Source organism: Aythya fuligula, chromosome 4 (assembly GCF_009819795.1).
Source record: "Aythya fuligula isolate bAytFul2 chromosome 4, bAytFul2.pri, whole genome shotgun sequence".
Taxonomy (NCBI): domain Eukaryota; kingdom Metazoa; phylum Chordata; class Aves; order Anseriformes; family Anatidae; genus Aythya; species Aythya fuligula.
Genome location: NC_045562.1, coordinates 53,468,290 through 53,612,468, shown reverse-complemented (window position 1 = coordinate 53,612,468; position 144,179 = coordinate 53,468,290). Strand labels below are relative to the sequence as shown.

Sequence of the window (144,179 nt, the reverse complement as noted above, 5' to 3'; positions counted from 1 at the left end):
GATGCAGGGAAGAAAATCTATTTGTGCCCAGGATGATATGGCTTCGTTTGCTCTAAGCATGCCTGGGTTATCCAGGAAATAGTAAAGTCTGACTTTCATGAGGTCATTTGGTTGACCAGAAGTCAAAGCTCGTGATCATTTGGAAATAATAATCTTTGTACTCCAGTGTGAAGTGTGTGTAATGGTGCTGTGACTAACCTGTGGAGCATGCTGCCTCTTTGCATAACGCCGTTGCCTAGTGGCTGGAGTGTGCCATCTGCCCTCTCGGCTCATCAGCTTTCAGGGAGTCAAATGAATGTTAAACTTGACAAATCCCACGTTACTGAGGTGTTGTGGAATACAGGACTTCACTAATTCCAGAAACGAGCTGGTAATAGTTGTATCATGCAAGTAATACACCAAGAAAAGGAGGAAGACTTAGAAAAGAAACTTTTCACTGTTTATAACAAGCCTGATGAGGCTGCACATCACTTATCTGCACAGTCATTGTATTTAGGAATTCCGCCTTAGTAGTCAAGCTTTCATCTTGAATGTTACCTTTCATATGTTTTCAAACACACACATATTTTGTGTCAATTGTTACCTTTATCTTCTGACCAGTCTGTTTAGTTTTGTTACTGCTCTTTCTTGTTAACCAACCCTCAGACAACCATATGTGGTTTTTCTTGGTTTGGTTGGTTGTTTTTAACTCACAGCACTGTGGAAGTAATATTTCGTAGTCATGAGCCTATCTTATTCTCTGCTAGTTTTAGAGTAATTGTGTTCTGATGACAAAAATTCTCTGAACTGCAAAGACTGGGGTTTGTTTTAAAACAAGAAAAACTTAATTTTGACATCTTGGAAATCTTTTCACTTTCCTAATTGATATATATGCTGCTGTCAAAGCAGCATGTTCACTTAAGGAGATAAAGCTAAGTAAGGAGTAGTTGAAATTGTTCTGACTTATCATATCCAGAATATGCTGCAAAAGTTCCAGGGTTCCAGAGGTGGTGTGCTGTTGTAATACTGAAGTAATCCAGTAGAGAACATGGGAAAGAATGTCAGTTCTATTAAGAAGCTTAAAGGTATTTGAAAACAAACCCCATGAAATTCAGATATTTTAGAAATGTTTTTTGTTTTTTTGTTTGTTTGTTTTTTACCTACAGAATCCAAAAACTTCTGCAATAGTGAAGCAACTGGTTGCTGAAGGAAATGTGGAAGAACTACAGAAATGCTTTGGCTTGCGGATGGAATTTGGCACAGCAGGGCTCAGGGCTGCCATGGGAGCAGGAATTTCTCACATGAATGACTTGACTATTATCCAGACAACACAGGTATTGTGTTCATCATATTATCTCATTTAGCTGGGTGGATGTAGGAATGGAAGGGCCTCACAACAAGCAAATGGTCATTCTGTGGAAGTACAAGTTTTTTGTTTGTTTTTTTACTGTTCTCCCAATTTTCAGAAGTCATTTAAATAATTTTTAGTGCTGATCGCCAAAAATATGCAGAGTGAAGCTCTTAAGCTGGTAAAATAAGTTACCTTCCATATTTGATTTGCAAATAAATTCATACACAGCTAGTTAAGCTAAGGATGAATTAATCCTGGCATAACAACTACAAAACAAAACAATAAAAAAGAAGGTAGCCAGCATTCAGCTAAACATCGTGCATGTTGCATGTAAATTTACGTAAGTGCAGTGAGTATGTCTGCACGCATGTAGGTACCAAAGTAGATTAGTCCTTGAAATTGCTGTTGCGTGGACTGCTGCTGCCCTAAACAGGTGTCGTTATCAAGGATGAGATGCAATTCAGAAAGTGAAATGTTGGCCAGTTGTTCACTTCCTCGTCTGAGACCTAGAAAAACTAAATCATTTCTCAAAATCTGCAGTTCAGACTAATCGTGTTAAGTGTTTCTTTCTGGAATTGGTTCTCATTTCTGGAAAAGTGCATAAATGCTGGCAAACGGCATTATATTGATTTGAAGGGTTTTGGTGCCGGTGTTTGTTGGTCCTAGATGAATTGAATGGCAGTGCAGTTCAGTGAGATGGTGTGTGCTTACCTCTCTAAGACGTGAACATCTTAGTGATCATCTTAATACAATGATATATTAAATATTACGATTATGCTAATGAAGTGGATTTGTTGTTGTCTTCAGGGATTTTGCAGATACCTTGAAAAGAATTTCAGTGACCTGAAAAAGAGAGGAGTTGTGATTGGTTTTGATGCTCGTGCCCATCTTTCAAGTGGAGGTAGTAGCAAAAGGTACCGTTTAGGTATTTTGTAGACGTCTTACACGATTTGTTATGGCCTTATAACCATTTAGACAATTTTTTATCTTTCTCTAGAATGAATTAATTCAAGGTTTTAGAATACTTTTATGTTTTCTTAATACCAAAGCAGTTCTTATAGTTGTGTTTTGTCCATTGGGAATAGGGAGTGAAAACATTTGAATTGCATATAATATTTGGATTTATTTTATTTCTTAATTGGAGTGGGGGAGAGAAAGAATGTGAATTTTAGGAAATTAATTGGTGAGAAAAGGAATAAATTTCCACATTTTTTGTTCTTGTTAATAGGTTTGCAAGACTTGCTGCTAATACCTTCATCAGCCGGGGAGTTCCAGTTTATCTGTTCTCTGATATAACTCCAACGCCTTTTGTGGTAGGTTTTTCTATAACATATCTATATACACAAATTCTGTGAGATATCAAAAATTAATACATTAAGGAAAACTAGACAAACCGCTTTTGACGTCTTAAACTCTAACTATAGTTTGTTTTATGCTTGTTTAGCTAGATTTGGTTTGCAACATCCACAGCCATAGACTGAAGAAACTTAGTAGAATACCTATGACAGTGGGCCATGTTTGTATTCATTCACACTTTCAGGAATATTTCCCATAGAAAACATCTCATAGTTTCTAGTTTAATAGAATGATAGAATATCCCAAGTTGGAAGGGACTCTCAAGGATCATTGAGTCCAACTCCTGGCCGCATACAGGACCACCCAAAAATCAGACTAGATATTTGAGAACATTATCCAAATGCTTCTTGAACTCCAACAGGCTCGGTGCCGTGGCCACTGCCCTGGGAGCCTGTCCCAGTGCCCGGCCACCTCTAGGGGCAGAACCTAACCCCCAGCCTGACCCTCCCCTGTCCCAGCTCCATGCCGTTCCCTCGGGTCCTGTCGCTGTCCCCAGAGAGCAGAGCTCAGTGCCTGCCCCTCCGCTCCCCTCGTGAGGAGGCTGCAGAGCTAGATGCTGGGGGAGTCTGAAATCTGACCGAACTAAGAAGTTTGAAACTTCTGAAACTTTGAAGTTTAGTTCATGATTTTCTTTTTTCTTTTTTGACATATTGAATCCATGGTAGCTTTCTGAAAATACAGGTTGTTAAGAGTGCATTAATGTTATGCCAGGAGTTACTGAATGTGTCTGAATGTACACCACCTAGGTGGAAATTAGACATGTAGGTGTATGTTACACTTAGGATCAGTGCTCTAGAACAATAAAGAGAAAAACTTACTGTTACACTACATGTAACAGTTTCTCCTCTGATAACTGTTGTTCCGGTGAAAGCTGCAGAGCATAGAGGGTTGAAGACTTCGTATGTAGCATTCTTTTATTGATTCAAATTTTGGTAGATACAGTGCCAGATTCTTCTTTGTGGAGCAGCTCAAAGCAGTGTTGCAAGAACTACAGTTGATTTTATTTGCTATTAAATAGAAATTAGATAGAAGTGAATTCCAGCTGGACCTTTGGTCACAAATAATGCTTTATTTCTGTTATTCACTCCATCCATTTTGGATTAATTTAGAATAGCTCTCTCCAGAACAATTCTCTTCTACACCATGATGGAGTAGTTGCTCAAAGAACTGCTCTCAAAAGAAGATATGGATGAGAATGCTGCAGTTTTCATTCTCTTTGCTGTACACGAAGTTCTGTCATGACCCCAACAGACGTTACATTCTTACACACCTGAGGTATCTCAAGTCATTCTGCAGCAGGCAACACTTGCATTCAGCTTCCCTCTATTAAAACACTACTTTAGTGAGCCACAAGGTATCTGAAGCAGTGGTAAATATATATTAATGGAAAGATGCACAAGAAGTGGCAAGGACTAAGGTTGTACCACACAGGGCATAGTGGATCAAGTACTGCTTAGCTTCTGCTTTAGGGAGTCAGTCTGTAGGAATCCTATCCTGACGTTTTTATTTAGCAGTATGGAAGTATTCTCATAAGAATGGGAATAAAACCTCCTATAATATTTTTTGTATTCTGCTTCAATTAACCTTTTCTTGTTACAGCCATATACAGTAACTCATCTGAAACTTTGTGCTGGAATTATGGTTACAGCTTCCCACAATCCAAAACAAGATAACGGTTACAAGGTAATCCCGTATGATCTATTTTCTGGATTCTTTTTGATGGCTTTTTCACATCCATTTGGATGTTTTATCAATTACTTTTTAAATTAACTTCATTTTTGCTGATGTTTTTTGTTATTTGAGCTACATGTATGCATGACCCAGATGCTGTTAGTTATCTTTCTTTAAATCTGCGGTTTGTAAACCATCAGTAAGAGGAACTATGCCAACAACTGCCAAAAATTAAAACATAATTCTGTTTATACATAAAACGTAAAACCTGCTGTTGGATGTGTGGGCGACTAAAAATCAACAACAGAGGACTAAAGTAATGAACATCTTGAAGCTTAGTTGAATTTGTGCTTGCTATTGTGGCAAGGTTGCTGCTGTAGGCAGCTACAGGGGTTTTATGCCTTTCTCTTTAATGTATTTTGTGATAAATGCATTTCATTGACAATTGACATTGACAATTTTTCCAAAGAATTCTTTTTATATAAAATGATTATATCTAAGAATCATGTGGAAAGTATCTGAAATGTCATGGGGAATTCAATATCATCAATTCCAAGGCTAGCAGCCAGACTGATATTTGAGTTTTCTCAGTAAATGAGCTGAGCCTCGTTTTGTGTTTCATTATGAATTTCAGCATACTCTGATAAAAAATTAATAGCTTTTTTTGTAGAACAAAAATGGTGTTTGAAATAAAACACTGAGAATATCAACAGAAAAATACTCTGGGTATACTTCAGTTGAATTTACTGTAATATCCTATCAAATACATCTTGGCCAACAAAAAATTGCAAAGCTGTCCTACATTATTAATACTACATTATTAATGACCAAAATACTCTCTTACCACATTTATCATTTAGGTTTACTGGGAAAATGGTGCTCAGATCATTTCCCCTCACGACAAAGGAATTTCTCAGGCTATTGAGGAGAATCAAGAGCCGTGGCCTCAGGCTTGGGATGATAAACTAATTGACAGCAGTGTGCTACTTCATGACCCATATGCCACTGTCAATAAGGAATATTTCAAAGACATACAGAAGCAGTGCTTTCACAGGTAACTGGTGTTAACTCTGCTAAGGTACAGGATTTTCCAGCTGGTATGTCAGCATGGGAATTTAAATTGATCAAACTCAGGGCAGCCACAATTCTGTTGTGTTTTCCAGTTCTGTCTGTGCATTCCTGTGATCTTTTGCAGTAGTTCTGGCAGCGGTGTGGTAACATAGCAAGCCAGTTAATAAAGTTGTTCTGGCAGAAATCTAACCCAGCAAAAGCTAGTTTCTGATTATATTATCTCCCTGGACTAGTGTGGCCATGCATCAGCCAAATGCTGCTGGAAGACTGGGACTATTCTGTGTAGCTAGAGGCAAGCTAAGAGTTGGCACTGACTATCTAATTTAATGTTGTTGAATCACAGCCTTAAAATGAGCTGTTAAGAGAGTAGGTGAACCAGGCTTTTCAGACAGTTTTGACAGATGATCTTGCTCTATAATTCTAGCCTTGCATGTGCTCCTGGTAACCTTGGAAGCCTTGCACCAGTGTATTGCTGTCACTTGCTCAGCATAAGCTTCACCTAATGAAATGAAGTGGATGTTTCTCTTCGAGATTATCAGGTAGAATCAATTTGTGTTAGATAAGCAACAGCCTGTTAATCTGCCTACTTGCATCAAAATTTGAACTACCAGTAGTCGCTAGTAACTGGTGCTAAAATCTCAGTCAATGTTACTAGAAAGGCAAGCCTATATGAGAAATAATGTTTTTTTTTTTTTTTTTTTTCTTTCTCCCGAATAGGAGGTAAACGTCTCAGGAGTTTGAATGCCTTTACGTGTCTCACATTTTTAGCAATGTAATTTATAAAAATGAATGAGTTCAAATGAGACATGCTCCAGCAGGTTCACTGTTCTTTGGAGATGGCTTAAATGCCAGAGTTGGGGATGAAGAATCTTACTAGTCAGTTTTATTTGTTTTCCACTCGCCTCCTTTGAGGTGTATAGAGCGTACTGTCTTATTCCAGTGGTTTGCGTGTACCAGAACATTAGATATTTCCAGTAACTCGCCGAGCTGAAAAATGTGGCTAAACCAATTTTGGAGTCATTACTTTTAAAAAGCAACCTCCTTTAGTTTTTCATGTTAACAGTGCTGTAGAATAACGAGTCACATCAGTTCCCAAACATAGTGAATTTTCATGTAGAATATCCTGCCATATTCAAGTTTAATCTGTTTTATTTCAGGAATATCAACAAGGAAACAAACTTGAAATTTGTTCACACTTCTGTGCATGGTGTAGGTCATAAATTTGTGCAGTTGGCCTTTGAGGCATTTGACCTTAGACCTCCTTTTGCTGTTCCGGAGCAGAAGGATCCTGATCCAGAGTTTCCCACAGTGAAGTACCCAAATCCTGAGGAAGGCAAAGGTGTTCTGGTAAATATATATATTTATTACTTATCAATATTTATAAATATATATATATATCTTTATAGTTACGAAATGTGTCAAGCAAGTTGGCTGTTTCCTTTCTGCCAACAGTCATGGCTATAAATATTGGTTAAAAGATTATTTTATTTCTGTTTTTAGATCTTAACATTTATCGAGGATTTTGTTTGTATCATTTCATTAAAATTCATAACTCTTTGAACCAGTCAGGTAATAATTAGCTATAACTTTAAACTGTATTTTGTTCTCTCTATCAGAATGTGCATCATCTGCATGCAAAGCAAAGTAATACAGTTCTTTTTAAAAATTAATAAATAAAAAGTAAAGATCTTCACCGTCAGTTTGGGAAAGTTTCTAGTTTACATCTGAAATACAAAGACTAAATTGTTCCCAAACCTCAGTGGCAATCCTGATCATTAGGAGGCTGGAATTTCTGATACAAGTATGATCATTTTATTATTAAAGACCCTATTGAATATATCTAGCTTTTGAATCAGGCTACAAAAGTGGAATGATGTCGGTGAAATTAAATATCCTGCTCATGCTCAACTGTTGCCAGGCTTATAGCCTGTGAGTTGGTTAAATGTAAATGAAGTGGTTGGGGTAGTGGTTTTTGTTGTTGTTTTGTTTGTTTGTAGACACACATCATGACTTTGGGTGTTTGAGATTAAATAAACCAGCTAAGTTTATTTAAAGTCTGTAAAGAATGCAAAAATATTATTTGGGAGTATTAATGCTTCTCTGATGTTGCTTATCACTGTTTCTAGACGTTATCTTTTGCTTTGGCTGAAAAAGATGGGGCAAAAATCGTTCTAGCAAATGATCCAGATGCTGATCGACTTGCAGTAGCTGAGAAACAAGAAAGGTATAGTAACAAATAGTAACAAATGCAAACCATTTTGGACTTAAAGGTCCGACAGATTTGAGGTATTCCAACTACCTGTGTTTCAGAAGAAGATAGAATAGTTTTGTTTTTTGGACTAAGACACAAAAATATGTAGTATGAATGAACTCATGCTTTTTTAACACATGAGAGAGAGAGATAAAATCATGGCAACAGTCCTTGGTACCCAAAACATGAAATGGTTTCTTGAAAGATATCTTCACTGATTGCATAACTGATTTCAGGCTGAAATATTTGTCATCCACAAATTCCAAAAGCCCAGCAGAAGGAGATAGTGCAAGTATCCATTTTGCTCACCAGATAATGTGTTTTCATCTGGTACCACCTTCAAAGATGGCAGTTTTTCTTTTGCATTTTTTTTTTTCATTTGTCTAAAAACATAGCTACCACAGTCTCGGAGGGGGTTGTTAGTTTATTGTAATTACCACCATTGAGTGTATGGTGCTTTTGTTCTGCTGCCTCTTTGCTAATTGTTTAGCCAGCCTTAATTGTCACCTAACTTTTGGTCCTGCGTCATTTCCAAATTCCACTGCAGCTTTTTATACACTAATCAGATACAAATATAGGCTTCCATAGTATTCGTATGTCTGCTTTGACACAAACTCCTGCTGGAGCACATTCTCTCAGCTCTTTTAGGCTAATTGTTACCATGCATTGCTTAGTGCCTGATGGCATCAATAAATACAGGAGACCGAATCTGCTTCTCTTTCACAACAGGTGCTGTTTCTGTAGGTATTCATTTTTGCTAATTTGACAATTTCTCTGTCCCCTTTCATGATTGGCATTTTTGTGCTATTCTAACATCCGTTTTTTTCCCTTTTTTTCCTTCTATTTTTCTTGTTCTAACAATGGGTCAGTTTTAATGTATATATTTTTGAACTTCTTGATTTCTGTTTCCACTTTTCCTTAATGACAGATCGATGTATTTGTTACCAAGTTGACCAAAACTACTGATTATTTGAGAATTGTATTTTCACATCTGTGCCATTGATTTTTGTGATCTGTATCGACTGGCTTTTTTTTTTTTTTTTTTTTTTTTTAATTTAAAATATGCTGGAAATATCACTTTCATCTTTGGACAAATTCATAAGCTGGTAAATATGACTGAGGAGTAATATAACTTCAGAATTCTTTGGGGAAGATTTTTTTTTCTTAATGGATACAAAACGCCTTGTTACTGTCATTTGGAATTCAAATGTGGTGGGTTTATTTGCTAGTATTCACGTATGGAAGAACCACTAGACTTTTTTTCCAGTACTGTCCTTTGAATTCATATACTTTCTTTTTTTTTTTTTTTTCCTCAAGTGGTGAATGGAAGGTGTTTTCTGGAAATGAACTGGGAGCTCTTTTGGGGTGGTGGATCTTCACTTGCTGGAAAAATCAGAATAGGGATGCTTGTGCCATTAAAGATGTCTACATGTTATCTAGTACAGTATCTTCCAAAATCCTGAGAGCAATTGCACTAAAGGAAGGTTTTCACTTTGAGGTAAGCTGTTACGGGTTTATTCTATATCCTTTTATTTGCTTTCCTACACGGTGTTTTGCGTCCTCTATCTCTGTCAAACATTGTTTTTATTCTTAATGTTGTTTTGTTTTTTTTGTCATCCTCGCTGCTGTAGGAAACACTGACAGGTTTTAAGTGGATGGGGAACCGTGCCAAACAGCTCATGGATCAGGGAAAAGCTGTTCTTTTTGCGTTTGAAGAGGCTATAGGTATGAAAGAGAGTATTGCGTTGTAGAGTCCTGTGAAATAGTGAAAGTGGACTACTGCCAAAAATAGTTGTGTAGCCAAATGGCCTCAACTTAATAGGAGTAATTGATATCATCCATTTGGCTGATTGATATTACTAGTATGCAATCCTCATCTCTGTTTAGCACCAAGTATGGTGATGCAAGCTAGGTGGATATATTTTCAGTAATGGCCATGTAGACTTGGGCTGCAAATTCCCTACAAGCTATTTAAACACAAAATAAACCAAAAAAACACATTTCTTTAAATGTCAAGTTGAGTATGTGTAGCTGACACTTAAGTTTAAACATGAACAGCATAAAGTAAAAGCTCCTCCAAACAATACTTGTAAACTGGAAAGACATAGGGAAAAGTTATTAGTATGTAAGACAGAGATTGTAAAGCTGTAGCACAATTTCTTGAGTATCTCAGTGCCTGAAGACCAGAGGAAATGTGACTACCTCATGGATAATTACCAGTGTTAACATATGCTACTATGTAAGGATACTCACATTTAAGAGAAAATGCCATGCTTGTATTTTTCCTAAAGTGTGTGTTTCTTTTTATGAGAATTCCAAAAGTACTCAGGAGCATGTGGCACAGATAAGATACAAATAAGCGCTGAAAATTCATTAAATACTTTGATTATTGAGATTAATGTTGATTAGAAGGTAAATAATTTTCAAATCCTAGGCTATGCTGAAAATATTTTTGGTTTAATTCTGAAATGTGTGTAGTATGGCAATACACATTTCTCCTTTGAACAATGTCCATTCTTATGTTCCCCTCCTCCACCAGTGCTACTCTTCTATTCCATACTATCTACTTTTCTTATAAAAATCAAATATGTAAATAATATACATTAAATTTTCCTTTGTTTAGGATATATGTGCTGTCCTGCTGTTCTGGACAAAGATGGTGTCAGTGCTGCTGTTATAACTGCAGAGATGGCTAGTTTTTTGGCAACCAGGAATATGTCTTTGTCTCAGCAGCTGAAAGCAGTCTATGATGAGTGAGTTTGTTTATAATTGTCTAATAATCAGATTTTCTCCATTCCACATACATTGGTTAATAGGACCTGATAGTAACCTACAGTACATGAAGAAATAGAAGTACAGGAGTATGGTAACAGTGATCTAGAAAGCTCTCCTATTTCGTGGGTATGAACACACATATGACTTGTTTTTATGTCATTTTAAGGTATTAAAAGAATAGAATTACTTTTTTAATTCTTAATCTGTTAATGAGATTTTTTCATAGCATTTTTGCTTGTCTTTCTGAAGGCTTTCCTCTATTTGAGAAGTTCTGCTCGTGGGCTCTTTCTTGTACATAGGACTGGAGTTTTTTGTCTACTTTTGTTTTTACCAGAAGTATTGTTGCACTGTGGAGTTCACAGTGCTTCTTGCTGCTTAAACATACTAGATGCACACAAGCATTAATGGCAGAGTGTGCCTAAGTAGCTCTGGCATATTTATGTTACTCATTGAAGCCAGCTTGTTTCTGTCCTGCTTGCAGGGCTATTGGTGATTAAATTAATTCTAGATGGCGCTATAGCTATGCTATATCATTCTGTCTTTCATTTTTGGATCATTTTTGGATCAAACTAATGTGTTGGTTTGTCTTTCTGCTCCTGAATACTGATATTTGAGCTGATTCAGCTGAAGTTCTGTAACTGATTCTATTTGTTGTATCCAGCTGGATGTCCCTCTGAGAGCTTTCAGTATTAAGTGCTACTTCTTGTTTTTCTTTTAACATATTCTAGGACCTGCAGAAATCAATAGCTGAGACGGTTATTGGATTTCATGGGGCAGGGCATGTTTCTTATGAGGGTTTGGGGTTTGTAGTTGTTTGTGCTGAAGGAGCAGCACAGGCTGGTGGATATTTTCCACCTCTTCATGTCTGGTAGCATCACTAACAAAGCTGTGGTGGAACCTGAAGAAAGATTCATGGAAAACTCTAGCCTTGGTGTTGCTTGTTTCACCAGTCCTCAGAGCTCTCCTTTGTGTGCAGTACTAGACAAGCTTGTTTTATCAACAGTTTAAGAAGGAATCAGGTGGCAAAACCAATGCATAAATTGTGGAATTTATCAGCTGTTGTACATGGTAGCTTAGGCGGGTTCATGAAACAGTAGGACAAATACATGGAAGAGAAAATCATGCCTAGAGCTGCACATACAGTATCTGACTTGAGAGTTTCCTTAACTGCTAGTTCCTTGAGCACTCTGGCGTGCTCTTTTAAATGCTCATTCAGTAAACACCTGCTTCAGCTTGCCTTCAAAATCACAAAATTTAGCTGAGTGGAACTTAGCAATGCCACAGTGCTGCTGTGGCCAGCCACTGAAGAGGCCTCTGAAGGTCATAGCTTCTTTAGCATAAAAGCAGCCTGTAGGTGCAACTCAGAGTAAGACTGTTCCTGTCAATGCACATGGCCACCATTCATGGGAAAGCTACAGATCCAGGGAAGAAAACAAATCTGTCTTCTTAACAGGTGCTTGGTAACTGTGGGGCTTTTCTTGTCTTGCTTTGCGGTTATTTTTGTTTGCTTGCTTTTGTGGCTAGTATAGTGTTCCACTTTTCTACTCCTTTACTTCTTTTTCTCCTGGTCAGGATTGTCTTGTGAACTGCTGTTGAAGCAGAAGAAACTCTACTCTGTATTTTGGAGGTATAGTACGGGGATCTATTCTCATTGTTACCTCATCCCAAAGCCAAGGTAGATCAGGAAAAGGACACAGTCCTAACAGGTTCGTTACTTCTTTCAAATGTAGGATAGGCTTTTTTAATTCCCTTGCTGGATTCTCAAGACTGATTTAACAACTATTGATATTCAAGATTTCCATTTAGGTATAAATGTGTTGCTACTTTAGAAGCTTTCCAGATTTCTAGCATGAGCATCCTAGTGTTAGCGAAAGCTTCTGCCCTTCAGACTTTCCCTGGCACCAAGGATGCTCATTAACTGTTCATCTTTAGGAAAAGTTCACTTAAAGAAGCAGCCCAGGCTTGTATGCTTTCCAATAACGTGCTGTTTTGAAAAGTCTGTATTATCAGGCAACTTGTTTTTGATGCAGATTCTGCATTATACTATCTGGCAGCAAATAGCTAATGTGAAGAGGTGATGTTCGGGAACAGTTTAGTTCAATAGAAAGACTTTAATGGGAAAGCAGCCTCTGAAGTTTGCTTGGAAAAAGGCCTGAAAGTACTTTTACTCAGAAGAGATCAGCTAGCATCCAGTCAAGGGACCTATTTAGACACATTTGTTTCTCTTCCTGTGGTGTTCAGATCTTCACAAGGCAATAATGGCATCATTTTTTTTCCTTCTGATTTCAAAGTAAACTTTCTCATTTCCGATCAGTAAGGAAATTCCTGTGCAGAGACCTTTCCCTCTTAAAGTGTGTAAAATAGGACAATTAAGGTGTCAGAGCCTTTTAAAAAGTGTAACGGGGTGAAGTTATGCTACAGTTGGGTGACCATGAGCTTTTTTTCTTGCTTTATAGAGGGTTGTGTGTGTGTGGTGTGTAACTCTAATAAGAATGTTACTTTTTCAATTCATTGGTATCATGTCTTCACAGATACGGCCTCCATATTACCAAAGCTTCATATTTCATCTGTCACGATCCTAAAGTGATTCAACAGCTTTTTGACAACCTCAGGAATTATGATGGAGAAAACACATACCCAAAATCTTGTGGTAGATTTAAAGTTTCTGGAATAAGGGATCTAACTACTGGGTATGACAGCAGCCAGCCAGATCAAAAAGCTGTAAGTACATTTTTGTTACACACAATCATGTATATGTATGTGCAAACACATGTAAAAATACTCTACAGAGAAATACTCTAGAACATGTTATGTTCAATGTTGAGTCTAAGATGAGTTACGTTTGGGATGATTGTTTTGTTTCAATGGGGAGTAAATCAAGGTTGATTTCTTTTTTCCTTTTCTTTTTCGTCCTCTTCTCTCTCCCCATTTCCCCTCTTCCTCTGCCCTCCAAGGTGGCAGTCTGTAAAGGGAGGGAGGAGGATCTTGCTATAGTGCTGCAGCAATCTTCTGTTAATTTGTGTAAAAAGTGTAAGCTAGGTGGTCTACTGAGATGCAGGTTGGGGTTCCTTAGTCTTCCATGAGCCACGTTTCTTCTTCCTCCTGGGGAAGCTCCTCATAAAGAAACTCCTGTTCACAGCCCAAACGTTGACTAGAGTTGAAATAAGTTACCCAGCAGTGATATTTAGCAGCATTTTTACCAGCAGATTGAGGGTAAAGCTGTCATTTGCCTGTTGTGGTCACGAGACCACAATGTTGAAGGAAATGGAACAAAACTTACTTTTAGCTGATGCATTAGTTATATGACATCAGGTCATGGGGTTTGTTTTGAAGTCATTATAGTCCCCTTCTAAATGTTACATATATATAAATATATTCTTCTTACTATTTCTAGATACTTCCAACTAGTAAAAGTAGCCAAATGATTACATTCACTTTTGCTAATGGAGGAGTGGCCACGATGCGAACCAGTGGGACAGAACCCAAAATCAAATACTATTCTGAACTTTGTGCACCTCCTGGAAACAGGTATTGTCCCTTACAGGGGTAAATGCTGTGCAGTAGGGGCTGAGTGGCTTTTCTGCATTGCTTTGGTGGGGAAAGGGCTCTTCATTATTGAATAATACTCCTGTAGTCACCTTAAGAACTCGAGTATATATACTTCTATCATTGATAGGAAATATTTGTCTAAAACAATATATTAGGCTGTAAATGTTCTTTTTAACTTCTCTACTCTGACAGTGTTTTCTGTGTTTGTGTGGCTTTTTTTTTTTTTTAGTGACGTCGAGCAATTGAAGAAGGAACTAGATGAACTGGTCAATGCTCTTGAAAAACACTTCTTTCAACCAGAAAAAAATAATCTTCAGCGAAAGACTGAGTAAAATAGAAAAATTACTATCATAGTGTGTTTTTTTGGCAGTCTTAGAAATGGATTATTTAAGAAGTAAGGATTTTTAGGACCAAATATCTGAGAATGCAGACTAAAAGGCTTCTGCTTTTATTAAGATCCATTCTGCATATTCTTGGATGTAGTATCTTGTTATGGAAGGGAAGCATGTCTACCCTTGAAGGACCAAAAAAAAAGCCAGTCAGCTTATGAACAAAAAGTTGTCTCTGAATGTATTTCAAACAATACTTTTTTTAATTAAATACTCTACGTAACATCTTGATTTCTGAAATGTAGCCTGTTTGGGGGGAACTTTTATTTCTTCTGTCTGTGTGTAATCTGATAATGATATGCAACTCTGTCTAGGTTTAGATTTGTAAAGCAAGTGTTCCTGTTAATAAGAGCTGAAAGCCTGTTGTGAAACTTTGGCAAAGGTGGGGGAGTTGTTTCAGAAGCAGTGCTCTTTTGATAGAGTTTTCAGCCCAAATAAACAAGGAAGTCACATGAATTTGCTGGAGAGCTTCTGTTTGCTGTGGGACTACATATCAAACTCCAGGTTGGAGATGCTAAGTGTGCTGAGCTTTTCTTCCTTAGAAGTGCAAAATGCACTTGGCTTCAATACCATGAACATTTTAAGGCAGAATGTATCTGCACACAGCACCTTTCCGTTGCCTCATTGATCTAAGCATAATTTGTTCAGTGCATACCCCGGTGTCAGGTCCTGTCCTGCTGTATGCTACATGACTTGCTGCAGAACTCCTCATGTGGAATTTAGTGCAGGAGTTTCCGTTTCATTTCATGCTGTCATCTGCACATGCAGGGTCCAAGGTGGTTATGTGGAAGTTACCATTTAACTTTAGTATAGGGTTTTTTTTGCATTTTCAGTATTTCCTTTGAGTATCAGTGTATCTCTAACAGCCCTAGTACATCTTGGGTGCGATCTTGGGTAAAGAAACCTCCTCACCGTAACTACTTGTGCTGTCCCATGACACTGACTAGTTGCTAGGTTAAGCGTAGATCAAATTTAGCAAATTATTCATCAGGAATCAAATCTGTCATTCTGTGCCCAGACTTACCTTGTTCTTTGCTTGCCATCTTAGCTAACGTGATGCCTGCTTTTGCCGTGTACTCTTTAGAGTTATAATCAGAGGATACAAAGACAGGAGTAGTCCCTGTGTTCTTTGGCTGACATTTCAGCTTTTCTTGGCTGTACAGAGTCAAAACCAGCATCTACATCTGTCATACTGAGGTCCAGCTGTGTGGCACAGAAAATAAACTTTTAAGAAAACGTAATAATAATATTGAGGAAACAGTGCGTACTGTTAATTGAATCCGAGTCCTTTAGAGCGGGAAGTCAGGAAGTAAGCACTTTCTGTGCAAATAACCTGCTCGTACCCTCCATTTCTTTGTTTCCATTTCTCCTTTGGTAAACCAAATACTAGATAATTTTATTGATATATGTTTGTTTGGTACCTTGAATAATGCAATCCATGTTCCTAAATAGGACCCTAGGGGTTACTGACTGTAGTAATAACTGTAAAGGGAGTCTCAGTGTTCACTTGAGTGCAATCAGCCTTCAGTGTGAAATTCCTACACGTATCAACTACTACTGTTTTGTCCTTCTGAAAATGAACTCAAATGACAAATTAAGGATTTAAAGTAAATATATAGGATTTTAGACTTTTTACATGTATGTGCTGAAAGTGTAAATCTGAACTGATTCTCAAAAGCAAAGTAGAACTTGCTAAGATACTGATAGATTGATTGGTAACCAGTCCATTTCCACTCAACCTTGTGGCAGAAAGGTTTTATTTATTATTAAAGACATGTTAATAATAGAGGGGGTAAATGATTAAATTGAGCTAGTATGTGGTGATTGTGTACACAAGTTGGAGGGAAATAGCTCCAGCTATTGACTTAGCTCCAGCCTTGATTTAAAAGAAAAGAGCAGGAGCATCAGAAGCAAAATGTAAGATAGGGGCACCTGATTCTCCTAACTTGTCCTTATTTTGTTCCCCCTGCCATTCCAGGTAGGAATCTTTCTGTCTTGAACATCCTCCCTAGAAAGTATGCTGTCTGTTGGGTGAGTGGGATAACAGCTGATGTAGGGTGTCATGTTTAGCTGCACCATCGCTTCTGGCAGAATAGGTCGGCAGACAAAGCTTGTAGGGGAGGTGGAAACTGCTTTGGTAACTGTGACTTGAATACATTTACAACCATAACTATGTACTGTCCATAAATTCAAGACTTTATTGCTTTATTATCCTCCCAGAGGTCAGGTTCTCTATCCTTGCTTTTCTTCAACAGAGCTAGAAGGTTGCACTGGCTGTGCAGCTGGGAACTGCAAAAGAACCTCTGGAGAGCTCAAGAAACCTCTCAGCATCACAAGGGCAGGGCTACACGTGCCATTCATGTTCAGCCATGACTGTTTTACCCCCCTTGTAGCTGTGATGGGCTCTTTCAGGAGTAATAAATTCTGGGTAGTTGTCTACCACCACCTGGTACCAGTCAGTTGCTCCCTGCATGGGACACGTGCTGCTCTCTAGCCCTATGTCAGGTTAGCAGAGAGGAGGGGGAGACAGTGCACAGTCCCAGAACAGGATTAGGGGGCCCTAGTTTGAGATGCTGGCTATGAGGGAAGTGGAGGGTGAGTGCCGGGCCAGTACTTGAATTTCACTCTTGGTAGAGTTTAATGTGTGGCTTAACCACGGGCTACTCTTGCAAAACAGCTTCCTGTGCTGCACTGCATCCTGGCCTTCAAAGCAAACGGCCGTGCCCGAGCTCCCAGCGCAGAGCACTTGCTGCCTGGCCAGCTGACAGCGCTCCTGAGGCTGGTCTGTTTGTGGAATCCAGCCTCAGCATCACCGCTGTGAACTGGGGTCAGCATTCAGACAGCCCACCCAGCAGCAGCGCCGCTGTCAGAAGATAGACGAGTAGGGACCACATCTTGTCTGGAGTGTGTGCCATCTTCCAGCACCCTCAAGGCTCTGGTTCCTTTCTGTGTGGCAATCCTGCCCCGGCTATGTTTGGCCTCAAGGCACAGTGCAGCTGGATGCACTGCTGCTGGCCGTGTTGCTTAGCTGGTGACATCCCTGGGCACGTGGGGCCCCATGTTTAGGTGCCAGAGAGCCCTGCCCGAGGCAGGGGGGCTTTGTGGATCTGTACAAGCCTGCAGTCCTGAGCTGCTTTTTGTTTTGCACTTGTAAGGCAGCAAGTCTTGCATTCCTTTTGTTATAGAATGTGACAAAGGACTCTTTCCTGAATTCATGGGGAAGATCTGAACACAGTAGGGTTAGAGGGCCTGATTACTTATTTATCGTAATTATTTTCTGTGTTTATCTGAATATCTACATAGGCTAGAGAGGTGTTTTTTTTTTCACATCTGCATTTACATGCCAAGCACACACCTGGCTTTAGCTAGCGTTTTTTCTCTCTAGGAAAGCCATCTGTATTCAGCCTTGGCCAGAGTCCGCCAGGTGCCTCGGTCCTGAGGGATGCTAAGGAGATCCAGATGGTCAGCTCTGTTGCTCAGCTTCCCATGACAGGCTGAGATTCCACAGAGCTGATGCTGTTATTTGGGGGAGGATCTCCATGGCAGAGTTCCAGCTACACGTGCTAATTGCTACGTCTGTCCTGCCCCGAGATCTCCCAGCCAGTTCAGCTCTCGTGGGCAGGCAGTCCCTGACCGTGCTGGGATTCTTGGGGTGAGTGGGTGCCTGGTTCTGCCATCATGCTTATGGTGGGACCACCATTGTCACCATCCTTTAGTGGAGAACCTCCTTGTTCCTCCCTCATCTTCCACCTAACTGATCCCCTGAGCTGGTTACCTCTGCACAGTGGGACTGATTTACAGATACAGGCTCGACCATCCTCTTGACCATATCATCCTGGCTTCCCAGGGGCAGGGAATTTGCTTGCTCCATTCCCTGCTCTGTTCAAAACAGAAATTTAAACCTCTTGGGGGTGGAGGAATAAAAACACTGTTTTCTCAAGTTGATGGAACAATTACAAATTGCAGAATTACAAGATGAAACTTACTGTCAGTGGGGTCTGTCTTGCATTAGAGGAAGAGGATCTAGAGCTGCACTGAAGAACTGTACCGTAAGCAATAGGAATACACCCAAGAGCAGTCAGGATTGGGCACTGGAATGGGCGCTGAGCTTGAACCGTTTCACGGCAGGTCTCATTCCTCCATCAAAGGGGTGTGTAAAGTAACGAAGCCAATTTAGACAATACAGCGATGATTAGTCCCAGGACAGTCATTAAAAACCAGACAAACGTAATTTGCGAGCAACCACCGTTGAACTCGGAGCAGAGGCACTAATGTTTTATCCAGAAATGGCAATTGCCAAGACAGGAATAAAGAACGCTTGGAGTCTGGACGGAGCCCAAGTGTCAGGGAACTCCTGGCTGCTTCCAGAGAGAGACGCATCCCTGAGTTACCAAAAGCATGTAAAACCAGCCTGATTTGTATAACAGATGAATACTCATCGTTCTAATGAAAGTCAACACCAGCTGTAAACATTTGATCCAGTAGGAAATCGTGCCTGTGGGGGTGGGGAGGAAATGCCTGTTGACTAAGGAGAAATTACCCCAGTACTTACAACTCTGCCATAAGAATAAAAGCAGGGCAATACTGTAAGGCTAGACTGATGCATTTCACTTGAAGGTAATTCGTTTGTTTACTAGTCACAGCTTAAAACCACCCTTGAATTTATTTTCATTTTTATTTCAGTAAACCTTATGAAACAGTTCAGACAGAAGTAAGCAAACACATTTCATCTTCCTTGCAGGCTGTGAACTTCATCCACAGCATGGCATGAAAAATACAAGTACTGTACTTGGGTTGTAGAAGGATTTATTTGAGACTTTTGCTGTATAACAACCAACCAGCCAGGGACAACTGGAATTCACTATAAAAATTTAATAGATAAGCAATTATTCTCGTATTCATAAAGTATGTTTAAATCTGTAACTAATTTGTTTACAACATTTTCATAAGCTTCCTGCTTGCTATTGCTTTCCAAAGTTCTGGTGCTTGTGCTTTTTATTTTGACACACCAGCGATACGCAAACCTTACATCCTAGCTTAACAGCCACTGTGAGCAGTGACATTAAACAGGGCAGGACCATTTGTTAAGCACCCACATAAATCTTTACAAGATTAGGGACTTTTAGGACACCGTAGTGGAGGGCACCTGGATGCCACACATTATGTCAAATATAAACATTAATTGTAAATAATAATCACCAACAAAACTGTTCTCTGCCCACAAGTACTTAATAAATCAAAGGTAATCTTCATCTTTTGTACTACATAAGTACACAAATGCATCAAGGATAGTGTTCCTGTCCAACTTCCAAGTGGAAGCCAACACTTCTCTTTTGAATAGCGATTGCCAGGTCACCGAAATGAGGCCACGCACCACCAGAACATTGTGCATAACGGGGTGAGCCTATTAAACTATCTAATCATCTTCTAACATCCACCTAAATAAAAAGCAATACGAATGGTGGTGGCATAGCAACAGCAGCTCCCAAACAAAAGGAAAAGCTTGAAATGCTCACACAATCGCTGGTAAGTCATTTGCAGATGTATTTAGGGGAGTAAAGGGGAGGGAGGATTTATCATGAAATCTGAAAGGGCTGCAGGCAGGATCTGTAACAGTCACTCAGCTCTTTCATGACACTTTACTCATGATGACTGGTAACAGAAAGCCTCTTGTCTAGGAAGATAACCACCGAGAAAAGTGGCTGTCACGCATTTTTACAGAATATTAATCAGGCAAACATGACATAGTAAACAATTCATTCCAATAAATTTTGTTTATGGAATGTCTGGAACCATGTATAGAGAGTGTCTGGAGATACAGTGTCATTGGACAAGAATGTCGTACTTTATCAGGAGCTCATTTAAGTCAAAGGACTACAAAAGAGTGTCAGGTCCTTAATGAGGTACTAAATTGATGCACACAAAACAAATCACAAATAAAGACTTGGACTTTTTTTTCTTTTTTAATAATAGAACTACAAATTGATTAATATGATTACCCAGGGGGAAAGTATAGACATTTCTAATGCAAGCACAGCATAGGTACCCACCTTCTCAGTCATAATCCAGATTGTTACTGCTCAGCTGTTGGCTAACTGTGGAGGAACTTCAGCTCTGAAAGTACCTTGGGTGGAAACTTTAGACTTCCTGTTTGCTTAGTCGTGCTTTAAAGGGTGAATCCACAATCACAGCTGCCCAAAGTTCTGCCTCTCCCCCTGTGCATATGTATTCAGCATAAATTTCACTGATCTGCTTCGTGCTGGTCTACAAACCTACCTCAGCTAGGATCAAATGACCAGATGCTTCTCTTCCTTAGTCTTTAAGGAAAAAAAAAAATAAACAACACACATACACAAAGATTTACCATTTCAGAAAACCAAACAAAATTAGGAAGTCTGGTGTTCAGAGCTTTCACCTGAATACAGAGATTCTGCTTTGGTATATTACATGTTCCTGGAACGCATGGAAGCATTTACTTCTCATGGATTCGAACCTATGACCCCCTTCTAGTTTTCTTCTTGTTTTCACAAATCAAACTTTTTTTTTCCCCTATAACTTTACCATTTCAGCAGGAAATAGGGAGAAGGAATGCTGTCCAATGTATCCTTGAGGTTCATCATTAGGAAACTTCCATGGAAAGTAGGTCGAACGTTCTGCTCAGTCCAAGCAGAAAACAAAATGGTCTTCCTGCATCCTGGGTAAATGTGTCACAGATGTACAAGCCAGAACGATCTTTTTGTTCTTCAAATACAGTATGCAAATACTTATCTGCAGGAAAGCGCAGCTGTTATATCATGAGGATGGTGAACCATATCTTGTAGCCCTGGGAAAGGTGCTAAAACCAGAAACAGAAGGTGACTTAATGCACAACCCTATTTCTCTGCATCATTTTAGGTACCTCATAGAATTTTTGTTACGTGGACTTTTAAATTAGTTTTGAAAAAACTAGAGTAGATTAAACTATTAAACCAATGTAAGTATAGTTCTTATCAGAGGCATTTCACTTTGCGCATGAAATACTCTAGCTTAAGTAATTTGACAAAAAACATGCAAGGCAAAGAATTAAAACTCATGAGCTAAGAATAATAGAAAAAGTAAAAGAGACCCCTGTGAATGAGATCAGTCACGGTCCAACTTCTTTCCCAGCTATCCAGGAGGAGAATGAAGAGAGGATTTGTATTTGTGGTGCTCTATACTTCTGTTGATGATCAGGGCTTTTCCAAGCAAGAAGAAATAGCCTTGTAGGATCCTTATCTGTTTCATTATCACCTTCTGAAAGGCAAAAGCTGTAAAAAAAAGTCTTCCTAAAATCCCAGTTTGATAACCTGGGATTATGTTAGTCTTGGCCAAAGTGCTGGAGCTGTGTAATTGGGGATTGCAGTTTGTTGTCTTCCATAACATGATTGACTACTAGGGGCATGAAATGCTCAGGCTGCAGGCTTAAAGCAAGTAAAAGGACTTGTCTCAGGTGCTAAGGTTGGCAGCTGGTAGCTCTACGTACCATTGTCCTTAGCTGTGATGGCTTGAAGACACGAGACTGGCGAGGCTTGCAGGGGTGGCATTCCTTGGGGATGCCACTGAAAGCACGAGGTGCTCCTGTGTCTGAACCCTGCGTCTGAAGGAGGAGCAGCAAGCCACGAACAAAGTACAGACTGGGAACAACTGCTCCGAGCAAGCTGCTGCTTTCATACTTTCACCCACACATCATCAATCCTATAAAAGTACACAGAGCAAGCAGAAGTCATGTAGATACAACCACTGCGCTCTTAGCAAGTAAGGGATGTGCTTAGGGACCGAACCGCGGCTTGTTTGTCATAATCTGAGGAAACGCTGCGCTAGGATTTGACAGCCTACTTAATTACTTCCCTCATGGAGCAGCGCACGTTAGCAGCGGAGCAAATTTTCCGGAGCAAGCTTTGATTCCACTTACTTAAACGCAAGCAAACCAGCCGCCTCAGTGCCAAGAAGAGCCGGAATTAATTGAGAGCCAGAGCGGGCTGCAGAGCCAGAGCCAGGACGCAGGGTGCCTCGGCCATCTGGAGAGCAGCGTAATTAAGTCCCCGGACCCCTAATTGCTGAGGCGGGCTAGCAGCACAAGGCCCAGCTGCTGTCAGGGGCGAGGAGGTGAGGCTGAGAGGCTCAGGGCTGTGCTGGGACCTGGGCGGGGGGGGGTCCTGCTGCTGCCTCCAGGGCTCGCACACAGCGCCGGGCCCGGCTCCCTGAGGCGATTTCCTTCCACAGCCCCTCCAAGCGCTGCAACTTGTGGTCACTTCGCACCCACCTGAGTCCCTCTAACCCCCCATAAACCTCCCTGACCCCTCAGCTCTGCCCTCTGGGGGCCGCCACCCCCCTGCTCCCCGCCCCGCTGCTATTTTTACCCTCGGAGGCTGCAGCGGGAGGCGGCGAGAGGCGGCTGCGGAGCCTCGGCCCGGCCCTGCCCTGCCCGCCTCAGGTGCGGGCGGCCCCGGGCTCGCCTCTCCCCGGGCGGTACCAGCAGGCGGCGGCCACCGGGAGCCATCTCGGGAGCCTCCTGCCCCCTGCCGAGCCCTCCCTCAGCCCCTTGGCGGCTCTGCCCTCTCCCCTCAGCGGCAGCGGGCGGGCGGCGCAGCCTCCTCGCAGCGAGCACATCCTGTGGCGGCGGTGGCGGTAAGAGGCGGCCCCGCTGAGGGACCGGGGGTGCGGGGGGAAGGCTGCTCGCTGCTGGGCTGGGAGGAGGAGGAGAAGGGCGGCTGGGAGGAAGAGCAGGAGTGCGGGCGAGCCGCCCCCAGAGGGCTGCCAAAATGTCCCCCCCGCGGGGCTGCGGGCACCCGGCTGCTCCCCGCGGACGCCCCGAGCCGCTCGGCTGGGCTGAGTTAAGGCAGTGCTGGGGGCTGGGTGTAACTCTCCTCCTCCTCCTCTTCCTCCTCCTTCCTCGTCCTTCACTGCGGGACGCCTCGGTGTAACTCTGCCACAGCCCGGTCCTGCCCGGAGCAGCCCCACAGCGACTCGCCGCCGGAGGGTAACGCCAAAGCTTTGTGGCTGGGGTTCACCCCCAGCCTTTCTGCCCCTTAAACCTGAAGTTTTAACTTAACGAAGGAATGAGCTCCTGGTGAGGTGTTCCTGAGGGGTAGGAGCCGTGTGGTTATTTATAGAGGGGGTAGGAGAGGCTGAGACCTCGCTCGTGTGCTGTGTGTGGGCGCTGGGGCCGGCTGCTGCAGGAGCCTTCGTGGGAGAGGTTCTGCTGCCCGCACCAGAGGCTGAGCGGGACATCCAGGGCCAAAATGAATAAAATGGACACTCCATAAAGCTCAGACACTGCTGACCCGGTGAATGAGCTTATGCCTTTAACGCTTGCAAGGGATGAGATGGGAAATCAGCACAGCTCGGTTTGTGTAAACGCTGGAAGTCACAGGTAACATGCAAAGGCAGAAATACGTGCAGGTGAGGAAAATGGCAGGTTGGCAGGAAGGCCGAACAGATTCAATGGTATATGGACCTCTTGGCACTTTTTTTGCTCCATAATTTGGTTACCTGAAAAATTGGATGCGAGGAGTTTGGCTGTAGAGATGCAATTGAATGAAATGGAGCGGCGTTCGGGAGGCAATTGACACAGGGAGCTTTCTGTTACAAAGATTTGCTTAATTGCACTGCAGCGGTAGGGCAGCCTAATTTTGGTCAGGTCAGCATGAGGCTGGCTCAGAAACATCCAAGGTCCAACCTCAGTCATTACAATATCACTTTCTGTGGGCTGTACTGGGGAAGTAGCAACAGATGTCAAGGCTGGGAATGGGAAGCTGTTTTCTTCATTTGGTAGGTGATTGCATGTTTATAATTCAGAATATATTACCATTTTGCTTTACTCTTTCCTTGCTATTAATCTACTTAATTGCTTATAACCTGTTTAAGGGGTGAAATAAATGCTGGCTGTATAGGCAAATACTTTTAGGTGTGCTTATTTCCACAAAACCAAACAATTTGCTTGGAGTACGTGGCAGAACATTATTCAGGGTCATGTCCGAAGCTGCTGAAGGCATCGAAAAGACTCCTTAAAAAGTCAGCATTTAATGCAAGCATGTGAATAAAGAATGGAAATTAAAAATAACTTGTGAGGCAAACTGACTTCTGGATTTGTACATGATGTTACTCACAACAAGTGGTTCCAGGAGGAAACAGCACGTAGTAAGCGACTGTCAGATAAAAAGAACAACCTTGTAAAGGAAGAGCACTTTGTGATTCCAATGCCAGTTTGGGTTAAATTAGAGCTATTTGAAAACTTAAGGCAACCTGTAGCATGATACCTAAATGGCCTTACTTCTCTAGAGAAAACAAGCCAGAAGTGTTGGTTGAAGCTGCAAGAAGAAAGATGGGGCTCACAACCAGCTGCCCCAGAGAGCGACCTAATGGATGCTGTGCTGTGACACCAACAGAGAGATTTGTTTCACGTGGCGATGTAGAAGGACCCCTTCTCAGCAGTGTCCATATCACGACATGCCTAATACATGCTCCAATTTGTATTCTTCTGCATTTCCTGCTAGGTGGATAGAAAAATCTGTCAGCATGAGTGAAGCCAATGTAAATCTCGGTTAGGGATCAGAGGGAGGGAGAGGAGTGGTATTTCATTCTGGCTTGCTTTCCAGAGTTCTGGCTGCAGGCCAGGGCTCCTCATAATCCTCGACTGGGATGATATTTCTGCTAAAATAATCAGTGGTGAAGTGCAGCCAGTACCAGTGCCTCTGGTTCCATTTGTCGGGAGGGCTCAGCGCTAATGCCCTGCAGGGAAGAGCTGAACAAATCTGTGTTCTCTGGGACCAGCTGTTCTTCACGGGACCTTGCTGCGTGGCTGGAAGTGTTGCTTGGCTTCTTCAAGGGGAAGCAGAAAATGGACCTACAGAGACTGTGCTGTCAGCAGCTTGATGCAGGGTAACTGTACGGTTGTCTTGGATGAACTGCAAAGGCTGAGGAAGCGGGGGTCTTTGTTCAGCAGCCCCCAGGCCAAACTCCTGGTTTCATCACTGATGTGCAGAAGCCCTGACTGCTGCCTGCCTTGGCACAGTGTGAACTCAGCACTTCTGATGTGTGTCTGGGACTTCTGGCTGCTTCTGCATCGAATTTAGCCTAGGCCAGGAGAAACAAAGGTTGTAGGATAGCTCTTAACCACTGTTGCAGTTCCTGCTTTCCTTGGTTCGTGTATGTACTTGAAGTTCAGGACAGTCTCTCCCCTCTTTATGTGGTTTTCTGTATTAGCCTGAGTCCATCCCAAAGCTGTCCGGACTCTTTCCAGCAGCAAAAAGGTAATTTTTATTGCCCCACACTGGAAACAATGCACATTAACCATATAGGTTCACTGTACAGCCTGTTCTCTGTACCCAAAAGGATTTTCCTTCCTAACCTCAAAGCTGACCCTGACCTCATCTAACCAAACTACACACAAAGTCTTCACCTTGTCCTCATGATCAAGTCTTAGCTCTCTTGGGATGAGGCGAGTTTTGAGAACTGCTGTCCTGCGTGATGCACGGCTGCTTAGCCACGTACCTTCCTGCAGAGACAGCCTGGGCTCCAGAGGGTTGAGTACTGATTTTTGTAGCTCTTGCCTTCAAACTGTCCTGCCATCACGCTGGCTTCTTGCTGGTGGCATCCCTTTTATTTTCTGGTGTTGTAAAAAGGTGAGAATGCAACCGAATGTGGGAAATTAAGAGAGCCTGAAATATGTGGTTTTTAAACACAGTATCAGAGCAGGCCTATCAGCATTGTCTTGTGTGCTATCTAAGCCTGCTCCCCTCTTGTGCAAAGTGGTTGAGTTGATTGTGGGGAAGGAGAAGTTGAGGGCAGAGAGCACCCATGTTCTCATGTGCATCTTTCGTGTTAGTGCTAAATCTGCTGTCTCCAAGTACAGAAGGTGGTACTGGGTTTGTTAGGCATAATTCTGCGACAAAAAAATAAAATTAATGCTGGGAGAGACAGTTTTGAATCCAACATGCAATACACTGAATTTCATTTTTTTACTGCTTTTATTCATGTCACTGTACTGCAGTGTCACGTTTCATGGGGGATGAGCTGGGTGGCAGCACCCAGAGGAGGGTGGAGGTGCTGTGGTGTCAGGGCAAACAGACGGGCTCAAGGCACAGCCACTCTTCAGTTATAAGGTGGGCTAAATTTCATGGCTAGGAATAGGCCTGTGGAGGTGATCAGAACTATTTTTAGGTCTAAATTCATCAAGGACATAAATACTCGAAGTGCAACCTTAGTCCTCGGTGTGAACGTAAAGGATTTTAACCTGAGCAATGTGCAATGGGTATAATTTCTGGTGGGATTTGCGTGTAAATTAAGATAAAGGTGGCAGCAGGAGCATAAATGGCAGGGAAAAGGGAGAAAACGTGCAGAACTGTGTGGTCCGGAGTGCAGGGGGCTTGGTCTGGAGACCTCTTAGTGCTGCTAAATCTGTGCTCTGAGAAGCTGCACTTTTAGCCCCTCTCCTAGAAAACATTCTAACTTCTAGTCCACTGTTTTGATTTAGTATCAACTGTTTTTCTTTAGAAATACCAAATGCAGAGACCAGAGTATTTATGTTGTCAACTTTGCAAGGTGTTTATTTTGTTGAGAAGAGATGGATGCCAAGAAGCTTTGCATTTATATGAAATACATTCCAACAGCACAGTGTTTGTTGAAGTATGACAGAGTATTGACCTGTTTATTTAAAATATTGTTTGGTCCTTGTAGCTGGAGCTCAGAATGATGTATTATGCTGTGATATTTAATCCTATTTGGGGCTGCAGCTCTTTGTAGGCCTAGGGTAAAAAAGCGTGGTAAATGATGGTGCTTCCAAGGAAACTTCTCTTCCTTAAGAAGTTGACTTAAATGACAATAACTTTGTATTTTTACATGTACTTTATTTGTTTTCTTCTAAAACAAAAGCAAAAAGAGTTCTGAGAAACCAATTGAGAAATATGGTTACAAAGAGGATGTGGCTAATCAGTCATCATCTGTTCAGCTGCTCGCTCCTCCTGGTTTTCAACTGAGAATCGAGTTCTGTTAGGCTTTTTTGTCCTCAGGTTATTGTGTGTGCTACTAAACAACAAGAACACTAAAACCTATTGATGGATTTTTCATGTGTTTTGGACAGTGCACCGTTATAGACATGAATGAATCCAGGCTTCCTTGCAAGATGTTGACCTAAATTTCACTGTTATGTTCAAGGAGAGCAAATTTGTAATAGTGTGTCAAAGAGGAAGAGAAGATACTGCTTCCTGACAGATGCAAAGCTATAATGATAACTGAGTGTAGCACTTTGTGTTGATAAGGTGTAAAAATACTTCTTCAAGCATATCCCATACCATGCAGTGCATGTGTATCTATCTCATGAAAGCTGGGTGTCTTCTTGCTTGGGAAACAAACAAGTAAAATCATTTTAGTGTGCTTGAAATGAGGTATATAACTCCTACCCATACACGTGTGCACATATAGAAAGGCTTTTTAAAAACTTGTTCCACACTTTTATCATGCTACTTATACAAAGACTTTGTCAGTGTTTTTAAATTCCTGTGCTATTGGATTCTCTTTCTGAATTTGGTGTCCTTGGAATTGGCCGTGTTGCCACAGAGTTCATCTGTCATAAGATGCAGAAGTTCCCAAAAGGTAAATCTACCCAAACACACGGCTTCTGCAAGTCTCTTGGTTTTCCAGTTTGCCAGTCACTGCAGAACCACTTTTCCCCATTTAGGCATCTGCAAATCAGTTGCATTTTAAGCAATTATTTAGTTTAAAATGAATTTCCATCTTGAAATTGTCTTTTTAAAAAAAAAAAAAAAAAAAAAAATCCTAAAATTTGTCTTCACTTTCAACAGAGGTGAAGTACTGCTGGAAAATATTTTCAGTTTGAAAATATTTGTGCAAGGACAAATAAAGGACAAAGTTTAGTGAAAACGTGTGAGAAAAATCCTGCTATTTTTGCCTGTGGTTGTAGATGAACAAAGAGCAGAAATACTGTTGCCACAGTAAACAGATGCCATTTATTAAATACTTGTTCAAATATAATTAAAAATGTTTTGTCAGGAGTTCTTGGGACTGCTCGTGTTGTTTTTAATAGGTCTTCCATGGGAAACTTTCAGAAGGCTGAGGGTAAGCTCGTGTCATGGTATTTAGATGTAGGCAATTATAGGCCTGTCAGCTTCCCATCAGTCTCACGCAGAATAATGCAACAGCTGAAACCAGATTCAATTAATAAAGAGTTAAAACATGGTAATGTACTGAATGCCAAGCTGTGTGTTTTCCTAGACCGTATTTTGCAGAACTAAATGGGTAGATAAATGCAAGTACTGGATTTTCTTATGACTGTTCCTCTCTATATATCATTTTAGTAGTGGTGTATATGCTGGGTATAACTGGGTTATAAGAGGGCAATGTGTGACTTGGTTCCAGTTGATAGTTGAGACAAATAAAATGATACAATATCAACGTGGCAAACATTACATATTCTGGCTGGCCGACAAGGCCCTAAAACACAGCCACAAATTGTGAATCCTCGCCTGCTTTTTAGGGGGCTCCTATAAGGATTGTCGCTCCTCTGTGCCATCCGACAGGTGTGTTAGCGATGGGTCAGTTGGCTGCTGTAAGCTTTTACACATGACAAAGATTTCTGGGGTGTTAGCTAATGAGAAAGGTCTGCTTGGTCAGCAGACGATACCCAAGAAAACAACTCCGTGTCAGGGGCTAAGTTCAAGCTCATCCACCCGTGAATAAGAGAGACGACCTTTTCTTCTAATTTCATTTTCTTTTAAATGTGAAAGTGGCTCAGCAAGCATTGATTTCAAATGGCATGCGGGTTATAATGCTAATCTGAGTCCTCTCTCCAATAATGGGATTGATGAAGGCCTATGTGATCCACACCTGCCTGGCCATGAAACAAAAACAGACTAAAGAGAAAGCACACTCTTGAGTTTAGTTACTCATTAGATGATTTAACAGGGGTTACAAGAGTAGCTTTTTTAATCAGGACTGAGCTTTTTACAAGCAATATATTTAGTGCTATTATGTTTGTTGCACAGTAAGGCCCAAGGTAGGGGAAACGTGCAGGTATGTCACGGCATACGGTCAGTATGTCTCTTCTGATATTAATCTGTGAAATATTTGTGTTGCTGACAGTTCATTTTTAATAGGGTTGCAGCACCTACATAACTGTCTCTTTTCCTTTCAGATTTCTTCTGTTCCTTAATTAAGGAGCCATCCAGAAGTTGTCATTCCATGGAACTGATGTGCTGGTGAACTAGTCCGGGATCCCTAAAGGATTGTAAAATGGAGCCAATAACGTTCAAAGTTAAAAAATGCCAAGCACCTGGGGACTTCTCGGCAAGTTTCAGCCTCCAGTTTGTTGGCTCTCTGCCAGTGCATTCCCTGACCACCATGTCCATGCTGCCGTGGGTTGTGGCAGAGATCCGGACGCTCAGTACCAAGTCTCCCAAAGAAGACCCTGGCACTAGCCAAATCCGGCTCTGTGTTTCACCAGCGAGCTTGCGATGTGAACCGGACATGGGGAAAGACCAGCAGTGGGATCCGTTGATTTGCTCCAGTTTGTTTGAGTACAAGCCACAGCAGGTCCACAAGCTGATCCACAACAGCCATGATCCCAGCTACTTTGCCTGTCTGATAAAGGATGGAGCAGCAAATCAGCAAAGTATCTGCTATGTGTTCAAAGCTGATGATCAAACGAAAGTAAGTAAAAAGGAAAAAAAAAAATACCACAGGAAGCAACCCTCATAATCACACTTAAGAACGTGTTCTTGTTGTGTTATCTGATGCTTCACAGAGTGTGGCGTAAGTGGAGGAGCTGACACTACTTCTTTTAAAATGGAGTTGCTTTTGTGCTGTTGGAAACTTCCCTCCACAGTGTAAGATTTTAAGGTTGCATTTATAACTGAAGACTTTACCTCTTTAGAACTCACCAACAGGCTTCACTTTACTTGAGGTTAATGGTTCTGCAGAATTTGAACTGCTCAGTATATGAAGGGAAAGGTGTGTAAATCGGCAGGATCAGAGCCTGAGTTTTGTTGTCTTAGAAGACACTTGGGGTACGAGCTGAAATCTTGGCCCTTGAGTCAGTGAGAGTTTTTCTGTTGATGTCACTGGGGCTAGGGTTTCACCCTTGAGTCATTGTGAACTTTATCTAATCCTACAGTCAGACCTCTCAAATTTCTGTTTTCCTGAGTTGAGATCTGTGTGACTGGGGAAGAGAGGTGCCTCCTTTCTCAGAAGGAAGGAATGGGCTGGAGCCTCCCGACATAGCATACCCTGAGACACAGGTCACTGTGAGCCTCTTCCCAGCTCTGCAATCCACGTGGTGGCAGAGAGGAAGAGAGGCTACAGCGCGGTGCTGCACAGCTGTGACCTGCGGGCTTGCTGCTGCTTATTGCAAGACAGGAGTCACACGTGTAAATGTCAGACTGTGGGTGAAATTCAGCTCTGTCTGCATGCAAATCATGTCCTTGCTGACAAGGTTGCGGCATTAAAAATAGACGGTTGGCTCTTTTGTTTGAGAGTAATGTGAGACAGGAACCGTCTGAGTGAAGAAGGTGAGCAGGGTTTTGCACAACGCTATTGCGGCAGGTTGAGCTGCTGTGGGCAAAACAGGGACACGTCCTTCACCTTTGGAAGGCAGGCTTCAGTGATCACGTTGGAAATCAGCATCTTGTGAGGCTTTTTTTGCCTTGTGAGAGATGTCCTGCTGAAGCACCTTGGAGGTGTTAAGCAAATATACACTGCACGTGGGATTTATGCCAACCTGCCCAATAGCAAAACTCTGCGTGATTCCAAATCCATGGGCTCAAGCTGAGTGCCCAAACCATATGGAAACGGATTTAGTTAAATCACCCTAGGTAAAAAAGCAGTTCCAGTAAATTAGAAGGCAATTATGCTGTAAATCATAAGCATTCAACTGAGAAATCGTGTCAAGTTAGAGTGCGGAATACCAGAGTTACATATGTTAAGAGAGCAGAAATAAGTGGGTCTGTCAGGACTTGGCACTGAATAGCAGCTGGTAAATGTATTTTGCAGTTTGCCTAAGCACTTCATCTTGTGGCTTGTGGTTTTACAGGATTATTTACAGTTAGTGTGCGATGCTGGTCACTTCCAATATGTCATCTTTTACAACAAAAGATTGAACAACAAGTACTGCTTCTTCATGTTTGATCAAATTCCTAGACCTGTTTGAAATGAAAGCACAGAAGGCTGTAGTCAAATTTGCAGCTGCCAACATGTTCTTGTAGGCACCCCCTGGAATTTTCGGATGCTTTCTGAAACTACCTAGCCCCAAGTTCACCCAGCTATCTGTCCTTTCAAAAACCTTCCCCCACCTCAGAAGGAAATCCAGTTCACACCTCTGAACTTGCCAAGGAGTGTTTCTCTTGACCTTTTTTTTTGCCAGCGAGTTTCCTAACTAGGAGGTAGAGGCCCAAGCAGCATTTGTGGAGCTGTGTTTTGCTGAGAGGGTAATGGAAATGCCAAGTGATCTCTTCTCCAAAAGCAAAACCCTGCGTGTTTTACTGCCATTCAGTGTAATTACTGATTACATAAGGAACTTACTTCAAAGTTGGATTAATCAGTGTTGTTATTCTGCCTGCGTATTGTCACACAATGCCTTTTAGCTAATTGGTGTCTACGCGTTTCTGAAGAGGACTGAACTGATGTTACCTGTTTAGCAGATACACAGGGCACTCCAGCCCTTCCAAAGTGGGCATCTTTGTTACGAATTGAGGGAGCTGTTTGTTAAAGGTGAGGGAGTTGGGATGAAGAACTTAGCACTATGTTGCTGCAGTTTCTGTTCAGCTTCAGAAGAAAGAAATTTTAGAAGCAGGACCTTTGCAGCCTGTGTGACTAAGCAGACTCCTATGCTGGCGCTCCTGCCTGTGAGTTCCTGCAACATCTCCTCTGAAGATTTAAAAGCAGTCTTACAAACTTAGTCTGCATTGTCAGGGTCATATTCTCCTCTGAGCCCAGAACAGACAAAAAATGTTGAACTTTTTTACAGAGCTGAAGCAAACAGGGAAAAAAATAAAAGACACAGTAGTCCAGATAGGTTTGGTCACAGAATTTGCATGTTAGTAACAAGTCCTCATCCAGTGGTCCTGAACATCTAAGCTTTTGTGGTAATTGCACTTCATCTATTTCTATTGGAAAAACAACACTGACAACCAAAGCAGGTTGCTAAGCATAATGCTGTAAACTACAGGAGCCACAGTTCTTTGTATCTTCGCAGACAAACTCATAGCAGGGCTTTATTTTACACGGAGTTCTCAGATTAGGGCATGTCTGACTGCAGATTTGAAATAGAGGGTACGTGTGGCTTTGCAAACAGGTTCTGACTGTATCCACACATTAGGGTAAGCAGAATGAAAGAGGGCAGAAGGCTCTGTAGGAGAAGTAGACTGGGCAGATGAAGACGAAAGCAGGTGAGTAGGAGACTAAACAGTGAAAGCCTTTAAAGAGGAGACAAGAAACTTGGACTTCATTCAGACTGAGAACTAGCACTGAAGGGGATAGAATGTGCAGGAACCAGGAACAGACGGCCCTTTAGCATGAGCATTGCAGATAGATAGCAGAACATCAGCTGTTGTTGGATTATTTTATATACATACAGAGACAGAATACTCACTTGAGTAGTGAGAAACTATCCTACTGTATAATGGGAAAACATTTTGTTAGTGGGAGGTGAGTTTTTGCTGGGGAGTAATTAGCTAAAATCTAGAATTGATGGAGCAGTGGAAACATGCAATGTGTTTCCTGGATATGAATGCGGGGCTGTCAGGTTCCTTCTTGATCCATTACCAACACGTCCTCCTTAGAGAAGACATCAGTAGGCAAGTGATTAATGCTAAATAAAGGCAGGGTTCTTAGCCAGGGATTCTTTCTGCTGCTTCTCTTTAGAAGTGAAAGAACAGGCAGTGCCCGATTGTGGTGTTTGCTTCACTCTGTAGGATCTTGTATAATTATTTCCATTGCATCATTACAGCAGCATACAGCCCGCTTCCCGGGCTGATAAAGCAGTGAATAGGGAAGGGTGGAAGAAGTGTTCCTGACAAACTGCTCCTTGGCACATTTCTTAAAAGCAAACTTGTGCATATAGGGATCATTCCACTCCACATAGTGCTAAAAGGAAGAGTTTGCGTTGCCTACAGAGAGCTTCTGCTACGGATCAGGGTTCCCCTTTCTAAGAGGATCTGTTGTCTATAGGATCTGAATCCTTCCTTCCTCCATGTACAACCTCAGTAAATTTCCACTAGTTAAAGTTAGTGAAGTTTTTTATGCTTTCACCCTCACCATGCAAAGATTCTGATGGGGCCTCATGATTAAGTGGTTTCTGCCTGGTGCTGCGGCTGAAGTGTTCATGCATATTCCTTGCAGGTGCTCAGGAATGGAGCAGGACTCAATTATATTGCCCGTGGGGAGCTTGGAGGGGCTGCTAATAGGTCAGAGATGGGGATTATGCATGCCATGTTGAGTAATGATGGTGGAAGCTGGGGGAAAAAATGATCTCTCCAGTAAATCTGTGCTTGCAGAACAGTTCCTTCATTGTAAGAACACGGAGTTGTTGAACAGCTTGGCCAGGGCGCCTGGGCACGATGTGTGCGTGATGGCTCGAATGAGAACCTGCATGCTACCAGCCTGCCTGTCCTCCCAGTGACCTCTGCTCTGAAATTTATTTAGGCTCTACAGAAATGGGATGCCGTTGGCATTGTGGTTGTTGAAAGCTGTTGACATTAAACATCACTGGCATTTTTGTCCTATACTTGGGTCGTGGTGGTTTGAAAGGTACAGTGCTGGGAACTGTGGCTGTGTGTTTCCTGAGGCGTGCTGCTTCCTTCGTAAACTCATTGTCCACGAACACATTGTCCTTCCATACGACACCTTGCTTAGCACTTCTTTCACTCTGAGGCATGAGAGAGATTAATACCCTGTGTCAGCGTGCTCCTAGCTTCTCCTGAGCTGTCTCCAACAAATACAGAGTAGCCGAAGCATTAGAGGAAGAGCAATTTCTGTTCTCTACTTTCAGTTCAGAAAAGCATTTCTACATCCCATTATGCTGGTTTTAGTTTGATGTATCAAATGATTTGTTTTTCTTAGGTATTTTTAATCTTAACTGATTCATGTTTTGGCTGGCAAGTGAAATATTGGTCACTGCAACGTATCTGAGAATGCCCTGGGCCAGTTGAGATTTAAGGCAGGTGAAACTTGTATTGTCCTCTATTATATTTTTATATTTATTGTCAATAAAGAATGACAGTTCTCATCTCAATGATTTCATGGAAGCCTGATGTGAAGAAGGCATTGTGTCCCTCAGCCTTTTGCATGTCCTGTGTCACCAGCACCCCTGCCCCACTCAGCAGTAGGCCTACATTTCCCTTTGCCTTTTTGTCATCTATGGACTTAGAGAAGCCCCTCTTGTTGCCTTTCACATCCCTCTGCAGATACAACTGTAGGTGAGTTTTGGCTTTCCAAGCAATGTCTTTACATCCTTGAGCAGTGTCTCTGTATTCCTCCAAGGTTACTGTCCCTGCTTCCACCTTCTGCATGCTTTGTCTGTTAGAGCTTTGCCAGCAGCTCCTTGTTCATCCGTGCAGGCTGCTGGCATTTTTACCTGCCCACTGGGACAGCCTGCTCTGGAGCTGGAAGGGGGCGATCTTTGAATATCAATCTGCCTTCTTGGATCCCTCTTCCCTCCAGAGCCTTTATCCCATGGGACTTTTTCAAGCAGATCCCTGAAGAGGGAGGCCAAAATCTGCTCACGTGAAGTCCGGGGCTGTGATCTGGCTTTTTGCCCTGCTTCCTCTTAGGATCCTGAGCCAAGGCTACCTTCAACCTTCACATCCCCAACAAGCCCTTCCTTGGTTGTGAGTACAAGGTCCTGCAGAGCACCTGTCCTCATTGGGATTTCTGTCATTTGGGTCAGGAAGCTGTCACTGATGCTCTTTAGGAAGCTCCTGGACTGTTTATGCCCCGCAGTATTGTTCCTCCAGCTGCTATCAGGATGGTCCATGAGGACAGGGCCTGGGAATGTGAGCCTGCTCCTAGCTGGCTGTGGAGGGCAGTGTCCGCTTGTTCTTCCTGGCTGCAGGGTTCAGTAAGTTCCTGTATGCGGGGTACAAGTCAGCAGACAGCACTGCCACCTCTTGTAGTGAAGCAGATGCTCAGAAAGCTTGACTTTCCCTGTTTATTTCCTTTTGTGATACAAGTAGGAGGTTTAGAGGGTTTGAGGGAGAGCCTAGAAACTTGCGGCTGGCGTCTTCTCAGAAGAAATATTTCTCTGAGATTATCAATGATTATCAAGAGCTGGCGTATGAAGATATATAGAAAGTTTAGTGCAGGTTTTGAAAGATTAAGGTAAGTTCTCTCTCTTTTCTAGAATCTCCATGCAAGTTGTCCCAGGAGATCTCTAACATATGCTTGTGTGTACCAGAACTGTTAATGGCACAGTGGGAGAACGCTGGATGGGACTGTTCTTTTCCATGACATGGAGTGGGACTGTTCCTGACTGAAGTGGCCTCCCAGCTGCAGAACACATTCACAAGTCTGCTTGCTGCTTCTAAACCCTCATTCTGCAGTGTCACAAAGCAGGGAGAGGTTTTGGCCCAGGAACTGGGCTTCTGTCAGCTGCAGGCATGTTGCCAGCAGAGTGGCAGTGCCTGCGTTTCTTGGCCCTGCAGTTGCTTTAAGAGCTCCTGCTTCTTAAACAACCTTCACCTGCTTTTATGAGTTACAATAGCTTATGTGCTTAAGGAGATCAGGCTGCATTACCTGCAATGCAATACGCTTTGTTGCGTGCTGTTTGGGAGCTGCTTATGGCCTGGAGCAGCTGGTTTCAGATAATCAACACTTAGGTCTCTGTGAGGCTGCACAGAGCTGAAGTTGGGAGTGAACTTCACATTATTCATCTATAAAAGGAACAGCGAAGGCCCCGTGAACTCCAAAGCAGTTGTTGCGAGGCTTAGCTTCGTGACAGAGGGTTCTTATGCAACTTGTTTTTACATTACACTTAAAGGTATGACCTCATAAGTAGCTCATTTTTAATAGGGCCATTTCCTTTTCTTAATGAATTCAGCAAGGTAACTGTAAATATGGAGGTATTTTGTGTATTATTGCTTGATGAGTCTGGGGAGATTAAAATTTTGCAAGGGGCATAAAACTCTGCTGGAACAAAACACAGTAACTGGCCTTAGTGCAGCTGAGAGCTTGATTTGGCTGTTTTTTTCCCTCCTATTCACATGCACTTTTTTGCTTGCAATTAAGAAGGCTCCATCAGAAACCAAGTGCTAGCATTACTTCTCAGTTTAGGAAGTTTCTCATCTCCCAAATACCAACTGGAGAAATGCATGTTAAAAACAGAAGGAAAACACAGAGCAAAGAATCTAATGCATGCCTGTGCACATATATAGTCTGCTATATGAAGTGGGTGAAAGTTTAGCTCTGTAAACCTTAACAGAGTATCCTGTGTAATGCAATAGCCAGCTCTGCTTTGGCCGTCCTCAGCAAGTAAACGGGCTTTTTGCTCATCCTGAGCCAGCAGCGTAACTGTCGCTGCACCAGCTCCATGCCTGGGGGCTGTTCCAGGGATTTAGGCATGGGAGCTTCCTCTGCTTTCAGGGGCTTTGGCAGTCACTGACCCCATCCCAGCAGTAATGTCCCAAGCCTTTCCGGTGCCATATCGGAATCTAGAGTGACTCTGTGGCATTCCTGGCTCAGCTAAGTTCTCCTTTGTTCACTCCTGTTTTATAAGAAATATTGTATGATTTCCCTCAGCCCCGCTTCTGATTGCCACATGGAGGAAATGATCTGTGCAATGCCACTTCCTGACTTGAAGTCAGAGATAACGTCTTAGCAGGGAAGATGAAATGCATCATGTGGGTTGTTAGATAAATGTCTTCTCTCACAGTGGCAGCAACGTATAAAATTGTATTTTCCTGTGATTTCCTCAACCTGCTAAATCCTACCAAAAAATCTGCTCCAGAATGACTATAAAGAATTTTTAACAGGACTTTGACAGTACAGTATTCTGTATCAGAGGAGATTATTTGAGGATTTTTCAACTTAATATTGAAATGTTCTCTGTCTCACCTGATCTGTCATGTATGCTTCTTTTTAGAGCCGAAGTTCACACATGCTGACATTATTGATTGTTCCTTCACCTTTTCTGTTGGGTATTGTAGCAGAAACAACAGTGGAACTGATGCTAAAAAGTAATTAGCAGGCTTGGGACCGCTTCTCTTGGACTACTAACCATTCCTCTTGTCTTACCAGGTCTGATGCTGGTAGTTTGTGAAGTCCGGTACAGGCAATAGGAGCTGTAGGCCATAACGCCCAAGCATCCTCAAGAGTAACAGTAGAGTTTCCTTCTGAAACTTCACGTAGGGAAGAATTGTGGTCTCCATTTTACAGATTGAGACCACAGAAGAGTTCAGGAACCTGTGTCTCACAGTGCAGGATTCATAGCCTCTATCTAAACCCATATCTGTAAAGCATCTTACATTTACACTTACATTTTTCTACACTTATGTTTTTCATCAATAAGAGTCCCTGGAATTAGTGTGCATGCCCAGAACAAATTCTGCCTTGGAAGGATGAAGCAGTTCAGCACCTGTCCTAGCTCTGCTTGGCAGGCTCCTGCTGCCACGGCCGCTGTGAGGATGCTGAGCAGAGCCACCAGGCAGGCTGGAGAGCAGAGCATTTGTAGAGGAGGAGGGAAATGGAGCTCATTTCTTCCTCTTGGCCCAGGAAACTAAACACAGGGAATGAGCTCAGATCCTCTTCTATTTCTGTTCATAAGGCACTATTGAGCAACTGCAACACCAGCATGTTCCCAGCTGCCTCTGGTTTTTGTTACATTTTTACACAATTTTGGAGGTTGTCTATAGGCTCTGGGGGGCTTCCTTGCAGAATTCATTCCTTACATCCTTACCTCCTTCCTTCCCTCTCTTGTGCAGAAAATCTTTCTGTCATTCTCCATTCCTTCCAGCATGGAAATTTGATCTGATTTCCCAACAATCTCACCTAGACATTCCCCACACTTTAACAGACAAAGCATACTTGGGCCATAACGTTATAGGTACAGTGAGTGCCTGAAAAACACCATTGATTTAATTCAAGAATGATTTGTGTGTAAGTAGTCATCTACATGTGCAGCATTGTGCACTGAAATGCAATTACATATGGTTTTGTACTACGGAAGCAAATAATTACAGGAGGAGGTTAAGTGTATGTTCCATAGGCTTTGAGAAAGCTCTTTTACACTGTTTTTAAGATTTATTTTTCTATGAATTCTGGGTGCAGTAATTAAGATGGTAGGGGAGTGAAGGTGATGATAGAAAGGGAGAACTGAATTTTATCAGGCCAGGTCCACCTTGACTTTATTTCCAGTATTTGTAAGGCTTCATCCAAGTGTAGGAATCTACAGTCAGTGCATATGATTCAGAGGTCTCCTGAATCATCAAATTAAGTGTCTGCTTTTGCAGTCATCTGTTTGAAAACAGTTTATCCAGAATAACTCTATGAATTATAGTATTTAGGCAGTGGGCCAGATTTTTCCTTTGCATTGAATCACTTGCTTCATCCCGTGTTTGCAGAGATCATAAACCTGTGTGTCCTGAAGATGCATCCTCTGCAGGTACATTGTCAAGTGGTGTGCAGTGTATACTGCACGCTTAACCTCCACCATAATAAGTTCTTACCTTAGTGAGAATGGTGTTGGGAAGCAATTTCCCTAATTCTGGTGTTCCTTTGATCCCATGATTCTACTGTTGTCAAAAGGTGCTTTAGGCCTGTAGATATGGGGTCACATTTTAAAGTCCTGCCATAAAAATTGTCTTGTTTCCTTTCATCTTCTACTAAGCACACGTTGACTGACCTGTTTCTTTGCATATCTCCAAAGAGAAGCTCTCCCTTAGTCTAGCCTGGTGCAGCTGCTGGTGCCTGCACTCCCTTGGTTGCTGATCTGTGCAATCCCACTTTTCCCTCTACTCACATATCATGCTATGCTATCACTCACGGAGCCAGCTGAGAGCAATTTAAATATTCCAAAAGAAAAAGAGATGCATTCGTGAACAAATTGCTGTCCTGACCTGATCACAGTACGGCTTCACGAGCACCTTTGTGAGAGTTGGGGGAAGCAAGGCCATGCTTTCCGAAGCAGGTGGCACCTCAGGTCCCTGATTCAGACCTATACTTCCATGGGGTTTTAGTTCAAATGTATTCTGGTGATACTTTGAGTTGCTAATAGCTGTCCTCCCTCAAAAGAGGCAGTTAAATTGTTATTTCCTCTTCTGAGCCATCCCTTGACACACATTCTCAGTGTTTTCCCCTGTGCTGGCATTGATGGTTCTGCAGCCCTATGTTGAGCTGCTTTAGGACTAAAATAGCTGAGAAAACAATAATGCAGAAAAATTGAATTGCTTTCTGCTCCAGACCAGTTCCGCATACCCTGTTAGGTCACCTTATATGTTTTGTCACATTTCACAGATACAGAAACTGAAGTGAGAACATAAAGTAATTTGGGGCAGACTTTTCCTGGCATTTTTCCAAGCAGCTGGTGGAAATAGCGTGCAGCCCCAGAGGTGCCCTACAGGGCTGTGCAGCAGGAACCCTGATGGGATCTTTTACGGTGATCCTCAACGAATGGCTCTATGGGTGGAGGTACACTGGGAAGCATGGAGCCTTACTCAGCCTCAGTACAGGTAACACAGCCCTCTGGGCTCTGGAACAGTCACGGGCCTTGAAATGTGCCCTGCTGGGAGGAAATCGCTGTGTCCCAGCCCAGTGAGCCCGCAGGCGGAGGTGCCTTGCTGAGCAGTCCCAAACAGCACAGGGACAATCTGTGTGCTGGTAAATAGCTTCGTACAGCCTTGTCTCTGCTGCTGGTGCTGTGATGGGAATTGAGAGCTTTTAGTACGCTTCTGTGATTTATACCTAATTGTCTTAGAATTACAAGTGAAGCTGTCTCTGAGGGGTTGAACGTGTTGTGAAAGGCTGTCACATGGCAGTTTCTTCATTTTTGTGGCTTTAGCTTCACTTTGGCACTAACTTACTGGTACTTATATACTGTTACCAAGAACTAAGTGAACCCTCTGTGACCAACTTCAAAAACATTGCGAGAGTCTTGGTGTTGCTACAGTATTCAAATCTATTTGAAAAGCTTGCAGATAACTTAGTGTAAAAGATGAATTTGAAAACTTGATGGTTTCTAAATCCACACAGTTCTCAAAGAACAATGTAGGTCTTCAGTTGAGAGGCTATGTGTATCCATGCATTTACTCCAGCACTACACATTAGGTTCTCCAGCTTCACAAGTGCTAACAACAACTAAATTGGTACCGACAAAGTGACTCAGCTCACCTTACTGTAAGGTAGGAAGTCTGCCTTCTGCAAAGGTGTTGGATGCAATGCACACAAAGTGAGCGTGTCTCACATCTCCTTGCAACGAAGTACGGGTTGTGCCTGTGCAAAAGAAAGAGAATGCAACCTGGGTTTCTAGATGCGTGTACAGAATTAAGAATTCAGAAAATACTGTTTGATTCATATCAATGTTGAATGTTAGCCTGAACGTAAGATACCACAGAGGATAACTAATCATAAGGGAGCTCTGCCGTGTTTCCTGTAGTTACCCATTGCTGTGGCTTATTAAAGTTGATTTGAGAATAGAGGACGCTTGGAAGAATGCAGCCTTGTTGAATGCCAAATGCAAGTCAGAAAATCTAATCTGGATTCAATAGACAGTTTATATTTTTCATGTAATTAATGATCGTAAGGAATTCAAAGTATGTGCAGTTGCGATGTTTTAAAATCAATTTTGTGCTATGTGGTGCAGTGAGGGTTCTATGCAATTCAAAGCCAGAAAATATGTTTTAGAGGGGAAAATAGAACTGCTTTGGCAAAGAACAGTTTGTGTAAAGAGTCAGTCTTATTTAATGCAGTGTTAGTTTTCATGGCACACCATACAATAACATATTGAAAACAGTGTAATTCAGTTAGTGAAAGATAACATTTTTAAATGGGGGAGATTGCTCTCTCAAATATATGAAAAAACAAAGGCAATAGCTGTCATGTGGGTTAATGCAAAATATCCAGACAAACTCTTGCATAAATCAGGTTTTAGGACTGGGTCCTATGTCAGTGATCTTCCCTCAAGATGAGTAAAACCAAAAACTTTCTCTTTTTCTTTGCTTCACAAGTTTCTCCAAAAAGCTTGGGCTTTAGCTCCCTTGGAGATGCTTTAACATGTACGTTCGTGTTCCTGCAATTTATTCCTTTTTCAGGTTCTAAAGTGGCCCTAATGGATAAATTCAAGCCATACGCATTAAAACACAAAGATGCCAATTAATAAATAATGATACTGAGTAAATCACCCTCCTGAAATAGCTCCTCGTTTTTCCATGCAATCAGCTTGTCATTTAGAGTTTTGCCTGCATGGCCCCGGCATTTCTGCTGTGCCCTCAGGGTCATCAGATGGGGGCTCTCTGCCTGGTGGAGCAGAGACCCCGAGCAGAGGAGGCGTATATAACTGCTCTATTTACTGCACTACCACGGTCTCCCATCCCAATATATGTCCAAGTGAATAATGGTAACAAATCACTATCATAAAATGGGTGCTTTCCCTTGCCTGCTATAGACACAGTTGCTCTATATTTCTGTTATTTTACCCTCTCTGAGGACGTCAAGTTATGGGAAGGGTTGTGGGAAATATTTTCCTAAAGGATGATTTGTGTGACTGGACAAACACAGGCTTAAATGGGTATGTGTGCCTGCCCCAAAGGTTGAGCATCGACGATCTGATACGAGGATTGAGTGGATAATGCCAGTTTATCCTTGCCTTGTCCTTTGCAGGAAACTACAGCCCGATGCGTGCTGCTGCTTTCTTTCCCACCCTCCCCCTGCTTTTCCCTGTGACACTAACTGAGATGTATCAGGGTTGTAAAAACAGCTGGGCTGCTGATCCCTCCTGCCTTGGGCGAAGTTTCATCCTTCTGTGTAACTTGTGGAGAGCTTTTAGTTTCCTAAAGCCTCTTGTTTCAGCCTTAACAAATAAACAAGCAAAGAAACAAAGCCCAGCCTGGCTTCAGGCACATGTAACGCGAGCGCGCTTGCAGGTACGTGGCTTCTGATTTCTGTGGTTAATTCCTTGAGAAAGATTTTTCAATGAGACAAAACCACCTTCGAAACCAGATCAAAAGAAAGCAATAGCTGTCGTGCATTAGTGTGTTCAGGATGATTAACACAGCTGATTTAACACCCCTAGTAGGAAAATCGGGCTTATTCCTTTGATTAAAAATGCAAACGGGGGCCTGGCATTTGCCTAGGAAGCAATAACATGCTGAAGTCTTGAACAGCAAAGCTCGGTTCACCACTTTCACTTCTCTGTCCCACTCACCACTTTCAGCCCCTGCTCTAAGGTCCCCAGAGCAAGTAGCTTTTTTCCCCTCTCCCTTCACAACAGTTTGCAGACTCATCACAGCTCGAGCCGAGGTGTTTAAGTGCCACTTAGTGGCTGTCCAGAGCAAATGTAAGATGCTGTGCTAGCTGGGACAGTTTCACCTCTCCTGCTATTCCACCAGCAGGGGAATGCCTCCTTGCCTTATCTTTGACAGCCTAAGATTGTCTGAAATCAATCCAAAAACCCTGGTGGGCTTTAGGTAAGAATTTCAGTGCCATTGAAACTGACTTGTTTCCAAATTTGAAGTTCTGTTTGCGTTCTCCTTGTGCCTTTTTTTGGCAATAAAAACTTGTAAAAGTATTGTGATGAGTTGCTATTTTGCTGTGTGGTGAGCTAGCACAGGACCCAACAGTGAGAAAAGGTGCTGCCTGAGAACCAAAATGCTGGCATTCCTAGAACTGCTAACAAAATGCACTTTATTCTTCACTATTAACACTGGAGGGGAGAAAATAAGGCACATGATTCATTGGCCTTAGTGTTTGGCGTTAGCTGATGTTCTGGGATGTCTGCTCCTTAGCAGGATGGAAGTGAAAACTGACACGTTATGAGCATGATATATGGATACCTGGTCCTAAGGACCGAGGTTTCTCTTCTCAAAACTGAAAGAACTTCAGAGTGTAACTTACCTCTAAGTTACTAATTCAATAATGAAATAGTTGCATCCAGAGGACAACAGACATGGGAGTGCATGCACTGTTTGTGTGCAGGCCTCCTCTTTGCTTGTAGGAGATTTTCAGTGGGTGCTCTGCAGGTTGTGAACTGTAGAAAACGTGCTTCCAATTTTCCATTAAAATGAAGACTTTTTGCCTTTTTGTTTTGTTTTGTTTCAGCAGAAGCTTTACAGTTGTTGTGTTTTTAAAGAGTACCTGTATGGCAGCTGTGTTTGCAAGAGTCAGAAATGTTCCCAGCAACATCAGACAAATAAAGTGTAGGTTTCGACTTACAGGCTCAAGTTACAGAATGCAAACTGGCAAGATCTCAGGATAAACCCATTCACACAACCTGAGATGGTGAACTTCCAACAAGTCGTATAAGAACTTTGTACATGATAAATTTTCCTTTTGCAAATAACGCGCAGTGCCTTGACTTTTACACACAGAGATATTTCAGTCTGCTCTAAAAGTCTTGATGCCACCTTAAGACAGCTCTGCCACAGCTGAACTAGACTTCCAGGAAGCAGTCTCAAGGGGAGTTCAATCCCAAGTGGGCTGTGAGTGAAGTCAAAGCACATGTATGGGGCTGACATTACAGATATGCAATGAGAGAATGTAGTATGTGTATTTTTTAAAACTCTTTCTGTTTGGCTGTATATTATATTTTTTGGATATTAGAAACAAACTCAGAAAATGAATTAAAGCTAGCCAGAATTTAACTTACAAATCTGTTGTGCTTGAAACAGCAGGCTGAGAATTCACTGGATCCCAGGGTAGAAAACCCTGCTCAGATAAATTCGCAAGCGAACCTCAGAAGTTGGGTCTCTGTGCCTGTGAATGCATTCAAATACGTGAGCTCAGCCCCAGGTTGCAGTGGTATCTGAACTTACCGTGTTCCAAATTAAGTTGTGTTGCTCTCCTCCTCCAGTGCTCCCACGGCAGGCAGATGGGTTGTGAACTGTAGGGTGAGATTGCTAGAGTGAAGAGTCCGGCTGTCCAGCCCAGCCTTCCAGCTGTGTGCGTTATTTTTCCAGAATACCAGAATTCCCTGTTGGTACTGGTAATGCTCAGGAGGGAGGAAACAGCAGAATCAGCCCTTGATTATTTTATTGTAACATCATTAATCTATTTCAATGGGGTAGCACAATCCCAGCTGTATTTGGGGCTTCATTCATGAGAACACGCACGCATTTTCTCAATTTTACCTACTCCAGGAGCCTCGTGGCTGCGAGTTCTAGGATATCTCTGCTGTAAGAAATGATTAAAGAGACCTGCAGGGAGCGAGTCCCTCTTGCCCATGGGGATGGGTGGTTTGGGGAGAGCTGATTCAGCTGCCGAGGCTCCATTGTTCTCGCGGAGGAGCGGAAGCACAGTCAGCACATGTGGCAGAAATGTGCAGCCGTGCCCTCCAGTAACGCATCCTGAGCCCTTTGAAGTGATCCGCCTTTATCAAAACCACAGAAGATCAATAAGGACGAGCCCCGTCGCTGGATTTTATGTCTCCGGCTTGTGTGTTGTATTTCACAAATGTTTTCCAGCGTGTTTTTAGGAGTCAGACAGAACTGGCTTGGGACAGCTACACGCGGAGCGCTGTCTGTGAGGAAACCTGGGGCTGCGAGCTCCTGAAGGAGAAGTTAATGGGAAGAAGTGGGGTTTCAGAGTGGTAGAGACGGTGCCTGAATCCTGGTTTTAAAGGTGTTTTATTGCCGTTTTGTGGCTTTGCTGCTATTGAAACACAGCGTGGCTTAGCCAAAACCAAATAAAATCTGATCCAAGAGCCCAGATCATTGACTACGATGTGCTTCGTAGGTGAATAAGCCCTGAGAAGAGGGTAGGAGGGGGAAATGTAAGAAGCAGTCAGTGAAAAGCGTGTGTGAGGGAGCTCTGCTGCTGAAACTTTCCACTGTCGGGACGGAAGAAGGAATGTAATCAGCGGCACGACACAGCAAGCACAGAACTGCAGAGAGCTCAATAAAACGCCGGTCTGTGGGCATCGTACAAAGTCACCCAGCGAGCAAGTCGCAATACCAGGAGCTTTCCAGGCGCGTTCCGGCTTCCGCACGGCACAGGAAACTTCGAGGGCAGGACCGTGCTGCAGCCCAAGGGAGGGCTGGCGATGGGAAGAGGTGCGGGGCGTGGGCTGGGCCGGGCTGCTCGGTGCACTTTTTAGGTTCCTGCGTTGGGTCCAGCTCTCCCGAGGAACCTGCAGCGAGTGGATCTCACCCCGGGTGGTGCACAGGAGGCCACTGCTATGAGGGCGACGCTGCAGAAACTGAAGCTGCTTCAGCTCGACGCTGGGAAAGAGCAGGACAATGCGGTACTCCCTTCCTCTTCTTGTTTTATCTGTGTTTAAGGTGCATATAGCAACTCGGTCTGGGTTTTTGGTGGGGGCAGGATTAGGTCCTTTTCAGGCAAATAGCTTTTGCACCCGCGTGCTCTTTGTGTGCAATTTGCAGTAGCCCCATGGACAGTAGGTGAGTTCTGGCCCCTGCACCTGCTGAGGTGTAAACCTGGCCTGATAGCCTTTGTCATTTTCAGCAAAAACAAGAATATTATCATTTGATGAGGGAAAAGAAGCGTTAATGCTTAAAGTTTTACTCCAACTACCATTTTTTCCTTCTGTTTGTAGTGAAGTGGATGTTGCTTTAGAATATCTCAACTCCAGTATGCTTTCAGTAGACTCTGTGTACTGCCTGTGGGGACTGCTGCAGAACCCAGCTAGCAGTTGGTGTGATCTTTGCATATATCGGTGCTGTTAGGTTCGTGAAGCTATTAGTTTGTTATGGAGAACTGAGAAGACTGGTTACTTCTCAGGCTCTTCATATTGTGGCATTCAATATGCTTTCCTAGTCTGCTACTGTTGCAACTGAAGTGCACAAAATAATATGGCCAGGGTAGTGGGGCTATTTTCATGTTTATGGTTAATTATGGGAGCAGAGAGCTAGGCTATAACTAAGTACGTGTTATAAGTACGCATAAAGTATGCATTAAAAATTGTTCATATTGAAACTCATTACTGGACGTCTGTAATACAATGAAGTGCATGTGGACATCTTGACTAACACAAATCCCATTTTGTAGGCATTTGTAGGAACGCTTCACCCACAGCATGTGGAGTATATAAGTTTTATGACTGGTTAAAAGAAACCAAAACACAGTTAAGATGTCACTTTCTGTTCATAGTCTGTTTTTCCTCAACACTTTCTAGAAGTCTCTTACTGCTTAACTTGTCCATTATTGGAAGTAGCAGCGTGTAGTATTTCCATGTTTTTTTCCAGTGTGAGTAGTGCCTGTGCACAAAGGAAATGAGACATTTTCAAATCCAGTGTCCATCTTCCTATCCGAGTAACTTGGTTTAACTATTTGACTTTCAAGGCCAAGAAACACTTTAAGAGCAACCTTTTAATTGCATTTTAGAAAAGACTTCTTAAATGTCTAGAGGGTTTTTTGCTGGTGATTGCTGTGAGGAAGCAGGGGGAGGCTGGATGAGAAGGGTGCAAAATCCTTCCCTAGACATTTAGCTAATGCCAGGGGATGATAATCCTTGTTTAATTGTCACATCCTTCACATCCCACTGCCAGGGGTGGGGTGGCTGTTGAAATAAGCAGCCTTGCATCATTCATGTTTTAGGGTTTATCCAGTTATGTCCGTGTGTGTGTGCAGGTGTGCATTGTCCCTGTGGGTGCTGCTCTCTCCCCGGAGCTTTCTCAGCAGCTTGAAGAGCTCAGCTAGTTGTTGCTCAGCCTGGTCGCACTGAGAAGAACAAGAAATACTGGCCTCCAGGGAGAAAAACAGGAAGTTTCTAACCGTTTCAGATACAGTCAGGATCTCACTGATGATCTCAAGGGCTCCACCTCTGTCTTTGTCACCGCTTGTTGGCAGCATCCCCATTTGTTCTGAGCTTCGTTCTCTGTTCCTGCAGTTTGCCAGTTTGCACTACCTGTGGTCTACACTTCTTGATCCAGTTTCACAGCTGCTAGAAAATCCTCTGTCCCAAAACAGAGTGAGTGCTTGGAACCTCTGATGCTTCTACGTGCAGAGTTTCCCCTGTTGTTTGCTTGCCACATTGTCCTTTTGGTTTTCTTGCGTCCAGCCATTCAAATTGAAGTGGTATCTCTGCAGGTCTGCCTGAACTTATCTTCAGATTCAGGCTGTGTTTTTTTGCTCATTTAGGGAGATCCGATCACTTGGTCACAACTGGCTCACTCAGCAGTGCACATTTGATCTTGGTCAAATGCAAACATATAATTACGCTTTAGCTGAATTAGTCAGAAACCATGGCAGAGTTCATGACAGCTTCAAGCTCTTTTTTTTAATTTTTCCTGTGAAGACAAAAAAAAAAATACTCAATCCAGCATAAAGTTTGCCAATCCAAAGTTTACTCATCAGTGGTTTTGAAAGTATTTGAAGTGGCAGGATGATTTCAGCCCAGATGAGTATTATGCATCAGATGGCATCGGTGGTCGTGAATGGGTACCAGGACCCTAAAGCTGGATTATGTTTATTGACACACTGATTGTGTATAGCCTTGGTCTCTTTCTTTTTCTGTGTATTTTTATCCTAGTATCCCAGAAGTTTTCTCTGTACCTGAATATGCTCAGAGAAGCTATGGATGCCCCATCCCTGGACGTGTTCAAGGCCAGGTTGGATGAGGCTTTAAGCAATCTGGTCTAGTGGGAGGTGTCCCTGCCCCTGGCAGGGAGGTTGGAGCTAGATGGTCTTTAAGGTCCCTTGGACTCAAACCATTCTGTGATTCTATACTATCTTGGATACCTTTGGTATCCCTCGTGTTTGTTGGTCAGATGCTATACATCTAAAAGTGTCCCTTTGTCAGCTTTTCCTCCTGTAGCCAACTTCAGGTGCTGCAGGTAAAACTTTTTTTTTCTGGGTTTGGATTCTTTATACTCTTAATCCTTTTCATAAGAGGGGTCCCATACGGGATGATGGCAGCATTTTCCTCAGTCCCTTGTTTGATGAAAGACTTCCAAAACCTCTCTGCTCTGAACTTTCATCAAATGCTAAGAGATGCTCCATTCCATTCTGGGTACCTGCTGTCACCTACAGCTGCCTCATAGTAGGGCAGAAGAAGAGCAATTCATTTTCTCTCGATAGACCGTTTTCAAGGGAAAAAACAAACAAAAAGACCTCTTTGGTCAAAACAGATCCATAAGGAAAAATCTTAAGAAAATGTTAGCAACTAGGAAAGACTTTAACCTTATACATCGTCTCGTGTTATCTCATACGCTCATGATCTCACTCTAGCTGATGAAACCTTGCCTGAAAGCTTTTGCCCAAGGAGGGTTTAATTCCATTGTCTGCTGAGCAATGTGGCCCTGGGGCTCTTGTTCTTCTCTTCTACGTGGTGCAGGATCACAGATCCCTTCGCAAATCCCTCCTTCCCTTGGTCCTCTTGCTGACGTCCAGGTTCCAAAATGAGCTCATGGTAACTCTTTTGCTCTGACACAGTTGGAGAGGGATGGTTCCTGCTGGCTGGGAAGAGGACAGCTAATCTGCCATCAAGGCTGTCTTTCACTCTCACACAGTCAACGGCAGGAAATGGTAATGCTATTCAAATCAAAGAATTTTGGCAATGACAAATTTGGTAGCTGAACGAGCAATCGTATGGAAGCTGAAACCAACAGAAGCGGCTGGAAAGGGTTCCGCTCCCGAGGTCAGTGCCCAGGGCTCTGGCAAGGAATCATTGCCTTCTGTCGGGCTGCTGCACAGGGAGGGGATTGCGTGTTATCTCTGGGCACCAGCCCAAAGTCTGGTGTTTTTCTTGCTTGCTGCTGGTTAGCAGATAGCCAAAATCCTTCAGTCTATGATCTTAACTGACTAACAGTGCAGAGATTACCCCAAACATCGTCATTTCCAGTATTCTTACAGAAGTAACTCTTTCCATCTTTTTCCTCTGACAAAAGAGAAACCATCTAACCTGCTATGGGGAGTGGGAAGGGTTGAGACAAGACTTAAAGATATCCTAATGAACAGTTAAAACTAAGTATTGAAGGATAAAAATTGTGGGTGTTTTTAAACAAAGGCCAAATAACAGATGGTGGTAATTACTGGCAGGTACATTCTTCTGTTGCATTTTACCAAAGACCTTGTGTAGGACAGACTTGAACAGGGAAAGAAGGGGTAAATGGAATATGTAATGGGTAATGTGAATAGAGGGGGTCATCCAAGAAAAGAAAGGCTTGCAAAAACATATTTATGGAAAAAGTTTCAGAGAAAGCTTCAAAAGGGAATAGGGTCTGCTATAAAACTACCACCAAAGTTAAAAGCAGCTGGAGAGGCCAGCTCTCAGGTGATTGTGGTTGTGGCTGCAATCTTAATGCAGTTTCTTGTTAGACTTTGCTCAGTGGTGACATACTGTGAAGACTCTTAAAAAATATTTACAGCCATTAAACCTAAAGAAAGCTAAAATCAGAAGAGAGCAAGTCAGAAAATGTTCCTTTTGAGTTAAAAGGTTGATTACATCAATGTGTCTTTATATCTCTCTCCTCTCTCTATCCTTATGTCCAACTGGTTTCTTTTAACGTGGAGAGCTTTGTTTGAGGAGAAATAATGAGGGTAATATTTGCGTATGTGTAAATTTATGAAGGACATCTGTAAAACTGAAAGATCCTTTTTCTGACGATGTAAGCTTTCAGTTGTGGCTTTGAAGCATTTTAATTGCTGCTATTTTAAAAACAGCCACAAATATCTTGTTAATATTTTCCATGATAACATGGAACAGTTCACAGGAATGAGGGTTTTGTCTCTTTTTTTTTTTTTAAGATCATATGCTTAGATAAGATAGTGTCAAGTGCTACTTACTGTTTATGCAATACAGATGTCATTCCCGAGCCCTGAATTTTTCCATTTACCCAAAATGGATATATAGTATTTTTGGAGAGACAGTTATTTGCACAAGACAAACTTAAAATAGAAAAATACAGAGGTTCTTTTTTTAGAAAGTTGAACATCCTGAAAAATGAATGCAGTTATTGTTCCTACTACATTGCTGTTTTGGAAGGTGAGCAAAACAGTGACCTTTTCATTTACACTGAAGAATTCCATGCATTACCAAACATTTTTATATCTGAGCACTTAAGCCTTGCCACCAGCTCTTTCTCAAATGCTCTTGAGTGTACCCACTCCTTCCTTCAAGGCTGGCAAATATCACCTCCATTTAACAGATAAACTAAAACAGACAGTGGTGAAACAGCTTGCCTGAAAATCATGTTAACAGCGGAAGCTGGAATTCATTCACTGTTACTCTACCTCCTAATTCAGTGTCTTCACCACAAGACATCCCAGCCCTATAGCACGTAGAAGATTTCAGAGCGTACATAAAATCATACAGGCATCACTATAACAACTGCATGCAGCAGGTTTAGAAGCTGAGTAGAATGAAGTAACACACTGAGGATGCTTTTTGAGTTGGTGGCAGTCAGGGCTACAAGCCAGGTCTCCTGACTGACATCGGCATTTAAGAGACTCAGAGGATGTGTGTGTATTGTTAGCTGGAAACTGCGGAAGGGTGCCAGTCAGGAAGGGGGAGCTGGAAAAGCTCCCAAGCAGGCAGGATCCCCTCAGAAAAGGGGGCAGAAATAATCATTTAGACATGATATTGTTCACATTCAATGTTAGAGAAATGCAGCTCCAATGCTACCGTCACATGGTAGATACTATGTGCTGCTCATAGTTTTACAGTATGCTGTGGCATTGTTCTTGCATGAAATAAAAGTAGACCGAGTTTACATACTTAAAACCTAAGTATTTCTAGGTTTCTTATAAGGTGCCTAGTTTAAAGCCCTAAGAACAGATTTCCCTTTATTCATGTACGTGCTCTGTACATCACGAGCAGTAGCAGCAGGAAAGTCTCTCCCCTCTATCATGCCAGTAAACCTTTTGGTGGCTACAACCACCAGAGTGAGTGCTGGTCACACTTAGTCATTATTAGGTTTATGGGTAAAGAAAGTCTATGCATTCAAATGGCCCACTGCCACTACCATAATGACAAGATAAACCATTGGCTATGCCTGTGAATGGCTTCTACTTTCACCTGTACAGTTCTTAGAAAAATGGATCTCTGTTCTTTTATGAAATATGAAAGGTATTTGTTATGGCTTTAATTATAGAAGCTGTAGCATAGGTTTTAAGTTAATTAAAAACAAGCTCTGGGGAGGCTTTGGGCTATCCAACCATGAGAAGGTTACTGCAAGTAAACTGCACGTTGCTTTTACAGCTCATATTGGTTAGGATTTTGTGGCTCCCTGGCAAATATTGCTCAGGAAAAGGTGTCTACAGGATTTCAACCTTCCACATTATCTCTCTTCCTCTGACTGTGTGTCTTTGAGCAAGCCACCTAAACTGGTCAAGCCTTATGTTGATTTTACAGGTGGGTAAACTAATATTTAGGTTAAAGACTCAATTACTTAATTAAAGACTCAATGAGTCCTAATATCCAAGGGAAGGAGGTTTCCCCAGTCCCCCTGCCACCAGCCCAGCTTGGCCAGGGAGCTGCTGTGTAAGACCAAGGCTGGGCATGCACTGCTCTGCACTAGGTCTTGCATCCACCATGGTCAGATACTTTCAGCCGTAGGCTATCAGCAATGTGCTGTTCCAGACCAGAGATACTACTTCTCACGGACTCATTCCTTCATGCCGTGTGTGCTAGCCACCATCCCCAGGTAATTGTTAATATTCTCGGTCAGTGATCTGGTTTGGTTTTATGGTTTGTCTGGTGTTCCTCTGGAGGTGGGTGGAAGCGTTGTGTTTGGTATTGCAAAGACGCAGGCATGAGCTGTGCAGCTGAGCTTTTGTGTTGTAAGGAGCTGGGCAGCCCCCTCAGCCCGCTATGGCACACTATCACACGCCAGTGCCGTGATGCTCACCAAATCAGTGACAATCTGAGAAACACTGCTTGTCATTTAGTCTTAGTGTAACCTCTTAAAAATGCGCACTGTCTAATTCAGTGCTGCTGAACTGGCCCTGTCAGCTGGAGGCAATAAGCTGTCTTGCTCACTTCGTATAAAACCAGGGCATGCAAGGCTGTGGGCAGGGGAGAAGGGGCCCAAACTGCCCATTTTCTGCCTCAATGAGCTGAAAGGGTGGCTTTGCTTCTCCCCAGCCCGCGTGCTGAGGTATTGCTCGGTGCTTTGCTGGATGCCCAGCGACTGGGACGAGTGGGACGGTGTCAGGTCTGAACCGGGAGGCGACTCCGTCAGCCCTAGGCCCACAAATGCTGGCACGTGCAGGACGTTTGGCTGGCTGGAGGAAAGCGGCTTTGGGCAAAGTGGAGAGCTGGATCTGGCACTTCAACATCAGGTTTTGAGCAGCTGAACTGTCCTGGGGAGAAGCGCAGGGCAAAGCACGGTGCTTTTCTGTTGGGATTTCGCAAACCTGGTTCTTTGCTTTGTTTCTGTGAGGTGATGGAAAGCAAAGGGCTTTTTGTTTTGGCTGAAGCGGAGCATTTCCTTGAAATCCAAGCCTCTTTTCCCCCAGTTCTGTCCTGTTTTCCCCTCTGTCAGGGGGCAGGTCGCATCCCTTCACCCCCTCAGCTTTTAAATCTCTCCCTGATCCACCTGAAACACCACCAGCCGCCTGCCTGGGAACCTACCGCCCCACGGGGGCTTTCAAAGGGGAAGATAATAACAAGAATCGGGCGAACTTCAGGCATGACTGCGATGCTGCCGTGCCCCCAGGAGGGTTTTTGGGGCCGAGGCCCACGAGCACAGCTTCTCAGGGCGAGTTACCCGAGGGGGGCGACCCGGCCCGGCCGGCAGCGGGCTGAGGCCGGAGCCCCGGAGGAGGCGGAGCGCGGCGGGGGCGGGCGCGGCCCCCGGCCCGGCCTCCGGCCCTTCCCTTCCTCCCTTCCCTTCCCTTCGCTTTCCCTCGCCTCCTTCTCTTCCCTTCCCGGCCTTTCCTTTCCCTTCCCTTCCCGCCCGGGCGAGTGCTGTCGGAGGGCGGCCGGGGCCGCTCCCGGCCGGCGCATGAGGAGGCGGCGGGGAGCCCTGAGGGGCGCCCGCAGCGATGTCCCCGCTCTTCGGTTGGGTGGCCAAGGTGAGCCCGGGGGGTTGCAGGGGCTCGGAGAGGGCAAAGGAGGAAAGCTGGAAAACGGGGTTGAAAACAGGGGTAAAAAACGGGATTAAAAGCGAAGCCCCGGCTGCGCTGCGGGGCTGTAGGGGGGGAAAGGTGCGAGTGAAAGCGCGCCCGGGGGTGCTCCGGGAACACCTCACAGCGATCCCGCTGCTTGGGTCCGACTCTTTCCTAAGTTTTTTTTTTTGGCATTTGTGGAATTTATAGAGAGCGGTAGGCTAGTTTATGATGCGGGACTTAGTTAAGTGTGCCAACATATGGGACCTGCTGGCTCGTGCACCTGTGTGTCAGAGGCTCCAGCAGTGCTTGTGGAGCTCCGTGTGGGTACAAGGCAGCTGAGGTGGCTTAAGAAAGTCTGGAATTCAGTTTAAAGCTGATGTTTCAGAAGCAGGTTGGTTTTCTTGTTGGTTTCCCCCACACAAACACACACAGTGTAACAGTCCTGAGTGGAAAGTGACCTGTGTGTGAGATTCGGTGTGGAGGCACAAGGGAAAGTGCAGAAGAGGGGCAGGTGAGGCCGAGCCGTGTGACAGGCAAGAACTAGGGGTCCTTTGAGGAATTAGCCATAAAAATAAGACCATATCTTGAAGTTAAAAACTAATGGGCAGTCTAGTCCGTTAGGCAGACCCACAGAACCTGGTTCTCCCGTCTGCTTTGCTGGGTGTAAATGGGCAGCTGCGTAACTGCTGTAATGCAGCCCCCTTCCCAGATCTGTAGGAGGCAGAGTACCCCTGGGGAAGGTGGTGGGGAGGGGAGCTCGGTGCTGACTGTGTCACTCCCATTCAGGTTCTCAGCCGGAAGGATTTGTTCTGATCTGTCCTAAAAAGGATAGGCTTTTTGTTTTTTAGCCGTGCCCTGAAAAGTAGAAGTGTATCCTTTCCTCTTCCTACTTGTGATCTTAATCTGTTTAAATAGCTACTGAGTGGGGCTTTTGCTTTTATTATTTATTTATTTATTTTAAAGTAGTTCCTTCTGCCGTCATTGCGGCTCTGTCCCATCAGTGGTGCAAGGCCTGATCTGCCGTGCGTTTACCTGAGGAAATGATCCCGTGCTGGCTGCCACAAGCACACCGATCCCGTCTACAGGTGGCTGCTGTTGAAAATGAGCGGCTCTGTTGAGTAAATACTGCAGGACGGAGCCGTGGGGCAGCCCCTTTACCCCCCTCATTGTGAGTTTCCCGGCTGGACAAAGCCGCTAGTCAGAGAGGAGCGAGTCTTGGAAGAGGCACAAGGCAGAGCCTGTGGTGCGCAGACTTGGCTGCGCTTCTGGGGGGAGTAACAGGAGCTCCTGCAGAAACGCGCTCCTGGCTTCGCTCGGAGAAGTGTTTTCTGGGCTTTCAAAGCCAGTTACTACAGTGCTGCTTCCTTGCAAGTGTCTAGCATTAGTCTTTTAATGGCAGCTAATCGCCAGCCCTAACTTGGGAGGGAGAGCAAAGCAGTGTACTTAGAAAAATGAGGCTTGCTAACAGAGGAAGCCATCCAGCCTGCTAAAATTTGATCGGTAAAAATGTAGGAAATACTGCTGGATGCTTTCAACACAACGGCAAGCCTTGATGGGTTTTATAAGATGGTGGTCCCTTCCAGAAGAGGGAATGACTTGAGGGTGTGTGTGTGTGTGTGAACTGCCCCCCCTCGAAACAAAGCTGGGCAGCTGTTACTTAAAAAGAAAAAATGATTCCCTCACCCAGGAACCTAAGTGCTTAGTGTCCCTGTGCAAGTCCTCAGACCTGTAAGTGCTTACAAGTGAAGTAATTTACTCCTGTGTGCTATAAAATTGATCCCCGTTGTTTGTATAAGTGTTAGCTTTTAACATGTCTTTATCGATATTTTACGTGCTGTTTTGCCTTGCTCATCTCCCATCTTCACACAGACTCCTCAGAGGTGAGCTCTGTCGTGTCGGTATTATCTACACTAGCAGTGTGGGTGCTGGCTAAACCACTGAGTGATGTTGTGGTAGATCGTGAACTCTTAAACACTGACTTATTGTAGTCTATTAAATGATTTAAATGAAAGAGAATAGTTATACCTGCTGTTCCTGCATGGTTTTATACAAAATCAGACAACCGACTTCAGGGAAATCCTTGACTAAGCACCTTGAAACATAGCTTGTTCAAAGCGTAAGCTAACTGTAGGTAGACAATAGTCACTTTAATAACCAAATATACTTCGGTTTAGTTCACTGCAATAACTGCTATAAAACATAAATAATTTTGAAGTCAAAAACCCAAAACTTTCCATCTGCAAATAAAAAATATATGGAAATGTGGGGTTCTTCAGCAATTTATGGTGTACTTGCATACCATTAATTCATCAAAAAGAGATAACAGTGCAATGATAGTTGCGAAGAGCTTTTTTATTTGGTTTAATTGTATTTAATACAGCTTTAGTTTAAGTAAGAAAAAAAACAACTTTAGCGTTAGTCATCTACAATTCTGGCTTCATTTTATAATACAAGTTTCTATTCATAAGCTACCTGACAGAGCCACGATTAAGAAACGATCACTGAAGAAATAAAGAAATAAACTGCTCTTGGCATAATATATTGTATAGATAGAGAATCTGAGTAAATGTGTCCTCAGCTTCTCAGCTAGTTAAGCAGTTTATGCATAGTGTCTGGCTAGTTACAAAGAAGTGCTGTATATTATATAAAAGCTGTGTTTAGCTTCAGCTCATTTTCCCTATAGGATTATAAACCAACAAGGTAAAGTGAAGTAAGCTAATATAAAATGCTAAGCAAGGTTACATGATCTAAACTGAGTTTTTTTTCTACAACGATTTTGGTGGTGTGGATCGATCAATCCCTGTCGGCTGTCTCCACAGCCCCATCCCCTTCCAGCCTGCAGGACGGCAGGTCTCCCACCGTCCCCGAGAGGGAACAGGGTGCAGCAGGGCTTCACTGCAGCCCAAAGTACTTTTGAGAATTGGCCACCAGGCTGGCAAAAAAAAGCACGCAGGCATTGGAGGGTGGGTTTGCCACGCCACTGTCCCCATCTGGTTTGGCTAATCTTGCACCTTGCACTGAGAAGCTGATCGCTTGGACTTCTGTGCCAAAGAATGGGTTCTGGAGTGTGTTCACAATAGGTCCTCTCAAATTCCCTATAGCAAAGCAAGAAGTAGTTTTCTCAAGGACTGCTGAGGCAGAATCACCGGTGATCTTTATTCAGTGTAGGAAGCTCACAGAGCATTAGGAAAGAAAACTTGTATGCTACTTAGGGCAGCAGTGCATGCATACCTGGCTATCATTACTTAAGTAAGATAATAAGACTAGAAATGCCACTAATTTTTCTTCGAATACTAATATAATTCAATAGGCAGTGGTAGAAGTGATTTTGCTCATGTTTTGCCTTTTTTTTTTTTTCCCTATAACTTTCTAAATAACTGAGTGCCTAATAGACCTCTGGAGGAGAATGTGTGGGGGTAACCATCTACTTAGCTTAGGTCAGGAGCTGCAAATGCCTTCTGGAAGAGAATGAGAAGGAATGACAGACTGAAAATCAGGAAGCACAAGAAATCCCTCCCCTTCCTTTTTTCCTTTTTATTCTGAAGGGCCTGTCTTGTCTCTTTTCCTGGTCTGTTTCAGGGTACATCCTACTTGCACGTGGGTGTGTTTTGTTGTAACTGTACTCACTTGACTTTCCTTTATTCCCCACTGCTTCTAGTCAAGTCGAGGACCCGTGGGCATCTTTAATCCCTCAGTGAATGGTTTGCGTTTTCACCAAATGAATCAGGATTTGGTCTCATAAGCAGCCCTGATAACTGGTCATTTTAACGCTACCTAAGGCTTGGTAAACTTTGAAGTTTATTAAGCCTTAGTTTTAAGTCCATCTTACTTGTAAGATGGTAAATTAGCTGGGGAGGTGAATCAACAGTGCTGGTATCCTTTGGTGTACAGCCTTGTTTGCGCTAGTGCAGTTACCCCCATAACCCTGTTTCTAAATAAATTCAGAGACTTGCATGCTGAATCAAAAATCAGGGAGTTAATTGTGAATTAGTGTCAAGGAAGATTTGGGGAGGAGTGGGGAAGGAATGCTCAGATGCTGCAGTTTCGCTTCTAGAAGAAACCTTTAACGTGGTGAGTAGAGCCAGGGGGACAGACCCTCTCTTGTCTCCCATGCCAGATGCCTGCAACGCAGAAAAGAAAAACTTGAGATTTCTGCAGGAGCTGTGTTTCCGTGCCCGAGTTCATGCAGTGCCCCTGTCAGAGACTGCAGGACTGCTGTTTGGTGTATTTCTTCAGGTCAGGTTTTTTTTTGGAGGGGGGGGGAATGTTGTCACCGACTGCCAGCGTTGGGATAAGCGCCGATCCTCGTTGGCATTCTGTATGCCAGTCACTCCCCGCCTTGCCCGCGGGTCTCGGCGATGACAGAGGAGCACGCGCTCAGCATCCCGATGAAGTGGGTCCCGCGGTCACACCGCTCCCTTACTCAGCACTTACACAGCTCTCTGGGGCTGCTCTGCCTCTGTTCTCCCTCCTTCCATTGCTTTCTTTGGACACGGTCCAGATTAGACCCACCTCACTTACACGTCCCAGGTTCCCTGGGAGAAGCGCAGGACGCAGGCAGGCTCACACCGCTTCTGTGGGGCTCTACGATGCTGTGTGGCAGCGTCCTCTGCGTCTGTAAGGTGCTCGAAGGGAGCTTAGGAGGGAGCAGGTCTCTCTAGACTGAAATTCCTCATCATGTAGATTTCAGCTCACAAAGGCTTTTCTATTGAATCATTTATGCTTTTCTGAATTAATTTCTTATGAGCATCTACTTTCAGGTTCACGTCGACCTCCAGATTTATTAATAAGCCAAGGCTGACGAGGCTGCTTAGCTTGCTGTTTTACACAGGTCCTGCCCTCTGCAATTCAGACCAGAACTTTTAGACTCCAATTGAAAGCTGTTTGCTTTTCTGCTGAAAAGCTCTCCTGCAATCAGTGCTATTAGCTGTCTTCACATGGTAAACATGTTTTGGGCCAAACCAATAGCAAAGATACCAGTAGGTCCTGGAGGATCAGGGAGGGTTCCTGGTCCCATCAGAGACAGAGAGTACAGCTCAGTTTTGGGGTTTTATATATGTATATATGGCATGGCAGTTTACCTTTGGTTTACACGTTGATGATCTAAAATACTGCCTGAAATCATAGCCTGCTTTTTTGGAAGGCTGATATAATGAAACAGTCTCCTGTGTGCAGTAGAAGTGTTTCTGAGAACCTGAAAGCAGCAGTTTGGCTCTGGGTTCCCCAAACAGAAATATCCGTAAGGCAAAAGTTGGGCAAAACACCACTTTGTGCAGAGATCAGCTTGCGGAGTTCCAGTTTGCATTGGCTTTCCAGCAGCCGGTATGGATGCGAGGAATGGGGCCCATCAGATATTTGGGTTGGTGGCTTGTTGACCTTCTGACTGCTGCTGTGTGAGAATCTGATGCCTGAAGAAGTTGCCCAGAGTTTCTGGGTTTTAGGCTACTTTTTTAGTCTGCCACGAAGTGGAGCACTGTGGAGAAAGACTGTAAAAGCGTGCATCTCCTTCTGTCCTCAGGGCAATGTGCACATGAGCCTGTGTGCGTTGATGGTGCCGTTCAAAAAAAAATATAAAAAATTACATGAATCTTGGCTGAAATAGCTGGAAGCTTCTCCCCAGTGTAAAAGTTGCTGGCTGTGGACATGGGAATGCTTTTCTTACTGCCTTTTACAGCATCATCACAGGATTATTTTTTTTTCCAGGGGGGATCTTTGATATGCAGTAACCAAACAGGATTTTCAGGTACAGATATCCTGAGAAACTGCAGGTCTGAGGAGAGCAGACATAGTTAGTTACCCAGGCACACTCCCAACTACTGAAAATGGGAAAGATGAGCTAAATGAAGCAGTATTCCCTCTCCTCCCCCCCTTTTTTTTTTTTTGTGTGTGTGTTTATTTCCAGGAGCTCTGTAACCAGATGTCTTACTCTTACTAGATCCAATAGCAGTTGCCTCTCTGCATTTACAGGACCCTTGGCCTGGTGCTATAGTACCAATGAGGTGAGCTCACTCAAGCTGTTGTCATGGAAATTTGGATGGCTAGCACTTTTCTCTAAATGTTTCATGCTGGTTTTGTTTCTTCAGACTTTTTTTTTTTTTATATAGCTTCCAATCTCCCCACAGGCAAGCCATGGAAAAGGAGATTTGATAGAAATGCTTTGGAGTTCTAGGCGACGATGTGCAAGGAGCCTGTATTTAAAACTCTGTCGGTAGTTACCCAGAACCTGAACCAAAAATCCATGCTGGAATTTTGGAATGAGGATAAATCCCACTGGAACACAGCCTGTAGGATTTAGCATCCTGTGGAAGCGACTGACAGTTCCCCTTGCTGTATAGCTGGGGGAGGCTGACTTGTGTGGACTTCAGAAACGTTTTTATTTGAAAACACAGTTTAGGGAGCTCATACTACATTTAGTGGGTGAATCACAGAGTCATATACAAAACTATTTATTGTGGGCTGTTATAATTCAGGCAGCATTTTGTCAGTTTGAAAGCATTATCAAATCTTTAAAAACACTACATATGTTTAAAAGAATCAATGCAGAAGAGCCCAGTCCGCATGTGTGTTAGGTGGGGCTGAAATACCAGCAGTCCCCAGTGCTGACATCATGCTTGGGGTGGGAAAGAGACACAGACACAAAGGCTTTCCTTAAAATCTTGTCTTCTTTCCCTTACTGCTTTCCTTCAGCTGTTCTCACAGAGCACTGCCCTTGCATCCCCCTCCAACTTTTTGTGGGGACCCTCTATGTCTGTGACGTCTGTTTTAGAAACGTTGAATACTCACCACTCCCTTTTGGGTTTCCTCTGTGAGTAAGGATTTAAATATAGAATACTTTGGAAATACCGTGAAGGTCAGAATTCCCTCGCTGTGAAAGGGGTGTAACCGGCGAGTTGTCCAGCTTAGCTGAAGTTCAGTCCTTGTGGTTGTCCACCTGCCTTACCATTTCCTAATGGGGAACCCAGCTGTAACTTGTGGTGAAGAGAGGAATATGAACAAAAAAGGAATAATGGAAAATTTACTCTTGGAAGAAACAGGGTAGGTTTAAAATAGCTGTCTCATAACCCTGAATAGGGAAGAGGATCTGCATTTGTGTGCATTGTTACAGTTTGTGGCTCAATAAGGTATGATGTAGATCAGATTTGGTATTTATACAATACTAATGCAGATAAGTAGCAGAAGCTCCAGAAATGCTTACGATGATGGGCCAGCATACGTTGTTGAACATCTTTGTTTACACTCTTATCAGTACATCTTTTTATTGATTAGGGTTCTCCCCTATCTTGCCCTATCATGTGGGCACTTGGTTTGGAAAGGCCCCCTGGCTGGGTCTGTGCGGTGACTGCTGATTATCTCGCTTCCCATCAGTGCAGCGAGCTTGCCCTGACTACAGTGATGGAAGAGCATCATTAACATTTTAGCAGATACCTTGAGAATCAATCTTCCATTTTCAAACAAATCAGTTGGGTGCTGTGGTGTGTCCTTTCCACACTGTGTGCTTTTTTTTTTTTTCTTTCTGCATTGCTTTCTTACACAAAACAAGAAGACTCAAAGTAACTAATTTCCCTGAATTTCTTCTCTTGCTGTGTATTTATTACATAATTAGGGGTTCCAAACTCCTGGCAGGCATCAGGTAGGGCTGGATGCTGGTTCCGTGTTGTAAGGGCAGCTATCTGAAGAGACCAGATGATGCAGGTAAATGACCTAACAGCAGCTTCAGAGGATTGTTGATGATACTGTGTAATGGCTAATGGAGAAAGAACAGGAGGATGGATTTCAGCTGTTACTCTTCAATTACTGGAGCCTTCCTAGATGAGTGCTGAACTGAGGTGATTGAAAGAAAGTTGTTGACACAGGCTGCAGGTCTAGAGCTCTGTCCTTGTAGGGCTGTAGTGAGTTTGGTACGGGTCATTGACATTCTTGCTGGAGTTCTGGGCAGTGGGGAGAACCATTTTTATAATCTGGAAGCATTGCTAAAATTGCCTCTGGTTTCTTTTGTAGGGAGACACCTTGGCTTGTCCTTGGGGTGGCTTTCAGGAGTGATCCCTTAGCTGAATTTATCCTGATGGTGCCTTTTATCCCTGTTTTGGCAACTCTTGTCCATGCAGGACTGAATGTGCAGCTTTATCTAAAAAGGACAATGACATCTGTGTTTTGTCTTGGGTCATGCAAATTCACTTCTGGCTGTCAACACAGGGAGCAGCCTTGGCTGTCCTGTAGCAGTTAAAAGAGACCAGCCAGTGGGGATGCCAGCCTTTAGATGAAGAAACGAGGCCTGATTAACCGCCAGAAGCACAGGCAAGTGATAGCAGACGTGAAGTAGTATGGTGTGGGGTGGTCTGCCAGACTTGGGATGCTTGGTTTTAACTGTGCTCCTACGACCCATGATGGCATTGGCAGTGAAATGCTGTCTTGCAGACAGTCTGTAACTATAAACAGCACATTTTCCACACTGATCATCTTCCTCTGAATACATCGTTAAATATCTTCTTCAGACATCTTGCATCCCTTCTATTTTTTTTCCTTGCTTTACTTTTCTAGCATCCTTACATACCTGATGTGAATATAATAGGCTTCTTACAGTGACTTTCAAAGGTACTTCAAGTAAGGGTTTATGGATCCAGTACTCTACAATGACACCTTTTTCCAAACTTTTTTTCCCCAGATTTTTGTCAAATCTGGATGTGAGACAGAACAGGTCACAGAAAAGTTTTCACCAACTTTAAAAGATGCAGCTGTCTTAAAATTTTACCAGGAGGGAAGAAGCAGGCTCTCATTTGTCTTTTATCAGCAGGAATTGGAAGCACTTGCTTTTTAGGACAATGATCCTTGACTCTTGGGAGGAAAAACTGTCCTTAATGTGATCTGGCTATATCTTAATGGAGGGAACCTTGAGTAAACAGTTTGCTCTTCCCATTACTTTCCTAAGGACGTTCTGCAGTTACAGGAAGCTATCAATGCGATGTTGGGCAGCAATGTGCTTTGGAGTGTCCTTGATTACAGGCTAGAAACTACTTCAGGAGAGTTAGAACCATGGCCTATCCTGTTGCAGCTAAATTTCCTCCCCCCCCCCCCCCCCCCCCCAAAAAAAAAAAAAAAGAAAAAGATTTTCATTCAAATTACATGATAAATGTTTTAGTTTAAATAGCCTTTAATGAATAATGGGAGGTGAGTGAGCTTTCTTTGAGTTGTTTGCTTCAAAAATCAAAGTACGGCTTAATTCTGTAGGTTGTTAACAATTTTTCTGTCTGTTCTCTAAATAGTAAGGGTCTTGATATCAGTTGTGGGTTACACTCAGGTGTATGTTTGTGTTGTTCTTCCTCCTCTTCCATTACACTGAATGCACTGTGCCTTGGGAATGCCTGGTCAAAATCAGCAGCATTAACTTTAATCTTCAGATCAGCCTCTGTTAGTTCAGCGGAGTATCTTGCTTTTCCAAAGACAACCACCTAGGTAGGAAACAAAGGCTGGCAAACACCTAGTTTCAGTTCATATTCTCAAATGAAGTTAATTTTTGTAAACAAATACACTCTAACTCACCCAAAATAATAATGTATTTTAGAAAAAAATAAATATTAACAGCTAGTATCAACTACACGTGTGGATTTTTGGAACTGTACAGTTAGATGACCAGTTCTGGTAATGTCTAACTTGTCTTCAGAGATCACTAACTTGTCACATGAGAAGGTGATGTAAATCCTGCTTTTCCCAGATGGAAGTTGGGTACTTTTCAAGGCATTAACTTCTGTGAAATGGGATGTTCGTGGGCAGTTTAACTGTTCCAGTCCTGTCCATCTGTAAGCTGAGCTGAGGCAGGTGAGATCTGTTACCACGTGACACAGCTGCAGATCCTTGCTCCTCCGAGAGCAGACGGGTTCACGTGCCTGTTAAACATACCAGGCAGGCAGAGTGCTGGAAAAAAAGCTTCGTTCTTTCTGCATTCTGGTTCTCTTGGGACCTCCATAAGTTTAATGTCTGAGTAAGATTCTCCCCACAAAAAACACCCCATGTAGTTCTAGGGAGAAAGACCGTGGGGCTGTCTCATCCCTCAAGAGGTCTTCCTGAGCTCTCAGAGTAAGGGAGAAGTGTTGTGCTCTGTTGCAGGTATAGCTGACTTACACACCAGGTCAGTCAAAGGCACTCATAGACTTTTCTTTTTCCCTCCCCAGTGACAATTTCAAAAGAAAAATCCATGGGAGGTGGATTTTTGACACTCACTTAGATCAGCCATCTGAAAAGGTTGTGTCAGAACTAACCTCAGTTGTAATGAGGGCACACATCACAACTCGAATTTTCCTCCCTTGTTTGGAGTTGGATATTGCTTTTTAAAAAAGAGGCAGAACAATTTGAGGCTTTTTATCATCTGAAATTTGTTTTGCTAGCTCCTGTTTTGCCAGTTGTCCCTATGTAAACTGTGATAAAAGCTTTGAGAGCAATAGAGGTGGGGAGAGGACCTGTCTTCTATTATGAAACTGGAATTTAATCTGATATTTTTTTGTTCCCAAAACGTTCTTAGTAACTCATTTCCTGTTCTAAATGCTCTTGTTGCCTTTCAGTTTAAAAACCAAAACGCCCCAACAACAAAACCTGTCCCGAAAGCTTTCAAATGTCATTGCTGTTTCTTTCCATTTATACCCATGTAGGAACAGGATTCCTCTTGTTCCCTTCCCTTAGGCTCCAGCTCTGCCCCGGGCCTGTCTCAGCCGTGTAAAAGGAGCTGCTTGCAATACCAAAGAGCAAAAAGGGATTTAATATCTGTTCATAATGAATGAGCACAGAGGTTCCTGGCTATTACTTTGCAACTGTTACTGCCTCCACATTAAGCAGTCACCTCGTAACATGTGAGCCAGGAATCCTTCAGGTATGCCCAGTAATCATTGTTATGTCTTCAAGTGCCATTTTAATTCGTAAAACTGCACGGAAGGAGAACTTTGAAACAAACGACGGAGAAGGAAACACTATGAAGATGTTCACCTGCCACTTGAGATACCCGGTGACTTGCTTCATGTCACATTTGTTGCTTAAAGGTTGTGGTATTGAACAGAGGGGGGATGGAGCTGTACAAGACAAAAAGAAATGGTTTGGATTGCAAGGGGCTGAGGAAGAACTACTACCATGTAATAAGCCCTCTGGGTATGAAGTAAAGTATACCACCAGGTTTCTCAGGAGCAGATTTTGCAGGAATGCCTCCTTCAGAGCCAGGCTCTGTGTTCAGAGCTGCACTGAAGCCCCACAGGGGCGTTCCATCAGCTGCAGTTTATTTTTGATCGTGCTTTTTCCCGGGGAAGGGTCCCAAAAATAAGCAGCAGTCCAGGAGACGGTGGCTCATTTGTGGCAAGTTGCCAGGTTTTGTCGTATTTGGGGCTTCAGGGAAGGTATGTCTTGAAAGCATGTAAATAAAACATCAAAGTGTGTCAGCAGCATGAGGCATCTGTCCTGGGGAGGAAACACCACCACAAAATAGAATAGCCCAGCTTCGCTGGAACATCAAGTACAATTATGTTCTATTTCTGAGCTTGTTTGCATTAATTTATAAAAGCTTTCTGCAAATATTGTTGGTTTTTTTTTTTTTTAGAAAGGACAGATTTTTTTGTGCCTGTTTAAGTTGCAAGGAGTGTTTTCCAACTCACGTTACTTTGGAAAAGATTACACTTCTTGCTTTGGTCTGAGGATTTGTGAGGAAGTTTCTCAAGCTATTTGTCTGTAGCAAAGGAGCGTGGTGGTGTGGGAGCAGCACACTGTACTTGGAGCATCAGCCTGCAGTACTCAGCAGGTTTGTGACTTGTGGGAAGTACGGTCACCTTTGACTTTTTATGATCACATGTAAACTAACAGCACGCACGGAGTACCTGGAGCTGTCGTTCCCTTCAGAGGATGCTGCTAGTGCCACTCGGCCACCAGGCTCCAAGTCAAAAAGAACTGGATTCACACAGGTGACTGCACACAGAACATCCTTGGAAAGTGAGTGCACTCTTGGTTATCAGCTTCCTGCACATCCCTGCAGAACTGGAGTCTCAGCCCCATCACCCTCACTTACCCCATTCTCTGTAGAGTGCCCATGTGAACCCTAACAAAGCAAACTGCACGTGCAAGCAGACCTGCAGTATGATCACTTCTCCTTTCCTAGGCCTGGGGTGATATTATTCAGCCATTGAGATTTTTGTGCTCCACCTTGTTCACTTTCAAGATATCACCAAGTTGTCTGGCTACGTGAGACACCTAATGCATGTTAGGTACTACAAAGAGAAATGATGCTGCCTATTATTATTATTTGTTTTCCCTTCTGCTTAGAACCCATGCAGCTTTGGTGGTGGTGGGTAGTAGGACTGTGAGATAGACCAACACGCCTGGATGGTAAAGCTGCTGGAATAAATTAAAATTTCACCACCACCAAAAGCTGAGCAGTGTGGGCGCAGCAGCAAAGCGCTGGGTCATACACATTGAGACGTGAAATGATGGAGCAAAGGTGAGCTGCCTCTCCATGCACCCACCGACCTCAAGTACTTAGAGAGCCTGGTTCGAGTCTTTGACTTGAAGTGTGGAAAACAAATGGACGGGAGCTTGGAAAGCATTATCGTCGTCCAGGGAATGGAGAAGCTGTAAACTTTCCACCTCCCTTTCTGAATTAAATTTTGGTTTAGAAAGAATTCCGTGGGAGGAGTGAAAGTCAACAAGTAGCACGGGAAGAAAACTAGTAATTAAAATACCGTTGAAAGACCTGTTGATTAGGAATCAAGGGCTGAAAATTTGGAAAATGAGAATTGCAGTTAATGACTGGAGAAAGTCAGTGAGGTCTAGGAGGCTGTAGAGTAGTTTCTAGGCAAGATAATAAAGCCCTGTGACTACACTTAAGGTAAGACCAGAATACAAAAGGTCCTCCACTGAAATGGAAATGAATTGAAGATTGTTACTCTTTTCTACCTTTAATTTTTACTGATGTAGAACTGCAACGAAATTCTGTTGCTTTGAAGACATCCTTTCGTTCTCTTTCAGGGAGAGATTAAAGGCTGGGTTTGTGCTGTATGTATTTAGTTCATTCTTTGGTTAAGCTAGCAGGCAAGGCTTCTCACGAAGGAAATCTCAGCTGGTTGTGTCTTGACGTCCTTCTGGAAGCAGTCGGTTTGTTTCCCTTTGGCAACAGGAGGCTGTGGGGTCTGTGCTGGTGGGACTGCACAGAGCCGTCTGATCAGGTTTGAGGTTGGATCTAACTTGAAAGCTCGCCCTGCTTTGTGTGTAGGGTGGATGTACCTACACAGGTCGCTTCCAAATTAAATTTCTTTGTGATTCTTCTCCTGTGCAGTCTCAGCTTGTTTTTGAAATCATCCCAATGAAATCTGTAGATTTAAATGCATTGGATCTAAAAATGCTAAGCTTTATATCCCTTGAATGAAAAAAAAATGTTCAAAAAAGGTTACTGACTACTCATGTGGGTTCACGGAGTGGTCAGGTTGGAAATGTCCATCTGTTTTATTACTGCCCAGTTGTTTTGCTGAAGTGTGCTGAAAACAGACCTGCTGTTTTTCAGTAAACATCACTCCTCAAATCAAGGATTCCACGTGGTCTTTTAAAAATGCAAAGAAATACTTTGTTATATCATCTTTTTGTACATATTATGTGTCTCAGAAATGATTTTGCTTTCTTCAGTTCCTTCATTTCACAAAGTATTCCATGCTAGTAAACACTGTACTGGTGACAAGCATTGCTATAGGTCCTGATACAATCGGCTGGCTTCTCCAAACATATTTAGCCATGGACTGTGCTTCTCTTGTAGCAGGACTCCCTAATAAAACAGAAAAGGAATGGCAATAACAGCAAACAATGTGTTAGACTTCTTGACATATTTTATTGAGCTTGCAGTGGACAGAAGAGCAGGCAAGTAAATATCCTTAAAATAATTCAGATAGTTTGTCCTGGGATGCTTGAGTAGGAAGGCAAAGCTTGCTTAAGGAAAACATAACCTTTACTCGTTTCAAGAGCTTTGTGAAAGGTTGTTAAAGGTCTATTCCAGCCACTGCCATGTGCTATCTTCTGAGGTTCAACTCAAGATCTTATCAGATCAACTCAAGATCTTATCCTAGTGATTTTCAGTCTGCAAGAGTTTACGTAGCGCATTACATAAAATCAGTTCCTGACAGCACAGGTCTTTACTTTAAACAAAACCACTTACTCCCTTGAAATAGTTAAGCCTGTGCTCGAATCCTTCACTGACTTGAAGCATTTTGGAGGCACTGGTACCTCTATAGTTATGAGGACTTTGCCACATTTGAAAAATCCCACTTTTTTGCCCTGAGTCCTCACCAGCTGATGTATTTGATGGCTCCTCTTCTGTGGCACACTTTGCCTGTGTGCCTACTGCGTGTTACAGAAGCAGGGAACCTTTTCTTAGTCTGTTATACCAAAAGGCAGCTGTTGCAGTCAGCTGTTACTGGTCTTTCTTCATTAAAATAGTTTCTTACTCTTTCTCAAATCCGAAATCTGCTGACAGGCTAAAGGCGTTTGGTGTCTTACTGTCTGTTAGCATGTGAACTTGCAGGGTGACGTCTGGCTGCAAGTGCAAGCTTCTCTTGCAGGGAAGGGAAGGGAAAAGAGCAGTTTCATGTTCTCCAGCTGCACCAAACCTGTGCATGCTTACAAACAGCTGCCTTTTCTCAAGATTTCATGTGTGGTGCAGGAGCTGTAGCTGTTAGTCTGTTAGTCTGGTGTCAGACCAACAGGCATCAGGAAGTTCTGGGTGGTGGTTTGTGTTCAGCTTGCTTACCCAAGGATGAAGTCACAGGAATACTCAGCGTTATGCAGAGTAAGCACTCTAATCATAGCAGAAGTAAACGGTGTACTTAGTTTCAGTGGTTATAGGTGCGTCTTTTTCAATTAAGTTTCAATCGTATCTTCAATTCACCAGTCCTGTTTGGCCCAGGGAGAATGATGAGAAGGTCGTGTTCTGTGTTTAAGTTTTGTCCTTGCTTATGCTGTTGTTCTCTGCTTACTTTTGTGGGTTTAGGGAAATAATTTTAGGTCATAAATATTTTTAAGGGGCATAATTTTAGTTTTTCCGATTACTGAAATAATCATCACCCACTAATTACATATTTACATGGAGAAAGAAGTCAGAAGACACAAAAACAGAAGTATTCTAGAAAACAATTTGTACAGCAGGAGGAAATCCTATATGTACGCAGTAGGCTTGCCCCGCTGCCTTATGTGAGTTAGGCCAGCAGGCACTCGTGCCTACAGAGTTGTGGGTACCTCAGTCACCACGCCGAGGTAGGAGGGGACCTCAGGGGGACATCTTATTCAGCAGGGCCACCTACAGCGTGCTGCTTGGGGCTGTGTCCAGGCAGGTTGAGTCTGCCCAGGACTGGAGACTGCAGCCTCTCTGGGTAACTTGTGCCAGTGTCTGGCCAGCCTTACAGAGATTTTTTTTCTTATGTTTGGGTGGAATTTCATGCATTGCCTCTTTTCCCTTCACTGAGCGCCATGAGAAGAGGTGAGCTTTTCTTGGAGGGGATGATCCTTGAAAATCAACCTGCAATCCTAGATCCTGCTTCTTTCCAGGGCCATATCCCAGGGATTTCTTCCACTCAGATCCACGAGCTAGCCAAGAGCTGCTCTCCTCAAGAACAGAGCTGTGATCATGCTCTCTGCCCTGTTTCACAAGGTGGTCCTTGCAGTGAAGGTTGCTCCCGAACGTCACATACCCTGCTGTTTCTTCCTTTTTATTAAGTAACAGGTCCAGCAGTGCGCCCTCCCTGCTTAGCTCCTACATCACCTCTGTTAAAGGCTATCATCAGCGTGCTCCAGGTACCTCCTGGCCTGCTTCTGGCTTGCTCTGTTGCCCTCCCAGCAGATCGGCTATTCCTTAAGAGCCTATTTCTGGTCCCTGTGCATGCCCACAGGTCAAGCCTGTGTCCTTGTCGCCATCAGGCTCTTCACAAGTAGTGAGGTAGGAATGCAAAAACACAGGGAGCGCTCAAAGCTTGTTTTAAGCTTGTGTTAGCTTCATGCATTTTAAAAGTGTCTAGAGAGAGGTAGGAAGGTAGTAAGAATAGGTGCTCTGAGCTAACTCCTGCAATAGATGGGTCATATAAAAATACATATAAATTACATATTTTATATAAATATTACTAATATGTAATAAATTATTTTAATATTGTATATTTAAATGTATATTTATATATATATATGGTTTATACTTTTAATGTAAAACAGATGTATATATCTGTTTCCTGCTGGTGAAGATAGGCTTGTACCCCCAAACTAGCAGGAAAATGTCCCTCTCCACAGATGGAAGTTCCTCCAGCCCCTACATCATCCCCGGTGTACGAACTGGCAATCCTCTTTGTAAAGCAGCTTTATTATTCCCATTGTTGTTACTCTATGCAGGCTTGGATTACTGTTTACCAAACTCCAAGCAACATTACCTTAATTCAGTAGCAACTTGAGCTCTGCTGCTTTTTGATGCAGATCAAAGAGGCAAAACCTGATACAATTTAAATTTGGATGAATTGCTGGTTTGGAGGAGATGTAGTTACTGGTAGCTGTGCTCCTTGATCTGGAAAAATCCCAGCTGTGGTTAATAAACGTTTGCCAGGATAGAACCTGGTAATTTATTTTGATAATTCAAAGAAAAGCTGTATTTATACATTTCAGATTTCTTTCCTTTTGTTGTTATTTATTTATTTATTGTATGTTCACATAGTCAGCACCCGGGGCTATTTGCTGAGGGAGCTCGGCAGCGCCTGCGCCTCTGCTCTCCGGATACCTGCGCTGAGGGCCCGGGGTGGTACGGGAAGGTGAAGAGAGCACAATCGTTGGTCAAGCCAAGAACAGTTCCACAGGAAAATGCACTTTGTCCTTCCCTTATTCATCGTAGCACCGCGTCTGTATTGATGAAGGGATGAACTTTTAACGTACATAACAGTCACAGGAAAGGCAGGTGGTGGCTTGCTGCTTCTGTAGCAATATCTGTTACCTAATCAGAGGTAATAAAAAGCTATTAATAGATTGTGAGGTTGTTTAGGTGAATGAACAAGAACAGAGGAGTCCATGGTTTTCATTAAGCGTGGCCTAGAAGCCAGCTGGTCCTTCTAAGTGACATATTTCTCCTCACACATGATAAGGCTTGAATTAAATACTCCCCTTCGTTTTCATCAACGGGCCCGCTAAGTCTCTTCAGACATGAAGTTTACTGACTGCAAAGTAATTCTGAGGGTTGTAGTCTCTAACTGAAGTCCAAGGCGTTTGATAACAAACCCATTGAAGAAACCAAATTCAATAGGAGCGCATCTGTGGTGGATCCCAAACGCGCAGCCTGGGCCTCACCTCAGCTCCAACCCTTGCAGTAACTGCGTAATTGGGGAGGGTGGCTGCCTGTAGCTGGAGAGCCCGGGCACTTCCATCAGGGTCAGATGTGTTTATTGGAAAATACTGAGGCATTTGCAGCTTGAAGTATGGCTAGAATCAAGTCGTCTGCTTCGCCCTCGTCCTGACGTGTTAGGTGACTAAGAGCTGTGTGAAGGAGTGCCAGGTAAATACAGCTGAGGTGAGCTTTGGGCTGACCGTGGAGTAAATACGTATTATGTGAGGTAATAGAGGTTCTATAACAAACCTTAAAGGTATAATCCTTTAAGTTCTTCTTGTATGTGACTTAAAAACAATGAGGCAGGAAGCTGCCTGAGCCAGGGCTTTCCGGCTGCTAAGTGCCACCGCTGGGAGCAGGCTCCTGAAGTCATGACCCTTGCCTTCCCCATCAGCCTGCCTGTGCAATCAGCTGGTGGCTCAGGGGTGAGCTAATGCTTCCCAAGCCACGTGGGCTGTTCTGTCACCTCATACTGGGTGTTTGAAACCCGCTAGCTGTGTGTGTGTGCATTTCCTTGTCTAGAAAAAGCATCTCCTGCTCCCTTACTCCCTTTGTGCTCTCTGCAGCCAAGCACTTGGGAAGTAAGCTATTGATTCTCGATGGAGGAAATTTTGTTCTGTCGGGGAACTGACACACATAGCATGACTTGTTCTCAAAGTAATTCAGGGGAATTAAAAAGCTGGCAGAATTATCTGCTGTAACCATAAATCGTGGCCCTGTGGCAGCAGCATGTGCTGCAGGAGAACCTTAATCTGTGAGATGAATCACAGCAGTGCTCCGTAACCAGGTGCTGGCAAAGCTCTTCCAATGACATGTTGATGATGCTGGACCTCCTGACGGGGAAGCAAGTGAGCAATTTACCTAGTCAGTGTTTAACGTATAAAAGCATAGGTCTGTTGGAGAAATACAAGAGCACTTCAGCTGGTCTTTCAGAAAATGAAAACAAATCAGCCACGCAAGAAAAATAACAGCAGGGAGCACCTCTGAGTGTTGCAGCTTGTTTGTTTTAAAGCACCAGATGCTAATTTTTTGTTTATTTTTCCCCTCTTCTAGGTGCCTGAGATTATAAGCTCGATTCGACAAGCTGGAAAAATTGCTCGTCAGGAAGAGTTTCAGAATAATCTCTCAGATGTTGAAGACCCTTTTGCCAAAAAGTTTGAGGTGCTCTTCTGTGGACGTGTGACTGTAGCACACAAAAACGCACCCCCGGCACTCATAGATGAATGCATTGAGAAATTTAATCATGCGAGTTGTACAAAAAACTCAGATTTTAACTCATCGACCCAACAAAATGAAACTGCCAATAACTCTGGAGGCTTCTCTTTCGGCAGCAAATTTCGGTCTGTCTTCCAGCCCTTGATGGGTGAAGAGGAGGAGAAGAGGCCAATTAGGAAGTCCTTTTCTCAGCCTGGGCTTCGTTCCTTAGCTTTTAAGAAGGATTTTCAAGAGGGAAGCCATAGGAGTAACAGCTTTGTCAGGTCTTTTGAAGAAGATGCGGTTTCGCTGAACCTAAAAAGTCAACTTATCTATGGACACAGTGTTGTGCAGCCAACAGACATTGCAGAAAACCGGACGATGTTGTTTACGGTAAAGCAAGATTTTGCATCTCTGGGCGATGGTGTTTCCACGTCTCGGAGTTTGGAAGGGCAAACACCAAAGCAGATCTCCAGACGGATGGCAGTTGCCTCTTTAATAACTTAATTGCAATTACCAGAGCTTAGCTTAAACTCGCCTACTTCTTTATAAAGTATTACCAGTCCGTATAAATTGTTTGATGTAGTCAAAATAAGGTTATGCTACATAGTTTTAAACAGCATTATCCAAAACACAGGGCTTCTAAAGACAGCATTTAGCAAATTAGTCGCTACTTACACAATTGCAATGTGGTGTGTATAATTACACTAGCTAGTAACAGAAGAAATGATTTGCCTGTAAATAGAGCAGAAGGACCAAACCATGGCGTGAGCTAGTGGTATTTATGTCCCCTGATAAGCAACTTTATTTTTATTCAGCTGCCAACATGTCTGTGTAGTGATAGAGCAGTGCAGTAACTCCCTTTGCTACTCCACTGCCTCCACTCCTGTCCTGCTTTTATGTGGCTGGCAATGCTCTTGCCTTGGTGGGTAAGCAGCAACAAATATATTTTGAAGACCTCAGAAAGAAGTACAAAATCAGGGAATGGTTTGAATTGGAAGGGACCCTAAAGATCACCTGGTTCCAGCCCCCTGCCACAGGCAGGGACACCTCCAACAACAACAGGCTGCCCAAGGCCCCATCCAGCCTGGCCTTGAACACCTCCAGAGATGGGGCACCCACAGCTTCTCTGGGCAACCTGTGCCAGTGCCTCACCACCCTCACAGTACCAAATTTCTTCCTTACATCTGATTTAAATCTCTCCTCTTTTAGTTCAAAGCCATTACTCCTTGTCCTATCACTCCACTCCCTGACAAAGAGCCCCTGCCCAGCTTTCCTGTAGGCCCCTTTAGGTACTGGAAGGCTGCTGTAAGGTCTCCCCAGAGCCTTCTCTTCAGACTGAACAATCCCCAGCTCCCTCAGCTCTTCTTAGGAGAGCTGCTCCAGCCCCTTGATCATCTTTGTGGCCCCTCTCTGCACTCATAGGTGTTGTGCTGGGGGCCCAGAGCTGAATGCAGGGCTCCAGATGGGGTCTCACAAGAGCAGAGCAGAGGGGGACAATCCCCTCCCTCGCCATGCTGGCCAGGATACGTTTGGCTTTCTGCAAGAACTGCAGAAAAGCAAGGGCTGCAGGTGCACTTTGCCAGCTCATGCTGAGCTTCTCATCAACCAGCACCCCCAGGTCCTCCTCAGGGCTGCTCTCCATCCATTCTCTGCCCAGCCTGTGTTTGTGCTTGGGGTTGTCCCAGCCCAGGTGCTTTTTAAGATGTTTTTAAGAACAGTAACAGAGTGCAGTAGATGCAGTTACAGCAGTTTTTTGGAGGAGAGAAAGAGAAGTGCTGCTTTAACAAGGGTCACTGAACTGTTACACCTGGAAAAAAAAAAAAAGAAAAAAAGAAGAGCACAGTGAGAGGTACGGTGAGCTGTACCTGATTTAAAAACTTTGGTTTGGTTGTTGCAGGCTAGCAACAGAGAGTGAGATGGAAGAAGGTGGAGAGAAATCTTGTGCTTCAATAAAAATTACGTCTTTACCTTCTTCCCCTAAGCATGTATTTCACATGGAAAATATAAATGCCTATGTAGTAATGCCTAATTACTTAAAAAAAAATCCTGATTCTGTTATTAATTCATATACATATATTAAACCAGCAGCTCTCAGGGAGGCGTGCAGCTCCAGCTTGAATGCAACATCAGCCACCTGCTGATAGCCTCCCTTCCAAATTATACAGCTCTGCTGACCTGGCTTTCTATTTTGAGTTGTTTTTTGCCTTGAAATACAGTGTTTAATGCTCACTGTTGGGTTCCACTGCCATTCAGCCATGCTGAGTTTAGCTGAACGTAAGGAAGTGAAGTAGCCGTGCTTTGTGACTCTGGTGCCCCCAGCCTCGTGGCACAGCCGAGCTGTGGGCAGCCAGCCCCCGTGGCCATCGGGTTCTGAATCAACCTGCACCGTGCACAGGTTTCCACCTTTGCTTACTGGTTTGTGTGTGGCTGTGTATGAAATGCTCCAGAGTAACTTCTTACCCAGAGGAGCAAAATAGTTTGTATTATGAGGTGAAGAAACTTGGATTTTCCCCAAGACTGCAGGGGAGGCTGGTGTATGAGGTCTGAAAAGCTTCAGATAAGTTGTCTGCTGACTCTGCCAACCTGGTTCAGGCAGTCTGGATTTTTAATCTCATCCTGAAGAGCTGCTTTCCTAGCCAATTTCTTAGGTTTTTGTTTGCTTTTATTTTTTAGGTTTTTCTCCCCGGTGTTTCTGTTGCTGTTTTTGTCGTGCTCAGCTGGCTTCAAATGCTTTCTGCTGCCCTGTGACCAAGTATGAAAGGCATGCGTGGGGCTGAGCTGAGAGCGAGCCTCTTAGGAAGGGAGCAGGGGGAGGCTGCTGGGTGGGTGTGAGCAGGAAAAACCCCCACAACAGCAGCCCTGGGGGTGATAGGAGCAAAGTGGGAAAATGGTTTTGGCTAGCTGGAGTGAAGGAGGAGGTGGAAGGTGAGCACACAGGGCTGTCTTTAGACACAGAGAAGTGGCACGTCTCACTCTTAACCTTTTCCACACAGGATTCTCCCCCTACCCCTTAAGTAGCTCTGGGTGCCTTGGTGACAGTGATCTTCTGGTGTGTGTGTGTTGGGATTTGGTGGTAGCTGAAGCTCCAGCAAGTTTGTCTAAGCCAAACTTGTGAATGGATCCAGATTCTGCGCATCTTCCCCAAAAGCTAATACAAGACTTATCCTTAGCAGGTTTTCTGATGTGCTGGGAGCTGTGAGGAATCTAAACACATCTGCAGAAATGTTAAAGAGATGTTGCCAGCAGCTGAAAATTCAAAACCAATAGTTTCACCTTAAAAACAATCCTTGCCTATCAAAATTTCACATCAGCTCTTGGGGGCACTGCTGTACTAGTGCTCTACAGATGAAATTAAGAAGATACACTCCAATAAGCTTGTTTTTATAGTTTGAGATAAAGCCTTTAAATCAAATGCTATGAGCATCTTAATAAAATACAGGTAGAGAGAATACACTTGAATTTAAATTTTGGGACAGTTTCATTAAGTAGCTTTTGGAAATACGGTGTGTGTCAAGCCTGTTGAAAGTAAGAGAAGAGTGTGAATGTTTTCTCAGTGTAAAATTAATTACTTGTGGTATAATATCGCACTTATGTAGTAAAACACGATTCTCAACTTCATGTCTCAATGAAACTAAATCACAGTTCAGTAACACGTAGTGCTCTGATCACCAAACCAATGCTGTTTGTTCTCTTTGTGCAGTAATAATACACTAATTGGTTTAGAAATCCAGATAGAAAACTGTTTGAGATTTTGTCCAGGAAACGTTTTTGCGGTGAGACAAAAGTAAGTGTAATGTTACTTGTTATCTTGTTATTCTGCTTTTTTTAGATTGGCCAGTCTGAAGTTTACCTTATCAGTCCTGACACTAAAAAAGTAGCAATTGAAAAAAGCTTTAAGGAAATATCCTTTTGTTCTCAGGTAAGATTGGGAGTGTACTTTTTCTTAAGAAAAAAATATATGTATATACATGTGTATGTTCTTCACTTGTGAATGTTCGTGTCCTTCTTTCTCCCAGCTTTTCGAACGGATTCTCACCCAAATGGTTGCAGTAATTGCTATTGACTAACAAGCTGCTGGTTAATCAGTAATTCTGTAAAACTGTCATTCTTCCCTCCTGCTTTGCATTGTAACTTCTGAGATAAAGGCTCACTTCCTTGACCGGTGAATGAATAATATGAGCCAGAAGAAATAACCTCATCATTTCTGGTTTGAAACTGCAGCAGGCGTGATTCACAGTTGTGCAAATGTGAGCTGGATCGGGGTATTTTTCAGGGAGTGCTCATGGAAGGGAATAAACAATGTGCAAAAGTTATCTGAAAAACACTTCTAAAAGATGTATGTTTTTCAAGACTGTGAATTGCACGTGTGTTAAACACAACCGTCATTGCAGCTGTTCATAAAGACATTTCCTAGAGTTTAATTCACTAAACGAGGATAGATTCCTTAGGGAACATTTAATTCCTTTAAAACCTCTTGCGGATTCTCTTAGTTTAAAGCCCTGAGAAATTAACACAAACTGCAATTACATAAATAAGTGTACATTTATTGAGGAATGGGTGTTTCCACTAGCTTAACTAAAAGTTCACCTTCAATTAAACCAGTTCAGGAGGGAGTAAGACCTGGTGTACTGAGATGTAAATCTTGCCACTCTTTCTAGCACCGTTTTGCACTTGCTTACTTGTACAGTGCAATTCTGTTCAGTGCGTCACAGGCTCTGGTCTAAATGATATTGGGGCAGAACTAGACAGTTTGCAATAGGTTTAATTAGCAATTTTTAAATGTAGGGATTATGATTTGCTATTATTCTCTTCTACCTTTTTGTTTTGAGATTGATTTTTATTTTTTTTACCCAATGAGGATTGCTTTCATCATTAAACATGCAGGTGTTTATTCTGAAAATGTCAGAGTACACATCACCAGTTTGCATGATGTCAGATCAAGAGCTTTGAAGAGAGCTCCTTGATCACAGAAAAATCTTTATCCCATCCCCTTAGGCAGGAGGTAGTTGAGTAGACTTTGTGCCCTGCCCTGCAGGCTCCTCAGGGCAGTAGGAAGCAGATTGATCCAGTCTCCCCTCGTGCCTGAAGGATGTGTTGCTGGGCAGATCTTGTCACCTGGCAAAATAGTGGGGTAGGGGTTCAGGCCCAAGGGCTTTTACCCCAAGTATGCAAACTGCAGAAGACTCGCCAGAACCATCTTGCAAATTTATCTTGATTGTACTTCACTTAATCTTTTCTTGGAGGCAGTGGAAATAAATTATAGGGGAAATCGGAATCAGTACTTAACTTCCAAAATTCCCAGTCTGTCAGATATTGGAAATGGTTGGAAAAAGTACGTCATCCTGGGGCAGTGTCAGCATTAGCTACACGAACAGCTAAGTGTGTGTGATCGCTCCTGGTGCCTTGCAGTTCTGAGATCTGAGGGCTGTGATCCCAGGTGGGCTTCCTCCACTGTAGCAGCTGGGTTTTCAGGAGAAACATGGACAGGGGAGTCCATGAAGGGGCACAGATGCATTCTGAGCATGTCTCTGATGTGAGCGATGGAGGAAAACAGTCTGTGGGTTGTATCAGCCTGTTGGTGCATTATCACATAACTGCCTCCCAAAATGCTTTAGCCTGGGCATCCAACGGAGCTAGAGGTGGAGAAGCTGAGGACTTCACATCACTTCAACGTCCTTTTGATCTGCTTGTTCTCATGGTACACCAGTGCCTGGTGGTTGTCTGTGTAATTAAGCCTTTGTTGTCTATGTGTAGATGCCACGCTTTGAGAAACTGGGTATCTCCATATGTGTTGAACTATTTTCCTTTATTCAGCTGGCGCGCTTTGAAGGCTTCTGTTAGTATTTCAAACAATTTATTGTTAGAGCAACATTGTTTGGGTTGCTTCAGGATATTTGATGCTATTACATATTCTTTTTTAGGCCACCCACCCATTCTGTTCTATAGAAGTGCTTTTTATGCTTAAACACCATTATATGCTCTTTTATGTTGTTCTTATTTTTTATTATTATATTATTATATGCCTTTTTGTTATTATTATTTTTTCTTTGTGATGAAATGACAAAGAGAATATTCAGATTCCTGCTGTATTAATAGGGAAATGGGAGTTGGGGGATGAGAAGTCCTGCAGCCATCTTCAGATTATGAAAAATCGTGACTTTGATTTAATAATAAATCAGAAATTTCAGTGACATTTGAACAATTTATTGCCTCACTTTAATATGGTTGTGCCATGACAGCTACAAGGTAGCAAAAAGGTGCTGAGTGTAACTGATTTGTATAGGTAGGTTCTCCCACTGTGCGCATCACTCAACACCGTAAGTTTTTACCACAAATTGTGCACTGAGGAGACATGTACAGGTCTGACCTAATTCTCCTAATTCATAAAAGAAAATATTCCAGCAATTCAATAAATTCAGCGTTTTGCTAGGAGGTAATGCTTATCTACTGTTGCAAGTAGATCGTGCCTGACTTTTGCATGCCTTTTAGGAGCAATAAACGCTTCCACAAGTGATCTTTAATATATTATAACCATTTTCATGTTTAAACAGACAGGCTTTTCTTGAAAAAAGGCTTTCTTTGAAAAAAGAAAAAACAGTTTTCACAGATGCTTTGATTTACTCTTACAAATCTAAAACAATTGTGTGACCACTTAAGCAAAAGGCAAGAAAAAGAGTTACCTTGGTTTCCCTGCTGTTTCCAATATTGAGTAAAATACCACTCAATATGTCTTTCTTCATCTTTGTGTTTTCCAATGGATCTATAATACTTCTTCTTTAAAAACAAAACAAATTGAACTCTGGCTAAAGTGAAACTTAAAATATTAATGAAATAGTAAATGCAATAAGAGAATCCTTTTTTTAATGGCCAGATGATTTTAAGGTAGCTGTAACATAGCTATGTGATGCCTGTTGTGCTGTTGGGCCTTTCATGCTTTTTTTATAGGAAAAAAAACATTTAATGTAAATGAGACTGCTTCATTACTGCTATCTTTTATGCTAGGGAATCAGACACGTGGATCACTTTGGATTCATCTGCAGAGAATCTTCAGAAAATGGCGGCTTCCACTTTGTTTGCTACGTGTTTCAGTGTACAGATGAAGCATTGGTAAGTAAAAGAAAGGCCTACTGTAACCTTCTGTTCAGTTCTCTGTATTTTGCTGAATGTTTTCTACGCGAGGACTGCACTACTGTGCTGTGGGTCAAGTCAGTGCCTCACAACTGCAGTAGATTTTTGTTTTGTTTGTTTGTTTTTCTTTTTATCATAACATAAAAAAGGTTTCTAGATAGAAGTAATATCTTTTACTAGACCACAAAAATAAAAACGGTTGGCCTGGAAGAGATAGGACTTCGTGATAAGTTTTGTCTTGTGTATGCTTTTGTGCACAGAAAGAGCACAGCAACAGCTCTTCTTTTTTAACATAAGCACCTTCCCAGACATGACAGTGTCATTCTGAATGACTGTTTTTGTGTTAAGGAAAACAGAAGCTCTGTGGAGAAGTGAAATTCTGTTCTTTAGCACTGTGTTCTTTTCAGGTTGATGAAATCATGATGACATTGAAACAGGCTTTCACTGTAGCTGCTGTACAACAAACTTCCAAGGCCCAGCCCCAGCTCTGCGAAGGATGTCCTATGCAAAGCTTGCATAAACTCTGTGAAAAGATAGAAGGTGAGGTTCAAATAATTTTCTGGTCAAATATCTTTTTTTAACAACTTTATCAATGGACAGTATTACCTGTGAACCTGTAAGGAAAAGAATGCTTAAATAGAACTTGGGATGTGGGAAGTAGGGTTGAATATCAGTCTCTTCTATTAAGAGGACTGCAATATAAAGTTATCTATAAGCTAATAACAATTTCCAAACAAAATCTAAGCTTTCGGTTTATTTTTGAAAAATAATTGTTTAAATATAATTGAATTACAGCTAGCCTGACTCTGTTAGCCATTTAGATACAGAGAACTGTAGATAATGAACTTCTTAACAATATATGCAGCAATAGCAATGACCTGCTCTCCTATTGATCCCAATTAGACAATGGTATTACACTGCCTCTAAACATGAACCAGCAAGATTTCAATATGCATGTTTATGTTGATCTGTGCTCCCTCATTTAAATGGAGTAGTTAAAACTGTAGTTGTGGCCTAGAAAACAAGCTCAAGACAAAAAAAAAAATGTGTTTCAGCAAATCTCAGAGTTAGGTTTTAGTCCAATAAGCTAAAGTTGCGATCTGACAAGATGTTGTTGTGCTTAATTACACCAAACATCACTTAATACTAGGTAAGTTTTGTTAATTTAACTTGATGAACCTGGAGAACTTTCAAAACTATTTTTCACTTTGTTTTGCCCTTCAATTAGTGATATTTTTTGGGAAAGTTATTCAAGGGAAAAGAATCGTAATGTCTTTACTCGTACCATCTGGTTAATCAAAGCAGATGAAGGAGAAATGCCAGATGATGCCAAGAAAGTTAAGTACAAAATACTGCTGATGGTTTGCTGTTTTTCCACAGAAAATAGAGAGAAGCAACTTAATCCAGGATGAGAGCAGAAAAAAGTAATCTGAATGAGAGGGCAGTCAGCTTCAGATTGTCAGTAAATCTTTTCTGTGAAGTTCTCCTTTGCCTCTTGCTAACACGCAATATTTCTGCTATTTTAAGGAGAGGCCAAGGCATACAAATGGGAGGAAATCAATAGAAAATATATTTGTACCACAAAGTCCAAGCAGTTACTGCATTAACCAGGAAAATAGTCTGCTAAAATGCTGTAATGTAGATTGTGGATTTATTTTATTTTGTGTGATGATGGACTCTTCTAGATCAGCTAAGAATATAATCCTGGTCTGTGCTCAGTAAATCTCCTTGTTGCAAAGAGTTCATGTCCCTCATTTTAAAGATGAGAATTCAGCAGTAGCTTTAAATTAACCTATGGTTCTTTCGGATGCCCTGTTATGAAATCAAGGCAAAGGGTCAGCTCACATAACTGGTACTGATGAGCTTTAGCTTACGTTTTGTGCATATTTATGCAGTTGATTAATTCTGACTAATTTGACCCCATGATTTGTTCTTTTTTGTTCTTCATGTTAGGGCTACCCCCTTTTAAGACTAAACTAGAACTACAAAAGCATCTAACAACACTAAATAGCCAGGAGCAAGCCTCTGTTTTTGAAGAGGTTAAGGTAAGCTCTATGTCTCGTATGAGGTTTTAACTCAATTAATGTTTTTTTTGCTAACATTATTGTGAAGCTCTGCATGTTTTTTTTTGTGAATTATGCATTAACTTTATATCATAGGCTATTAATCAGCTTGTGCTTTAATTTCTGTATGATTTTTTTGATATATTTTGATCTTGAAAAGGGCTTACTTTACTAATTTTTCTTCCCCTAATATTATTTTTTTCCATAAAAGCGAAGTCTTCCTCTCTGAGGAGGACTGCATACAGACTTCTTGTGGGTGAAGGCAGTAACTTGTACTTTGAGAATGTTCAGTTATTACTTTGAACAAAACAAAGGAGTGTAACATTCCCAAATTGGAAAATGTCCTGCCTGAAAGTTAACCTGGGTCTTAATACTTGTCAAGCTAACTAAAAAAAAAATTGACTTTTGATCTTCTGAATGAAATGCAGGTTAGCATGGAGGAAAACATAGTTGGATTTAAGACATATGATGGCCATTGAAGGCAATGTCATTGGGTTTGGCACATTAGTAAAGATTAGGAAACTTCAGACTTTTTTAAAATGTTTCCTTTCTCTCTTGAGTCATTTCAGTCTCCGTCTTTGTTTCCTTGTGGCAATTAATCATCTAGTACCAAATTTGGAAGTTGCTCTATGGGAGTGATTCCATGACCTAAGTAATTTTTTTAGTATATAGCAGCTAGCTGGCACTGTTGCCTTTTTAGTAGTCTATACACATTTTAATGGTCTGGAGCTTCTAGTAGTTACAGGAAATGAACATAACTGTTAATGCTTCTGGTAAGAGTCTGCAAACAATTAACTTGGTAAAACCAAGGGTAAAGTATGTCTCTCTTTCATATCCTTTTCATTTTTTTTTTTGCATTGGAGTGACAGAAATTTTAGTTATTGCATTTTTACAGCTCCACACGTTGTAACCATGATTTGCATTTTTAGATAACTGCCTAGGGGGATTTTAATTAATCTAAGGTGCTCCCCTGGCCTTAGCTACTTTATGCCATATCCTCTGCATTACCTCAGTAAGGCTTAAAACCATGTCTTATGGGATTAAATTCTATCATAAATAAATTTTAAAATTATTTTCTCATGCAGTGTGTCAGATCTAAATAGAATGCAGCAGAGATGGATATATTTAGCTTATACGTTTTTGTGCACTAATTTTTAAAATATCTGTGTTACTTTCCACAAAAAGTTAAGTTTCTAATGAGAAAGTTTTATAGGAGAAGCATCAGGCGCCATTGACATACTTAATGTATTCTACAAGCTCTTTTTTATTTTTTCCTCAAAATCAAGTGGACAAAAATATACTTTGAAATCATTATTTGCATGTGGTAGTTTAATACCTGTAAGGTTGGCCTTTAGTTTTCATGTAAAGTTTACATTTTAATGTAAAGTTTCTAAGTTTCACTTAGGAAGTCCAGTTTAAGTGTTTCTCTGGCTGTGTTGGTGCTTTGCTTGGGGTGCTGCTGTCCTCTGGTGGACTGATACGGTAGCATCTAAGTTCAACTTGTTCTTACGCTAACTACATAGTAACAGACAAAATGAAAAGGGTGAGGTATTTGCTAGTCATTTTATGAATGTGTAGTGACTGTGTTTGTGGTGTTTTTAATTAAAGAAATTAAGACCAAGAAATGATCAAAAAGAGAATGAGTTGATTATCTCTATTTTGAGAAACATGTATGAAGAAAAACAGAAGGACCACGTTCACGTTTGGGAAGCAAAACAGGTAAGTAACCATTCAGTTTTAGCCCGTGTAAGAGGGAGCCAGGAATAATCTTCCATTCCATACTTGTCTTTCCAAGGCAGCTTTCCATCACTGGCATTTTGGTACTTCAAACTGTAGGCAGCAGTGAACTCTGCTTTTCCTTATGGCTAGTGTCATGTGCCAAGACAGGCGTATGTCACGTATTTTGAGATAGCTGATACATTCTTGGAGACAGAGATGCAGTCTAGGCAGGCCACTAATGTGGTTCTTTCTTTCCTGTCACCACAATGACAATTCAGCATATGTCAGAGAATATATACAGAATTTATATATAACTGCTCTCAGCTAATCTGTGGCATTTGCCATCCCCCTGTCTGTATGAGCCAATGTCCTGACAACACATTGGACTTGATCCTTGATAAAAACCATTACATGTAGTTGATAGCTGAAAACTATTTCTTGTGTGCAAACCACCACTTGAATTGGCCTCAAGGAGGAGTAGCTGAGGAGCATTGCTGCAGAAACAGCAGCAGAGATTGTCATGTTTCCAAAGAGCTGAACTATTTATTCTGCATCAGATTGTGTCAGTGTTGTTTAATTGGCTTTATTTTTACAGCACAGTTAATATTTTTTAGAAGGAATTTATGGTTTTATATGCCTTCACTTGTGACTGACTGATGTGAGACACTTTGAAGAGATCTGTATTTCAAAAGAGGATCAGTTCTCTGAAAACTTCCAGTTCTGATCATTTGACCCTTTCCAAAATATTGGCTGACTTCCACCACTGCTGCCTGGTAATCCCACTGTGATGATAGCTATTGATGATTTGTGATATAAACTAGTAAATGAATATATGGGCAGTAATTAGGCCTCTGAAGAAACTGGGGAAATAAAAGGAAGTCTTCATTTACTACTACTTTATTTTGCTAGTCTGTTTTTATTTTATGGCTTACTAGTTAATTATTGACATTTTTGAGAAAGCAGGAAGAAAACTGTGCATGTTTAGTTCTGATTACTTAGTTTGCACATCACACCAGAAATATGTTTTTAGGAAAAAAAGAGGAGGAGAAAAGAAAGCACAACACTTGACAGGAAGAAACATTGCCTGAGGTTCTTTATCATCATATCTGAAATACCTTTATTTGGTCTAATGCCAGCTATCAAATAGTTGTCAGTTATGAATGGCTTAGAAGTAGGGATATATGAAGCAAGATAATATCTTAATGTATCTTTGGTGTGATCTGAAAATTCTTAAGACCTGCTGCAGTTTGCTCAGCTCCTGGAACCAAAACTGGTTCATCTGGCACTTGTAAAGGTGCCAAGGCTGTAAGAACAGTTGTCTTGCCCCTAGTCCATCATTTGTCTTAACATAACATTTTATATTTACTCTGATAATTTATCTCCAGAGCTGTGTAACACCAGATACCTTTGAACATGTACTCTGGCAATGTTATTTGCCTCAGCAATCATTAACCCGTAACACCCTGGTGTCTTTCATAAGAACATTGCAGCAGACAGCATCCAATTTGCCCTTTGAGGTTAACATTAATGAAAATGAAAAGAAAATACAGAAGTCTGTAATTTTGTTGTCCTGGAAATAGGTTGCTATAAAACTACATCTATACAGGACTATTTGGTGATGCTAGCGTCTGACAGATGTTAAGTTGTCCACGTACTGATAGTTACATAGATTAACATTCAAATCTCTTAAATTAGGGCCAGGTAGAGAGGGCTGCAGTGCCTGACAGCCTCAAGATGAAACCCCCCAAAAATAACACTGAAAACTGTGCTCTGGTTTCTACTGCAGGTGTTAGGTTTGGATGGTAGTATTTGCATTGTAGCATCATTTTTGTGTTTGCTACACCAATCTTCACAAGCATTAAAAATGGACTGAAATGCTTATTTAAAAAGCAGAACTCTCAATAGACTGTTAGCTTTAAAATGGAAGTGTGTTTACTGGTGAAATATATAGAGTTAGATTATCTATTATATGTGTTTGTGGCACTTAGCCCCATATTTATGTGATGAAGACTCTTCAGAGTTCTTATTAAGTATATCTTGCCTGAAGAAAAGTAAATCTATTAGAAATCTTCAGTCTGTTACACATAAACATTTAGAACTTGTACAATTGTATTGTGGCATTAAAGAACATTTGTTGATAGAGCTATAAATCCCTATTGAAATGGCAGTTCTTCTGGAAGCGTGTTACTGCACTCCACAAATATAATCTGAAGACATCTTCTGGTCTTAGGTTAGGATAGTTTGGTAAACATCAATGTAACTGTAAGTAGAGAAAGACATGAAAAACCAAGGATGCCGTGAGAAAGTATTGATAAATTTTGCAGAGCTCTTTAGGTTGTTCACTGAAATTCTGCTCCATGCTATTTTGTATTTCACACTTACCTTTTTGAACACTTACAGACTTCACAATCCCCGGCTGAGAATGCTGCAAATGAGGTGCCCAGCAGTGCTTCAAGATTCAGATTAGATATGTTAAAGAACAAAGCAAAAAGATCTCTGACAGAATCATTTGAAAGTATTTTATCACGTGTAAGTATCTTCATGTTTACTGTCTCTGAATGTAGTTTCATTGTTTTATTTATTGAGCAGTAGATATGCTGCATTTGCTATCCTTTTGGGTTACAGCTAAGTGGTAAAGTCAGAGTGAAAAAGTACTTGAGTGTTCACGTTACAAGATAACAAAACAAAGAAGGGCTTTGCTAAAGAAAATACTAAGTCATGAAAGAAGTGAACTAATTACTAGATAAACAATAGTGTATATATTCATTTTTAAAAATGAACATGAAGCTGAGCATGAGAACTTATGAAAAGCTGCCATTGTTTTATTTCTCTTTAGGAATTAGAAAATAAAAGTAATCACAAATGTTCACTTCTTTTTATGTAGAAAGAAGTGATTAGGGAACTGACTAAGCGCTCCAAATGAGACTGTATTTATTAATGACAGAAGAACTGATGATTAATGAGGCAACTGAGCTTTTAAATGCTAGTGTCCAGGTTTTGGCTGGGATAAAGTTAATTTTCTTCCTGGAAGCTGGTATGGTGCTGTGTTTTGGATTTAGGATGAGAATAATGTTGATAACTCCCTGATGTTTTAGTTGTTGCAGAGCAGTGCTTACACAGAGCCAAGGACTTTTCAGCTTCTCGCTCTGTCTTGCCAGCGGGCAGACTGGGCGTGCAGCAGGAGCTGGGAGGGGACAGAACCAGGACAGCTGACCCAAACTGGCCAAAGGGATGTCCCATACCAAATGGCATCATGCTGAACAATAAAACTGGGAGGAGTTGGCTGGGAGGGCTGCCATTGCTTGGAGACTGGCTGGGCATCGGTCAATGGGTGGTGAGCAATTGCATTGCGCATCACTTGTTTTGTGTATTCTTTTATAGTTGTTGTTATTCCTATTATTTTATTTTCCCTTTTCTGTCCTGTTACACTGTCTTCATCTCAATACACAAGTTTTACTTTTTTTCACTGATTCTGTCTCCCAACCCCCTTGTGGGGAGAGTGAGCAAACGGTTGTGTGGTTCTTAGCTGCCTGCTGGTTTAAACCATAACAGTTAGAGACTACCTAAAGGCAAGCAATGTAAAGAACTTCAGAAAGCACTAGGAATATGCAGGCATGTGGGCAATATCACATCAATTCTTCACAAACAATGTCTGTCAGTACCTGTTATGGGAACAACTAACTTCTATGTGACAGTGATCCCCAAGAAAACACATTGGGAAAATGTTTATCATGAACAAATGGCTGAAACTATCTCCTAATTATACAGCAGCATCTAAGAAAACAAATCAGATGTCAGATTTAAGTACTACTTAATCCCCCAGAGAGTTGTCTCATTCATATATTATTTGTTTTTGCGCTTCATTTCAAAACAGAGTGCAAAGTAGAAGGGGTTCAGGGAGATGCCTGAGGAAACCTGTAAGATTTGGAAAGACTTCTGCTTGACAAATGATTGAAAGAATCAGAACTTTCAGAGAGCTGACATGCAACAAAACCAAACAGCAAATAGTAAGGAATACAAATGAGGACACTCTCATTTCTTTTAGGCAAACTGTTAAGTTGAGGGAAGATCTAGTTTAGTTTATCTGCAAAATACTTCCTCAGAGATGCAGTTTGTAGTGACAAACTAGGCTTTCAAAGCCTATTTCAGCTGTCATACCTAACCTGTTCCCTAGAAGCAAATGATGGCAAAAGAATGGCCATGGTAAATGGCTTATTCTCACTGGTATAATTATGCATATGCTGAGGATTTGTAGTTGCATATCTCCCCTCATAACTGCCTGACCACTGTTCATAGAGTTCATCCCCACAGAATCCTGTTGTGCATGTGTTTGGGAGGTGAAACATGCTATTAGCATCGTACTTGATTTTGCCAATTTGTCCAAAGACACATAAGCTATTGTCATATAAGCACAGTTGTGTACAGTTGTATATTGGTTGCATTTTCACCGTCATGGGTGTTTTGATGAAAGTTCTTGATTTTGTTCAGATCTGAGGCAAAGCAAAAGCACTTTGCCTCGGCTTCAAGGAAGCAATATTCACTATTGTGAATAATGCTAGCATATTAAATTATAGTTAGAATAGCAGTTCAAAGAGATCATATGCCTTTGCTTCAGAACATAATGTAGTATTACTCTCTAAGGTTAGGAGGATATGAGTTACATAGTTGTGTTAACAAGTAAAAATCCATCAATAGGTTTCTTGATATTTCTGTTAGTTGCATAAAGCATTAGAGTTCAACACATTATACAAAAATATTGTCAAAAATTGCACAAAAATACTTGTCTTCTGACTGACGTTATAATACCAGAAATTATGTTTGGTGTATATTAAATTGATACAGTTTTCAGTCCTTTTTTAATAGCCCTTTCAACTTTTTGTATCTTGATAGTAAGTATCTAGTATGACAATTTCCTGGTTAGACTACTGTTAGAAGGTATTTTAATAGTGGTTATAGTGCATACGTGCAATATGTGATTATATTCATACCATGGAAAGCACATAATTGCCCATGAGAATTCCCTAATTACATAGGAATCCTTTAAAATGTCAGTGACTGCCCTGAATAAAGTCTTTGTTTCTCACAGGGACTAAGGCTATTGCTAGGCATTTTGGAAAATTAAATTTGTTGCTGTCTTTGAAAGCTACAGATTCTATCAATTCTATGCAAGCCCTTTTTGGTATGCCTCATGTTATAATTTTAATTGTTGATGTGCTTTTTCTCTACAGGGCAGTAAAGCCAGAGGTCCACTTGACAGCTCTAGTGCTGTAGATCTAGAGAGCTCCGTGTCCAGTACCTTAAGCAGCACAAATAAAGTGAGTAAAGCCTGTAGTGTCTGTATATAGTGAGAAACTCCTGTTAGTATTACCTGAAACAACTAGTCAGATGTGAGGTGTAGTCACTAACTGATCACGTAACTGTTTTGTTCTAACATCTTGCATTTTGTTTTCATTATATTCGGGGAGTGGATAACCTAACAGATCGTGTGTGAAAACAAAGAAACCCCAGAACATCCACACAGAAGGATAAAATCAGTATCACTGGGTAGGGCTTAGGTATGCTTTCTTCCAAGAGTCCTGCTGCCACTTGATGGTCCATTGGTGCATTTCTTTATTCCTGTGCCAAACCCCTCTGAGGGTGATGGGGATGTACACACTGCAGGTAGCCTATCTGGTCAGTCACTGTCTTCCCCTTCACTTTCCCAGCTTGAAACAATTTTTCCATTTTTTTGAATTTTTAAGTTGGTTACCCAAACCACTTTTCATGTGTATAATATGTTAAATGTATTTGAATCATCTGAGAACAACTTGAACAAAGTAATTTCACAATTCATTCTGGGAACAGGTTCAGATTAAGAAATAACAGTCACATGCTAACAGATGATCATGTATAAGGTGCTGTCATCTATAGAGTTTCACCAAAGACTTCTATTCTTTTTGATAAGTTGGGACTTAGTAAAAGTTTATATTCCTGTTCTCCAGAAGTTTCAAGTTGCCTTTAGGCCTTTCCTTGTGTTTTCTTGTGTTCCTACTCCTATAGAAAATAATGGTGCAAGAGGGATTCCATTTGAAGTAGGAATGTGTTGGACTATATACAAATACATATTTTGTATCTGTTTCCTATCATGTGAATCCATAGATGTGAAATAAAATATTACCGAACATAATCTGAATCCAGCAAAACACAGCAAAACAAATTTGATAATTACCATATTGCTGACCCTGATCTAGCTAGCTTCAGCCCTGCAAGTACATACCATGAATGCAGGACTGCATACATAAGAAGTATAAAACTAAACCAAGAAGTGGAGTAATTTCCCACTTTGCATGGTTAGAAAGTTTTTAGTCTGAACAAAGTAATATAAACAAATAACCCAGAAGAAAGCCAGTCATCTTCCTTGGATGCAGCCTAGCACTCTGCAGACTTGGATGCAGTTACCAATTCTGCTCCAGTGCCTGGTCACCTACAGTGTACTCCTGAGTGCAGGTAATGGAGAGTCTTCTCTCCATGTTTACGATTCTGAAAGAATGGCTGACTTTGCAAAAATCACAAAAGGTGGGAAGTGAAGAAAAATACATGATTTGGGGCTGAAACAGGCATTTAGTCATAGGATTAAAGTCCTTTGTGTGAGTCTTAAAATGGAAAAAAGGAATCTTACGTTGTAAAATGGGGTGCTAAATAAACAGTACTCTGAAATGCTGCCTTTTTCATTGCTGTCATTGTTACCCAAACCTGACCCACCTGTTAATTTTCCCTTCCGAGTTGTGTTCAATATACTGTAAAATGCAATCACTCTCAAAATTATTTTTTCCTCTGTAGAATGGAGACTGTGATTTGATGACCCAAGTGCTTAAGAACAAAAACCACTGAATATCAGTGATTCTTTCTTTGAGATATTGTGATAAAAATGTGCAAGTCTGAAGCAGATCTCTATGGGGGTGACTAACGACATGGAACTGCAATCCCCCAAACCAGTGGTAAAACCACGTATCAGTAACCTTGTATTTTGCTCTGCTAGGAACCACCGTTGTGTGAAAAGGAGAGAGACAGACTTCCTACACTTCCTACAGAGAATGCTGTCAAGACCAGTGGATCAGTGGGTGATCTCTCCAGCGACACAGATAGTTACCCAATTGAGCAGTCTGTTACATTACCTCAGCAAAGCTTTCGAAGGCGAGCAAACACACTGAGTCATTTACCGTCAGAAAGCCAGGAGTCTCTGGTACCTGTTGAAACATCGCCATCTGTTTCCCAGAGGAAACTTATGAGGTATCACTCAGTGAGCACAGAGACTCCTCACATGAGAAAGTAAGACTTACTAAAAGCAGGCTGTGCTTTCATTTGGTGAAGGCATATTTGGGGATGGTGATTGCATACCTGGTGTGTGTTCTTAGTGGATAAGAAATGTCACAGCAGGGTGTCACTCTTCGGAGGTTTGTAGGTATCCTGTTTAGAAACACTTCTGTCCTGCGTGTTCCACAGTGTTAGTTTCCATGAGCTTCAGGGGAGATGAAACATGAGACATGTAGTTCCACACTTTGTCACAAAGCTAAGTAGGATCTCTCCTAAGGCATTAGATGATATTTTTGCAAGCAATATTCAGTAATTTTTGTTGCTTCGATCTGCAAGCATTGTAAATAAATGCTCCATCTACATAGTCTATTTGTAGAGAAAAATAACATAGCATTTCTGATGCTGAAAACCTTACTGTTTGGTGAATTCATGTGTGGTTTTAAAGTAACACACAAAACTGACAGTATTGTTAGTAGAGCTAAGGCTCCTGTGCAGTGTTTCAGTGAGCCTATGTAAATTTTACTTGCAAAAGCAAGCTACTGACTGCCTTAATGCTAATATTCTTCAAGCTATCTTCCTTTGTAATCCTGCCTCAGCATTTTCAAAGTCTCTGAATGTTATGGCAGTTTTCTTTCCTCCCTCTATCTGGCTTTTTCCAATTACTATGGAAACACTTCTGTCTGTAGACTTCCATTTCACTGCCAAAACTGCTCGTTTACACAAGTTAGACAGTAGGAAATCTGTATGTGTTCCAACTTATTTTTCCCTGCAGGAGGCAGGGCAATAAAAGAACATGCCTGAAATAGGTGATGACAGGGAAAAGAAGAATTATAGCATTTAAAAGGAAACATAACCCAGGTTGCCTTTTTGTCCCTTTCTTGAACCTTTTTAATTCTTAAATACTGGAATGTGTTTGTAATGCAGTTTAGAACTTGTGCTGTTGGTCTGTTACCTTCATGAAAGTTGCCCTGACGCTTGTTGTAGCTTGTTCAGTCAGTTCCTATCTTAATATAGGAATGCAGTTAAAAATTAAGTATATTTTTAATTTGCTTGGTTATTGCTATTTGACTATGTAATTTTTACTAAGGCCTAAGTCTGTCTGCTCTTTCACACAACTCAGCCCAAAAAAAGAAATTACTCTTGTGTACCTTTCATAGGAAACATACAAAACAAGACACAGAAGAAAACAGTACTTTGAACAAGTCATGTATGTTTTGTGAGCATTTTTTGAATAGCTTACCCTGATTGTTAAGTTGTTTTCAAAGTGTGAATGGGTCCAAATCTTCAAAACATCTAACACTTCACTTCTCATCCATGAAGTCTCTTGATCGTATGCCTGACTTTATCGTAGAAACCAAGGGGAAGAAATATGAGGGAGAAGAAACAGGGTTGTTATTAACATACTTTAGGAATTTGAATTTATCATTCACTGAAATGCCTCGCTAAAGATTCGGAGTGTGTGTTTCAGACTTTGTTGATTGGGTTAAAATGTTCAGCCTCTTGCAGTTAGTACATTAACTGTGAAAAATGTACGAAATGGCTGATTTGTATTTGTTACAAGTATTTGTTACTTTCAAAGATTAGAGAAGAAATTTCACTTTTATTTATTTTTTAGCTCTCCCCTTCCCATTCCCTCTCTCTTACTGTGTTTTGTTCTTTCTGCTACCTCAACTCCATTCCTCTGGTTGGAATCCCACTGTACGGTATGAACGCATCTGTCGGCGAATCTAAAAGTTCTTCTGGTCAACTTGCACGTTCTCCTACTCTAGCTCGTCTTAACCCCTCGGCCTCTTCACCCAACTTTTTTAAATATCTAAGGCATAATTCAAGTGGAGAACAAAGTGGGCATTTTGCACAAAAGAGGTGAGATAGCACCTGGACCTAGTTTGGGGTAGGGTTTGTTTTACCGTGCTGTAAATATAAAGCTCTGTAGGCAGATAATTAAAGCAATTTCATAAAGACTAAGGGCGGTAGATTTTTATGGGAGGGGGAACTCAACTGCTCCACTACTGAGTGTAGCGCTGATAGCTGTGTAACTTTTTCTTTTAATGAATAAAATTTTCAGATGCATGACATTCTTTGGAGACAGTTGCTCCAAAGCAGCTTCTTGTTATGCAGCAGACAGCAGCACTACTTCAAATTGTGCCAGTGATAAGTTGCCAAGAACCTGTAATCTAGCTCGCTCTGCCTCTCCTGAATCATTCAGTTCTGTTCAGCTTTGCTCATGGTAACAGAGAAACATATTAATATCCTTTTGTGCCTGACATTTAAAGGAAAATTTACTAAGTTAACCAAAATAGGCAAGAAGTAGCTGAACTGTGGACAACCAGTACAGAAAAGGAAAAAGGGAGCTTATGTGTTTGTCTTGGTTAAATTGTCTTTAATAGCAATATCAAATGATATTTTTCTGTTCCTTATTTCTTAAAACAGAAATGTGCATAGGGAGTATTGGCATGAACCTTTTATTTTCCTGAGAACCTGAAACGAGTGGCTTCTTAAAAATCTTAACTGTGAAACCCCTTCTAGTTAAACTTCTTTTAGCTCCAAAGGCTAATGAGGCTAAATGTCCTTCAAAGCACGGTCAGCATCACTGACCATTGGCAAGCAAATTTTATTGCTGTTTGTTGTTCCTTTTCTGTTTCCTTGTATGAAAGCTTCCTGTTTCCCAAGGTGCTGTTTTTTTTTTGCTCCTGAGAAAGTACTCAGCCCACAACCAGTCCCTTCAGTTGCATTTGCTGAGCACTTGCTAGCGTCCCTCCCCATTTAGCTTCACCTCAGAGGTATGGTATTGCTCAGGGGAGGAAACACGAGTCTGCAATGTCCTCTTTACTGTGTTTTAACAACACTTACCCAGGCCTGAACACCACACTAATGCCCCTTTATTTGAATCCTGAAGGTCGAATTCTTAAAAGTAGGTTCTTCCACCGTAGATTTGGTGATACATTCTGCAGTAGCACTTTCTACTTCCCTTTCCCTGTTGTTTATGGGTGTACTGCAGTGAAACTCTAAATGAGACAGAGAACTGAAATGGATAGGGACATCAAATAAATTAATGAATTGAAATCAGGAAGTCAAACTGCCTAGGTTGATTGTATTCCTCTAAGTGAAATTACCAAGTAACCATAATTGATTTACTGTAAGCGTAACCTGATTACAGTTACACTGTGCTACAGCAGAATCTTCCTCATGCTTAGTACCAGCTACTAAAGAACTGTGTCACTTCGTACTTCTGGTGTTCCCAGGTTATCCCCCCCATCCCTGTTCACATTTTCAGGAGACAGAACTACATGCCATCCAAACATAACATTAAGGTTTATCAGAAGCTTTTCTCAATAAAACTTAGTTTGTCAGGAGAAAATTCTCCTATTCGCGTGTTTTTGTGTGCTCTTCTGAGGAAAGGTCTTCAGTCTCATCAGCCAAATAACTTTCTATGTTTTCATTCCATACAGAAACTTTCCATTAACTGAGTTGTTCTTACTTCCTTCTATTAACTATCTCCTGAGTGTGTTGGGAGCTGGTTATTTTAAACTAAAGAGCAGAGCTACGTAGGATGTTGTCCAGAAAACTGATGAAATTTGATTAGTGCTCCTGTCTGTTGCATCCTGAAGCTTTATTTAGGATAAATCAATCCTAAATAATGTCAGAAAGCTCAGCTTTTAGCTTAAAAGTTCCAAGCTTGTCTGAATAAAACCCTATTAAAGCTTTACAAAATGCTCTTTGCCAAAGTCTTTTTTTTCATTTGCTGGTTCAATGATTATCAGTGCCAGCTTTTCCTAACCTTTTCCTCCAAACTTGGTCAATTGTCACAACTAATATTTAAGTAAATTTTCAATTGTAAAGCTGGCATCAGTTCCTACTAGGTTAAAGGAATTTACTTGAAACACGCACTGAAAATCTTGTGCTGTGTTAAAGAATAACAAATTTGCCCGAAGTATATTTATTTATATTGGAACATTTTAGTTTGCCCAAAGAAACATGTATTGCAAAGTATCACTTTGTTAGTGGTTTTAACTTTGACTTTGGTTTCTTTGGTATTCATGCCTTGAAGATTTAGCTGCTTCTTGTTTAAAATTTAGCGGTATGTGTTTTTATTCTGTGGATTTGTACTTCCTTGTTCTAAACTATACTTTTCCCAACTGCACTCTCAGCATCTCCTACCGTACTGCCTTAAGGAAAAAGCTTCATTCTTCTTCTTCTGTGCCAAATTTCTTAAAATTTCTGGCTCCTGTAGATGAAAATAACACCTCTGACTTTAGGAGCGCAACAAGGTAGGGTTCTCTCTTTAAGCCTGGAGGTAAAACTGTGTTATTATTCAAAGGTTTCTTAGTTTGAAATACTTCAAATGCTTCTTGCACTTGCAAAATCTGACTTGTGCAACAATTCACTTGCATGTATTCTGCATGTGATTGCTGTCAAAAAGGTGGAACCATTCCCAACTCCTCTCTTACAAAGTTTGCAGTGCTTATCCATGTTGATGTTGTGATGGTTGTGCAACTTCCATCTCTCCACTTCTGTGATTATTCCTGCCAAAGGACTATGTTTGCTGTTTTCAGTTAAGAGAATATATGTGGTTCATCCTAAGCAATGTCAGCGTCCTTGAGGTGGAAGGAGAGGACAGCCTGTGAAATGCTGTTCCCAGTTGCCAGAGCTGTTGAAAGTTCATTTATCACTCTCAGCTTGAACAAAGACCGATGTAATCACTTAGCCAATGGTTGGAGTAAAACAATGACTTGTTTAAAAATGTAATGGCTTAAATTCATTAGTGGGATTTTCAATAGGAAGACATTATCACTGTTCATTACTTCATTTCATATTCTGAATAAAAAGCTCTGTGTGTAGTTTGTGGATTTCATCAAAGGTGTAACATGTAAGGTTCCTGGATTCTGTTCACAACTTTGTTGCTTATTTCAGATGGTGACTTGGGAACACAAAGGTTAAAATTTTTGTTCTGAGTCTGTGTTGTAAAGGTGTATGCTACCTATCTGGTTCACAGAAGGCTGGAATTTTAATTAAGGTTTATAAAACTCCTTGATGTTTGCTGATAAAAGGCATCAACAGAACTCTTATCTCCTATGAGTCGCTACTAGATATTGTGGATGGCGTGGTAGTGATGGTATAGATGGTAGCAGGGCACTAAAGGTACACTATGGTGTATGTTTAAGTATCTTTAATTCGTTGTGTTTCAAGTACTGCCACAAAGAAAGCTGAAAATTAAATAAAACTTCAGAAAGCAGATTGCACAGAGCTGCCAGCTCCTTCTGGTGAACCTGAGTGATGTTTGCAGCCTTATAAAAGCATGCTGCCACTGAGCAAATTTCACCCACCTGCCACTTACGGCTTGACACAGCATGTGCACTGCACACTGTATGCCTTAGCTGATGGTTTTTGTTATATTCCCTGAACTGTATCGCTGTTCCTGGCAAATTCGGGTAACCTCCTGACAAGCCATTCTGTGTTCTGCGATTTTAGTGACTACGAATCCCAACACAGCCAGCAGGCTGTTGGTGCTGACAGCCCCGTAAGGACTCGCCGGCATTCATGGAGACAACAGATATTCCTGCGAGTGGCGACCCCTCAGAAAGCGTGTGATTCTCCCGGTCGCTATGATGGTAAGTCTTGGCTTATGTGCTTCCATGAAGGTTGTTAGCAGCTATAATCTGTGAAGTGTGGACTGTTTTGTTTTCTGAGTGGGAATATTTGCCCAGTGCTCTGTTTGTACTGTCTGTGTGATTTCCCATTCACATTTCAGTCACGCAAAGCTCATCAGCTTTTGGACTTTTTATTTTTCAGCTGTATATGTAACATAGTTCTGATAGTATAAAATTAACTAACCAGAGAAGAAATGATTTTCTAGATACACTGTTCTAATGAGTTCTGGGGGAAAAAATGCATCACCAATGTTGCTCTGAAGAAAACACGATGCTTCTATTTCATCTTTCCATGTTAGACTATGGAACTAAGGACCAGAAAAATCCAACCCTAGCAGAAGGAATTAAATTTCTTTCATGACTTGAGTTGAGTTCTGTAGTGTGTACTTCATACCATACTGAATTTGATCTCATGTATGCAGCTTCAGTCTGTAATCCTTTACCACTTCAACCGTGATTATCCACTGTTACCTTATTTCTTTCTTAAATTTCTGTAGAGCTAAAGAACCACAGACCAGGGGGAAAAAAAAAAACAAAACACCGCAAATGAGTGTGCAAGTGCATCATTTCATGTATCTCACCTTATGTGAGTTAGACAATACACCACACACTGGGACCAAAAATGCCTCAGAGAACCTTGTGTCTCCAGATAATGGTCTCTGGTTCACTGAGGTTTGAATTTCACAGCTTGAGCTCTGAAAATTCTACCCTCTGACTGCAAGGTCATAGTATAAGAGTCACAAGGAACCATAGAGAACAATACACTGTAGTAAATATAGTAAACAGTAATAATCTTAATGTTTGAAATGACTGGGAAAGCTGTCAGGTTAACAGTCATTGAAACATTTTTATTGCATCTTAAAAAGAGACCTTGGCTAACTGGACACTGCACATACCAAAACATTTGTCATTAATGAGTTGCTTGGAATGTAATTGGACTTAATATGGGGTAAGCTGCATATGGGCATAGATGCCTCTCGAATGCTTCTTCAAAGCTCAGTGACCTCAGGAGCATGTCTGTGTATACAGAACATGTGAAGGGGTCTCATATGCTTCAAGGTAATGAAGGGGATGTTCAACCTCAGCAAAGCTACTTTTTTTGTGAGTTTGATGCATCTTTTTGTGACTGAAAGTAGTCTTACTAGTTTTTCAAAGCCACAAAACCTTCCATATTAAATAGGAAAAACAAACAAACAAATGAAATTGCCTGTTCAGACCTTTCCTATGAGACATAATAGCCGCAAGATACAATCTTAACAATCTACAGCTGGATAAGCAGAACAGTTGGAGAAAAAAGTGTGGCCCAAAAGGAAAATAGGAAATGCTATTAATAGGAGGAACAATTTAAAATAACTGGCCTTTTTCTTCACTCTTCTTGTCTTTTTCTGGTTTTGTTCCAATGTACATACTCAGTTTGTGAACAAAGGGAGAAAACTTTTTTTTCTTTTAACAGGTATTTGATTTTTTGTGCATCTCCTGAAGCATTTTTGGCAGTAAAGGATACTTAGTCACAATCAAGTCTGTAGCCTTAAAGAGAACTCTGTATGGGCAATCTTATATTGGAACTCCCTACCACAGTTAATTTAGTAATCTCTGTAGTTCCAGAGAAACTGTAGCTAGTTATTGTTCATCACCTTGTTCCCTCTTCTTTCATCTTCGCTCAAGGAGAAGCTACACATGAAGCAGAGTCGATCAGTGTGACAAGAGTTACCTGTAGTTGATTTTATTTTTAAGGCTTCCTTGCTCATTTTAGACTGTTCTCCTTTGGAAACAGTCTTTGTACAAACAGCTGATGTATGACCAAAAGATCAGTTTCAACCAAAATGGATGGAGGAGGAGGAAAATTTTAAAGATACCATTTTTTGTTGCATTCCAAAAGTAGTCAGGCAGAGGAAAGCGAGACAACATTCACATGTTTCCTGTTATAAGCAGTGATTCCATTAACCAATTTTTCTGGCCAAATGTAGTATCCCACACACCACTTCAGGGTACTGAACAGGAGAGCAGTAAGGAAAGAAGGGCTGGGATTTATTTATTTTTTAAAGTAAGTCAGCCAACCAAGAGTCTTAGATTTCTGAGTCAGAGGTGATAATTTTTTACAGGCTTAGCACAGGCTGCTTTACTAAACTCTGTGTTAAGTACTAAATCTACCAGCATGCCTGAACTGCATGCTGTGTTGACTAAGCGTGGGCAGGCACTGCCAACCGAATGAAACTGCTCTGTTGCTGTAAAGTCTTTGGATTTTAATCATTAAGTACACGTGTAAAATGTGACAAGGAATAGAGACAACTTTAAGCTTTATACACATGTGAGTCCATTTGCATAGACAAGTGGGGAGCTGAACCTCAAGTTGCATCCTGTCCATTGCCACTCTGTGTGGAAGGAAGGTGTGTAAAAATAACTTAAGAAGAATAAAGCTCAAATAATACTGATATAAAACTGATAAATAGCTTATGTAGAATTTTTGAGCTTAATCTTATGAGGTACTGAGTTTAAGAGATGTCTAATGTCCTGAGTTACCATATGAAGCTGACTGCACCAAGTCCCACTGTCTTGCACTTCTGGAGCCTTTACTTCTTTAGGAGGTGCTCATTAGTAGTTTGAGTGCTCTTTGAGCTAAATTTTCGTTTCCTGTAGCTCAGCTGGAGAGGAATGTTTGCTAGCTGTGCCTTGATAGCTGCATTGTGTATGGCAAGGCAGAGAGCACCTTGTTTTCCAGGCTCCTTTATTTAAATGTACCACTTGCCTTGAAGGAAACCTTTCAGTTCTTAATAGTTTGGGAGTAGAATGAAAAACAGTCCTAAATCAGTAGAGCCACAACCAACCATATATGCTAGAAATGTTAAAATGCCTTTTTTGCTTGGCAGTCGTGATTCCTGCCTTCTCTGATGACTGGACTCAATCCAGCCCCATTTGGACAAGGTGAGCACTCTGAGACAACAGAAAGCCTTGGGTACAGGAAACCATTACTTCTGGCTGTTGAAGGAGCAACACCCATGTGCGTGCCCTTCCTCTAGCCACCTCCTGCTAGTGGGTGCTGCTATTTTCACACACTTCTTTGTGTAAGCAAAGTGCAAGGAACAAATGCAGTCTTGGGGCTAAGCTCACAGCTGGGTCCTGTCCCCCTGCCACCTTCCCAAGGCAGCACTGAAGCTGAAGGGACTGTAATGTTTGATGATGAAGCACACAGGAGATGCATCACGCAGTTTGCCTGGCAGGACAGCCTGTCACAGCCTCCTGCCAGCAGCTCAGCCTCTGGTGAGCCTGAAGAGGCCGCTGGCTTCCAGGTTTTAGGGATCTTGAAAGGATTTTCTGCATAGGCAAAATGACCTGTAGAGACTGTTACTGCTTTCCAGCTGGTAGCTGAAAGTTTTCAGGATTGAATTGTGTTAGTTCTGACATAGCAAGCTACAGTGCAACCTCTCTTCTCCAGCTGTTTGCCCCTTGCTGTGTCCCAGAACTCCTCTTATACTCCTTTTGTCAGTCAGAAGGGTTTGTAGATCTAAATGATACGGTTTGCTTTCCTTTTTTCTGTTTGTTAGAATTGACACGTGGCAAAATCATTCAACCAGCCACTTGTACTTGGAAAAGGGTCTAAAATGCAGTTTCAGAACAGTAACGTTTTTTGTGAATATAGTTTTTCTTCATTGTGCCCACAAAAAGTGTGATTTAGGGAAAGCTCCTGAGCATAGAGCCCAGATCAGGCTGGAGAGGTGAGGAGCAAGGAGTGGCTGTGCTGCTGTGGGTGCTGTGGAGCACTGGGGGGCAGTGTTTCTTTCCTCCAGCTGGATACAAGCTCAGTACCTTTTGCTCTGATATTTCTCTTTATTTTTTCATTTGTGTGGGTAGAATGAGTGTTGTATCTTACGAAGTGAGGAGATGGAAGAGGAGGAGCACAGGTCATTAACAAAATCAATTATGCTATAATCTGATGCAGTGCTATATTTCTCTTGAAAGGAGGTGTTCATTAACTTTTTTCTATACTTTTTTTTGGCCTGTTTTCTGTAAATGATTGCATAAAATTCACTCTGGCTCTCACATTCATTATTCTAAACATTTTAAATTACAAAAGTGTTTCTTCAGTTCTTTGATTTTTAGCTCCTTGCCCTGCTTGCACCCAGGTCTTCATGCTTACATGGAGACTCTTTAACAGAAATAGCATTCTGCGGCTGTGCCACCAGGGTTGAAAAAGACCTTCAAGACCAAGTCCAACCACCAACCTGACCTACTGTGTCCCATCAGCAAACCACGTCCCTTAGTCCCTTCCCCCTTTGGGAAGGGTTCGTTCCCCATCTCTTTTCCCCACTAGGGAAGGGATTGCACGAGGGGGGCAGTCCCTTCCCCAGTCCTACTGGCCATGTTATTTCTGATGCAGGCCAGGATGCCACTGGCCTTGCTGACCCCTAGGCTCACTGCTGGCTCTTGTTTGGCTGCCTGCTGACCAGCACCCCCCAGGCCTTTTCTGCCTGGCAGCTTCCCAGCCACCCTTCCCCAGGCCCGTACCGCCACATGGGGTTGCCGTGATCCGGTTGTAGGACCTGGAACTTGGCCCTGTTGAACATCACACAAATGGATGTGGCCCATGGGCACAGCCTGTCCGGGTCCCTCACAGAGCCCTCCTACCCTCAGGCAGATCGACGCTGCCACCCAGCTTGGTCTCGCCTGTGAGCTCAGTGAGGGTGTACTTGATCCCCACATCCAGAACATCGATAAAAATACTAAATAAAACGGACCCCAGTACTGAGCCCTGGGGAGCGCCACTGGGAAGCAGGCACCAGCTGGGTTGAACTCCACTCACTAGGGCTCTTTGAGCCTGGCCATGCAGCCAGTTCTACACCCAGTAATCATACGCCCATCCAAGCCACGAGCAGCCAGCTTCTCCAAGAGAATAACAAGGGAAAACGTGTCAAAAGCTTCACTAAAATCCAGGTAAACCACATCCACAACCTTTCCCTCATCTACTTATCAGGTCATCTTTCCATATGTGGTGGTTTTACACCATAGAAGGACAGCAGATCAGACTTTGTTACGGGCTCTCCTTATGGGTAAAATGATGAAGGGAAGAGCCTGGCCACTATTTTAAATCAGCCAAAGTATGGGCTTCACTCAAAGGTGAATAGTTTTCCGTGGGATCACTTTTCTAAGCTCATTGACAGTATTACATAAGGATTAAGGCAGGCACAGGGAGGATGGCAGGGGCACGTGTCTAGAAGCAGAGGGTGGGTGCTCTTGCCCTTCTCAGGGGCAGTACGCGCTTCAGCCAGTGCAGAGTGATCATGAAACTTCAGCTTGCACTGTAGCACAGCACTATATTTACATACTTGAACTCAGTATCTACAAATCTCTGTGCAGTGGACTTTTTTCACTATGGTTTTTGCATAATGACTATTCAGAATTGGTCATAGTGGGAAAACTGTTTTGCAGACTGTCAGAAGCTCCCAGCAGAGTAAAGCCGAATGCTAGATTTAAAGGGTGTGTGAATTGTTCTCTGAAATATACGGTGGGAAAGTAATGGCTCATGTAGTCAGCATTCTTCCTGTGGGAGGTAGCTGGCAAGATTTTTATAACAGCTCTGTCAGTTTTAGGTTGGGGAATGGGTGATCTGTTTTAAGCTGGGCATTAGGGTGGAGTTGCATGTTGAAAGAGAGTAATTTGGAGGAATGAAATGTTGTGTATTGTTTAGCAGTACACAGGAAAAAAAGAAAAAGGAACTTTAGCCAGAACAACTATGTAGTAGTTGAAAACTTGACTTGCAGAAGGATCTTTCAGAAAGTATAAGCATCTCCATACAGGAAAAAGAAACAACCCACACCTTAATTCATTAATTACAAGGATTTGGGTTTCAGTCTCTGGTAGACAGAAGTAGCAGGCTGTTAAATCAGAAGTGCTGAAGAGAGCTTCCTATAAAAATTTGGATGTGAAGAACTGTTATTAAAACAAGTTGTATTTAGCACCTACCCATTTGTTTATTTGCTTGTGGTGAGGTGTTCCATTATTTACGTAAAAGTATTTTAACTATCATTTTGTAGTAATATTGCACATACTGTAAAGTCTCATTATAGCATTCTATACTGAGAATGTACTTAGAATTTTTACGTAGTGTAAATCATTTGCAGTGTGTTCTCCAGAGCTGTTGAAGTGTTTTTTTTAGCAAAGAAATGATTGTTAACTAGCAACAAGTTTTGTAAATGCTGTAATAAATCCCATTTATTAGAATTGATCACTCAGTTGTGGCCCTTTCAGAATGTGCATATGCTGATAATCTTGATTTGCAGAATAGGAGCTGGGCTATCAGCAGTACCACAAATCATGTGCAATGCCTTTCATGACCACTGGAATATCAAGGCATTCCTTTCTCAGCATTTAATAATATTAATAAATGGGGTGAGTTCTGAAGGTGGTGATTACTTTTGAAGAAGCTCTTAGCTTTAACTGAAAAATCAAACTCTTCAAAACCATCTTTCAGAGCTGTTTTTAACCAATTGTACTGAAATACACAGATTTTCAGCAATTCTATGTTCAGTAGTTCCCTGAAGTTGTATGTGAGGCTAGAAGAACTTGCTGCTGCTTGTGATTCCAAATCTAAATTTTCCAGTAATGCAAAGCATCTGGTCATGCTACTTGAGCGATTATGAAGATCCTCTTGTTTGTTTGGTGAGCTGAAATCTGTGATGCTTAAAATGCAACAAACTAAAATAGTCTGGTGCAAAAAATGAAATGCTCAGCTGGGATTCTTCCATGCACGTTCTTAGTGAGGTATCTTACCTGATTTATTAACCCTGGAGAAAGGATGTGGCTGGTAAACAGCACATTTAGATAGTGACGTGTAAATAACTCCATAGTGAAAATGGCAGTAGCACTTCATATTTGAACCTCCTTTCTCTTAGCTTCATGTAAAACCAAAAACAAACGCTAAAATAAAACCATTTTCTACATGAAGGGTTGCAGCTTCTATTCAAAGATGAATCTTGTAGTCTTGTTTTTGATATTTGAAGTTGGTTAGGCTAAGCACTTGTGAAAGAATGTTTTGAAAATTTGGGCTTTTAGGTGGGTTTGTCACTTCTATTGTTTTTGACTGTGTGGTTTCTCTTAGTGGGTTTCATTTTTTTCTTCTTGTTTTTGCAAAGCCTCGTTTAGTACTGAGACTGGTTGAATAAGAAACTATTGATCAATTAAAGTTAGTCAATTACAAATTAACTTTCATAAAAATAAGGCTTAAGGCAGCATTTTGATAATTCGCTGTTGGAATACTTTAATGTCCTCCTATAGAAGAGGACATGAATTTGTGTTCATTGCAGCTCCTTCTGGAGCTGATGGAATTTCCTGTTTATATCTCTACCCAAGTAATGAAATATTGGCCCTTTGAATGACTGCTGCAGTCATCCACTAGCTTTTCATTTACAAACTTTCCTTACGTGGTCCAGCAACAAACATACTGTGACATTTTCCTATAACCGTGCCTACTTTGTTTTGTGTATAATGTATGCACATGACGGTTTTGTGCAATACACGTGTTGATCCTTTTGGAGCGTAGGGCATCTTAGGACTAAAGCACTGCAACACAAAGCCAAAGAGTCGGGTACAAATAAGTGGATTTGCTGCACAAATGCCATCTCAGTTCATTCTTTCTTGGGTGAGAGGTGGGAGCGTCAGAGCAGTACTTGTGAGGTAAGTGTGGATGCACTAGTTCATTTGTACAACATTTCCAGGAGCAGTTTCACCTGTAGCTCTTTACCTTGCAGCAAGTTCTTACCAGCACAGAACTGTTTGTGGCCTTCCCAGTGAAGTACACACTTTCTCAAGGAATACTCAGTTTGGACCTACAGACTTAAAGAGGTGCATGGTGCAGAAAAGTAATATGGACTTCCTATGGGAAATAATCTGTATGGTGATAAGATACAATAATAGTTATCAAATCAACTTGCCCAGTCCTGAACCTGAATTGCTGAAGTATGCTAGGCCTGTAGAAATAGCATGTATGGAGGTAGGATTTTATATGGAGCTGCAGTGAGGGGTGCAATATATTTGAAAGAAGTACAGGTCAAACGTGGACTAGGGGTCAGCAAGAGCCAACGAGGTTAGCAGTTGAACAGGGAAGCAGTCTTTCTGTGTGTGCTGACACACTTAGTGTCCTGAAGTGCACCTACTAATCTATTGCAAGTTTTGAAAGCTGCAATGGCAATGACTTGGGTTTTCACACATGGCAGTTTGATTCGGTGGAATGTGCGCTCTTTGTTATGTTCAGTTCAGTTGCTCTACTGCTCATCTTTGCTTTCTCTGCTGTCCTCTGGATCTTTTGTGCATAACAATGAAATGTTCAGTTTCTTGTTACAGTATTTCTTCTCTGGTCTCTTCTATATATGAAAGCTGGATGGCATATCTGCCGATGGCTCTGTTATATGTTTGTGGACGTGGATTAGTGTTGACTTACCAAACGTGCGTTATTTTATACTTTACTTTGAGGGCTTAACTGCCCATTCCACATCCCTGCCTTTGCCAGCCAAACAGCTGACGCAACTCTGCAAACTGAACAAGCCACCTGAGCAGTTAAACTGGTTCATTTTGGTTTCTATACATCCTGGCACATGCCAGGATGGTGATGGGAGGGAAGGCAGGTTGTGAATGTGTTGGTCTTTATCAGAGTGGACTTTGGACTTTCTGTTAAATGTCCACAAGTGATAAGAAGAAAGGAAGAAAAGATAGAAAAGGAGCTGCCATTTGGAAGGCAAAACCAAGCCTAAGACTCTTCCACAGAGGAATTAGAGGTAGGGTTGATAATGATAATTGTTCAGCCTATAGAATTTTATAATTTCTTTCTGTTGTCTTATTTTTTGTTTTATAGCCTTAACTTCTGTGAGCTAAATTTCTCTTAGTGTCTTCACTAAAGGTTACTTGGTAACAAGAAAAGAATTTTCCATCTTAAATGGAAGCAGGACCATGCTCGCGAATGGTTAATGCTCTGCAGTGGTTACAAGCCTTGCTACAGTAAGGTTGATCACTGGAGGACTAGAAATTTTCCAATAAATTAGAAGGTGATCTTTCATTAAGTTGGTCCTTGGAGAACAATTCACAAAATTTGCACTGGGAAAGTAGAGGGTATTATGTTAACAGGAGAATGTTAGGGTCATTCTTGCTTTAGGAAAACAATGTGTGGATGTATGTAATTCATTTCCTTGCATGTGTTTTCACAGCCTGTTTTTTGTTTTGTTTTGTTTTGTTTTCCATAAGTGGGTATCCATAAGCTGTCTCTGTAGGTAGTTTGATAATTTCTAACGCATTACATGTACATGTATATGCACATACAAGTCCAGATTACATGTCTGACACTGAGATCCATAAACCACTGAGAGGATGAGTAGGGTGGGAAGAGATTTGTTCCCCCCAAGATGTATGTGCATCTTACTGGATGCTCTGAGAATGTACCAAGTGAAAGGTTACAGACAGTGTAGTGGATAAGGATGTTCCTATCTATATCACTCTTACTTTTTACACTAATGTTTGTTGACCATTTTGGGGAATTCCTTTTTTCTTAAGGCAATGTTACTATTTGCATGCAGTGCTGTCTTAAAGAAAATGAAAGGCTTTCTTTAAAGATGGAAAGTGTGTTGTTTTCCTCCAAGTTCCCTATCTATTAATGGAAATGAAGCCAGTTCAGCTAGTATTAAGAGCCTTTTTCTTATAATATTATTTAATATAAATTGAAAAGTGATGAAACCTACTATATGCAGTCATTGCAGTCATTCTACATAAAATTTACAGAACATCAGCGTACACACTATACCATCACAAAAGCAACAAATCCAAATAATTTTCCTTTGATTCTCAATGCAATTTGAGAATTATCAGGTGACTTCTCTACCTGATGACATTTACCTAAAGCTCTTTTACAGTTGCAAGTCTTTGCCTAGGGACATCTTTTCATTTACCTGTAAAGAAAAAGTGAAATGAATGTTTCCCAGTTTATTTTGAAGGATCTGATGTAATTTCTTTATTGTGTTGATAATACTCAGCTGTGTTTCTGAATGCATACGTGTCAGTGCTTCCTACTTCTTTGTGACACGTGGTGGTTGCCTTTAAAGAGTCAAATATTTGTCCTTTGCTTAGTTCACCATCCCATGAAGCTCATTGTTCTATGAAATGCTGTAGATGCCCAAAGTCTGGGTATCCGCACTTCCATAAACTCAGACTTTGGATATATATTTTTAAATTGTGCCTAGTAGCCAAAGAGGTTGCATTTATTTTTATATGTATTTAGTACTTGAGTTTAGTACTTGTGTGGTAACACACAAATAAATGTTGTATAAGGAAGCAGGTGGTATTTGGACCCACCCTATTCCTCTCTAACTCTTCAAGAGGAAAAAACAGACAGAGGCAAAGCGTAGAAAAGCAGAAGCCAACAGCTGTGAACATTTCCATTCATATTTAGCCGTCAGCTTAGTTGTGTGAGTGCCTTCAAACAAACAAGAAAAGAATAGCTGCATATGAACCGTGTGAGTCAACATATGGTAGCTTTCTGAGCAGAATTTAAAGGGATAAAAGCCCTTCTGTTTTGTTAGTTTGTAGAGATGTGATAATTTGTGTGTGTGTGTTTGGTTTGAAATACTTATCGCTGTGCTAGCCAGTGATAAAGAAATGGACCACTGAGCTACCATGCAGAATGATTGTTTCAGGAATGCTTCTTCTCCAGGAGCATGCATGGATGGACATGTCTTTGAGACAAGTGAGTGGGGAATAGTTCTAGTTACACTGATCTTAAAGCATTTTCTTGTGTGTGTAATTGGTCAGCTTCTCCTCAGGGAAATGTTCCTCTGCCATTCCCTTTGGCTAAGGGAGAAATGCTGTTGTGATGACTTTCCATTTGGAGTTCAGTAGAAAGAGAGGGGTGGTTTTGTTTGATCATTCATTTTAAAGGTGGTAAATTAAGTATTTTTTCTTCTAAATATATCAAAGACTACTGAGCCTTCAGAAAAGCTATATAAAACAATGGTAGAATTAAGTGATACTACATCAGGCATTAAGAAAGCAAAGTATAAGTACTTGGGCTTTTTACATTGAGGACTTGATTAAAAACAATGTTGTTTACCCTTTCCCTAAGAAGAAAAAACTTCTCAATTTGTATGAGATATATTTAAGGATCTCTTTCTTTTGTAGTGATATCAGTCTTTTTAGAATTACCTTGCGTTCCTACCAAAAAGATGCATTTTGTGGTAGACCAATTGAAGCCAAAAGAAAAAGTGCAGAAGGTTGTGATGTGGTTAAAAATTAGAAGTGAGAACAAAGGTGTCTTAAGTGTTTATCTCCCTTTCTGAATGTTTACTTTAAGAAAAGGTAATTTAGCCTGTTGTATGGCCTTAGTTGGTGTTGTGTGTGTGTTGCTAAGGGTGTGTGCTTTCTTTTTCAAGCAGAGTTTAGAGATTATTTTTTTAAATTAAGAGGGTGCTATTTTTGATTTTATATCCTATTTGAATCAGCTGTTTTCAACTGTAGTTTGTATATCTGCAGGTTTTCAGACCTCTTCCCTTTTATTTCTGTCTTGTAAAGCTGTAATTAGTAAGTGGTGGTGTTGGCATATGACACAAAGTTTAAAAAAAAGGAATGTCCGGGCTTTGGCCCATAATGATTCTTATTCAGAAGAAACAAAAAAAAAAAAAGTAAATCTGCTTGAAATTGTCACCTGGGAAATCTTGCTTGGTATTGCTGCCTCCTGTGTGCGTGTGTGTTTCTGAGTATGTATATATATGTATAAGTATGTATACAGATATATAGTTATATATGTAATCTTTGAAAATTGTCCCTTCTTTCACCTATTCATGAAGTCTAAGTAGTTCACAACAGCTTCTCTCTTTCAAAGATTACTCTGAACTGGGAGAACTTCCACCCAGATCGCCACTGGAACCAGTGTGTGAAGATGGCCCCTTTGGTCCTGTGAATGAAGAAAGGAAACGGACACCCCGTGAGCTTCGTGAGTTGTGGAAGAAAGCCATCATTCAGCAGATACTGCTTCTCAGAATGGAGAAAGAAAACCAGAAATTACAAGGTTGGTGAAGCTCTTTGTTACACACTGTTGTGGTACAAGTTCAGATCTTGATTTGCTCTGTGGCCTTGGTAGTGGATTGGACCAAACCTTAATGAAATGTATTAGGGACATACAGGTAAATCAGTTTGGTAGCATCTCCCTCAGCTCTCATTATGGTAGATAATGATTTACAGTTTATTTATTTGAAGTACTTAACCTTATAATTCATTTACTTCCTCTTAATTAATAATCTTTTAGTTTACAGTGGCTGAAGTGTTTTAGTCTGGTGTTTACAGTGGCTGAAGTGTTTTAGTCTGGTGTCTAGAAGTGATAATAAGGAATGTAGCACAGTCACTATCATGAACTTGTTTTCTACGTTTGCATTCATAGGCCTCTGTGTAAGCATTGATCACTGCAGTGTTCTGCTTAGCCAGTTTGGGAGTTGAATTGAAGCTCTTAAGGCACTGGCTGAGGACTTCAGCCCATGGGTGCCCTTTGTAGTACATGCACTGTGCAAGCAAGCTTTGTATGAGGTAGCAATGACTGAGACCTGTCAGAAGCATGATGAGAAGGAAGATAAGAAACTTGAAGTTGCAGTGGTTCTTAACATAATTTTTCTGTGGCCAAATGCTTCCTACAAGTCTGTCATGGTGGCTGTTTTGACTTGTAAAGTCAAAATGCAGGTCATTAAGACCTTCGATTTTATTGTGGCAGCTGCAAGTGACTGTCCATGAGAGGTGATCTTTTGAGGATATGACTTAGGAGGACAGAAATGTTTATCTGGCTGGTTTTAGATATTCAGGAAGGGAGTAGCCGCCTGGGTGTGGGGTACCTGGCATAAAAATGGCCATTCTTATTTGCCTTTGTGTAAACTTGGGGAAGGATTGCCTTCCATGAAGAACAGCTGTGTCGAGTAAGGACCCAGCAGTGTGAAAAGTTCAGTATACCAAATGTGAAATCATTTTTTAAACTTGGGCTGAGACTTCTGGGTGTAGGAGAAAACACCTCTCTTGGACATTGCATATGGTCCCCCACAGCACTTACCCTGCCTGCAGGCTATTTGCTGCTGGTAGTGTAGCTCTATTTAGGTCCCGATATCTGAAGAATTACAATAATGCATCCTCACAACAATGAGGTATGGTGAATGTATCACAGCAACGTTATTAAAAAGCATGGTTGCTTTTTGATATAGTCTTTCATAAACATGGTTCCAAATCTTTCAATTTGCAATTTGCTCAATGGCCATTATTGAAAAGCAGTATTTTTTTGTTTTTGTTTTATACTTACAGATTCTTTTCAGTCCTTTCTTATTCTTGAACCTGTGCCCTGCTGGTTTTGCAGGCAGAGAGCTGCTGCCCATATCCCAGAACTCTTGTGCTGGGACTGCATGTGTTGAGTCTACAGCCACATTACCATCCAGTTAAATTAAAAAAAAAAAAAAAACACAAAACAACTGGGACACTCACTGTTAGACGCTGACAAGTCAATGGAGAATCTATTTACTCCACTCTCCTTGTAGTTTTGTCTAGGTTTCCTTATAGTGTATTCTTTCAGCATTTCCTCCCTTTTAGGAATAGATGTCTGACACCCTTCCATCTCTTCAGCACAGCATCTTTTTTTTTCCAGAAAAAGCTGAAAAATCTCTTCTGTTTTTATGGTCTTGTGATCTGCACAAATTCATTCCGTGTTCCAAAAGGTCTTTAGTTTACATGAATGCCACTAATAAACCATTTGTTCCAGATACACTTTCACACTTTATCTGTGAAAACAAACAAACAAAACAGAAATGAAACTTAAATATTTTGCCAGTAGTCCCTTTGAAATTTTCACTCCAGTTCCAAACTTTGGAATTCATGTGCAGATACAGAATTTATTTTCATTTTTGCAACCGTTCTTTGATCCTTTCCTTCAGCGTTTAAAGGATTATTTAATACAGTGCAATATTCTTGTAACTCAGAATCTGAGAAGAGCACAAAAATACAATGCATCCCTGCTTAACAAGCTGTGGTGATCTAAAAGGCCTTATTTAAGTCTGAGTTACATGCTGACCCTTGTTCTGATTTCTTCAATGACGACTTCAAGAGAGCCTGCATATTGTTCTACATTCAGTTCGTGTTCAAGGTTTTGAAGCTTTCTACACTTGAATTTTCCTTTTTATGTGGACTATAAAGCATCATAATAAGTAGATGCTACTTTTGTGTGTGTGTGTTTTTTTGTTTGTTTGTTTTTTTGTGGTGCAAGTCTTGTGCACTAATTTTTTCTAAGAGTTTGGATATGGAAATATCATGATAGGAAAATCTTGGCTTTTATTTTTGAGTCATTGTCTCTCATGTTTCTTCAGATTTAAGAGCTGCCTAGCAGTAAGGAGCTTCATTTAACAGGACAAACACTGTTAATGTATGTAACTGCATGTAACAAAATAAACAAAAACAAAACAAACAAACAAAAAAACCCACCCACATCACCACCAACAAAAACCCACACCACAATCACAGCAATTTTTACCCTTAATGTTTCAGAATTAATTGGCTTCAGTTTTTGGTGGCTTGCAGGATAACTGTTCGCATGATGAAATTCTAAGTTAAATTAACCCATTTTGCAAATATTAAACAATATTAACTGGTGCATTCATGATATCATTTCTCAGCTTCAGAAAACAATTTGCAGAACAGACGTCTGAAACTTGACTATGAAGAAATCACACCATGCTTAAAAGAAGTGACTTTGATTTGGGAAAAAATGTTGAGTACACCTGGAAGGTCAAAGACTAAATTTGATGTGGAAAAAATACACTCTGCTGTTGGGCAAGGTAAGCACTGTTTGGTATTTTGAGTTGTTGAAGTGTGCATAAATTGAAAAGGAATAGGGTGACTCTTTAACTACTCCTTATAACCAGGTTCTTGCTGGAGCTGTTTCTCAGGTTGCTGACTACACAAGTAACAATGTTTGGTATCTTCACGGTTATTTGTATGCATGTAACTTTCCCTTTCAGCAACAGCTGCAGTTGTATTAATGGAGTTAAAATACTTGGAGTTCTCTTTTTTTAAACAAACTCTGCTTACGGGAAAGGTGTATAGTACTTCTGTGTATCATAATAGTTGCAACCCAATTTTATAAACAAAGTTGTAATTAAAGAAATAAGTCTGGATAATGCTAAAGACGTGACTGTATAAAGAACTGAAGAAGCTGTGTGTACTGGAAATTCTGTTCCAGCCTGGCTAGTACATGTACATACAAACACTATACATTGCTATCTCTGCTTTTTTTTTTTTTTTTTTTTTTTTTCCTGAGATGAGCAAAGCATGTGCCTCCAGACACCACTTGCAGTCTTCCTTGGAAATGCACTGTATGCTCAGTGCTGTATGTTGCTGATGTTGAAGACAGCTTCTCCAAGGAGCTTTCTATAGTTCTATACAAAGTTTTTCAATGTGTAAAGGAAGTATTAAGAATTCACTGCTAGCAGATGCTGCTTAATGTTGTAAATACTGAACCTACCTATATATTGTTATCCGAGCAAGTTGCAACAAATCGTCCATTTCTAATGACTGGGTAGCTCTAGATTTCTGATAAATATTCTAACAAATATCCCAAGCACGAATCTCTGCAGAGTACAGAAAATTCATTACCACAGCTGTCCTTCCTTTCATATAGATAAAGTCCAGTCAGTACGTGAACATGAGAAAAACTTGATTTCGGTTGATAGTCCAGTGATGCTGGCCTGTGTTGGTGTTCAAACTAGCACTTTAACTTGAAGCGATGCTAAATAAACAAATAAATAAATCTCTGCTTAATGAATTGCTACTAATAAACAGATACAAGTAGCCATCAGATGGGTAAATAATCCATAGATCTTAATGCTACAAACATCTCTGTAGAGCCTAACTGTGGTAAAACCAAGCGGTTAGAGTGATGTCAAATTTCATATAAATGCAGAAATGAAAAATGCATTTAAATTCAACTGAGCAAGTTCTAGTTTAGACCAAAACTGTTAAAAATGACTTGAGTAAGCAAGGCAAATGAGCAAGAAATACAAGATTCAGTAGGCATGGGGCTTAAATTAGGATAGTAAATATGTAGTATTGACCCATAACATACACTGTTGTAGCTGTTAAGTATAATGCATATTTCGCTTACATGTACAATGCAGCATCCAGAGATGAACTCGATAGGGAACTATTCCTCTTAAGGGAACTTTAATTCACTTGTAATTTTGCATCTGTAGATGTGCTCTATTAAGCCAATTCTACCCTATGTGTAACATTCAACCTCACTGAGGTTAGCAGAACTTTATGTGGATATCTGAAGAGGCACTTTCCCTCACTGCTTCATGTTGGAGACTTTCAGTAATCAGGGTTAAGCTCCCTAAAGTAATTTACAGACACACGCTCTAAATATACTTGTGGTTTGGATTCACATGCCATACAGATATACTAGCATTTCATGGGAAAGTAGTTGTTTCTGAGTTACAGTAGTCTAGTAAAAATAAGTATTACTGAAAAACTTAAAGCCATAGGCTACTTCAAACTGTAATACCTTGTTCCAGTATATCATGGATTAGGCAGAATACTTTCCCAAAGAATAGGATATTGAGTTCTTGTGTAGATGGTATAATAGTGCCAATCTTGTGCTGAATAAAGTATTCATGTAATAATAACCTTTCTGTTCCTTTCAGAGCTCTGCATATAGATGCAGAGAAAGGTTACTGTTACATATGTGAAATAGTTAAGTAGCTTCATCCCTTGATACAGAGAAAGAAATTTAGGCTTTAATACATTTTTACTTGCACCAGTCATTCAGCAAGCCCATAGCAAAACTGGAGATTAAATACTTGCTTCCTGATTGCATGGCTGTTGTTGTAGTCTCTAGACCACATCTCATTTCTACTTGTTAATACTTTGGGTACACATGCATCCTAGCTTCCTGAAATTTACTCCCAACAGCAATGTCAGTGCTGTATTTGGGGAAAATGTCAATTACTTCTACTGCAGAGCTTTATCATATATTTTAATGTGGAAAATGGATGATAAGCATATAGTTTTTCAGAGAAGAGCATTACAATTTTTGCTGCCTCCTCTAGTACTTTTTAGACTGAATGCAACTGCTAACCTTAGACTTAGGCAAGCTCACCCTGTTTCCACCTTAAATCTGTCCTGGTACGTTGCTGGTGTCTTTTATTGGTGAAGGAAGTACAAGCACACTAGTTCGATCTGCTTCTATGGTCTACTGGAGGCAGCAGATAGATACCTGGCAGATATGGATCTGCTTGCATATCTAGATACAAGATACAGATCTTCAGTTCCTGAACCCTGTTAGTTCAACTGTAGCTGAACCCTCAGAATGAGTGGGAATTTACTGTATTAATGACCTTCTTCTCTCAGGAGTACCACGTCACCACCGTGGGGAGATCTGGAAGTTTCTAGCAGAGCAATACCATCTTAAACATCATTTTCCAAATAAACAACAACCAAAGGACACACCTTATAAAGAACTCCTGAAACAGCTAACTTCCCAGCAACATGCAATACTTATTGACCTAGGTAAGTACAGTAGTGCTGTGAAATTAAAATAAGGGTTTTGAGATCTCCAGAAGAGAAATAAATAAAAGAAAGTAACACATAAAAAGCCTCTCAACATTTAATAATATGTTGTGGGTAAAAACTGCTTTTGATCTGGTGTGAGTGAGAACTGTTACTTGGCACCACAAAGAAAATGTAAAATCTACACTTCAAGCACAAAGGTCCTTTGCAACATGTGGTAATTAGAGGCAGCTAGATGCATCTCTAATGCATTTGTGTTTCAGGTATTGATGGTGAACTCCACAGACCAGTGGAATACAAATTGTCAAGAAAAGAAGTCAACATTTAAGTGCAGTTGCTTGAGTAGCAGGTGCTATTCATTCCTAATGTCCAGTGTATTGCTGTATCTTTAGAACCTTTGCCTGAAATATTGCAGAAGTTTGGTTTGTTTGTTTGTTTTCTTTTGGGGGGGTGGTGTTAAACGGGTATCCACTCAATAGCTCTTTTTTATGGCAATTCTCAGCAGGGTGTTCTGCCTAATTGTAAGCAGTAGCTGGCTCCTAATTTAGGACAGTGAATTGGTCTGTGGAGGCACATCTGCTTCACTCCACTGAGTACAGTAGAGATTAGAAACCAAAGCTTGTGAATTTTTGAAGTGTCTGTTATAGAATCACAGAATGATTTGTGTTGGTTTCCACCCCCTGCCACGGGCAAGGACACCTCCCACCAGACCAGGTTGCTCAAAGCCCCATCCAGCCTGGCCTTGAACACCTCCAGGGATGGGGCATCCACAGCTTCTCTGGGCAACCTGTGCCAGTGCCTCACTACCCTATGAGTGAAGAATTTCTTCCTAATGTCTAATGTAAATCTACCCCTTTTTTGTTTAAAGCCATTACTCCTATCATTATTCCCCCTGACAAAGAGTCATTCCTCAACTTTCCTGTAGGCCCCCTTTAGATATTAGAAGGACACCATAAGGTCTCCCCCAAGCCTTCTCTTCTCCGGGCTGAACAACCCCAATTCCCTCAGCTCTTTTTAGGAGAGTTGCTCCAGCCCCTTGATCATCTTTGTGGCCACACTCTGGACTTGCTCCAGCTGATCCATGTCTTTCTTGTGCTGGGGGCCCCAGAGCTGAACACAGGGCTCCAGGTGGGGCCTCATAAGAGCAGAGCAGAGGGGGAGAATCACCTCCCTCACCCTGCTGGCCACAGCTTTTGATGCAGATCAAGATAAAGTTGGCTTTCTGGGCTGTAAGCTTGCATTGCTGGCAGGTAGGTGGGCTTCATACAGGCTTTTGGTCTTCTTAATTAGTTTTCCCTTTTTACTTACATTTATTGTTCAATCCATATAAAATTGTTTCTAATATTAGGAAGAAGCACAAGAAAGGAAATCTAAATGCAATGAAAGGATTGCGTCCAGTAGGTGGGAGCAGAAAAGGCTGCTGAAAATACATGTAATCATGGAAGAACAGTTCTTATGCACTTCAGAAAAACTATGCCATGCTTAACTTTTCCTTCTACATTTCCTGTTCCTTTATCGCTTGGGGTTCCTTTTTGTAAAATAATTTTCATTGATTGACTCTTGCTACGGGTAGGCTAAGATCACCAAACCAGGAACACCAAAAATCATCTCGTTCTGTAAGACATGGAGCACTGCTAAACATCGTTACCGGTTGCTGTTGCTCCCACACAGTTCTGTTAAGGTCTGTATCGGTGGCAGTAACTCCTCCACCCTCCACTTCAGAAGCCATGAGTTGGCCATTTGTTTCATAGAGCTCGCAAAGTCTTTTGGCATCCTCTCCTTCCCTCACAAAGGCTTCTCCCTTTTCTTTGTGGTTCAGCCCCCAGGCAGCATGCTGCACATGGCTGCTCCTCAGCTGGGCTAAGAATTCTGTGGTATCTTCAGTCATTAAGGGATTTTAACGTGACAGTAATTGTTCAAATATATGCAGCTGTTGAGTCAGATGCTCACATGTCTAACCTTTACCTTTGCAAAAGTGCTTGAAAGCAAGACATCTGATGCAAGTTTTTAACACCTCACTGGTTTATGTCTGAATCAGACGTTTTATAGTTAATCCATCGGCTATTCTTGGGAATATAGAGTTGTGGATATTTCTTTTAAGATACTGTTCTCTCCTGCCTTGGATATTTCAGATATCTCGGAAACCAAAAGCCATCCTCGTTTTTCCACGAGGATGTCGCCTCTTGCATATGGGGTAATTTTTACTCTCATTGTTCATCATGTTCTTTCATAGTGAAGGACAAAATAATCTCTTCTTCCAGAGAATGACAGAATTTACAAAGGCTTTTGTGTGGTAGCGTTTGTGGTTTGGGTCTGAGGAGCTGTGCGGAGCAGTGTAAGAGTTCCCTAATAACTACGTTTAAATGAATGAATTTACCGTGGAAAAACCTGTTGTTGGGGAAATTTATGCACCGTTAGCTAACGCCATGTCATGCGATAGGATCGTGATAATTTACAGGAAAACGTGTACTTGGTTTGGTCTGAATGACTGATACATGGTGTATTATTTTCACTTAGGTCTTTTCTGTACGATCTCATAGAGTTATCCTGTTGTACTTCTGTTCTTTACAACTATACTCAAACAGTATTTGAATATATTTCAGTGTAAGTAGAAGGCTATCCACCCTTTCTGCCACGTCTTATAGGGATCATCTATACTGAGAGCTGTTCAGGGGCACCTACTTCTTAATAACTCTGTACAGTCTTCAGCGTGTACCCAACTGTGAGACAGACGATTTGTCAAGTTTAGGTGGTGAACTAAGCTTTACGTGGTAAATGAGAATATTTGCCCCATCTTTCAGCCAGTGTTTTGCAACATTTAGTAAAGTCAAAATGTCAAGGCAGTGCATGCAAAACAAAAATCTGGTGGAACAGGCACAGTTCTGCTAAAACTGGCGTGAGCTGAGCTGGGGAGAGTGGCTTGGTCTCACCTTTGCTCCATTTGTCTCGCCTGCCAGGCTGAGGAGTGGCACTGGGAAGTGTGTGACACTGCAGGGAGCCTTAAGTGGCCAGCTGGGAACAGGCAGTTGCAATATGTGCAGATTGTTTCCCTCAGGACTTGGTCACGCTGATTCTAGGAATTCCTCTGGATTGCACAGTGCCAGAAGTATTTTTTTGAGAGACACTTAAGTGCTGACACAGATCATTTGGTAACCATCCCATCAGTCAAGTCAGCGTATGTGGTATCGATACCCCTGGCAATGTGCGTGGGGATTCTGTCACACCAAAGTGCTGCAGTAATGGGTGAAGGGCTTTGTTAGTGAGTTGGTTGAGTAAAGCTGAGTCCGTAACGTGGCAGAGCTCACACAGGAGAGGGTGCAATAACTGGCAGCTGGAAGCATAGCCAGCCTGAGGGTGGTTTTCTTACACAGCGCTGGGGCTTGCTGGCTGTTCGTGTTTTCTGTCTGTTTCTACACACAAGTACTTTCTCTTCATAGCCACGTGCTCTGCTTGGAGAGACAAATAGCTGCAGGCATTGGTGAATCAGTAACTGCATGCATTTGTTTCTGTGCGAAGTGATTTTGTGGGGGAGCCGTTTGCTAGCCCATTCGCTGAGGGAAGGATGGGGTCCTGGTATTTCCTTAAGATGAAAGTAGGAAGCTGAAAACCTTAATGATTCACGTTAAAACAGAGTAGTACAGTGCATTATCGGTGCAATTGGATAGGCAGCTTGAAAGAATTTGCATGTTTTGACTTGTGTTTCGTCAGACTTTTAGAAGTGTTTCTCTTAAACAGATCTTCAGGAATCCTTCTGAAAGCATCCACATCTCCCTTGAGAAAGAACTTACATTCTTGCAATGTGTAGTTTTAATATTTAAAAAAAAATTCTTAAATTAAGCCCAAAATGTCTTGCTGACACAATGTGAGGCAAAACCATAATGGGATTGCCCACACTTAGTTGAACTGATGGATTTTCTGGATGGAACTGCTTCCTGAGAATGAGGAGCATCTGGATGCAGAGTTAAGGTACAGCAGCCACTCTCCTGGCCCAGTGTACTTGTCGCTGTGCTACTTCAATACATGGACAAAAACAAAGCCACAGTTCTGTGCAGGTTGGTTTTTTTGTGTGTGTATTTCCTTCTCTGGCCCCATTTGCACAACTGCTGCAGTCAGTGGGGATTTCAGCTCCTGAACATTAGCTTTATGTTCAGTAAATAATTTCTTTTCCTGCTAAGTTAGAGTAAACTGATCTCCAGATGCTATCAGTGTAGGAAACTGCTGTACTCATCACTGGGTGTTTGCTGAACACAGTAGAAAATTTTGTTATATTATTTTCTGGAAATGAAGTAGTTGGTATAGGTACTTACTTTCTCATCCTGGCACTCTTGGGGTATCAGAGTTCATTTCAGTCTCTTCTCAGCAGGGCTAGAAATTGGTCCTAAGGAAACGCTGAAATTCTGAGTTAAGTCAGAGACAGGGCACTCAGAAACAAATCAGCTAATGAGTTCAGCACTTCGACTCCTCCATTTACTGTTGTTGTTTTTCTGGCTTTTGTTTTAAGCTTCTTTGCATTTTTATTCTTGCTCAGCTTACGGTTTTTCTTCATGACTTGTATGACAAGAAACTTGCCACAGGTCTGCCTATAAACTGCGGTGTATGAACTTCAGGCGGAGAAGTCTCTGCAAAGGAGTGCAAGCTCCCCTATACGTGTGGAAGCTAAAAGCATCACTTCTGTAGCGTTCACTTATGTGACCGCGCCTGGCCTGGGGAGGCCTGCTGAGAAATGGCATGCTGGAGTCCTGTGTGACAGGCCAGAGCAGCTACCGGATGGCAGAAGGACTCTGCCCCGGGCTTTGTCTTCTTGAAACAGGAGCTCTGATGTTATCTGGCAGCACAGCAGCATTCCAGGAGCTAGAGGGTGGGGTGGTGTTTAACAAGTGGGCAACTGAAAAACAAGCTCCACTTACTACTAGAATAAAAGAAGTATTCAAATTTCCTCTCAGTTCAGGTATGTAGCAGGGGAAATGTGATAGGGCGAGGCTTTTTTTTTTTTCCTCTTTTTCTGGAGATGAAAATACTGTCCTTGTAAACATCTTCTGAAATATCTGTAGAAGTGAGGCTGTTAATGTGTCTGCTCACAGAACCAGGATATGACCGAATGGCTGAGGTTGGAAGAGACCTCTGGAGAGCATCTGCTCCAGCCCCCTGCTGAATTCCTGTCAGCCCATTTCTCTGCCTTTCAGGCCCCTCTGAATGGCAACACAGTCCTCTGGTGTATCAGCCACTATTCCCAATTTTGTGACATCTGCAGACCTGTTGAGGGTGCACTCTGTCCCATCATCTAGGTCTTTAATGAGCCTCCTTAATCAGGAATCATCTAGAATAAAGGCGACAAGCATCCTGACGAAGATCAAGGGCAGCTGGCAGAGTTCATAAGAAGCTGCTAGAGCTGCCCTTGCTTTAGCCTTAGCCTTACCTGCCAGTAGCAGGCACCCTCTGCTTCTTAGAAATGCAGTCCCAGGGAAAAAGTGCCCAGAAGCTCAAGAACTCAGAGGAACAGGGCCCAGAAGCTACTGCACAAACTGCTGTTTTCCTGATTACATATCATGGCTCAAACTAATCATTTAAGTTACTTATTTGGATTGGTTTGTTATAAGGACATGTGGGTTCCAGTTCTGTATGAAAGTTTCCACAGGTAAATCAGTCTGGGATGGAAATTACCATCGTGTTCCAGAACTGAAAGGCTGGGAATGGTTCAGTTTTACTGCTACAGCTCTGGAACTAATACTGTTTACCAGAGGCTGGAATCTAAAGAAATGTGGCAAATAAATCCAAAGCCCATCACTACTGGGAAAAAGTTATGCTCCTACAACTCACTCCTGCTCTCCAAGCACCTGTCACTTGTGGTGGTGCTCATGGGGCACCTCAGTACAGTGGAGTGATGGGGCAGAAGAACTAAGTCCCCAAAAATGGGATTCTCTTGCCAGGTTAGTGAACTGGGTCAGCTCGTGTAAGAGTCTGAGCTTCGTGGTGCAGGAAAGAAGGAAGGACCCATAAGACTGGGAGGGACCAAGATGGGGTGGGAGGTGATGAGATGCACTTACTGGAAGGAAAAACAAGAAGCAAAGAAGAGAATGAACCCTGACCCAGAGAACTTGGGTGTTGTAAATCTATGTTTGGATCCTAATAGTTATCTAAAATCTAACACTGTTTAATTTGACAGAAGAGGACTGGGTGAGTCACTGAGCCTCTGAATTGAGTCTCGCTATTTTAAGCAACCACCTCCTTGCTATAAGCCCTTGAACAAACTGATCAAGTTCCAGTCAGAAGGACCAGATACTTAGCTGTTCCACACAGCAGTCTGCCCCCATCCCAGAGCCTGTCTTCTCTGGCAATTTCCAAATTCATTTTGCAGCTACTGTAGCAAAACTACTTAGAGAAACCCTTACCTGTAGAGTATGAATCAATAGTTTTATATTGTCAACTTTCTTACAGACTTCCTGAAGGTTGACTCAGAATCTGTCTTCCAAAAGAATCTACCTTTTGAAAGACTGTTCAATTTGATAACGTGACAAGTTTTGTGCCATTGTTCTGTTGTTTTGTTTGTTCATGGGTTTTCTGGTGTTTTTGGCTATTCTTTAGTGTAAATCACTAACCTCTGCTATTTTCACAGGACGCACATTTCCAACACATCCGTACTTCTCAGCACAGCTGGGAGCTGGGCAGCTGTCCCTCTACAATATTTTGAAGGCCTATTCTCTTCTGGACCAGGAAGTAGGATACTGCCAGGGCCTTAGTTTTGTAGCAGGAGTTTTACTACTTCATATGAGCGAAGAAGATGCTTTTAAAATGCTAAAGTTCCTCATGTTTGATGTGGGGCTGAGAAAACAATATCGTCCTGACATGACAATTTTACAGGTATGATTTGTTTTTCTAATACAAGAATGTTAATGTTACATTATAATAAAACAATATAGGTAGCATTGTCAACATCTAGAGTTGAACTTAATTTCACTTCTCAAGAATGGAGATGATGATCTGGAAGAATATATCATCTTAAATGCACAAGTTTCAAATAAAAAAAGGGTACCAGGGAAATTATGAAAACCACAACAGCAAGAATTCTGCTATATATTGTATGAGGTTCAGATGACCATGCATATAAGCCTATTGTAGACTCATGGGTGACGCATCCTGGGTCTTCTAAGTGGTTTCTGAGTCTTTCTGTTCTTCACAAAAGTCAGTCCAAACACCAGTTGACAAGTATCTTTCACAGTTTTTAGTAAGAGTGTGCAGCATGCTTTGCTACTGTGACTGTTAAAACATATTTATCTTTATTCTTTCTTTCTTTCTTTTTTTTTTTAATCTTTAATCTTTATCCATGTAGATCCAGATGTATCAACTGTCCCGACTCCTTCATGACTACCATCGAGATCTCTATAACCACCTTGAGGAACATGAGATTGGCCCCAGCCTCTATGCAGCTCCCTGGTTTCTCACCATGTTTGCCTCCCAGTTTCCCCTTGGATTTGTAGCCAGGGTGTTTGGTAATTCTTTATAAAAGTTCTCTATGTTCTTTTTGAAACCTTGTACTTGGAATCTTGTTACTAGGAATGCCATATCACCCAACCTGTTTCAGACATTCAGAATTAGTATTTGCTTTCTATTGATGAACAGAACAACAAAACTGACTTCATGCTACAGAGCATATAGAATTTGCAATAAAATGAAAAGAGAGAAGAATGTATGACTGTTCCAAATTGCCCCATCTTTTCATCTGTTACCATTTCCCACCCTGTAATCAGTTGTAGAGAGTGTGTAAGATTTGATGCCATGAAAGCATAGTGGTATGACAATGGCACTTAAACACCTAGAATTACTTAGTTTCAGGCTGAAGAGAGACATAATCAAGGCATCATCTCAGGAAATATATCCACTTACTCCATTATCATCACCTCCAACACTGTCAGTGGAAAATGATTTGGAAGGTTATGTTCTTAGAATATGCACTGAGGTGGGTGGCCCTTACAGTTTAATCACGGATTTACTCTCCGGAAGCACAGAGCTTTTAAACTACTGTTGGTTATCCTTACACTTCTAGCCTGAAAGATAATCTTCTTACTTTCCAAAAACTGGAAAATGTTTTGAAGCATATGGTGTTTAGGCTCTAAAGTCAATTCTGTTACCTATTTTTGGAATCTACAGAGTAGTGTTCTATTTTTTAATTGAAATTCACATTAAGAATTTACCTTGATGCTATTTTATGGATGCATTCCATAGATTGTTTGGTATTTGAAAGGATGCTTTATTTCCTTCTCAGTTACTTGGTTTTTGATTTCATTATGTTGTACTGGATCTTCCATGATGAGCAGGATAGAATGGAGCTCTCCTCTTGCTTTCTGTCTCCTAATAGGAACACAGTTGCATTTTCCTTAGTCAGTCTCACTTAGGAGATGTAATTAATCAATGATTAATATTAACAATTTCCTGTCATTTAAAGTTACAGTCTCACCTACCACAGTAACAAATAATAAATGTAGATTCCAAGATAAGCCAACAAAGATTCAGTCCTGTTTCTGGTTAACATCATGCCACACATAGTGTTAGAAGAAATCACAGTGATAAGGATGGTGTATGCTAAGTAGAACTAAGATCCTGTAATTAGGATCTTAACTCCAGGGAAAACAGTATTTTTATTTATTTTATTTATTTATTTTGTGGAACAGTTAGGTTAACTTCCACTGACAAATATCTAGCTGGCAACGATAATATTTAGAAACTAAATGAGGTGTTGTATGCAAGTGTCATATACTGGGATTATCATCAGTTCATCTTTCGGTTGTTCTTAATCTATCACAGTATTGCACACAATAATAACAGTCTTTGAATTGAGCTATTAACTGCACTGAGAGTATAAAAGGGCCTTCTGTATCCAGTATATTTGGGTTTCTGCCTTAATATGCAGATTAGTATTTTATCTGTCATTGGAGGATTGCAGAGCTTTAAAAAGCAAAGACTTTTACATTAAAATAGAAGGCAAAGATATATGATCTGCATATAGCAGATTTTAGGTCAAGAAAGAAAAGCATGTGTGACTGAAACTGTCACCTGAAATCTTTGTTTCCTTGAAAGAAAGTGCAGCATAACCAACACTTGCAAGTTTTTAATGTCTCAAAGTATTTAGAAGTTTCTTAAAACAATGGTTACTGGAATTATGTAAATAGTGAGCCCTGGGGATTCTTATACATTAGAAAATAAAATCTTGTCTTCATCCATGCTGAAGACTGAAGCAAATGTAAATCTGAAAGAGGCTGAGTCTGTCGCTTTATTGGTGGCTGCTGTTAGCATTATTACAAATCAGGATCGAACCACGTCTGACCCCAGTGTTCACACACTTTTGCGGAATGTGTGTATGCTTTCAATGCTCATTTCTTGGAATTCTTGAGATGAATGTTGCCTTTAAAGTCTAAGTAACTCATCTGTAGGCTATTGAGACTGAGTGCACTGCCATTTTCTAACGTGCTGTCTATGAACCCTTGATATGTGAAGCCCTGCTGCTATTTAATGCACTGGTTACAGAACATTTCCCACAGATTTACATAGAGCATGTATTTTTTGAGTATTTTACAAATACTATCTAGAAACAGTAGGCTAGAAAGAGGATAACCTAAAGACCGTTTTATGAGTCAAATAGAAAAACTGCATTTTACTTTTTAATTATCTGGCCAACTTTCAGCACTTCTGAGTAGAATCTAATGAAAGTACAGCATAACAAAGATGTATTCTTTAATACCCCTATTTACTTATCAGTGGAGGAGACTTGATGGAAAAAATTTTATTTTGTTTCAAGATTATAGATAAAACTTGAGTTTGAAATCCTCTGGGCAGCCAGTCACGCTGCCATGAATTTGGGTACCTTCACTGTGCTGTCACTGGCTGGCAGCCCACCTAACAGGAAGCGTGGGGAGTGGATAACAAATGGCTCTTTGTTAAGTACTTGCTATTTTAAATGAGAGAAGGATTTCAGCCGTGTATTACCAGCTCAGCTCATACAGGCGTTCGTTAACAACTTACAGGTCACCTTGAGTTAAACTACAAGTCTTTGTGGGCAAGTGCTGAATCATAGATGTATGTTATTCTCAGCTCTGTTTTATAATCGCTTAGTGTTTCCCAGCTGTTCTTTAGCATCCCATGTCATAATATATAGCTTTCCCTATAAGGCATTTTCCTATAATGTACTATTTCAGTTTGCAATTGGGGCAGATGCCTACTCTGTTATCCCTTTCCAATCATTGCTGCCTTTGGACTTCATGTTGAATCAGAGTTGAACAACTTTACACCACTTTTAGGATGAATGGCAGCCAAGATTTATGGTTAGTTAGTACTTGTGCTTTTCTTTCTCGAAGAGGGAGAAAGAGTAGTGGAATGAGTTGCAACTTCAACATAAAATGTAGAAGAGCGCAAGAGGGGGATTTCATTCTGATACAAATTTGGAAAGAAAAAAAAAAACAACTTTTTTTTTTTTTACTAAGAAAGGCAGTTATCCAGCGTTTTCATATGCTCTTTACTACATCAGAGATATCTGTGGTTTTGCTAGTAATCACTTCCCTTATTGTGTGTTTTTTTCTTCCTTTTTTTGATCATGAAGACATACTATTTATTTGGTGTCATTGTGCTACTTCGTAAGTGATTGTGGCTTCATTCATAGCTTCAAATGCAAGGAAGGGGAAAAGTAAAGCCCTTTTAAAAATAAAAATATACTTAGAAAATACAGAATAAAACTACATTATCTTTTCTTCTTTACAAGTGATACATCAAAGCAGTGGGCTAGAAGGAGGTTAACCTACAGACTGTTTTATGAGTCAAATAGAAAACCTGCGTTTTACTTTTTAATTATATGCCCAACTTTCAGCACTTCTCCTAATGAAAGCCCAGTGTAACAAAGGCTTGTCCACCAATACCATTTCGTATGTTAGATGCTTTTGCCTGTAGTGAATCTTTCAGTAAAACCAGCAGAGGATTCTGAGTTCTAGTAGCAGGAAAGTCAAATGCAAGGCAACGCTGTTTATATTGATGGGCTGGGGAGGACAAATGGGTTTGCTTCTTGTCTGATGCTTTGATTGCAGTCCTCCAAATCTTGCCTCTATAAAGACAGAGGAAATTTGTAAAGGAAAAGAAAAGAAAGGGAGTTGAAGTAAAAAGACATTATATACTGTGGCTTCAGTGTGCTTGAATGTATGCCAGGGTGCTGTCACTGCAGGGCCACCTGTAATATTAGCACTTAAGCTGTATTACTAAGATTTCAAGGTACTTATTCGTATAGCTATTAGAATATTAATGTAAGTGGTTGAGACACCTACTAAAATAAGCACATGCCCATTAAACTTGATACTGCTGAAAAATGCGCATTTAGTCTTGTGTGCTCAGAGTTGGCTCACTGAGAACTTGCAGCATTGTCCTCCAGAGCAGAAAAGTACAGAACTTCAGATCTTCAGTTACTTCTTCAGGTGTAGATTTTGCCCTTTGTTATGAAGATTTTAAATGTCATCAGAAGTAGAATTCTGTTCAAGTTCAGAACTGAAGACTTAGCAGTAAATTCCACAATTGCTGGTTTATTTCCTCATTCCCATGAACATTTCAAAAGCAAAAAGCCCACAAAGCTAGTACGTGCACAAAAAGCAGCAATGCTGCCAAATTTGACTACCTGGCTTATTACATGTGTTTAGCTTAAATTTGAATTGGATTTATTGGTTGAAAACTCACTGAACAAATTAAATAATTGATTGTTAGTCAAGTGTGCTGTTCACAGTAATAATGCTGATCCTGCAAGATATCTAAAGCTGTAGCCTCAGTAACAAAAGGACGTGTCTGGCAGAGAATATCTAGCCTCCAGATTGCCCTTAGGAGAAGTTGTTATCCTTGGACAGTTTATTGTTTTAATATTCGTGTCAAAAAATGTGCTTGCTTGATGTACTCTGTTTTTTGTTTGTTTTCACAGATATGCTCTTCCTTCAAGGATCAGAGGCTATATTTAAAGTGGCCTTAAGCCTTTTGGGAAGCCATAAGCCCTTGATTCTGCAGCATGAGAACCTAGAAACTATTGTTGATTTTATTAAAAACACTCTCCCCAACTTGGGTTTGGTACAGATGGAAAAGACCATTAGTCAGGTATGAAATTATCTGAACGTATGAGTAGAATGCAAAAGAAATAATGCTTTTTTTTAAACAAGGTTTTGGCAGAAAAACCCCAACGATGTGTTACTTCCAGCTGAGAAGAATTTTGTTATTGTAGTTCTGAAGATGTTGAAATCTTTTGGAAGCATATGACTGGTGTAGCACCTCTGTATTCTTACATGTACAAGTTGGTTATGATCACTTTATGAACCCTTAATGAAAATGTTTACTTTTTCAGAGGTGTGCATAATGGCTGTTACTGGCAGCAATATTACAACCCATGTGCGGTGCACTCCACAAAAAAGCAGCAAGGTGTGCTAAAAGCCTGCTGAGTTTTCACATCTGCAAATAATCTGGCTCTCCAAGTTAATTTCTGGAGCAAAAGCTGAATTACAGGAGCCTCACAAATGCTGACTTCGCATTAGCAAAAGTAGAGACCTCCCTTTGTTGACTTTGTCTATAGTGGCTGAAAAGAGCAGCAGGTCGACATGCCCTGCAGTCCGTACACAGCTCCTGGGCTAATCCCCATCCTCCTCACCCCTTCTGCAGCGTGACTGTGGGATTACATGCCTTAGTTTGCCTTCAGTTGGTTAGCTTTCAAGTCCAACTTTTGATTTGCCTCATGTTTCATCCTTTTCAAATATGATACTCTGGGTATGACGGCAGGGATTTCCCTCCCTTCTCAAGAGCAGAAAGGCTAGAAGTGGCAGAGGTGGTGAGAGGAGCTAACAGTCTGCCCTGCTGAATTGTACCGTTTTTTCCAGAGATGCTCAGAGCATGCAGAAAGAGAGTTCCATATGTATAGCCGAACCCAGATGAAATGTGTTTCAGCCTTCAGTGTTTAGATTTGTATTTCTTCTGTACAACCACTTGAGATTATCTTTACAGCATATGTAACAGGTGTCATGACCATTTCATAAACCTGTTTTCTTTAACTATATCTAACAGTTTGTCTGCAGCGCAGATGAACAAAATAGGAAATAATTCTTGATATTTCGTCAGATATTTAAGATAGCACTTGATTTTTTTGACTCATTTCCAAGAGTTATAAACAACAAGAGGTTTAAATATAAAAAGAATAATATAATCATAGAATCATTCAGGTTGGAAAAGACCTCTAAGATCATCTAATCCAACTTCTAGCCTAGTACTAAAGTCTAGCACTAAACCACGTTACTAAGTTGTAAATCTACACATTTCTTGAAGACCTCCAGGGATGGTGACTCAACCACTTCCCTTGGCAGCATATTCTAGTGACGTAGAACCCTTTCAGTAAAGAAATTTCTCCTAACATCCAACCTCAGCCTCCCCTGGTGCAGCCTGAGGCCATTTCCCCTCATCTTATCAGTTGGTGCGTGGGAGAAGAGCCCAATCCCCACCTCGCTAATGCTAACCCATGCACTTCTAATTATGGGCTGTTTCCCAGGTGCATTTTAAAATCAACTTGAGTTTGGTTTCTGATATATTCTGTTATTGGCCACTTGTCCATTCCATTTAGCTGCTTTTTCCCTGCTTTCAAGGGAGATAACTGTCTTGGGGACCTTAGAATCATGTTTCCTGAATAATTTGAAAGCAGGTGTTTGCCAAAACCTAGAGAAAGGAAAATACAATAGCAGGGCTTTTTTCCCTTGGGTGTCTCTCAATTTATTTATCTGCTCTTAAAATCCAAGATTTTCTTAATACTCTTGTATAAGATTGAGCACTCATTTCAGTGATTTGTAGTTAATAATTATAGAAATATGTTTTTACATTACATAACATTTAAGGTGTATTTGTGTGAGGATAGATTATTTAATTTTCTTTCAGCCTCTCAGAGTATAGTAGAATCATAAATAAACCTAGTAATGTTTACTGTTCTTCATTTGAAGCTTTCATTTTGCTGTGCTGCTGCAAAAGTCTTACACTTTTATGGCACAGCGGCTTGGACTGCACTTTTCTAACGTGACATCTAATTCTGAATATGTCTAGGAGAGTTATGCCAAAATGAGATGCATTAAATTTGAAATCTAGAAAAGGGAATGCCCTACAAATTCTACATTTCTTGAAAGCATGAGTGATTTTGCTGAAGGCAGACAGTAAATTAGTAGTAAAGTTTTAAATAGAATCCAGATCCAATGCCATTGTATTGAACTCTACTTCCTCAATCTTGCCATCTCCAGAGTAGGAAATGTAAATGACAAAAATTGTCTTTTTTGTATACAGCAATTACGTATCTAAGTCTAGATCCATGGGATTTAAGGCATTGAATGAGATATAGTTTTTATCTTCACAACACCTAATAACTTTTCTATATACAACAGGTGTTTGAAATGGATATTGCCAAGCAGTTGCAAGCTTATGAAGTCGAATACCATGTGCTTCAGGATGAGCTTATAGATTCATCTTTAAATGACAATCAGAGACTGGATAAATTAGAAAAGGCAAACAGTAGCTTGCGCAAACAGAACTTTGATCTCCTGGAAGAACTGCAGGTACGATTTATATTTCATATTTAACATTCTAATTTATCGACCTTTTCAGAAGATACCGTCTCATACTAAGGCACAGAAGAGGCTGGTGGTTGGTCTAGTGACCTAAAAGCTCGGCCGCTTATTGTTTTATTTAGTTTAACATTTAAAGTTTAAAGAAATTCTCAGAGTAGGTTGTGGATAGAGCATGTGCTTGCAATTAGTGAAAAGCTGATTCACTGTACACTCTCTTTTCTTGTAATTAAAATCATAGTTATAAAAGACTAAAAATACGTAAGGTGCTTTCACAACTTTATTTTTACATTTTTCAGTCACTACGTTATTACAGTGGGGGATACTAATCTACTATGAAGGGGAAAGCTAATGCTAGTGTCACAAATTAGGGCTGCATCATCTATGGGATTTATTGTCTGTAAAGTGGTCTGTCTTGCAAGATTTGGGGTGTTGTTGTTTTATATATTTTTTTTAAACTGTTATCTAGATGGCTTAGATAATATATGAAATAATAATATTTAATATATGTTCTGTGCCTGTTCAGTCTGCAGCTTTTTTGAGAGGCAGTACACCTGGTCTCTGTAGGGGTTATTCTTTGCTTAAGTGTTCAAGAAGTCAGCTTTCTGGCTGCTTTACAACAGGACATTTGTTGTAAAACTTCCAACCACACAATTAATTTGATGAATAAAGGGAATTCAAGGGTAAGAAGCAGACAATGTGCTCTGTTTGCAGCTTTCAGCCTCTAGATTATTGTCAAAGACATAGACTTCGTAAGGCAGTAGGTGAAGGAAGGAGTTCAGGTTTCTCAGCCATTGGTCCTATGTCACAACTAAAGCCAGCCAGCAGTGCAGACCCAGGTTGCTTTTCCTAACAAAAGTCTGCTTAATATGTAAATTCTGACTGTGTGAGGTCTGAACGTGAGCCTGTTCCAGGTGCTAGGATGAGTCTTAGAGATCTCAGAACAAGAGAAACTCCTCTGCAAGACATTTTCATAAAGCTTCAGGCACATAGGCAAGGAAATGGTTGAATGCGGCACAGGGAAGAGGGATTTCTGGGATGAGATTCAAGATGAGATGTCCTATATAGATACCTGCATCAGGACATCTTCCACCCTCTTGCCCTTAAAGACTCTGCAGCCCTAAGCATTTTGTTTTAAAAGCTCATCTTCACTTGAGTGCAACTCAGCACCTAGCATCATGGTGGGGAACTATCTGTAGTGTTGCAGCAGTCCCTTTTTCTTTTAGGTGGGTCTCACTAGCCTTCCTTTCCTATGGTGAAAGGTGACCCATTGCTGACATGAGGAAAATACAGTACCAAAACATGTGGGTCATGGTTTGTCCATATTTTGTCCCTAAAGTGTGAACTTGATAAACCACCATAATTACAAGAACAGTGAGCTCATCAGAAACAAGAAATACTGCTCTGAAAGTTGAGACCACCCAAATGGTCTTTTCAAATGTTATCCATGATGAAACTTCCAAACAGATCTCTGCTTTTGACAAAGCACCTCAGCTTCAGGTCTCATGTGATGAATTTGAATGATCTCATGCTTTGTTTCACCATGAATTAGCATGGCAATATGTGCAGCCTCTTGAAGGAGAATGAGGAATACACAAAAACTGGAATTTTTCAAGATTTGTTGTCTGTTTGTATGTTACACTAAATCCTCACCTTGCTTGCCTCCAAGTCCAGCATTTGTTGGACTCAATGTGGAGAAGAAATGAGGTGTAACTAACGGGCTAAGTTGTTTTTGCTTTGCAAACAGTGTAGAATTCAACAAATGTGGTTGTACAAAAATGTCTTCCAGCTGGCCCATGCAGAGACTTATCTTAACCTGCCATTCTTTGGTATGTAATTTGCAGACTTAATAACTTTCTCATTTGATCTACCTTGCATTATATTGTAAGGTTAACTGTGAATGTGTCAAAGCAGTCGAGTTGAGAGAGAGAGGTTTCTTGTTACAAGGAACACTATAGTAATTGTCTGAAGTGCACAGGTCTAATAGCGTTCAGACTTGCGTTTTACTTTTGCAATTTTCCATCATTTTGGAATGTATTTTATCAGTTATTAATTTCTTTTTTTTTTTTTTTCCTCTCTTCCCTCTTACTTTGAAAGGTGGCTAATGGAAAGATCCAAAACCTTGAAGCCACGGTAGAGCTTTTGTTGACTAATGAAAGCAAACTGAAGGAGTCAATTCTCACTCTTGAGCAGGAGCGAACAGCTTTGCAGAAGGCAGTGGAAGAGATGCGGAAAAAGATTGGTGACACAGATGAGAAACCTCTGCTCACTAGGCAAGAGCACCTGGACGCTGACTGAGATCTGTTGTTGTAACAGAGCAGAGAAGCTGAGCAAAAAAGAAGGGAAGAACTGGTTCTTTTTGTCATGATTCCTGGGGATTTGACACTGTTACCTTCATTGTACAAGCTGTACTGTAGCAAAAAGCAAGATACAGGTGCGGTGGCTGCCCAGATCAGAGAAACTGGTTCCTCCGGGAGATGGCTCTTTCTTCTTAGTATGTAGAAATGCTATGAACAGTAAGATGCCACATCATAATAAGCAAGAGAAAATTAATAGTGTGTGCGTTCATACACAATATGCTGTAAAGATGTCATGGATTCTTCCATAAGTGCTTCTAAACCTAAGTGCTTTGTTTGTTACATATTTTGTGTGTAGATCAACACCATGCTAAATAGCACATCATTTAGAAGCTCCTCTGAAGAAATATGGCAGTGTAAAACCTTTGAATGGATGGCTGCCTCACTGCAGCTATGCAGTGGTAAAATTTGGAGAGTTTTGTGATTGGACTTGAGGTAATTTTGTCAGTGTGCTTCCCCTGCAGCTTGACTTGGTTCTGTTAATTATGTTGTTTATGCCTCAGATAACTGTTTCCTGATGCTTGAAGGTGTCAGTCTATTGGACTCCAGAGAGCTGGACTTTGTCATATGTAACTACGCATAATTAGGGGTTGCCATCTGTTTTCATAAGTATGTTGTTTTAATATATTTTTGGTTAACATCCATTAGTTTAGTGTATTGTTAGTTGGCATTATCTGCTAAACGTACATAATGTATATAGTAATTGCGTTATGCTTAACAAAATACACTGACATTGGTTTGGTGAAGCCTGTGACTCCTGCAACATCATCCAAGGTTTTATATTCAGACTCCTCAAGTTTCATTTTATTTATTTCTGATCTGCTGTGTGATGTAAGACATCATTTTGCTGGGAAGCTAATGCCCACAATCTCTTTTTCCTCTTTATTTGGTACTCTATGCCCACCCATCCTCTGGGTAAGGTTGTTCTTTAAGACTTTTTTCTAAGCATTGGAGGCATTTGGAGAGTTTCATGTTGTGCCAGAGATTCTTAAACTGCTTTACAAAGGGTATGGCAGTTTGAATTAGGACACCATTCTTCTGCCTCTCTTGAGTATGATTACACATGTAAAAAAACCATCAGTTTCCTTAATATGGTGAGAGTAGTTTTCAGGCCAGTTGAAGCACCACTGCTACAAGTGCAATAATGTCTGTGGATATCCAGTTGTTTGGGTTTGCTTCAGAATTAAATAGTCCTGTTTAGTTTTGTTTTATCCCCAAGCACAGAGTTAATAGGCATCATTGTGTTGTCTTGGTGGAGATTTACCCAGGAGATGTGACTTTTTTTTTTCCTTCTTAAATTGTTATTTTTATTTTTAAAACTTCAAAGCACAGAGTTTTGTTTTCTGACTGGCAGTGTAGAAAAGGTTTTGTTTTGCTTTTTCCCTTTCTTCATGGAAGTTCTTCTGATGCATTGTGGTTGTAGTTTAACATTCATCTACTGTGCAAAACGAATACCTCTATGTAGTTCAAAAAGAAAAAAAGAATTTACTGTTTAATTTCTAAATCTTTGTTTGACTCTGTCATGTCTTAAATATGGCTGGTTCTTGCAAATCCACTCTGTTTTCACTTAGTATTAAAATTCCAGATTAATTATTATTAATCCATTTACCTCAAAAGCTTGCTTTTATTTGGAAATCCATATTGAAGCTCATGCTTCATATTTAAAACCTTGTTAGAATGGACCTCATACTGTTAGAGCACTCCATAACGTTGCATTTTTACACCATCGTGCCATAATTCATACACTGACTTTTTAACAAGAGCAATAAAAATAATAATCTATGCCTACATCAATGCTTGTAATTTATTTTTACATTTAAAAATAAAAAAGTAGTTTGTGGGGTGGCAGTTCAGAACTGTGTGAGACTGTCCCTGAAACTGCAGTGACAATTAATGAGACCTCATAAACATGCTCAGGATCCAGTTGTGATCTTGGGACCTGCACCTGCAAACGTTGACTAAGCTGAAGCACATCCTGCATGACTCCAGGGATGCATTCCTTTTTTTGGTGTTTTGCTTCTCTCAGGATTGAAGGGGAGGATTACTTCCAGTACTTCATCACGAATCTGCATAATTGCACAAGTGTACGGTGTAGATCAGAACTACAGTAACTGTTCTCTGAATGCACAAACATGGTAAGCAGATAATAAGGAAATGTTTGCTTTTTTAACCATCTAACTGTTTCAAATTCAGCAGGGAGCTGAATTTTCTGTAGTTACGCAGGAATTTTCTGTTTGTACATATGCAAATTAATACAAATTTGTTAATCATGCAAATGGCTGGCAAGCACGGGGTCATACTATCCACAAGTCCAGGATCTGAACATGAATGAGGTAGCTGAATTAAGACTTTCTGCCACTTACACTGAAACAGATATATGTAGTATATTGCTTCATTAATCTTCAGATGTCTTTCCCCATCTTATTATGCTCATTTTTGTCACCAGGCCTCTCCAGGTCAAGGGGCCAAAAGTGGAAGAATATGGAGGGAGGTGATATCGTGCACCCAGTTCCCAGTTTTCAAAAAGCTTGGAACTTTTCCCTTCAGAAGTATAGAATCATAGAATCATAGAATATCCTGAGTTGGAAGGGACCCTTAAGGATCATCAAGTCCAACTCTTGACACCGCACAGGTCTACCCAAAAGTTCAGACCATGTGACTAAGTGCACAGTCCAATCTCTTCTTAAATTCAGACAGGCTCGGTGCAGTGACCACTTCCCTGGGGAGCCTGTTCCAGTGTGCAACCACCCTCTCTGTGAAGAACCCCCTCCTGACGTCCAGCCTAAATTTCCCCTGCCTCAGCTTAACCCCGTTCCCGCGGGTCCTGTCACTGGTGTTAATGGAGAAAAGGTCTCCTGCCTCATGACAACCCCTTGCGAGGAAGTTGTAGACTGTGATGAGGTCCCCCCTCAGCCTCCTCTTCTCCAGGCTGAACAGGCCCAGTGACCCCAGCCGTTCCTCGTACGTCTTCCCCTCCAGGCCTTTCACCATCTTCGTAGCCCTCCTCTGGACACTCTCCAACAGTTTCATGGCCTTTTCATACTGTGGTGCCCAGAACTGCACACAGTACTCGAGGTGAGGCCGCACCAGCGCAGAGTAGAGCGGGACAATCACCTCCCTTGACCTACTAGCGATGCCGTGCTTGATGCACCCCAGGACACGATTGGCCCTCCTGGCTGCCAGGGCACACTGCTGGCTCATATTCAACTTGCTGTCTATCACGACTCCCAGATCCCTCTCTTCTAGGCTGAGAAGTAATGAGAGCCCTGAGGCAGTCCCAGGCACTTGCATCTTCCTCTTACTCCATTCCGTATGTGAAGAGCCTTATGGATATGTAAAATTAGATTCCCTGTTGTCTGAGTAATAGTAATCGTCATCATGTAATGTATTCCATGTGAACAGTAATTTCCAATTCCAAACTGAATGTTCTAAAAACAAACAAACCAATACCCTGCAAATCCATACACTGATCCTCAGAAGGCATCCCGACTGAACCATTCTTGGAAAATCCAAATTGAAATAATCAACATATTCTCTATCTCCCTTCTTCTACAGATAAAAATCTTCAGGACTTTTGCTTAGCTATCGAAGAAAAGAAAAACAGCAGCAGGGTGCTGTGCCAGGGTGCTGGTGCATGACATTGATGCAGTAGTCCAGAAAGAGGTTAGTCTAAAACATGGAAGGAACTAGTGTTGGTATGTGCAATGAGAAAAAGGTAGCGACTGTAAATCTACAGCACTGAACAGCACTCCGTAGCTGAAGGACCTGATGTGGCGCGGTGTGTCACCCTGTTCAGGTTTGATTTTTTCCAGCTAGTGCACGTGGTAGTGTGTGGTAGGTACTTGAGCCTCCCTGTGCTTTCGGGCGCCTGATGTACTGTTGTAATTTTGTCTTGTCTGTTTCCAGAAATCACTGCTTAATATGGAATCTGAGAATGCTGGTGCAGTGCCTATTGAGTGGGAAGGTCAAAAGCACTTCATGAAAGGCACATATTTACAGGCCTTCCCTTGTGCAGAGCGAGAATTGAGTCACCAAGTTGTTCAATGACTTGCACGAAATATTACAGTTTCTTATTTATCACCGGCACTGAAATGAAGATCTAAGTCATGGTCAAGCTGTCTAGCTAGTTGTCCAAAGGATTGTTCCAGAAGGTCTGTAATGTACTCAGCACTCAGCCCTGCCAAAAGCAAAAAATGGGAAGCACAGTCACTGGAGCCTTGTCCTTTCCTGGCAGCTTTACCTCTCTCCCAACAGTAACTCAGTCCTACTAAAGCACACTCCTTACTGGGTCCTCTGCAGGTATCTAATACCTCCAGCTCTCACTCGGTGTGCTGGAGCAGGTGCACTGCTAGCAGTTCTGAGTAGCAAGGATTGGAATGTATCACCGCTAGTCAACCAAGGTGTGTTTTTTTCCCTCAAATGTAGTAATCTTTGGTAACAGTTGCTGTTACTGAGGACAAAATCATGGAACTGCAGCTAGGAGGACACTGAATGAAAGACAGTAATTTGCATGGAGCATGGAGGACACCACCACTCGTCATTTTCTCCTTTGGGAGGTGGTCTGACAGCACATAGAGGAACAAAGAACTGGATCAATTTTTTCTGAGTTCAAGACCACCACAGCTGCTGCAATTTTACTGTAAGCAAGCAGCCCGGTACCCTAACATGGCACAGCACCCCACTGCTGCTTAGCCAAGTGAGCTGGGGTAGTGTCATGCCCTGAGCCCATTCCCCTCTATCCCTCTGTCAGTAGGATGCTCCTCGTGCTTGCCTGCTTGTCACTCTGAGCTCAGAGCTCACTTTTCCCTTCAGAGCCACACCTGCCCTTACTGCTCCCACCACCCAGCACGGAACACAGCTCCAGTTACCTCCCTGCTGCTGAATCCAGTGCTGGTCTGGTCAGAGCTTGTTTCGGTGTGTCTGCGTGCCACTGTGCATTGAGCAAACACACCGATTCTCTTGGAGCTTGCACAGGGACCTCCAACACAAAAGTCACACTGTGTAGAAGGACCTTTATCAGTCTCCTACCTATTTCAGAATATTGTGATCACGATCTTTTCTGCTTCAAAGAGGGTATTGTGTTTACATGCTATGTTGAAGACCCCCAAAAAAATGCCTATATCGAAAGGAGAATGCATTTTTTGACCACAACTGGATGAATGCCATGATCGCTTGAAGCAAGAGGCACCTTAGATCATTGTACAGTACTCACACAGTGTCACGCCCTGTGATGTGAAATATTTCTTCTTTAACAGAGCTTTACTCGCACAGGTACGTGGGAGGGAGAAGAATGCTGGCAGCCAAGCTAGCCGACAGGAGCGCAACCCAGGCATTGCCTTCAGAAGGCACATGTGTGGCTTACACCCACTGCGTTTTACATAACCTAAATTAGGGTGGATGACTGGGTACTCATTTGCTCTTGCAGCTGCCAGGAAATGTTCCTTTCATCTAAGCAAACCTGAGGCCTCAAGAATTCAGTGCCTCAAAGTAGGCCTTTTCAGCGTAACCCGAAGCAAATCAGCAAGTACTTCATTATGTAGGAGATGCTCCTTTATATAAATGGATTTTTTTTTCCTTCTATCTAATTGCATCATAAATTTCCAGGGGTTTTGAAAAGCTTTTGGGCTATAGATGCTAAAAGATGATGAAACTCCTCTAACAGAGGAGCTTTAATGAACAGGCTTCATTAAAACCGAAGTTCTGGAGAAGCTTGTACTAGCTCCCTGCCCCCAGCTTTTCTCATGCAGCCTTTCAGAATGCTGAAGAGATTTTAGGAAAGTTTCCTGACATTTCTATAGGACTGTATTTCACACGTAGACGCTGCTGTTCAGAAAGAGATGGGAGCAGGATTCTGCTTTTGGTTTGGAGTAAAATGACCAACAAGGATGTTCTGACAGTGGGCATTGGGCCCAGACTCAAATGGATGCCTGCGCCTTTCTGTCATTGCCCATCACCGTTCTTTAATCCCTTTCTGTCCATTAACATTTTGCAGTAGACTGCCTGTCTACGAAGGTGATAGAAATCCATTTTTCATTTTCTAGCTAAAAGCAGAATATGATAATTACCTTTTGTATCTATTCTTCTGTTAGTAATGAGGCGGTGAGTTTCCATTTCTCACTAGTTATTAGCAAGTCAGTCTAATCATGATAGTCCTCAGGGGAAAAAAATAGTTGTCTTGCTAAAGTTTGACTTCTATTGAAAGTGATGGGTTTTTATTAACTGTTTAACTAGCACGTAAGAAGTTTTTCTCTGCATCCAGGTTCTGTTTTCACAGATATTTTTTTTCATAAGCTGTTATAAGATGAACGAATACTTGGAGTACTCCTATTTGGAGTATTTTTCCATGTTAGGAAAAGCATCCTGATGCTCAGGATATTGTCTCTTTAGAAAATGAAATGCCTTGCAATGTCAAAAACTTGGAATTGCTAAGGCAAGAGTTGACTGAGAGGACATGTCTCTTCCATGTGTTAGTTAACTGAGTAGCTTGAAGAGCTGGCCACTGGTTGGGACTTGGAGCTCACAAAGCCACCGATTCTTGATGGGATCAGCAGGATGTGTATGTCCCCCCTGCTTGCCATTTCCACTTTTCTCTTAGGGCAAAAATAAGACCCCTAAACAAACGTTAAAAATTGAAGTGTGATTGCTGTTCAGTATTTAATGGCCTGCTACAACAACTGTGTCTAGTGTTTTTTAGTAAGGAGTTTCAAATGGTGGTTTCAGTGGTTAGAGACAGAGGTAACAAGGAGATACAGAGAAGCAGTGAACCTTGCAATTGGCAAAGTAGCAGAGTAATTAACAGTGTGTAAGTAAGGAATGATTTTAAAGCATTTGGATTGGCATTACGGTCACTTTGAGAGTAGAAAATACAAAGATGCCTTTTAAAAATAGAAAGAGATGGACTGTCAAGAAGAGAATGTGTAGGGACGACCATGATAAAAGTCATGGTATTTTCAAGGCCTGAATCTCTGCAGTAGGATGCTTAATATCCCATAAAGAGAGGAGTGCAAATATCCATTGAACAGGGGCAACAGGAATCTGAACATAGTGAAATAATCTCCATGCACTTCAGAAAAGCCGTCAGGTATTGTTTTTTGTTGTTGTTTTAGGTGTGGGTTTTTTGTTTCTTTCAGTTCATGGTGGAGTGCATAGAGGCAGGCCTCAGTGCAAACAAGGTTTCTTCTCAGATGAAGAAAATGTGTTGTTCTTTTCAAATGGTGGCAAAAGCCAGCTAAGACCTGATCACCTAACCTAGTCATCTGGTCAGGAAAGAATGCTTCCTGCTCAAGTAGAAAATAAAGGAAGGCTTTTTAATACAGCTACACCCTCCAGCAGCCTCCAGCATGTCCCTGGGGCACACTGGTATCTTCATGGTGATGAAATCAAGCTTCAGTTTCAATAATTCTTAGAAACAACAACTAAATAACAATATAACAACTTCCAGCCATAGTCACTTCCACAATACCTAAACTCAGTGGATCTGAAGTGCAGGCAGACCGTGATGCTGGTCCGTTATCATAAAGTCTCTGCTTGGAACTTCTCTTGTTGGTCCCTGCTACTTACCTTACCTTTAAAAACAATAAAAAGTTATTTATTCATAAAATTTGGATTTTTTAAAATCGTCAAATCCTCCTTTTTTTTTTTTTTTTTTTTTTTTTTTTTTTTTTTTTGGCATTAAGCTGCTAAACTTTGTAAATGTGTAAACTACATTGACACAGTAGAAGGCTTGCTTTAATACACTGACTTTGCAGGAGGACAAAAAATTGGATGGTGGTCCAGAATGTAAGACAGCATTTTATCCTACCTGTACAAAGAATATGTCTGCAGGAACTGCAGATGGCTCACTCAGCTCCTGCAGGACTTACTAAGATTGTGTGGTGGACCTGTGTACAGCTACTGTCTTTTATGTTAAATTATGCTAGTTCAGATGGGCTGGGCAGTGTGAAAGGTGCCATAGCAAACCATTCTCCATACTCTGGTAGCTGTCAAGCTCCGTATGGAGAAAGAAAAATAAGTCTGTGTTAGCATAAATCAAGCATGCATAAACAGCATGTTCTGTCATCAGAGCATCTTTAAGGCATCCAAAAATTACCAGCATTTATGTTAAAAAAAAAAAAAAAAAAAAAAGCAACATTTCCAATTCTCTCTTTTTTTTTTTTTTTTTCTAAGTATCTCATTTCCGGAAAGGAATATTATTTTAGTTGTGGCAGATACTTACAAGGTTCTAAATGGGTTTAGAATAGGGCAATAATTGCTTAAAATTGTGGGAAAATTAAGGAATATCTATTTGGACATTTGAGTGGATCCATGCTAATTGTTTGCTGAATGTGTGTCCCAAGTACAGTAAATTCTCATTTCCCCTTTTAAAAAAAATCATGGCTTAACAAAGGACAAAAACTTCAATTGTCAGCTTTTGCTTAAAAAAGAAGTAGGAAGTCCTCTGATTAAAGGAACACAAGTGTATGTGAGAGAAGGAGGAATCGAGAGTTTCAGAGGCAAAGAGCTGACAGCAGGGATTTACCCAAACCCTTTCTGTGACCTTGCGATCCCAGCAAACAACAAGCAGCATCTCACTGCTCTGTGGCCTACAAATTCCAGGAATATTTACTCACAGCAATGTGATCTCAGAGAAAAGGTTATGGTATACTTTCCCTTGAAAGCCCCTTCTGCATTCCCCTGCCACCAGCTGCCCTGTCTTGCAACATGAAGATGGACGTGCACATAACAGGGACCTAAGGCAATGTCTGCAAGCTCCCATCTCTCACTTAACCAACACGTCACAGTGAAATGCCAAAGCTAACCAGATAAGATGGAGAACTTTCATCTCTGGCAACTAAGGTATGTGCTTCAGCTTGTGGGGTCAGCTTTGTAGTGACTGATCCCGTGCATTTTGGTGAAGCCAACCTTCTGGAAAACCAGCAGGTGATGATGCCACACAGGTCAAGAGATGATGACTCTTAAAGCAGAAAGTCAAACATCAATGAAAGACTGAAAACCAGAGCCAACCATCATCTTTTGTGGCCAGGCAGATCAACCGTTGGAACAAAGAGCTCTTGAAAGATTTGACATTTTCTCCCCCATCACCTTTGTGACCACGTTTGGTCTATGCCCAGCAGTAGCTAGTGCAATGAGCCCTATCATCCATACCAAGGAAACCAAGGGCATGGGAAGTCTGAAAGCTTTTATGAGTGTCAGGATCTTGCTTTTTCAGCCTGTGGAGGATGTCTGTTGGGCCATGTCCCAGCCCTGGTGCATGGTTTCACGTTGGCCTACACCACTCCAGTAGCCATACTTTGTGTGTCAGCTTCAAGGCTACCTCTTGACTAAGGTCTTCTGAATATGCAAGTGTTGTGAAGCATTTTTCCAGCCCTTGGCCAGTTAGGCTGTGGGCTTTGGTACTTCCTACCATTTTTAATCATTGAAGGACAGGCACAGAAATGGCACACAGTGTTCCATTGCCAGTGTTCTCCACATCCCGGATTACACACACAGAATACACACAGAATTTTCTAGGTTGGAAGAGACCTCAAGATCATCGAGTCCAACCTCTGACCTAACGCTAACAGTCCCCACTAAACCATTTCCCTAAGCTCTACATCTAAACGTCTTTTGAAGACTTCCAGGGATGGTGACTCCACCACTTCCCTGGGCAGCCTGTTCCAGTGCCTCACAACCCTTTCAGTGAAGAAGTTCTTCCTAACACCTAACCTAAAACTCCCCTGGCTCAACTTAAGCCCATTCCCCCTCGTCCTGTCACCAGGCACGTGGGAGAACAGGCCAACCCCCACCTCGCTACAGCCTCCCTTGAGGTACCTATAGAGAGCGATAAGGTCGCCCCTGAGCCTCCTCTTCTCCAGGCTGAACAAGCCCAGCTCCCTCAGCCGTTCCTCGTAGGACTTGTTCTCCAGGCCCCTCACCAGCTTCGTCGCCCTTCTCTGTACCCGCTCAAGCACCTCCATGTCCTTCTTGTAGCAAGGGGCCCAAAACTGAACACAGTATTCGAGGTGCAGCCTCACCAGAGCTGAGTACAGGGGGACGATCACCTCCCTAGCCCTGCTGGTCACACTGTTTAGCCCTTGGTCTCCATGTTTGCAGATGATGTTAGACTTCTTGTCCCAGCACACCCTGGGAACCCACACTTGCTGACAATGGCAGCAGCTCCTAAGGCTTTTCAGCTACGGGCATTTCCCACGATCCCAGTGCCTGTTCTGTAGCTGTGGCACAGATTATTTGTTCCCAGCTTCATAATTTTTCATTTCACTGCTTTAAAACTTTTGATTTCTTTAAGCCTGCATCCTGTTAAGGCAATCAACATCACTCAGAAGCCTTCCTAACCATGTATCTTCTAAAAAACCACTGGGGGAACAGAACTTCTGTAACTATATTTCTCATCCCACTGTGAGGTTTGCAAGAGCCACCTAAGTTCCCAGTTTGGAAGTTCATACACCATGATCAAGGAGCTGCTGCTGTTTCCAGCCCCCTCTGCTACATGGGTGAGCAAGCACTGAGCTGAGGCCACAATGCCTGCTGAACTTTTTAACGCAGGAGCAAATTTTAAGTACAAGCATCTCAGTAGTAGCCAACTGTGCTAACTTCCCAAGCTGCCTGGACATTCAGCATGTGCTAAGGTTCTCGCCAGCTACCAAACTGGCATGATTTTGGAGGCAAAAAAAAACAGTTGGTGAAATTTGTGCTGAATATTCCACACCAAAAAAAAAAAGGCCAAGCTCATTCCCTTGCCATAATTCATTTGGCCATTTGTCCTAACCTTTCTGTGGCAGTAGTATGAGTGCTTTTTCCCACTCTCTCCAATCATCTTTTGCACAAGGATTGCAAAGCTTCAGGCAATTAGCCTGGCTGTGCAGCCATTGCTGTTTCTGGGGGAGGTTTAGAAATTAAACAGCTGTCATACCCAAACCTATCACAAAAATCAGGCTGATTATAATATGAGCTTACACTAGGCAGATGGTAACTGTCTTCTTAATTGCAAGTTTTGGGGACTTTCTGTCTCCCAGAGCTCGAATGTTCTATCTATATAAGGGAAGAAATGCCAGCGTAGTAAAGTATTACCCTCCTGCATCTTATCAGGAAAGGAAGAAAATTGATTTTAAAAAGAAAGCCCACAAAACTTGTGGCAGAGATTTAAACTTCTTTATTTGTTGCTGCTTCATTCTACTTTTCCTTTACTGCCTGATATTAAAGGACCCATATTTGTTCCTGGGGAGGGGGGGATGTAATCCCCTATTCCAGCAGGAACAAGCTGGTCCCCTTGTTATTCCTGCCTCAGATAACATTCTGCCCCTGGGGCATTTTTTTTTGTTGCTGGGTTATTTTTGAATGTGTTTATTACCCTTAGAGTTTAAGACCTAAGCCTATAATCTCCCAAGCAAAGCAGCGACTGTGACCCTAAGCAAAGGAGGTGCTGTAATGCTTTTGTTCAGCATTATGCAAGATGCTGAGTGCTGTGCTGTGCAGAGCGCTTCCATCTCCTGCAGACATCAGCTTCTACAGGATGTAGTTTTTCTAAACAACATGGGAAAAACAGGAGAGTAGAGGAATTGAACCAAATCCTCGGTACAACTCTGCACACGTGGCTCTAGGCAGACACCTTCGATAGGTGAAGATCTGTGCTGACGTGCAGCTTGTTGTGCCAAAGGCTGTGCAAGGCAAGCAACTTGTGGAGCACCTTTGAGAAACCCAATAAACAAACTGGGCACTGGGGAGAAACTGTAGAAAGGGCTGGGTGGAGGTTTGGGGTGGGAGAGCCCTGCAAGCAGCAGGACAGGCCAGCCACCGCCAGCATCTGTCCTGCACATCTCTCCTGTACGTAGCGCAAGGGATGCTCAGTGCTCGGATGTCAGACCTCCTGCCTGCAAGGGGAAGCATTTGAGGGATGGCTGGTGGGTCCCAGTGACAATTCCAGAAGCAGACATGCTTGGGCTGAGCCTGCCTCAGAATTTCCATTTACACCGAACCTGTGGATTTTACTTTGATTTTTATTGATTAACGCTGGGCTCTAACTTTTACATAGTCTGTATATAGGATAATTGCATTTCTCTGTTCTCTCTTTCACAGGTTTAGGTTTAGCTGCTTTGCCAGAGTGAATATCAAACAATGTTTCCTTCTGCAAATCTCAGGGAATTAAAACTTATTTGGTGAGTGTGGTATTGATTTCCTGCTTTAACGTTACTGATCCACACTATGACTCAAAGACTCTTCCACTCTTAAACTAAAGCAGTCCATCAACCTCAGGCACTGAGTTTCAAAACAAATATTTAATTCACTTCCTAATTCGGCATTTGTGCAACACTCACAAAGCATGGTGTTATTTCTGTGCTAGGGAATTCACTTCAGCGGTGGAACAAAATCTCCACTAGATGGTAATATTGTTTCAGATGACTTGTGCTCAAAGGGACTTCTCTGCCAACAGCTCCTCAAGGAAGTGGAAGCCATGAGATTTGTCCAGGAAATTATATTTGGAATTTTGGATGACTTGGGGAAGAAAAGTTTTGATTGATTAAACAATAAATAAAATAATTTTGGTTTGAAAAAGCTTTGATGAAAACTTCTTATGAGCTGTAATTGTAGGATCATGTGAGTCTTAGTCCATGAAACAACTTCTAGAACTTGTAAAAGCAAGGAATTAATTGATGGAGAATGCAGGAGACAAACAGAATGATCTCTGTCTGCCTTATGCTCTTACCCAGCACTCATCATCGTAGCTGAGGGCTCTGGGTAAGAGCTGGTGGTGCTAGGCAGTGAGGCTGGGGAGCATTGCAACGCTACCCTACAGCAGAATAAATCAGCTGGGCACAAACGCCTTACTATCCACAGTGAATGTGGGCTGTAGAGCCCACCAAAGGGGGCCTTTATCACAAAAAAAAAAAAAAAAAAAAAAAAAAAAAAAAAAAGTAATTTACCTTTATTTGAAGTCAGCAAAACACAAATACTGTGAAAAAAAAAAAAGAACACCAAAAGCCAACCTGCCCCACAAGACGAAACACAGTTCCTGTATGTGCTACAAACAAACAGCTGCAGGATTACTCCTAAGCAATATCTCAGACCAGTGGAGCTCTGGAAAATGTTTTAATAAGTCTTTAAATAGCACATAGCATTAAAGCTAAATACGGTTTCCACTTTGGATCTCGACCTGAGGTTTCCAGCTCCTGTACTAGGATTTAGCATGAAATTCACTGAACTCTTTTTTACATTCATTTTTACCTTAGTGTGCTGACAGATCTAAACTACAGCATTACAAACACTCACCTAAAATCAGCTCCATTTGTTTCCTAGAGGTGATCCACTGAAGTTATGAGTTAAAAGCAGAATTGTGCTATTTGCAAACAGTAACGTGCTCTCCACCAGCACCGGCTGAGAGAACACTGTCACTTAGCTTACATTAAGTTCGAGTCCCTGTCAGCGCTGGGTCCCTGATCACATGAGACTCAGTCACATATACTTTAAAGTTCATCTGCGCTAGTTTTATTTTTAGCACTTAAGTTTATCAGACTTTCCACCTTTCATTCGGAACAACAGAGTTAAGAAAGGCCCCACCAGGAAAAGCTCAAAAGAAGTGCGATTTAAAGTGACAACTCCTGACTTTGATGGTTCCTCAGCATGATGCTTCAGCCTGAAGGTTGGACTGGCTTCCCTGCTCTGTGATCCTCACACATATTGACCTGACGGAAACATGGACACTTCTCGT

General features: G+C 41.5%; 2 protein-coding genes across 6 annotated transcripts in view; both read left to right on the top strand.

Annotated features, from left to right (window-relative positions):
* The window catches only part of PGM2 (phosphoglucomutase 2), a 17,711-nt gene extending 2,863 nt beyond the window's left edge, over nt 1-14,848 (top strand). The window contains exons 2-14 of the mRNA XM_032186848.1: nt 1,146-1,313; nt 2,138-2,244; nt 2,559-2,643; nt 4,286-4,369; nt 5,218-5,411; nt 6,586-6,775; nt 7,555-7,652; nt 8,997-9,177; nt 9,311-9,404; nt 10,303-10,432; nt 12,986-13,175; nt 13,849-13,982; nt 14,233-14,848. Coding sequence (XP_032042739.1) covers nt 1,146-1,313; nt 2,138-2,244; nt 2,559-2,643; nt 4,286-4,369; nt 5,218-5,411; nt 6,586-6,775; nt 7,555-7,652; nt 8,997-9,177; nt 9,311-9,404; nt 10,303-10,432; nt 12,986-13,175; nt 13,849-13,982; nt 14,233-14,335 — 1,758 coding nt within the window. The 3' untranslated portion in view covers nt 14,336-14,848. The remainder of the gene's footprint in view (nt 1-1,145; nt 1,314-2,137; nt 2,245-2,558; nt 2,644-4,285; nt 4,370-5,217; nt 5,412-6,585; nt 6,776-7,554; nt 7,653-8,996; nt 9,178-9,310; nt 9,405-10,302; nt 10,433-12,985; nt 13,176-13,848; nt 13,983-14,232) is intronic.
* Nucleotides 14,849-29,561: 14,713 nt separating this feature from the next.
* Nucleotides 29,562-131,747, top strand: TBC1D1 (TBC1 domain family member 1). Of its 5 annotated transcripts, none has more exons than XM_032186104.1 (21): nt 29,562-30,076; nt 71,979-72,512; nt 75,952-76,041; nt 79,125-79,229; nt 79,658-79,790; nt 81,204-81,295; nt 82,922-83,032; nt 85,433-85,561; nt 88,261-88,347; nt 90,051-90,301; nt 92,060-92,188; nt 94,474-94,593; nt 95,795-95,934; nt 107,825-108,010; nt 110,637-110,798; nt 113,368-113,526; nt 120,140-120,384; nt 120,854-121,013; nt 125,465-125,634; nt 127,941-128,111; nt 130,218-131,747. In XM_032186104.1, exons 1-21 carry the CDS (start codon nt 29,660-29,662, stop codon nt 130,416-130,418), a joined length of 3,792 nt encoding a protein of 1,263 aa, XP_032041995.1. In that variant the 5' UTR covers nt 29,562-29,659; the 3' UTR covers nt 130,419-131,747. The 5 variants fall into 5 exon arrangements, with proteins under 5 accessions (XP_032041995.1, XP_032041996.1, XP_032041994.1 ...); XM_032186103.1 differs by having other exon boundaries at nt 29,563-30,076; nt 90,051-90,340; XM_032186106.1 differs by lacking the exon at nt 29,562-30,076 and adding an exon at nt 53,440-53,536 and having other exon boundaries at nt 90,051-90,340.
* Nucleotides 131,748-144,179: the final 12,432 nt, after the last annotated feature.

Bases quoted from the DNA above. Each gene is read 5' to 3' on its own strand.
- TBC1D1 (XM_032186103.1), top strand. From the start codon at position 29,660: ATGGAGCCAATAACGTTCAAAGTTAAAAAATGCCAAGCACCTGGGGAC. The intron at 88,348-90,050 runs GTGAGTAAAGCC...TTGCTCTGCTAG, and splicing joins CCTTAAGCAGCACAAATAAA to GAACCACCGTTGTGTGAAAA. The intron at 95,935-107,824 runs GTAAGTCTTGGC...TCTCTTTCAAAG, and splicing joins TTCTCCCGGTCGCTATGATG to ATTACTCTGAACTGGGAGAA.